The sequence below is a fragment of the Phalacrocorax carbo genome, chromosome 1 (genome assembly GCF_963921805.1).
Source record: "Phalacrocorax carbo chromosome 1, bPhaCar2.1, whole genome shotgun sequence".
Lineage (NCBI taxonomy): Eukaryota > Metazoa > Chordata > Aves > Suliformes > Phalacrocoracidae > Phalacrocorax > Phalacrocorax carbo.
In genome coordinates this window covers 57802011-57906264 of record NC_087513.1, presented here as the reverse complement: position 1 = coordinate 57906264, position 104254 = coordinate 57802011, and the positions used below count along the sequence as shown (strand labels likewise).

Sequence of the window (104254 nt, the reverse complement as noted above, 5' to 3'; positions counted from 1 at the left end):
TTTTTCCCTTTGCTTATTTGGATTTTCTTATTTTCACTGCTGCCCAGGGACTCCAGCTTGTAATTTCACCTCCTTTTTCCTGAGATTGCTATGTTGAATAAAACACTGACTCCCCCCTCTGCTCTTCAGTGTTTTGAAATACCGAATTGGGCCATTGAGGAGAAAAGATATTGGCCAGGACTGCTGTCTCTGATACTGAAACAGAGCTGGCAGTAATATTTACAGGCTACTTTGAAAGCTCCAGGGATGGATTGTGGCCAAAAATTATGATATCCACCCCCTCTTTTTTTTAATGATGTCTTCCTATGACTCAGTCTGGTCCATAAGTCAAAATGAGATTTTTTTTTTAACCATCCTCCCTTTAAGCAACGAGAACAAGAGCCTAAGAACAGAACGCCGTAGCATCACGGACAGGATGGGTTACGTCACGAGTAATGCAACTCGGGGTGTCCTTGGTCGCTTAAAAAAGCAGAACAAAAGGCACATGTCCTCTTTCTGGAGAAATGAGTTTTGGTGGATCTAAACTGGCAATTGCCTAAGTTTTCTAAACTTAGTTTTATCTGTAAGCAAAGCAAGAAACATGCGGGAAGCAGAGACACTGTGACCTCAGGGGCTCATGACTTCCTGGGCTCAGCAAGGAGCTGCCGTGCCCTTTCTTATCCACCATTGCATGAAGGCAGAGTCCTGAATAAAGGGGACGGTGTAGTGGGAACTGTGACAGCTGTTTCAAAGTGGGACTGTGGTGTACCAACGCAGCCTGCCCACACACTCTTACCTCTGCCTCCAGCTACACACTCTGCAGCAACAAACAGCCATTCAAATGGTTGATAAACGAGCAGTTCAGCCAGAGACCACTTAATTTGCTCCCTGCCTTCTTTGTCTGACAGTGGCAGGGAAAAATGCATGTTTGGAAATAGGCAGTGTCGTGTGTAGCATTAGCAGGCCAGAGTTATACTGACTGCTACAGAAAAAAAAAACAACCAAACAAAACAAAACAAAAAAACACGAAAAAACCAAAACAGGAGAACTGGGGAGAAGGCTGAGAGCTGGGGAGAAAAAGGATGGGGTGGGGGCGGGGGAGAGCCAGGCAAGGAAAAGCGAGAGAAATGAGACAGTATTGTATCCAAGACTAGATACTATGATGATGGGGACATTAAGAATATGATGGATAGGCAGGAAAGGAAGGCAAACAGACAGAGGCAGGCACAGAGAGAGAGACAGAGACGAAGGAGGGAGGGAGAAGGAAGAGAGAGAGACAGAATTAATTTAGGAGGAATATACTGAAAACATAATCTTCTCAATGGAAAAAAAAGAGAGAGAGAATTAAACAAACAGCGACAGGAAACTGGGAAAGAATAACTTTTTTTTTATGAGCTTGTTAACATTTGTGAAGTTAAGTAACCCTAAATTTATGCCATTAATTTGCATGTATTATGGTTTTTTCTCCACTGCCAGTTTATAGTCTCTGTGAAACCTTTAAAAAGTGGGTTTTTTTCCTCCTTTTCCCTTCGCTTGTGTTAATTAAGGCTTGTGATATATGTATATTTTTACACTGCGGCTGTGCTCTAGCATTTAATCATCAAATGGCCCTTTTTGCCTTTTCTTTGGGCCACTCCTGCCTCCTCTTCTCCTCTCCACAGAAGCATGAGGAAGCCTTTAGGTCCACCCATCCACACTGATCTGTAAGCATGCCTAGAGCCAGGCTGGGCTCCTACATGCATAGAAAGAGCTGCTGTAGAAAATGCAAGTCCAGTTTCTTCCCTCCATCCAGATGACTGCCCCACACCCATTCCAGGGACAGCAGTCCCTCCTCTCCTCCCAAGGAGTCTTCTTTCTGGGCAGACAGATCTCTCTCCTAAGCACATCACCGACTTTGGAAGTGCCCAAGGCCAGCACGAAGCATAGCTGGTGGAGCCCTTTTGGCAACTGTCCCAGTGAGCATATTTCTGAGCTCAGCTGGACAGAAGCCTTGGTCCTAAATGTGCTTTGATTGCTTTCCTCCCCTCTAAAGGCTCTGATTCTCCCAGCTGTAAGCAGAGTTTGCTGAAGCAAGAAGCAGGTTGCTAAGCCTTGTTTGGATGCTGTTTGGTCTCTAGCGGAACGGACGGGACTCGTCTTGTTAAACGACAGCTGAGCTGAGGCAACCAACACTGAACATTGATTCATACCTAAACACCTACCATGGGAGACATAGCAATTTGAGCAGGGAATAAGGGTGATTGCTGGTCACAGCAAAGATGGTGTTCCCTCATCCCCCTATGGAGGAAGCTTGTGATCTCCTTGGGGCTCTGACAGACATATGACAGGTCTCTGGAGGGTCTCTGATGAACTGGAGTTGGGAAAGAGAGGTAGGGGAGACAGACCAGGCTTTCCGCACTGTCACTATTATTTTGCCATATGGGGGTGTTAGGCACCAGAGAGGATATTCTGATTTACTCCCTGGCTTACTGTTGCTGTGGCAACGGGAGAAATACGGGCCAAACCAGGCTGCATCTGCAATGTGGTGGTAATAGGGAGTTTGGGTTCCCGTGTGTGTGTTTGTTTGTTTGTTTGTTCAGCTGTTTGCAGGAGCCATGTAATAAAAAAGCACTGTCGTGATGAAAAGGGAATGGGGCCTGAATTATGGTACCCAGAATGGGTACCCAGAAAAATATGCCCTCCTCTCATGCAAAGGCGAAACAGTCATGCGTGCAGTCATATTCGTAGCACACAGCCTGAAGAACACCAGCATGTACATGTGTCCTCTCTTCCTGCTACACATACACCTCTGAAACTGGGGGTCCCCTAGCTACTCTCCCACTGTCCCAAGAAGCCAGACTTCTTGGTTCATAGGTACACAGCCCCTGTGCAACAGACACTTTCTAGCAGGGCTCTGAAGCGCAACTAAGAGCCTGGGACCCACCAGCTTGTGTCAGCAAGAGAATCTCCTCTGCCATCAGGTCCCCACATCCCAGTTAGCCATGATGCTAATGGGTCACAAACCCCTCATTGGCTGCTGAGCAAATACTCCTCCCTGCAAATACTCCTTCAGCACATGATAGTGACTAGTTCTTCACCCCCAAGGTGATCAACAAAACAAACTTAACTCTGTCTCAACAGTCATATCCCCACTTGGGAGACAGGGCCTCTATTCCCAACTTCAGAGTAAGCCCTCAGGTCAGGTAGATTGACCTGTTGCAGATGCCAACCTTCAACTGTGACACCACCATCTTATAAGTCTGTCAGCACAATTCCCACCCCAGAAAGCAAGGTGTAGAGCAGAGTTAAGTACAGCCTCTTTTCTTCCTCTCCTCCAGCCTGCTGGGACCTAAGTATTCTCGACCTAAAATGTGGCCTTTGGAGAAAGGCTCAATGCCCAATGCATCCAAAGTGCTGGCCCCAGAAATCTCTTTTGGGTCAAGTGGAAGGAAGGAGATGTTTTTTCAGCTGCCCCTCACAGCTTCAGAGCTGCTCCCTAGAGAGCTGGAAACACTGAATAGCCTTATAGCAAGACAAAGTTGCTATTCCATCACATCGTGATCTGTTCTTCCTTATCCTACAGCCCATAATAGCCTGAGGCTAGTAGGGTGCAGGGGAGAAATGGCCTGATGTCAAGGCAGGAACAGGGTTTGCCTGCCAAAGCATAGAGACCTTGGTGTTCCTGGAAATCAGACTCCGAATCAGCTTTGGGAGTCCTGCGTTGCAACTTTTGCAATGGAGGTGCAATGTCCATGGCAGAGATAGACTGAATTTCCTCAGTCTGGCAGGGCAAGGCCGTGTGAGGTGGGACACCTCTATGGGGACAGTGCACATGGGGACTGAGACACTGCCAAGACAAGGGATGGCACTGAAAGGGTGGTGATGCAGGTAACCTGTTAGCTGCTGCTAGTAGTGACTTGAAAGGACATGGCAGTAAAAAAACGGGGGGAAATGAAAAGGTTAAGGTTGAGCTGGGAAAGGTGAGGTGATGGAGATGAGACACTCTGCAGGCATGAAAAGCTTCTCCAGAACATTGCACAGGGAGGAGAAGTCCAGCTCAATCGCAATGAGGACAAGACATCCACAGAGCATGTGTGGTGTCTGCATGTGTGTTGCAGGATTGCTGTAAGTTTGCAGAATGCCTGCCCACCCAGGGCCCTGTGCAGGCAGGAGAGGTGAGATGGGGTACAGATTCCCCCCCTTTGACTCCTGGCTGCCTTTTCTCCCATCATTCCTGAGACTCCATCTGGCTACACTATTTTTACACACATACACAAAAAAAGAAGAGAAAATAAACACTTAATTTCTAACCTAATCAGCCCTTCTCTCACTAATTAGCACCCTCTGAGCACATCCACAGGCTGTGAGAGGTACTCTGGGGCTGATAATGACCCCCAACCTGCACTTGCATATGCTGAAGGGTCAGCAGAGCCAAGAGCAAGCCGGGGGAGGCAGGGAGCAGTCACCTTTGCAGTTTGTTTTTTTTTCCCTCAAATCTGAGATGCTGGAAGGGGGATGTCTCTTTTTTGGCAGGATCCCTTGTGTGTATGTGTTTTTCAGTGAGAGAGGAGAGAGAGTGTGTGTGTGCACGCATGTGTGCCGAGGAGGGGGGGAGCTGGAGAGGTTTGGAGGGAGGGGACTGGAACAAAATTCTGGCACCGTGCCCAAACCTGAAACACATGCCAATTTGTGCCTCTTGCTGGTGGTAATGAAGGGCTCCGTTCAGGACACACGGGACACTAATTAAGGGGCTTCAAAGGCGGCTTTCTGCAGAGTGTTCTCTAAAGGGGGGCTGAGGGGAGGAAGGAGCACAAGAGGGGGGTGTTCTCCACTCAATGGAAGACTTCTGGCTCCTAGTACTGCTGGGGAAGGCACTTTTTCTTTCTCCCTGTCTCCCATAGCAACTCCTACCCATGAGAGCTAAGAAGATGCAAGCATCTGGCAGCTCTGGGCAAGCCCTCAACAGCTAGCAGGCAAGGCAGGCTCTGGTACCAAGTGTGTGCTGCCGTGGGGAGGGGAAAGCTCCCAGTGGAAGTGGAGGAACATCATGCTGAAAAGAAGCAAAGGTGGGCATAGGGCATGGCAGAAAGAGAGGAAAGAAGAGAAGGAGCTGTAAGGAAAGAGGCAGGGACTCAGTGTGATAGGTTTGCAAAGGTAGCACCTATGGAGACAGGAGTTGCCCTTAGTCTCCAGGGATCTGCATTGAATAAAGTTCTGTATCACCACGGATCAAAACTCCACAGCTGATTCCTGTCAACTACCTCCTGTGGGGTTATTTCTCATGAAAGACTGGATGGTGCAAACTTTGTGAATAGGACGATGAGCAGGGCAGAGAATGTGCCTCCAAAGTGTCAGTCTGGGCACAAGGCTCTAGGCTTAGCTGGGCACCAAAGGCCAACAAGCACTGCATGGGCACCCAAAGAGTTCTAGCCCACTTCCAGGAGTCCCACAGACCATGGTCGTACAGCTTCTAAGCATTGCAGAGTCACTCATAGCTGTAGCATTCCTGTGTCAGAGGGAGGGAGCCAAGCCACAGAATGGATGATGTGACTCAGCTCTGGCCACCAAAGAGGGTCTTAGCTCAGCTCTCCTGCTTCCTACCTGGCACCTTAACTACACACCTGCCCATCCTCCCTCCATGGGAGTAAGCATGAAACAGCAGCTCTGGTGGAAAACAGGCCTATGCTAAGATTGAGTAAACGGGGACAGAGTGTGGGAGGAAAGAGGAGAATAAATTGGCAGAGAGAGCAACAGAGCGTTAGTGAGAGACAGGAAGAAAGGATGAGTGAGAAGGATGGTGAGGAAGAGAAAAGAGAGAATAGAAGGTTATCTATGGATTATATTCATTGGGCCATGCATCAAACACAAAGAGAAAGTGAGGGAAAGAAAAGAGAGGTGATAGGAGTACATGAGAGAGAGAAGTGAGAAGAGACTCACAAAGAGCAACAGAAGCAGACAGCTTGGGAGAGAAGTGCTTCACTGATCCTGCAAGACAACATGCTCCCTGCCATCACCCACCATGCCACAAGCTGCCAGAGTGCTCTATAGCTCCCCTTAGCTTCAGAGGGAGCTGCCTTCTCTATGCCAGGCTGTCTCAGCACCATGCATGGGTCACCTGGACACAGCTGTTTGTGAGTCGGGACCAGTCCTGCCACAGTGAGCTGTGGGTACATAATATTTAACCAATGTGAAGCAAAAGGCTAGCTGAACTCACCTTTCAGCAGTCCTCTAATGTTCAGATCTGTAGTTTTTCTCACCTTTGTGCCCTCTCCTGTTCACTACCCTCCTATGCCCCAACCCACACTTAACCACTTATTCCAGATGACCTGTTCTATGTCTTCCATGTTCAGTGTCACCCAGCCAAAAGCACGGCCACCCATGGCCCAGAGAAATACAGAAGGGCTGTGACTACTGCTGGAGAAAAATAGGGAGGAGGCTCACCCTGGGAGAAGCACCTGGGGTGAGACTGGCTGAGGTGTGACTCAGGCCAGTGACTGCCCAGTGCAAGGCAATACTTAATATCAGCTCTTGGGAAAAAGACTTCACATGCATATCCAGCAATTCTTTGCCTACTTTCTTACTACTGCCTAACCATGAATTTCACTGCCCAGCCCAAATGGTTTCAGAGAACAGGTGGTTGGGTCAAAAGGGTCTGGATGCAGAAACACGTCATGCTGGAATCAGCCCCAGAGCAGGTCTTGCAGCTGCCTGGGCTGAGGAACATCCTGGGATCTGCTAGAATCTGCAGAGAAAAGAGATCAGCCTCAAGGAGGAGTAGACACAGTCTCACATATAATTGCAAGACACAGCCTTGGAAGTGCTTAGCTCCATCACCGACTCCTGTCTCATGCAAGTGTAACAACCACAGCACAGTCCAGACAAGTCCAGGGCACTTGTGTGTCCTGCCTCTTTCCATCCCATGGACCACCAAACACTTCCCATTGGATGCTAACAGTTGACGAACCTTTACTAAGAAAGCCACAAAAGGTCTAAATTGAATGGGAGAACAGAGCTGATCTCCAACCTCTTGTGACCATGGCGGAAATAGCAGCCAGGATTTTCAGGTTCACAGAAAGATACCAGGCTTAGTTTCCATGGAGAGAGGAAACACGGACACTCTCCAGTCTCCCCTTTCTTCTCCCAGTTCTTCCTTCTCCACCCCCATCTTTCTGCCCTGTGTAATCCAAATTGGACGCCATGCTGAGGGTAGATAAACAGGCAACTAGTGAATCACTCTTATTAAGTTTGAACTGATTATTAAAAAAAAAAAAAAAAGAAAGAGAGGGAGAGAAAATCAAAGCTGGGATTACAGGCTTAGCAAGCATGAGTGCATATTCAGCCTACACTGTTCTCTTTGTGACTCTGTCACACTGGTAGACTGCTAAGAGAGTTATACCATTACTAACATGACAGCATTGTCCTACCCAGCCTGGATTAGAAATCCCAGTGGCTGTGTGGAGGAGAAAAGTCCCTTGGCAGTGGCAGGCATTTGGCCTCATGATGCCTTCCATTCACAGCATGCTGGCCAGGCAGAGAGAAGTATTCAATTATCAGACAGACTCTGCCTTTTCTTAGGCCAGCTTTCTCTTATTGTCTGACTGCTTTCTCCCTGGCCAGTGATGCTTGGGAAGTCTTTCAGGCAAGAAAAACTCAAGATGGTCCAGGCAATTCCTGAATCAGGCAGACTTCTCACAGCTGACCCCCTCCTCCTCTTCACGAAAACAGTCTTCTCTGAGTATGGATAGGCTGCTCGTTCCGCAGGCAGTATCTCCTTCACAAACTCTGGACCTCCAACAGCTGCCTGGAGAACTGGATCTCCCTGTTCCCTGCTGGGCTGGGAGCATCAGCCACTTTTGATTCCTTAGTACTTCTCTGGCCTAAATCATCCTACAGTCACAGAGCTGAGACTGATTGTTCTCATTACTTTCACTTCTTAAGAAGGACTCCACCAGTTTTTAAACACATTGAAGATGTGTCTGTTGCCCTAATGCAATTCTCAAACATCTCCTTTGTTTCAAGTAACCTCCCTATAAATACCACTCAAGACATCATGGCAATCAGATCATCAGCCACACTCATCCACTGTTCATACTCTTCATGATGTCCTTGGGGACCATGATCTCGCACTGGGATAGTGCTGTTATGGTATGTCTGTGAGCTGGCACAGACTGACAAAAAAAGGTAATAAATGCATCACCCCAGGCAGGATGCAGCATGAAGAAGGGTCATTGAGTAGCATGCCCTGGCAGCAGCCAGCATCTCTGCTGATGCAGCCACCAAGGATTTGGGAGACCAGCTTTGGTACCACTGAGGGAAAACAAAATGGATGTTGTGTGAATTGGCCCTGGATCTCCAGAAAGGGAAAGAGGAGTTGGACTTGGAGTGATGTCATGGTTTAACCCCAATCAGCAACAAAGCACCACACAGCTGCTTACTCACACACCCCCTGGTGGGATGGGGGAGAGAATTGGAAGGACAAAAGTAAGAAAACTCATGGGCTGACATAAGAACAGTTTAATGATTGATATAAAATAATAGTAATAATAGTAGTAGTAATAATAATAATAATATAATAATGATGATGATGATGTAATGAAAAGGAAAACAACAAAAAGAGAAAAACAAAACCCAGGAAAAATAAGTGATGTAGCTGCTCACCACACACTGACTGATGCCCAGCCAGTCCCTGAACAGCGATTGCTGCACCCTGGCCAACTCCCCCCAGTTTATAAACTGAGCATGACATCATATGATATGGAATATCCCTTTGGCCAGTTTGGGTCAGCTGTCCTGGCTGTGCCCCCTCCCAACTTCTTGTGCATCTCCCTGCTGGCAGAGCATGGGAAGCTGAAAAGTCCTTCACTTAGTATAAGCACCGCTTAGCAACAACTAAAACATCGGTGTGTTATCACATCATTCTCCTGATAAAACCAAAACACAGTGCTCTACCAGCTACTAGGAGGAAAATTAACTCTATCACAGCCAAAATCAGGACAAGTGAGAAATGCAGTGAGCTGAGAGGAGAATTGGGTATGCAGTGCCTGGAGGGTGAGGGTCAGGACCAAGAGCAGCAGAAGGAGCTGCCCAGGACAGCTGCTCACCCAAATGACCTCCAGTCTGCATCCTTCAGATCTTGCCTTAGCTCCAGCTCTGTGGCTGGTGCTTGTGGCATCATCTCCCCATATCCCTGTTCAGCAGCCAGTAAAGCCACTAGTGGGGCAGGCTCTGTACCACTGCAGGAACTGGGGCAAGGACTGTTCCTCATTCATGGTACCCCAGTACTACTTCATCTGTCCCAACCCAAAAAGACAAGGGAATAAACACATTTTTTCTTTCCAGAGCTGCCCCCAGGGCTAGGCTACACTATTTTATGGCCCAGTTCTTAGTCTATTTGCATTTTGTATTTTTACTTCAACCACTGTTTGTTTCCAGGCATTTGGGATGTCTAAAATGATTTTCAAAGCACTGTTTATTTTAATCCCTCTAATTTATTAATACATCGGTCGGCCTCGAAGTGCTCGGGAAAGAAGAGTAAGGAAATTGTAACCAGTGCTTTGAATAAAGCATCAAACTGTCATATGATCACATCAAAGCAACAGCAAGCAGCTCATTTTGTTGGCTACATCATGATACAGCCTCATGGGTTCTCCAACTTGGTGTCAGGTTTCCTTGTCATACATGTCACCCTGCAACACTACCAGGCTCACCAACTCCAAGGATGAAGTAAAAAATAGCAATGCCCAGAGGCAGCTCCCCATGAAGAGTCTGCCCCTTCTCACCCTCCTGCATGTTGTGAAAATGTAACATGCTGCCATGGTGCAGATAATATAAACTATGCTGACATCCACATGGATTTGCAGGCAGTGTTGTAATCTTCCAATAAATCAAAGGTGCATTTGGCCTCCACCCTCCACTATACTCTCTTCAGCCCAGTGCTCCATGGTGAGGACAGTTTCGTGCACAGGGCAGTCCCTGAAAAAACAGTGAGCATAAACACTGCTAATAATGCAAATAAGAGGGCTTTGAATCTCTTCTAGTCAGTCCCAACAGGAAAACGTCAGATTTCCTCAGCACCAGAAAGCAACTGACAGGTCCTGAAAATCCTAGGGGCTGCCCTCAGATAACTTTACCCATCTCCAGGAAAGTGGTGAGTGTGCCCCACCATGCGTTTATGAGCCTGTCCTCATTTAAGTCAAGGCTTGAAGACCACAGACTTTTGCACCCAACAACTTCATAGCATCCTTACAGCTGCAAAGCCCATGTGCTTTCACTGGTCCCACTGAGCTGACGAACCCCTTTCTCCCATCTCCTGCCTGCTAAGAAAGCTCACAGCAGCACAAGTTGCCTTACCCATTGCTACTGCTACAGCTCTGATAGCTGCCCTGTCAGCAGTGAATGTTAGCCATGGAAGAGCACTTGCCAGGGACACACAACTTGCAGAAAGCAGAAGCCTCTCTGTTCTGTAGTGGCAGGGCTTCCTGCAAGTGTACATCTTGTGCTAAAGGGCTGAGGTGATTCCACAAACAGCTCTGTGAAAGCAGCCTGAAGTTGCTGCTGGTTGTCATGATGATTTAGTTGTGCTAGATGCCCTCCAGAAGCACAGTTCTGCCTGGGAATAGACAATGACTACTGTTTACAGGGGGTGAACACATCCTGCCTGAATGAGGTTATTACAACAGCCAGCATGGCTGTCTGGCAAGGTGGGAGCACCTGCACCAATGTTCTCTTTGCGCTGGTGGATAAACTGACAGAAACAGAGGTGCCTCAAGAAAGACAATGGTGGGATAGAAACTCCTTCTCCCAGGATGCAGGAAGGACACAAATGTTTTTGCAGTGCCAGCTACAAAGCCATTTCCAGAGTGGCTCCCTTTGCTGAGATACACAGGTTATGTCAGCGTTGATGCAACCTACACAGAAGCATGCCCCAAGCTCGCTGTCCACCCATCCAAAGGCAGGTGCCCGCATGGCCAGCAGCTCAGATGCAATACATTTGCAGGACAAGTATATCCTCATCAGTGCCAGGTCAGACACCTTCCTGGGATAAGCAGTCACAGCAATATATTTACTCCCTTCCCCACCACAAATTAGGCCTGAACCTTCAGGGGTAGGTCTAGTTCCTGCCCAGACATCACTGCTGATGGCTCACCACACATTGCCACATGCCGGATCACGATATTAATATTTTCTCTTCCAAATCTTGTGGTTTACTTTAAAAAGCCCCTCTTCTATCCTAGCTGCATCTCCATGCTGATGAATGGGAGCCCAGGGACAAGGGCTGTCTGCCACAATGCCCGCTCGCTCCCTGCCGCTTTGCAGGATGCCAGCCTGCCAGCAAAGCATCCCCCCTTCACGCCTTTCCTCCCTGACTCCCCACACTCCCACCATCTCCTGCCAGCACAATAGGGCCCCCCTGGGGAGGCATTGAGACTGCTCACACTCCTTCCTCTCTCCCATCTCCTCCTCCTCCTGTGTGGATCCCTGATGGCATCTACCAGCTCGCTGGGAGGGACATTAAAGCCACCGTGCCTGCCCTGCTCCTGGTACTAAATACCAGTTACCTTGTTTTGAGGGCACTCCAGCAGCCTTCCCCCCAGCCCAGCCCCTCAGAGTCAACAGGAAAAAAAGGGATGGCTTGAATCCCAGCTCTCTGCTGTATGTTGTGGACAGGTTATCTTCACCTTACAAAGCAAGGATAACTCTTGGTGTGCTGAGAGAGGTGGTGCTTGTGAGCACTTAGGCGATAAAGTCAGGTTATTACCTCCCTAACCCTGGTCAGTCACCTTGCTCTCCCTCCTGCCCATCTCTGCTGGAGCCAGGACCTCCCTGCTTTAGCAAAGCCTGATCTTCCAGCCAGCTCTCCTAGGCTGAAGAGGAGATAAAGATCTTTGAAGCAGGATTTGAATTGAGTCCTCAGCTTGATGATGTCCCACTTAAGAAGAAAGCCAGGGTGAATTAACCCTGATCTCTGCTCTCAGCAAGATGCACCAACAAGTGATGAGGACTTTGGAGAGAAATAACAAGAGGGACAGCAGACAAATCGGCTCTTAGAGCCTTCCTGAGAGGAGAATAACCAGCTCATGTACTTAAGGCCAAATCCCTTCTCACTCTCCCTGTAGGTTTCTTGGTGTCTTTTCTTCTATTACGTCTGTGATTCCTCAGCAAAGAGCACAGCCTCAGCAACCCTGCCCCAGCAGGGAAGTCCAAGGACAAACACTCCAGGATCATGCCTTTCTTATCTAAGAGCACAGGCAAGGGCCATCTAGTTCCAGGGTGCTTCCTCCAGCAGTGAAAAACACTGAGGCCTTGGGAAAAGGAGCAGAACCTCGCCAACATACGGTGATGCCTCCCCAGGTTGCTCTCCCAGACAACGTGAAGCTGGAGGATTTTGTGAGTTGGATGAAATTTACTTGAATTTACTACACTTCACAAAATTCTTCAATAAGGATCTTGTCTAGAATTCCTTTTAAATGCACTTTGTAGTTACACTTCATAGCTACATGCCAGGAGTGTTTCTGGTGGGAAGAAAAGGGTCAGTAAAAGGCCCAGCCCTGAAGGAAGAGACTTTTGCAGTCCATCCAGTGCAGTGTGTCTCTCTGTAGGCAGGGAGGAACGCAAGTCTTCCTCCTCCATGCTCCTTGGTAGGAGTGAACAGTAATGAACACGCTGAGAAAGGCCAGTAGCACTTGAGTGAGGCATATGGGTCTTTGTGTAAGAGCATGCCAGCCAAAACGGAGAGACCATTACTGCATTCGCTCATGTTCGATGTCCATAAAACTGTCTAGGGCAAACCTCCCATTGTGAATGTTTGCATGTGACATGACTCGCAGTGGGCCCTGGGACATGTCCCCAGCCTGTGAGCATGCAAGGCAACACCACAGGGTGTGCGTGTGCCTGCTGCCTGGCTGTCAGGGCATCTTCCCACTGGGGAACTTTCCATCTGAACTAGCTGACAGCTGCTCTCCTGAGTTTCCTGGACACCAATAACGTTTTCCCTTTTCTAATCTCCCTGATGTAAATCCATTCACAACGAGTGCCTAGAGACTTTTAATTCCATCGGCATTAAACTCACTAAAACCTCTATTACCAAAAGCTTTTAGGATTTTCCCCAGAATCTACAAGTCTGGTTCATAACATGACAGAACTCCACCTCTCTAGGGTGTCTGAGAAATTAATTTGTGCTTTCTAAATGCCAGGATTGCTGACCAGACATTTGAAGTATCCCCCTTCCTGTCAGTAAGCTCCAGTTGCTGATACGATGCAGCCGTTCCCAGGTGCCGAGCTGTCTTCTGAAACATTCATAACAGTGTGAGAAGAGCCCCACCTGTAAGAGGCAAAAAGCAGATCATCTGCCACAGCAGAGCAGTACCAGAGGTTCACAGATGCTGTATGAAGAGTGGAAATGGTCTATTGCAGTGGTCCCTTGCTGCACTCATAGAGCAAAGGGTTAGCAAATGCATCACGACACCAATGTCCCCCAGAATCATAACAAGTGAAAAGGTAGTGTAGTCTCATCTCAGTGCTGCACACAACCAGCTACTGTGAAAGCACAAGGATAATCCAGGGACACCTCAGTAGAGAAGGTGGCTGGAAGCCGAGACAAGTTGAAGGTGGTGGTGGTGGAGGGGGGAAGACAGCTGTGAGTCAGTGAGCGACGTTTCTAAATGCTATAACACTCCAGAGATGGTGCATTTATCCTTTGGCCCTGGAGGTTCATTGGTTGCATTAATAGAGCAGGGAGATGTAATCATCTTCCAATCCCAGAGGTCTTTTTAGGTACTATAATAGAGTAGTGGTGATCAAGCCGTCTCCAAAGCCTTAGGGTTGCTGGCACGCAGCATGGGTGACGTCAGCGTCTCCCAGCCCCCACGGTCCCCAGCTCCTGGATTCCAGGAGAGGTGCTGGAGATGTTGCTTCCACCCCAGAGGTTCGCAGGGGCTGTGATGATGTCAGCTTTGAGACACTGCCAAAGTTCCCTCTGGCCATACAGGAGCTTTTAACGCCATGGAAAGGTGTGATATTGACCCCAGGTCTGCTGGTGCTGGGACGTGAGCCTGGCTGCTCCCACTCTATCCATATCAGCTGCAGTGGGTGTAGCTCTGAGCTACCCACCAAAACAAATCACAGCTCTAAGAATACAAGAGGGCTCAGAGATCCAGCAAAGAGCAGCATGTGGAGATGATCCTCAGTGTTTGTTTTCCTGGCTTAAAAACATTTCCCTGCGCAAGAAGTCACTCCACTCGCACCTCGTGGGCTGCCCAGGAAGGAGACATACTTATGAGGAGTCTGAGATTTGTGTGCTACACACAAATAGCTAGAAATGAAACTCTGTGAACAGGCTCGGTTAGCCAAGCTGTTAATGACTTCAGCACCCTTTATCATGTATTCAGTAAAAAAAACCAAGAACTGGGACTGTGCTCCTGGGTAAGGAACGCTGTAGGACAGGGCGGAGGTGTTTATAGATTCAGCTCCTTAACACTGAAGAGAAGAGGAAATAATCACATAAGGTTTCAGTGTTTCTATAGGCTCAAGGATTTCTCTTCTCCCTTCACCCCCAACAGATTTTTAATTCTGGGCTCCAGGTTGGCCTGGCAAATGGAAAGGCTGCAATACCCTGTTATCCTGGCACTGATTCCTGCATCCATAGCTCAGGCGGGAGGTGGAAGCATGGGCAGTCTCCCAGGGACATCTGGGAACTTCCCAGGTTAAGTTTCTGATCTCAGGAAATTTCAAGAGTTTACGTGGTTTTGCATTTTTTGTATATGTGTGTGTGTTGTTTGGTTTTCACTGGAGCTGAGTTCAAACTCAGAAGCTGAAAACCCTGCTTCTTACTATTGACTTCAACATGATTATGCCAGTTGATGTTAGGAGAGAATCTGACCCCATTCTTCTCTGAGCTTGAGGGTGCTCCTGAACACATGTGATGCTCAGAGGAGCTGGGACATAAACAGAATTTCACTGCTCATGTCCCAGCAGGTGTTATTAAAGTAAGGTCCACACTGAGAAATAACCATTCCAGATCAGAGAGATGTCCACACTGGCTCTCATGAAAGACATCACCAGATCTTTTTGGGGGGTAAAGGTGGAACAACCTCAGAGCGGACAAATGAGGGACAATATGCTCCTATCTTCATTTTCTTATTGGTTGCTATGAGTTGCAGGTTAATACAGGCTCTGGAGACTGAACCTGAAGGTTCATGCTCCAAAGTTGGGGTTGTCCTTGGTTAAAGCTCATTTGTATATTCTTGCTCTCCACAAAAATACACAAGCCTGCTGTGAACCCTTTTAAATTCCTGGCCCTGACAAAATCTCATGACCTGGAGCTCCACTGTCCAACCTTGTAAATCTGAATCCCATGCATTTTAACATCACTGTGCATTCCCTCATTCCTGTGTGATGAGGAAAGGAAGGACAGATGTACTCAAAAGTCTCATAATTTCATTTCCTTCCAACATCCACTCCCAGTCCACTGTCTGACACCGGCAACCCCTGCCTCCTCCATCCCTTCACTTGAGGGTGTTCAAAGGCTTTCTGTCTCACCTCAGAACCCCTTCAGTTCTCCAGCATCCCTTCAGAAACAGGCTGAACCCAGTTCAGCGTGCAATTCCAAATGAGGTGGCACCGCAGGTGTACTGAGAGCCTTGTAGCTCTTCCAGTGTACTCTCTACCCACTGCCTCCACAGCCAAACAGCTACTTTGCCTGCTCAAGGGCAGCACAACATGAGGTAGAGTTCTGCAAAGAGCCCCCTTACATCTGCCCACACTTTCATTTGGCTGATACCCTTCATTCAGGACCTTTGGGGGTATCTAGAGGGTTGTGAACCTGCCCTGCAACGCATATTACTTTGAACATATCAACACTGAGTTTTGTACACCAGAGTGCAGTGCATTCATTTAACTCAGCTCTATTTTCCCAGCATTTCTCACAGCCCTTGCCGGCCACAGCTAACTTAATAACTTTGTCTCATCTGCAAATTTTCATATGGCATATCTCTCCTCCCACCTTTCCAAGTCATTAAACAATACAGTAAATCACATGGGATTTAGAAGAGAACCTGGAGGCCACATTAACCTTTTGCCATGGTGAAACTTGACTGTTTAATCCCCTCATTCTTTCAGTCTCCTACTCAGTTTTTGATCTATGTCAATATTTTGTCTCTCACTGACTGCTTAGCTTCTTTAGTAGGTCTTGTGCAGGATCTTTCAAAAGCCTTTTGGAAGTCGAAATACATTATATCAGTTGGTTCTCCTTTATCCACTGCTTTACTGACACATTCAAAGAATTGTAGGAGATTAGCAAGATGCAGTTTTCCTCTGCCAAACCCGTGCTGGTTAGGCCCTATCAGACCACAATCTTCCAGATGTCTTCAAGCACTGCTTTTTAGTTATCATTCCCACCAGTTTACCAGATAGAGATGCAAAGCTTACTGATCTTTAATTCCCTGGATCACCACTGGAGCCTTTTTTTAAATATAGGTACAACATTTGGTGTTCTCCAATTCCCCGAATCAGTAGCTTTTGTCACAAGAGATTGCATATTTTTGTTAGCAGCTCAGTCACTTAAGCTCCTTCCAAACTCTCGGATTTAACCATCTGGACTTGATAACTTATTGTTCAGGAAAGGGGGGGAGGTTTTGTGGGTTTTTTAAGTGGGTTTTGGGGGGTTTTTATGATTGGCTTTGTCCTAGCACCCATTATTCTATTAGCATGGTTCCCTCAGTTCCTCATCTAAGCAGATATGGGAAAAGAATCCCACAAACACTGTTGGAAGGGATAGCTGATATAAGAGAAATCATAAGAGAATTCAGCTCCCCAGCAACATCCTAAAAATGGAGTTACTGAGTCACTTTAAACACAGGAGGTGACTGGAATTGATCAGTGCAAGTTTTCTTGGATAACTTCCATCCTGTTCTGATGGACCAGGCTAGTTTTGCTCATTTGTTTGGGTCTCTTGCTGAATAGTGATTTCCATCTTGACCCCAAAAGATACAGGGCAGGAACGGAGCTAGCTTGATTATATACAGCCTAAGGTGCAATAAAAAGAAAGTGACCTCAGTGCTGGGGGATGCATGAACCTGGGAGGAGATGAAACCCAGCAAGGATGAAAAGAAGTAAATCAGAAGGTGAGCAGAACAATGCTGAGCTGTTAGCTCCATTGATTGCCTTTCAGCTGAATCAGTCCCAAGACATGAAACGCAATGGGAAATGCTGGGGAACTCAAACAAGTAGCCCCATTATATGAGCGTTTCTCTCTTTGTGCCAGGCTGGTTCTCGATAGCTCTCACCATGCAGGCTGGCTTTAAAAGGCATGGGAGTTCAGATCAGGGCACGGCCCGATGGCCCTGATATGCGGCTGACTTCAAGCCCCATGACCCATTGGTCCTACAACATGGGGACAGGCAGGAAGCTCAAGATGGGCAAGAAGCACCCACAGCTTTCTGTCACACGTACACCACATTGAACACATGACTGGCTGTGGGTACATGTTCACCTGCAAGCCTGTCTGCAGGCCAACAAGGGCATTCCAGCTTCTGGAAACTGCCACGCTCCCATCAAAAATGATACTCAGAACATCTGAATGAAATCTACCTACCCTATGACAGACCTACCTTACCTGGTGGATACATACTCAAGTATATTTTGTAAAAGAGGAACAGAAACTTCCATAAATCCCTTTTATCTAATTGCTGCTATTCAGTTCTTACAGGACATGTTGATAGGGCAATTGTAGAGAAAATTCTGCCTCATGTAGCATGTTGAATTCATTCCTGGAAGATGTTGCCTTATGTGAGGTAAAGTGGCCACAAGTATTTCTGGTGAGCAGTCTAGAGGCAACTCTGTGGCTCTCTCTAAGACTTCACCAACATCCCTCCAGTACAGAGCAAGGCAACACCCAGCAGCGCTAGGCAGCACACTCGCCTCCACTGACTCCACAGGGCCAGGACCAGGAGGACAGAGGACATGGGGAAGGGTTTCTCGGCCATGCCTTCTCCTCCATATCTGGAGCAGAGGAACATGCACAGGAGAAGATAGCTCAGAGCAGGAAAGGTAATCTCAGGGTGGTTATTCCCTGGGCTGAAGAGGTAGATGGGAGATGAGCAGTCCCCTGTGCAGAGCTGGTCCTCCTGCCAAAGCTTTTCAGACCACTTCCATGACCAGTACTAACATGGTCAGGTCAAACTCTAGCCTGTATTATCTATATAAGAGACTTGCACACCACATTGTCACCACAGAGACATGCTGCTTTCTTCCTGCCTCACTCTCCACCCATCTCTTCCGCTTCTTCTGCCCTTTTTCTCTCAGGTCTTCCCTCCTTCTTAGTGTCTCCATCCCCTCCATACCCCTGTATGCCTCACAATTCCCTTTCCCTCTGCAACGCCTCCCAGTCTCCACCTCTGAGAAACAAGGCACGGCTCACACCTAACAAAGCATAGCAGGGATGAGACAGGGCAGAAGCTCAGGGGAGGAAGAGGTCTTCTTCATCCCCCAAGTTAGCCCAACACGACTCCCCAGCTTGTGACCTGGCCCCACACACCAGGCACAACCCTGCTGCAGGTGCCGGCTTGGGCTGGGCTGAAGCAGCATGGACACCCGCACACGCAGGACCACACACAGGCCAAGCTGGGCAGGGAGGCAGCATGAATCCCATCCAGCTACTCTTCTAGAAAGGCTTTTACTCCTCTCCCTCTCCTCATGCACATGGGTCACACATGTGTGTGCATCTCGGGGCTGTCTGGCCACTCAGCAGCCTCTGTGCAGAGGGTGCAGGGGGGAGGTGAAGTGACAGGGACCAGGGATGGCTGGCTGCCAGTCATGGCCTGTACCAGGGTCCCCTTTGCTCCCCTGATACACACAGAGACACGCGGCGTGGCTGCTTGGGGAGGCCCAGCCAAGAAGCCTGCCCTCTGCCGCTGAATCCCCACTCTGTTTCCCAAGTGACAAGCCACAAACTCCCTTTCTCTCCCCAAACAAACAGAGGCTTGAGTGAATCACTGCCTCAGCCCTGGCACACAGCACCCCAGTCATTATGGATTCTCCTCCAGCATCCAGCCCCCTGCGAAGGTCAGCACGCAGCCATGCAAGCACGGAGTCCGCAGGCTGCACCTCCCTTTCCCCACAGCATCCCTCCGCACAGCTGAAACACTGTGCAAATGGTAATCATGTCTTCACATCCCCCTTCCCCATCCTTCTTCTCTTCCCCAGTGTTTGTGGCTACAGCCTGCTCCACACAAAGGTAGGGGAAACTGAGGCACAGCATGGTGACCAGTGAGAGACCTCACTGGGACTGGGATTCAGGAGACCTTAGCAATAAGGTTTTGTAGGCATTGTCATCCCTTGGCTTCACCCCCCTAAAAGCTCATCTTGCTGGGCTTTAAAGTAAATCTGGCTTCAGACTGCAAAACCTGCTCAGCAAATGCTCCTTTTTGTCACCAGAGACTTGCGTATGCCCACACACAAGCAAGAGGGGAACCACCCCTCACCACCTTCCTGCCCTTTTCACTCCCTTAACACCACTAGCACCTGAGTTACACAGCTGGAAAAAGTCCCTGCACTCGTACTCTGTCCCAAATGAGCACCTGTCTCCAATGGGGCTGTCTTGACTCCTGCCCACAGTACAACCCCATTTTCTGCCAACATGATCCTGTGAGGAATGATAACACCTCTCCCAGGCCCCGTGCACTGGCCACGGGGCTGTGGGGTCGTCAGTGCTGGAATGCAACATCCTCCTGCTGAGACAACGCTTCCCTCCCTTTCCTCTTCGGTGCAATGCTTGCCCTCCTCCCAGCTGATGTCCTCCTCTTGTCCCTGCACACATGCTCTCCAGGGCAGCAACAGCATGCAAGACACTGCTCAAAAGCCCCTGGGGAGAGCCAGGCAGAGATGTGTCCTCCAGCCAGAGTAAGTACTTGTCTCTCTAGTACCTTCTTGGACCTGGGATGGTACTAGGAGAGATGGAGCTACAGAGAGCTGGGTTTCTGCCTCACCATGCATCACTTCTCAAGGCACAGGCTGTTGTAACTCCTGAAAGGGGAGGGCAACTGCCTGGTGTGGGACATGGCTTGCTCCCTGCTAAGACTGTAATTCAACCCTCTTTCAAACCGTCTTGCCCGACAGGAGGGACTGAACCAAGCTGGCTGCGACGTGCAATTGCATCTGTCAAATTAGCCAGAGCACACACAATCCGGAGTGCATGCCAGATGTGGAAGGACAAACAACACTCGAGCCAGCATCAAGCTAGAGTGGTGCAGACAGATAATACTCAACACAACATAAACCTTGCCAGTACAGAGTTAAGCCAACATTGTTTTCTAAACAAATCTGAAGCAGCAGAGTGAGTTCATACTGGATCAGCATTTCCTACCATGTAGCCACAGCAGTTTGACCCAGTACCAAGCTCCCTAGAGCTGGATTTATTGTCTTGTCCACCCTGAGCCAGTGCCAAAGCCATGTCCTGAGAGGGCTGAGGAATTTAACCAGTGCCAAATGGCTTCAGAGGCTCCATCCGGGAGGAGCTTGCTTTCTGCAAACTCCCCAATAATGAAACTGAGCACGACTGCATGGTCACGCTCCCTGCTGAGCCCTGGCCAAGAGGAAGAGTGACACATCAGCAACGCTACAGTCACTCTGTCACCCGCAACACGCACACGCGCGCACACTGAAGGGTGTGAGCCACAGGGGAAAAGACCACTTCACAGTATTGTCAGCTGGCAGCAGCATCCAGAAGTGATCCCACCAGGGAACATCAGCCCTTCCCAAGGCTCCCCAAAGATGCTCCTACCCAGCACGGTGTGTGCTGAGGGATGGGAAGTACTGGAGATGGAGTGAGGAAGGGGTGCTGCTGAAAGAGGGAAAAACAGAGTTCAGGAGTACCCCAAAAGATGAATAAAAACAGCTGGCACTACCAGGCAGAAGTTGAAGGCAGCAGTTTGGGTGGATGGGGAAGTGTTGGGGCAGCTGGAGAGCAGTACACCGGGACCGCTGATGGCAGGGTCCCGCGGTGGCAGCAGGGAGATGCACTGGAAGATGTGCCCTTCTTGCTGGCATCAACAGGTGGAACCTGGGCAGGAGGGGAGGAGCCCATCACCTTCTTCAGAGGACACCACACCAGCACCACTGCCAGGGCTGCGCTGCAGCATGGGCCCTGCCAGCCCCTTCTCCTCAGAGAAACATGGCAGCCCCAAAATCTGACTCAAAAACCACAGCATCTGCCAGAGTCTGTGTAGAGTCTGAAACCACAGCCTGGCAGGTGCAAACCCCCAAACCTCCCCTCCAAAATCCACTCCACTGAGGATGCCCTCTGCCTGCTGCCTCGCCAGCAGCTCATTGCTTTAGGGTCTTACTCTGGGGAAAGGCACATCCAGGCACATCTGTGCTCCTTGAGGGCTGCCAGCGTGGCTGGACTTGCCCAGGCAATGGGAGAAACAGCTGCTCCCTGCTCCCCTCCCACCCCTGCACCGCAGCAGCTCCAGCAGCACAGAGACATGGCATGGGAATAGTGTGGCTGATCTTCCTGCCTTCCCTGCAGAGGAGCTGGAGGAAGGGGCACGGAGGGCAGCCCCAGGCAGCGGGTGGCCTTTTCTGGTCCTCCCAAGAGCTTTGCGCCCCAAAATGGGTCAGGCTCAGCACAGGGCCCCTTCACTGCCTGTGCAGGGCACACGGCGTTCCCAGCTTATGAAACACACTGTCTCTGGCAGGAAAACATCCCTTCCTGCCGGGCAGGAGCACCAGGGGACAGCAGATAAGCAGTGACAAAGAGCATGCCTATCACCCCAAAAGCAGTGCCAGGCTGGGCTGGGTATTCAGAGGAAGTACCTGGCTAGGAAATGGAGGCCAGCACCCTCCATGGGGAATAAATATCCATGAGATGAGGAGGGAGGGGGAACCCCCCCTGTATGCCCCACTCCTGGTGGCATGATGCCCACTCCTGCTCTGCTGCAAGCTGCATCCCCGAGGGGACCCAGGCCAGGGCCGCAGAGCCCAGCCGTGCTGCTGGCCAAACCAGCCTGCTCCTTCGCTGCAGCAGCGTCAGCCCAGCTGCCCCTTCTCCCAAGAAACAGGGGAGAGGGAGGAAAACGCTGTAGGGAGAAGAGCGGACAGGTGTGTGCGAAGGGAGGGATGGGAAAGGAGGGGAATGCACTTGGGACTGCGTGCAGGGGGCCTGCAGCGCTTCCCCCGCTGCTCTGCAAACAACCCCTCCCTGCACATACATGCAGAGCCGCAAGGAAAGGGGGTCGGAGGGGAGGGAACAGCTCTCTATTACAGGGGGTGGTGGGGACTGAAGAAAGCTTAGATTTTGTTCACAGCGTATCAGAAACCCCAGCCTTTCCCCTCCCTCACACCTCTGGGGAACAAGCAATGAGAGGGAGGGAGGGATGGAGAAAGGCACACAGACATAGGTGCCAAGGTTGGCTTACCTTGCGGTGCCTGTGGTGGGGGTGCCCGGGTGTGCAGGAGGTAAATCCAGGGCTCTGCTCTCCTCGGCGAGTGCTGGGAAAGGCCTCTCTTCAGTCACATCAAGGAGTGGCCTGTGAGTAGGTGCTCCAGCTCACCGCTCGATCGAAGCTGCCATGGATTCATTGCGAACCACTTCGCCTTCTGTGAGGAGAGGAGGAAAGGGGAGGGAAAAAAAAAAAAGGAAAAAAAACCACCAGCTTAAGACTTGGAGGGTAGATTCACTTCTTTCTTAGGTTTCCAATGGCAACTGAATATACCACAGATGAAGATCCAGGGTGTGTGTGTGTGTGAACGTGTGTGTGTGTGTGGGGGAGGGACGGAGAGATGCACAGCTGCTGAGTCCACAGGCAGTGTGGGGTGTGAGCTAGTCAGGGCGTATCGGTGATTATGGGAACAGACAACTGGACACAGGCAGCAGAGCAGACAGACAGACAGATGGAAAGAGATTTAAAGAATGGAAAGAGGATGGCCTGTATCCTAAGAGCTTAGCTGTCCCACTGCACACAAAAAGGAGACAGCACCTGGCCCAGTGCAGGGCAAGGTGCTGCTGGAGCCACACTGGGAGAAGGAGAGGAGTGCCTACACACACAGCTGCACACATGCAGACACGCCAACCTCCCAGCCCTGCTCACATCACCCAGGCACTCCCGCCCTGCAAGCACACTCTTCACACTCAGACTGCTACACACACGCTGTACACACACGCAGAGACACACAGACACTCACCAGCCTTTTCATACCCCCATGCACCACCTTGCATGCATCCCCTAACAATTTGGAGTCACTCTAAAGGGTGAGGTGCTTCTCTTCTTCACATACATCTTGCACTTACAAGGTTGCACAGCTGTATTAACATGCATACGTGATATTTCAGACAACAATCACACAACCACATCACCCCCACCCAGCCTGTTCTACCACGTATGAGTACACAGCAAAAACATTTACATACAGCACAGCAAATACTGACCACCACTCAAATGCATGCTGAATATCTGAAGATATCTACCACACACAAGCTCCTGAACATTTATGCGTAACTGTCACTGCACAATTGCACATCATTTAATAAGCCCACCTCCATATCAAACACCAGAAAAAGTGCCATGTACATGCATACACACACATACATCTATATCAGTGCAAACAGCACACCAGCATCCCACAACTCACACATCTGTAAGAAAACAAAAGCACATAAAATATCCTCACGCACTTAGGAACATAAGTCAAGCAAGCACCACTGGCTGCATATCACACACAAATATACTATGCTTACAAATTGCCTGCAGCATACAAACTGATCGCATCAGATACTGTTACCTACCTAACTCAGCCCACACAGTGGAATACCATCTTTCTGGATCCTAAACGCTAGCCCCAGCATCATCAAACACCAGCCATATTCTGTCACATGGAAAACACAAATACTCATCAACATCCAACACAAGCAGACAAACCACAAACTACACACGAAAGACAGGCAGCCAGCATCACTCACCCCAAAAAGATTACATTCTTGAAAGTTATGAAGCTGGCACTCACTTCGGAGACAGCTGTATTATTCTGCGCACCTGCACGGATGCACGTGCACACACACACATACCACTGCCACACCAACTCTGCTTAAACTGCCTCCGCCTCTGACATCTTCCCTTTTTTTGCACTTTCTCTAGTTCTGCCCATTCTACCATCTCCCTGCAAAGCCCATGTATCTCTCTGCTGACACATGTTGCAGCTCCCAGGGCAAAATCTCCAGAGCTGAAAGCCTGTAAAAGCATCCACACTCATCCCTTCACCTTTCCTCCTTTATTCTGGTGTTAGATGTGCATAATTTGCATGCAAAGAAGAGTGCAAGGTCCCACCAGCCGCAAGTGCTCTGAAATTGGCCGATAGTGGCATCAGGGGAACGTGACTGCAAAACCTAAGCATGGTGAAGAAGTACGTAAACCCTTACGGGAAGCAGAGATTTGGCCAAGAAGGTGCCAGCTTCCCCCAGGCCCCAGGAGAGACAAGGAGATGAAAGAGGTGGGTAAGAAGGGGTGAGGGAAGGAGAGGAGGTTGGCCCGGCACGAGGGATGGTGCAGCGAGTGCTCTGCTAGACTTGTTTAACAAGGTCGGTAGTGTCACAGCGTGATCCTGAGAGTGGATGGCAGGGAGCGATCAGGGTTCAGCATCAGGGCAAGCGCATATACCTGTGCACCCCCGGGAAACGGGAGAGGTACAGGAAAGCGCAGCAGGGAAAAGCAGATGGGAGCAGATGCAACTGCAGACATGTGATGCAGGGGTCTGTGGCTGTATTGGGATCACTGGAGCAGTGGGAACTGGCACAGGTACAAAATGAAGAAGAGCCCATATGCACAAAGGGGCTGGCATAAGGATGGCTTGGGCACAGGCAATGCAGGGGTTGCAGTCAGGTCTAGCCCCAGCCAGACTCACGGACCTTCCCAGCCCTTCTCTTGACAACTCCTGAGCAAGCGGATAATCCCTGGCTCCTAGAGAAGTTGGGAAGAAAGGAAGGAGTCCCACAAGCTCTTGTCCTGTGCTGTTGGATGGGCATGGGGTCCGGGCAGATACAGACACACCTCAGTGTAAGTCAGTGAAGCATACATTGCAGTAGCCTCTTCCAGGAACTCGCTGCCCTGCCACACACCATGTGCCCCAGCACCCTGCTTCCACAGCTCTTCACCAAAAACACCTAGACCCCCTTCCCAGCACACACAGGTACACCTTCCCCACCATTACTCAGGCATGCAAACTCTCTGCTCCCCAAAGCCACCTACTGCACACCTTCCCCCAGAGCGCTCCCACCTTCCCACAGCCACACCACACACACGTTCGCATGGCAGCGCGACAAGAGCCGGAAGAAACACGTGGAGAAGGCACCACCACCACCACTACAACCCCTCCAAACCATCCCCTCTTCCCCTCTACCACCACCACTCACTTTTCAGAAGTGCTTTGAAGAGGAATTTTCTCTCTCTCAGCTGAACTTGGCCCGTGCACTCAGGCAATTTCAGCTTGCTAGGAGTGTCTGTTCCTCAGCACTATGCTCAATTATACCTGCATGCCTCTTCCCACAAACATCCATTGTGCATTACAGGAGATGAATAATGCAGGCTGAAAGGGGACAAGCAAGAGAGCCTTTTGGGCCTCAGCGAGGCACGTGTACAGAGCAGAGTGGAGATGGAATTGCCTCATTTGGTCAAAGCTAACAGATGCTGCTGAACCCAGAAAAGTCACCATGGCCTGAAGTGCTACTTGGGTTAAAGTACGGTCATGAGGGCAATTTAAAGAGGCTTTTGGACTCAGGATTTCTAATAGGTGCTGAGAAGTAACACAGAGGTGTCATGTGGGTAGATAAGGAGGATCTTCATCTCCCAGACACTTCGCACTGAGCTAAGCAACTGAAGAGAGCCACTAGTGGAAAAGAGAACCATCATGCTAAACTGACCTCCAAACCATCTGCTCCTCTGCTTCAGGGGCATGAAAGACGCACCATGACTGGCTATACAATGGACAACGGAGAGTGAAAGCAAGGCAAACAGGAGCCAAGGGGGATGCATCTGTGTGTTTGCACATGTATGTCTGTGTGGTGTTCATCTTGTTCATTTCAAAGGGATGTGTTTGGTGTTTGGCCTCACCTTCACATGCCTGTTTTGTGTTGACAAGCAAAGAGACCTGGAAGACACAAAAACACGTGTGTCTGTCAGTGTCGCCATGAGTGAGTCCATCTGCGTGGGATGATGCTGAAAGAGGGCAACGTGGACAATATGCTGTCATGTGCATACATGGTGTGCAGGATTCTGTGGCCTCTGGTGAGCATCTGTGCGTTGGTGTTGTGCATGTGCCTGCCGTGGGCAGTGGACTCCAGGTATCGATGTATCAAATGTGTATTTGTACGTGTGGGCATCCAAGTGCTTTGCTATGGGTGAACAGTGTGTATGCATGCAAATCTGTTCTTTGCTGAAAACATCAGTACATTTGTGAGGTGTCATAGGGAGAGATGTGTCCTCTGTGGGTTGTCTTGTGTGTGTGTGTGTGGCAGTATTTATGCCTCTGTGTGACACCAGTGTGTTACTGCGCACCTGCAGAGTGAGCATCCTTGTGAAAGCAATGCTATGAGTACAGCACAAAACTATGGTAAGTGTGCACATGCTGCATGCACCCCTGGGTGCGTACAAGTTTGCAGGGATAGAACCCCTCTCTGGGTGGAAAAGTCCATCTGGCTCCTGCTCTGCCTCTCCTCTTGGTCTCTGCTTTGCTTTCTTGCATTTCCTCAGTTCCCCTCGCTCACTGGCAGCAGCATACTCTGCCCTGGGAGCCAACTCCCACACACCAACACACAGCAAGGGAACTCCTTTCATTGCAGTTCCCTGGTATCTCCCTGTACCAAGAGCCATAAAGTGAAGAAAAACCTCGCTGGGCAACATGAGCTGGACCTATTCCTTTTCCATGTCCTTGTCACCCATTTCCAACCCTCAGGAACTGCATCACAAACCCACAAACATTCACCCAAACACACAAACTTCTACCTCCAAACCCCAAGCACCAGACTTGCGACTCACATCCAAACCATGGGCCTCCTAAAGCTGACACAGGTCAGGTAAAGCAGCTCAAGGTAACAGAGTTAGGGGACAGGGTCCCTATGGCCGGGAATATAGAGAGGGTCCTGCAGCTACAGTGATACCTGTTTGACTTTCAATTCCCCAGAATCACCCACAGCTGGTTTTGGTGTAAGAAACCTTTTGCACAAATTGCAGTCAGCACAGCTCAAACTCATGCCTCTGGAGCCAAAGCAACATGTGTTAGCCATTCTGTCATTGCTCCCACTTCAGAAGGCTAAACCTTCAGCCAGATCCCACGTGTACTGAGTAACCTCCAGGCTAGGATCCAAAACATGGAACCTGCCCACTTGGAGCACCTCCCTGGGGCAGTGGGACTTGAGCAAGAAGAAAACCCCAAAGGCATTCCTTTATTCCTTTAACCAATTCTGCAGATCACTACCTTCTTCCCAAAAATCCTATCCTAAGCTCTACATGTTTGTTCTGGGGCTGATCTAAATTACTCAACTCCCCAGACTGAAATGCAGACAACTGGCCTCCATTTCAGGCTTTGCTTTTGCCCTATAATCCAGTCTGCACCTATTACCTCTTGAGAACAAAACTAGCACACAGGAGCCAGATGTGAAAATGTTCACACCATCCTGGAAGGCTTCATGGACCCCCAGCAAGACCCAGTTTCATCCAGGCCCAGGATCTCACAATTTTGCCTTGAAAATGAAGCCTTACACTTAAGCTTCATCACTTTTGCCTTGACTGCAGTCTTGGATCTGTGATATCCCCAAACATCACCCAACCCTATACACTGAAAACCTAGCCTCTAAGCTCAATTTTGTCCCCTTTAATTTGTCCCCAGGTTTCTTCTGAACACAGACCCAACCTTTCACCTTGTTGCTCAACAGCAAGACATCGTACTCTTTACACATAAGGATGCTTAGTGCCAGATCCCTTGCCTGAGGTTTTCCCCCCGCCATGCAACAAGACAGGCTGGGAAAGCCCCGCTTTCTGATCTGCCGGGTAGTGGCAGCCACGACCCATGGTGCAGGTTCCCGGGAACTGAGCCAAGATCTTCCCAGGATTTTTTTCCCCAGAGAGGAGCCCTGCTTACAGCTAACATAGTTTGGGTGACCTTTTCACTGCTGGCAATCATGACCGGGAAAAATAGCGCTTTGTGTTAATAATTAAACACCCACTAGAAAAAGCACTGGGCCAGCCTCAGCACCTATTTGGGGCTCCCTCTGCAGCACCACCACCATCACTATTCCACTGGACCCAACTCCTCCCTCACCTCAGGGTCCCTCTGCCCAGCCCTGCACCCTCCTCTCCTTTCCTCAGCTTCACAAGCAGCTCCTGCCAATGCCTTTCCCATGTCCTGCCTGTCCTCGCCAGCTTTTCTGGCTCCGCTGGGCATGTGGAGAGCGAGCCCCTGATTACCATTCAAGCTGGATTCTCATTAGGCAGAAATGCCCCTCCAGGAGATCCATTAACAGTCCATAAGGTTAACTTAATCCAGCCAGTCTTGTGTGGTCTCTGCCCAAATTCCCTATTACATTAACAATCTTGAGCCTTAATTAGCATGTGAGGCAGAGGTGGCATTATTAATGGAGATAATACGGAGCATTAAGAATAAACAGGCCGGGCTGTCTCTCCCCCACCATGCATGCAAATCCTCTTCTGTGTGGAAATGGTGTGAACTTCCCCCATGGGCAGCACATGCTGAGGGTCTGGGGTGCCCCAGATGGAAAACAAGCCCTGGGACATGCAGCCAGGATGCTACAGGAGGAGAGTAGGGAGGTAAGGGGATCTCAGAGAGACCCTTTTATCTGTTCAGGAGAAGAAGGGCTGCTAATGAGAGGGCAACAGTGTGGCTAGTCCTGTGAGAGAAATCCCAGCACCGGGGACAAGCAGCCATGTCCCTGGCTAATCCAGCTGTCCCATCCTTCTGGGAGGCTTGGGAAAGCAAGGCCAAGGTCATGTGATTCTCCATTCTGTTGAATTCTTGATTCATGCTGCCATATGTGTGCACATAGGATAACAAGATAGGTGTATGCCCTTGAACACAATGTGCAAGGAGGGCTGTTGCCTGATGGGGAACAGGCTGCAGTAGCTGGTTGCAGCCAGGGATGATGCTCCTCATGAGCCTCCTTTCTGACCACAAAGGCCCAGTATACTGAGAACACAGTACAGGACAGAGGGGGTTCAGGTGAAGGAGGGAAACAGTCACCAGTGAGATCAGAGAACAAATGGACTGGGGCTCCTGCTCAGTGCAGATTCACTGTGTGGAGGGGAAGGGACGGGCCCCTCGTGGGACAGGCTGGTGGCTGGGTGCACAGGTGGCTGGTCAAATCAGCTTGGCCATCACAAGCAAGTGGGCAGCCTGGTGCAGACTCTCTCCCACCCCAGGCAAGGCCAACCGCTCCCAGGGGAGGAGACGCCCCGGGTGAGAAGAGTGGAGAACCAGCGCTGCCAGCAGCAGCGAGGTGCTGGGGGAGCAAGGGCCACAAACTGGTCGGGGCTGCACAGTGTGCCAGCCAAGCTGCGTGAGGAGAGCTCACGTATGGGCTGCTGCCCTTCTGCCATCCCACAAGCCTGAAGCTTTCTTCTAAAACATGCACTTGCAAAAGCATAAGACAAAACAGGGGAGGAGGGAAACAGAAGCAGCCAAGCCAAGGAATCAGAGTCTAATGACAGCGCCTCTGGACTGCTAATTCACACCTCCAGCAGCACCCAGCAGGCTGGGGAGGGAGTGGGAAGCTTGCCACAGGGGACCTATGACCACAGGGAATGGCATCCTGGCTTGTTCCTGAGATGTCACTGACGTTATTCCAGCTGTACATGGTTCTGTTGTGATCAGCGTGTCCCTCTAGGCTTTGCAGAGGCTTGAGCTGGGGTCAATGATCCCTGAAGCACAGGGATATCCCCTGTGTCTTGGCCCTAAAGCACCCGGCCGGTGCTAAATAGCCTTGCTTAGCAAAGAGTGCTGCTGCAGGCTGAGACTGCTCTATCCCAAGGCTGCAGCAGGACTGTTCTCAGCATCAACTCAGCTGCCTTGATGTGCCCAGAGGCGCAGTAGCCAGCAGGCAGTGATGGAGGCCCTGATCAGAGCCCAGCTCTCCCACTTTCCAGCACAGCAAGCTCCCACTCCCCCAGGCCCACCAGCCAGCCCCTGCCAAATCCATTTGTCCAATCTTGTGCTTTCTACTAATCCTGTTGAGCCATCCTTTAAGTTGCTCTGAGGCAGACATAGAAAATACAACCGATGCCTTAAGAAGCTTCCCCTGACCTTGCTCAATTCAAGATAAAGGGCTTTGATTTAAAAAATTACAGTGGGGGTCTGTCACTGATCCATCTCATGGATTAAAGGAAAACAAACAGAGACACAGGATGCAGCCGGTGTTGGGTGAGTGGACAGGGAAGGGAAGAAAGGTTACAATCAGCATGGGGGACGAGACAAAAGAAAGGAAAGGACACAAAGTGAGAGGGAAGGTAGAAAAAAATACCTTCTCCCTTACCATCTCCACACTTGACTACTGGCAGAAAAGCTTTATACACACATGGCATGATACAACATGTCCCACCACCTTCCTTGGTCTGTAAGGAAAAGTGAGGCAGCTGCGCTCCCCCATGGTGTGACCAGGCTGGGAACAGGCTGCTGGGACTGGAGCTCCTTGCATCATGAGAGGCACCCACTGGGGAGCAGAGACTGAAATCTCGGGGCATAAATGGCTGCTGCAGAGGTCTTGCCACCACTGTCTCTCCTTCTGATGCTGCTCAGGCCTTTCTGCTTTCACCCCTTGCCCTTCCTTCACACCAAACCTCTCTTCTCATCTCCTCCTCTTGCTGACAGTACTGTTCCTCACTCTCCCTGCTGTCTGTCCTGGCCCAGGTCATATCTGACAACATCTAAGCAGACTTTCCACCCCTCACCTCAGTGCCCTACAGCCCTTAATTCAAAGGTTACTCAGAACAGTTTTCCTCTGTAGGAAATGACATAAGGGCTACTGAGGGCACATTCTTCTTTCCCTGTACCCTCCAATACCACAAGGTTGTTGCATCACACCAGGGCCTTTTTTCTTCCTGGCATGAGCCTGTTTCCTCCTTCTGAACCTATTCTGTTTGAAGACCACTCACAAGGTGGATGATGTTTCATTTTCATTCACCTCTTCTCCATCACCTGGCTGAGGTTCTCAGCTGGACAGGAAATAAGAGATGATCTTAATTTCAGCATGGATTTTGTTGATAAATCTCTCAATCTGCTGTAGAAGAGCCTAGTCCTGACGTGGGAGCTGACTCTTGGGTATCTCCTTCAAGTGGGTCAAGATGTCCCTGTGCTGTGCTTAGGTCTGAGAGCCTCCTCATAGGCAGTCCATGTCCTCTCACCTTCTCCTCCCACTCTCTTCCACTGCCCATCACACCAGCAGAATATCCAAGCCATATTTGCCCAAGACACTCATGTCTGCAGACTGTTCCACCTTCAGTCTGCTTATCTGAACATCCTTCAGTCAGAGGATCTTCAGTCAGAGGATCAGGACAATCAGATCTCCGTCACCTCTGGCCTTTCAATTCCCTTACTCATTCTGTATTGACCAGTCCCAATTCCTGCCTGTGCTGACAGCCACCACCCATGCTCAGAGAAGCTATCCGCACATCCTGAGGTTCACTTCAAATTTCCCCTTCCTATTTTTCAAGCCTCCTAGGATCCTGCCCAGTCCTTATCCTGATGGCCAAAGGCACCCTCAACTGCTTTCAGAGGTTTTGCCCACCTTCTTCACCTCCTCCTACACCATGGCACTGCAGCTAACACAAAAGCCTTCACCTGTGTGGGACCTGGCAGAGCTTATCTCTCCAATGTCACTTCCCACCTAGCAATACCCCATGTCCTTCTGTCACTACAAAGCTGCACTGCTGTAGCCAAGAAAGAGGCAGTTGATAGATGCAGAAAGATGAAAGGTGAAGGGCTACCGGAAAAGAGACAATAGAGACCATAAAATAAGACAGGTCTATAAAACCACAGATGACACAGAAAAAGTAGAGGGGACAGATGTTAACTGTCTCTTCCCACCCAAGAATCAAAGGTCAGGAAATTAAATCAAAAAGTAACAGGTTCAAGACAAACGACCGGAGGTCTTGCATTGCGCACTGCCTGTTTAGGCTGCAGAACTTCTTATGAGATTTTGTGGATGCTAAAACTTCACCTGGCTTCAAAAACTGGCTGAACAAATTCAGGGAGGAAACAAATCCATAGAGACATATGAAGTGTACAACAGATCTAGCACAAGGTCCCTCAGCCACACATCACTGAAGGCTAAAAGACTGTTCAGAGGAAGTGCTTCTACACAGTTATCCCATCTTTATGCTCTTCCCTCTTTCAGTTGTAGATACTGGCCTGGAAGGATCTCAGACCTGGCTCAGTAGGGTCCTTCTTATATTCCTATGGCTTTTCATAGCCAGGCTGACCCAGAAGCCACAGGCAAATAGTATCTATGAGTAGCAATATAATTTTGGTGCATTAGATCCAGTAAGGGAGACGAATAGACAAGAGAGCAAACAACAGAGCCCATTCCAAGGCTTTTTTTTTTTAATTCTGCCCTAAAGCTGGAAGGAGGTCTGAGGTCATTTAAACCAGTCATCCCAGTACAGATTCTTGCTGGGAATAACATCTGTGTTTGAGTGCTAGCCCCCTCGATGCCTTGCTCCAGACTTTATAAGACCAAATCCCCTTTCCCTGTTGATAAACACAGAGCCCTTTCAACAGACCATCTGTAACAGGGCCAACCCCCTTGAATTCCCTTCCATTTCCCTGACCTGTCTATCACACTATTCATGGCAGCCTCTCCACACTAATCCTTTTATTATGATCTGACTCAATTTTCCTGGCCTGTGACTGCAATGGGGAAAAAAAGGAGGGGTGTTAATCCTTCTGACCTTGTTGTCCCAATTCTGGACCATCTGTGACTAGGAATTCAGAGAGGGGAAGTCTGATCCTCCTAACGCCACTGTCCCCATGCCAAGCCATCTTTGCCTGGAAAGAGGGACCTGCTTGCTTTGGTAGGTCCAGCCTGTAGCCTCCTAGAAAGTTGTAGTGGCAAAGCCCCTTTTCACCTACAGGCATTTTGTACAGGATTGCTTCCTAGACTACCTCTCCATCCAGAGGGGATGGACAGATGGAGGGAATAATATCCTCCACCTCTATCAGATGCCGTTTACTCATTCCTCCTGTACCACGTCTCTGCTCCCCCAGCAACAGTGTCTGCAGGTCCTCCCCAGCTGTAAGACAGGGGATCAATAAATGGTGAAAGACAATCAAACATCTCTCAAAATTTTCCTGGCAATGATGTATATGAAGAAGAGGCCTTGCAGATCACTCCACCTCCACCACTGGCCAAGTCTAGCTTGTTTCCTCCATCACTTTTCACCACTGTGTTTCCTTGCTGCAAGTAGTTACATCTCCATAAACTTGCCAGACTATTTTACAGTCGGTCTGAGCACTCACACCAGGAAGCTTGCATGTATCCTCAGAGCTAGCCAAATATTCTCCTCTTTGCTCAGTCTCATCCCATACCTCTGACTTTGCCTATCTTTTGCCACATTAAATAATCTTTTCCTTTCCTTGGTGCTTACAGTCCTCAAATACTTGTAAACTGCTATCGTATCATCATTTAGCCAAGCTCTACATATTTAGTTCTTTTAATCTCTCCTCATAAATAAGTCCCTCCAGCCCTTTCATCATTTTTGTTGCTCTTCTCTGAATTCGCTTCAATTTATCACCCTCCTTCAGCTAGCATAGCACCCAGGTTTGAATGCCAGGTTTTACAGACTGGTCTCACTAACGCCTTGGAAATAACATGAATTGGGCCTCCCTTGTGCTTCAAGGCTTGATGTTTCTGTACTTGAGCACACAGATATCAGGAGACCTAACGCACTTCATACATGTGGCACCAGGTAATACAACTCAAGACTATCTCTTAAAGCACAGAATCTCTTTCCAGGGAGAGGAAGCAGATTCATGAGAGGTGGGGTGAAGAAGATACACGGACAGGTAGGATAGATGTTCTACCTCTGAACAAGGAACACACCTCGAGAAGAGACCTCAAGTCCAAGTGATGTAAAAGGTGCATATACATACACATACACATGCGTTCACTCCACAAAAAAAAAACCACATACAATTTACCTGCATCACACACAGGCACATACACAAATGCACACAGTAACACATCTCATGGATAATATATGTGAAGCTGAGGAGAGAATGACATACATCTGCCCAAAGATTTTGTGCACACACAGATGTAACCTGTGCATACAAGAAGATAGGACAGACAAAACCTAGCAGAAAATAGTTCTCCCCCTGTTCACAAACATATATGTTCTCATGCATAAACCAATGTTCCCAGAGGAAGGATAGCTCATGGAGCCCTCATAGTAACCTAAAAATACACAGGCAGCTCTGATCCATCTGGTCTACAGCATAAGCCATGGAACGAATGAATACAAACATATGACACCTTGTCTCAAGGCAACTGATAGCCTGTGCACCGTCCTGAGACACAGTCTGCACATCTATAGCACCTTCCATGGGGGTTAGCTTATTACCCAAGCCATTCAGAAATGAGGTGAGTGCTGAGGGGTATAGAGAGGAAGGAAGGGACTTCCCCACAGGCCAGTTGTGGCAGAGCTAGGGATCCCTCCTGCTACTTTGTGACCCGCTCCCCAAGTCATATTACTGATGATCCTTCCTCACAGCAGTATTTGCTCCATCTCTCTGCTATCGGACTAACTGACACCTATAGGAGTCAAAAGCACCCACAGTTTCTTAGAAACTATCCTTCCTCTACAGCTTACCAATACCAGATGGATGTTAACCTTGTGTGTGGGTGTCTCTGTGTAGGGAAGAGGAACTTGGGTTCTTGGCCCCCAGACACATCTTCTCACCACTGTGAAATTCATGTTGCACCATCAGCTCCCCAGAGCATCACCTGGAACAAAATTCTACGCTAAGGGGCTGAAAAGCTGAAGATGCACTTCCCGGGGTGACTGGAGAAGGGAAAGAACAGCCCCAGCACATCACTTGGGTCAGCACAGGAGGATGGATGCACCTCACCTTCAACAGCAGGACGGATTGTCCTATGGGATTTTGATCCCATGCCTATCTCCATGGTATCTGGTGCCATGCCATGCAGCACCATGTAGCCACTGTGTCTACCCAAACCAGGGGTAGACTCCCTGCAAGAGGCAACATCTAGGGATCAAACCTTTCAAGTCAATCATCCCAACCTGGCTCCTAACAGTTTGCTTTCCACCCCTTATAATGCTGTGGAAAGAGTGACAACTGCCCCTCCCTCCTTCTGTACTTCAGCTGGTCAGCTGGAACTGGGTTTCCTCTTGGCTTATAAGTGTTGAACAAATGAGGTCATTTCTCCTCAGTGACAGGAAATTATTTGGTCAGTCCTGTCTGTGAGGAAAGCAGTTCATCTCAGGCAATGGGTAGGTACCCCTGAGCTCCCAGGAGACCCAAAGAATGGCTATAATCTCTTAAAGAGGAGGTCAGGGAATGGCAAAGCGAGCCACAAAATTAACACAGGAAAGCCAGAACACAAATGCAGCTCTGCTAAAGTGAAGCTATAACTGCTGCCAGACCATCTCGCCACTGAAGCAAACACAACAGCAGTCCCACAGTCATTGTCACCTCCAAAGTGCCAAGCTTGACTCATCTGGGGCTTTAAATACAGCCTTCATCAGGTACACAGCTGCAGGAAACCCATCCTGACCCAGCAGAGAGAAAGGGCTGGAGGTGGGTCACAGCCCTTTGGTCTGCTCCCTGTGCTTTGCACTCTCCCCTTCCACCCCAAAAAGAGGACTTGCCCCACAGTGTGGGAGGTGGCTCCCATGTGATCAGCCTGCCTTCCTTCAGCGTCTCACCTCCACATCCTCCTTCATCCCTCTTCCCACACAGAAAAGTATTGGGTGACACCGAGCCCTGCCCCTGCAGAACCCCAAAGAGATCTCAAGCACCCGCTGTAACTCAGCATGGGGACCAGCCTGGACAATCCCCACCAGCAGAATGCACAGTGCTATTGGGGAAGCTCCAGCTTTTCCCATACCTGCCAGCAACCTGGGATCCTTTACTGTCCAGGACAGCTCTGCTCCTTCATGGAGGAGAAAAGCAAAAGCTCCTCTGTTCCTAGAAAAAGGGATCTTTTCCTGGAGCACATTTGCTCTGCACCTAAGCTGCTCCTGTCCTACCCTGGTGCCCAGGTGTGGGTGAGGGCTGCAAGTGTGTTTCGGGGACATCACATCCCTTTCCCAGAGCAGGGTGCCACTCAAAGACTCACGAGAGTGTGAGGACGGAGGTGTTCCCTGTATGTCCTCTGCCCTCCCTCACACTAAAGAAAGAAACAACTTAGCCCAGGCCCACACTTACAGGGGATCAAGGCAAAAAAACACAATATTTGGGATGAGGGAGACAGCAGCTGGGTCTCTCTCTCACAGCAAATGTGCTGATATTTTCTGACACAGCTGCTGACAGCACTGGGAGTTTTCAACAGGCCCTGATGTGACCACTAGCTTTTTTCCCAGGTGAGCAGTGCTCTCCACTCTTCAACAGGGTCAGAAGAGGCAGCTGCACTCTGCCTGGAGCTGCATCTGGCTTCTGACATGAACCAGGTAGGAACAAACATCACGGACATCATGACAGCTATGCTTTCCTCCCTCCTGCCTTCCCCCTCTGCCTGTGATTTTTACCTTTCCAATTTTAACCGCAAGCTGGCCGCCAGCAAAAACTACACCTCCATATGCCCCCCTTTCCCAAACGCCCTCTCTACCCTCCAAGCGGCTGCTGTTCCACAGCTTAGCTTTGCACTGGCGCAGCACATCAGACAGCATATTCCCAAATACCCACTTTGCCTGGAGCTGGGTGAAGAGAGGGAAAGGCCACGCATCCACAGTTCTTCCCCTGGTGTCGTAGTTTTTGACGGGTAAGAGCAATGAAGGCAGCTTGCTTCATACCGACAAATCTGCATGCTTGTAGGTTGGATGCCCTGAAAGCCAACCGCCTCCCAAAGGAAAATAATGGGGTGAGGATGTTGGCAGGTGGGGAGGGGGCTAGGGGTGGGGGGAAGGTTTCTAGGCTGGGGGAATCAGTGGGATTAAAGTGGCTGTTCCTCACCCCCGGTGCTGCATCGGCACCCCTCCACTCCTTGCAGCTTCCTCACCGCTGCACATAGGGGGGAGGCAAGAGGGGGGCTGTATTTAAATATATTAATAATGCATGCTCCATGTAAATGAAGCTTCCTTTGAATATTACATTAGTGATGCTGTCAGGCTGCGTTTCTCGGGACACAGGAGTGATGGTGTGTGTGGGGACTGGGAAGGGCGGGATGCAGGTCGCCAGAAATGCCTCATACCCCAGCACAGCCTCCTTTCTCCCCCTCCACCCTAGCTCCCCCACATCACACACACTCCTGCTCCCTCCCACCTTCCGCTGCATGACAAATTCCTTGGCTCGCAGCATGCAATGCAGCCAGGCTCCCCAGCACCCTAGGCCCCCTCCAGGGACAGGGACACACACTCCCTCCCCAGTCCCTACATAATGTTTACCCCCCACCCCAATCTCAGCAATCCTCTTCCTGCTCCATAGCTTGATTTACAGCTCCCTACCTCCAGGGTGGGGAGAAGGGTTGTGCTCTCCAGCCCTTAGGCGAAAAGGAGGGGGAGCAGCTCCTAAGTCTGGCCTGCACATGTGCACCCACTTTGTGTGCACACACCAGCCCCCAGCAGCAGACGCTTGTGTGAGCCCAGAGTGGGTGCCAGTGGACCGCGGGCTGTGCACGGCTGCAAGATGCACGCGCCTGCAGCGCACGAGCAATGCTCTCCTCCCCATCACCAACACCTCCTTCCCTGGGTGCTTGCAAGGATGTTTGCAAGTATATTGTTTGTGCACAGCCACCCCCACCTCTGCACACATACACACATGCAATACACATATGTGTGCTTGCATACATGCATGTAGAGGTAGGGGGGAGCCACACCAGCACACATGCGAGAGGGCATTACGCACAGCAGCTCCCAAATATGCTGCCTGCGGCAGCATTAACAGATTTATGCTGCCTTTCACCAGCCAGATCCAAGCTCTGGAATGGGAACAGCAGCAGCTGTGCACTCCTGCCTGTCCTGGGATGAGAATAGGATGCGTCTGTTCATCTCTCTCCCCCACCCACATGCCTCCTCCTTCCCCCTCCTCTTGCTCCCATTCATTCATTCAGCTTCTCCTCCCCCCATCCCATGCCCCAAAGCAGGAGGATCCTTATGCATAAAAATGTGGGCATGCTTTCTCTGGTGGAATAAATGGTCACACAGACACCCTACAAGCAATGCATATATACGTATGTATGCATTTGAGTAGCTGTCCTGGGCCCCTACATAAATATCCAGCTCCCACCACCAGCACACGCACACTCACACACCCGACAGACACCACGCAATGACTTTTCTGCAGCCAGTCAGTCTCCCAGCAGAGCAGTGTAAAAGCAAAGCAGAGATGTACTCACTCCCCTGCATTCAAACCAGGCAAATGTTCACACACCACACACACAGAGAGACACACAGAGATAGACAGAGAGAGAGGGAGAGGGACACACACATCACATTACTGTCTGCAAGGGCTCCCAGAGAAAGTTTGCAAAGAGGCAGGGAACAGGGGGCTGTGGGATGAGGCTGTCCCCTTCTCCCTCCTATAACTGCAGGCAATATACATATATGTCTTTGTGTCTATACCTGTATATGTACATGCAAGTATGTGTGGAGATATATACATATACCTATAGCTATACCTATACGTATGTATGTATACACACACAAAGAAACACACATATATATACACATATACATGTATCCCCTCCTCTTGCAAGGTTTGAATAGAAGCAGACCAGTCAAACCTAGCTGTGTGCAGCAAGCCTTGGACCTATTCAGCATCCCGATCCTAAGCGAGAGCGCACACACACACACACACACACACTCTGAAAGGGAGACCTGCCTCCAAGCTTCTCTCACTCCCATCCCTCCATATGGGCATTATCCGCGCCCCCCCCCACCCCCCCCAGCCCCGGCCACTTCCCCATCTCCCTTGCACTCACCCCTTGCCTTCATCCTCAGATCAGTGACATCCACCCCCCAGGGAGCGCATCCACGGGCTGGAGGAGAAAGGCAATCCATCCATCCTTCCCTTGTCCCCCCCTTCAGTCCTCCCCCTCCAATTTCAGCCGCTTCTCCGAGAGGCGACACGGACAACAACAGGGAGCTGAGGACACGCGAGGCAGCTGCCCAAGGGCTGCACACAAAAACGTGTCACACACACACGCGCACACACACATACCTGCTTCTGGAGGGGCGATTGCTCCCAGCTTCCATATGGGGCATGACAGAGACGAACTGGAGGCACAAAAGACCCCTGTCTTCAAGCAACTTGCAGCCCTGTGGATGTGTGTGGGGGGGGAGTATCCCCCACCTTGTGTCACCCCCTGGAGCTGTGCTGTCCCCTGCCCCACGGCTGTCTCATTCCCGGCTGCACCTAGGCAGCACTCCCAGCCACGCACGCACGCGAGCACGACAGGCGGGGACGGAGCAGCAGTCCAGGGAGGGCACACACAGCCGGAGGATTTGCTGCCTTCGCCGCATCCGCATCACTGGGGGAAGAAGGCAGAAAGGGCTGTATTGGCATTTAAAACGCAAGTGATTAATTCGCCACAGGCTCGGCTGATAGGACTCTGGGACCAGAGCCGGCACTGCTTCTCCCAGCTGGGAAGGATGTGACAGGCGAAGGTCCCTCTCTCATGGAGCCAGCTCCGAGCTCTCCTTGCCTGCACAGCCACCGCTCCGGTGCAGGCAGAAAGGGGTGGGCCTCCACCGGAGACATGAGCACGCATGCAACAGCTGCTGGGGAGCTGCACACCTCCGAATACACACATGCACACGAGCAACAGCTGCTGGGGAACTACACACGCACACACACCAAAATTTCCTTACAGCAGCTGCTGAAGAGCTACACGCAACATGCAACAGCTTCCCAGGAACACACACAAGCACCAGCTGCTGGGGAATTCACACACACACAAGCACAGAGACTACAGCTCCTCAGAAGCAAGTCTCCCACATGAAAATACAACAGCTTCTAGGAACGACACAGGTACAAGCAACAGCTCCTGAGGAGCTACATACACGCATGTACTCATGCAACAGCTATACACCTACTGACACAGGTATGTGCAACCATCGTGGGAAACTACACTTCGATACATGCCCCTGCGGTACTTGCTAAGAAAATCGATATGTGAAAATGCAATAGGAGGTCAGGGAAATCTTTCATCCACACACAAACACATGCATGTGACTGCACTGGGGAGACTATTTCATACACCTCCTCAAGTCACTACAGATAGAAATGCAACAGCTCCTCAGGAATCACCCGTAACCACGTAACCTCACGTACATGCAACAGCTTACTGGAAGACCTTCCACCTCCCTATGTCAAACCCACACACGCCATCACTGATGGAGATCTTGCCTGCAGTCAGAAACAAACATCCATGTGCACCAGGTGCTGGGGAGCCAGCCACAGCACAGCCCCCAAATACTGCACACAGGCAATAGCTGCTAGGAAATCACCTTACCAAACACAGGGTGACTCTTAAGAAATTACTCCCCAGCCCCTTTGCAGAAAGCGCAAACATACATGACAGCTAGGCATAAATAATCCCTGCACAGACACGCAAACACACAGACCACAACTGAAGGGACAAGATGCATCCCTTGCACTCACCGCAGCTGTAGAGGGACTGCTTGTCTCACTCGGACACGCGCAGACATGCAACAGCTGCAAAGAAACTTAGGAACATAGGACATTGGATGGGAGCTGGCTTCCTGGGATGTGCAATCCAGTTTCCTGCTATTCCAGACAACCACATCATATAATCTTGCTCTGAAATGTCTCAAGGTCCATTCTAGCGCTGTGAGACTATTTGCTCCCTGCTCAGAGGCTGTTCTGGCCCCTGGCTGCTCTGATGTTAGAAACCTGCCCCAACACCTACATTTACTCATGACCAGTTCACACCCACATATTGTTCTGCCAGTTGACTGTGTCCTTCACACGAGCACGCATAGAGGTTGCAACAACAAATGGAAATGCTCCGAAGCCTCCACTTGCAGCTGAACAGACACCATCTGCACCCCGCCTCAAACAAATATATACACACGCAACAGCTGGGTAAAAACATTTCCCTCAGCATAAATATCAATATGCTTGCAACAGCTTCTAGGAAAATAGACACCTCACCCCGCCACCCGCAGCACTCACATGCACATGGGTACAGACGTACGAATGCATGCAAATGCCGATGGGAAACTAATGACTTGCTTCATGCATTCCAAGAACTGTAGAGAAATTACTCTGCCACACACTCCCCACTGCAAGCAGCACTACTATTAAATGTGTTATATTGTGATCTCCAGTTGCATCTAAATAATCTCACCTGTGGCCCAGATAGTTATCCTGCTAGCTATTGTATGAGTATAGAACAATGCAGTTACCCCATCTATCTCACACCAGCAGATCTATAGGAGGGTGGTGAGCTCCTTTGACCCCACCTTGCACATTTTTATCTCTGTTGGGAGAGAAATAACCTCATGCAAATCCAAACCCAGCAAGTACGGGACTGCCCCTAGCCTTCTCACATGCATACAACCACCTCAGGGACAGGACACCAAACCCACAAACACTACATGGAGGGGCAAACGATCAGTAGCCCTATAGGAATGAGTTGCTTCCCTCAAAACACAGGCAACAAGTGCAAAGGACCCACCTACAAAACTAGCCCCAGGCATTACACGCACCACCTAGATGGCATGAAGAAACAAGTTGGTCCATCAGGTACAAACGCACAAGATCATCAGCCCTGTTGAAAATTACAGATAGGAAGCTTGTTGTATCCTCTTTTACTCCAAACCTGCAAGCCCAAGTGTGTGGGGAAAAAAACCCCACACACTCTTGACACTTTCAGAGAGACAAGAAGTGAGCAGCTCTGAGGACACTTCTGGATGTTCCCTGGACCATCTGTAGATGTCTGTTCCCAGTGGAATAAATGCCAAATCTACCCACTCCACCTGGGATGAGAGGAGAAAGAAGCTTGTCTTGGCAACTGCAGACTCTAGTTTCCTTGCCTTTATCACTTGGGGGGGGGTTATGACCGTAGGGTTTTTGCTCCAAGCTCTTTTGGAGCTAAAAGCTAAAGGAACAGAGATTTGCTTCCATCTTTCTCTACCTCCTCCAAGAACAGACTCTATCTAATCTTGGAGGGTGATGAAGCAGGAGAAAAAGTTTCCAACTCCAAATTAATGCAGGATTTGCTCCTGCTTGAATTTCTCCAGGATCATCTTGCAGTCTGTTCAGGATGAAACTCCCAGAGGCTCTTCTGCTGGTACAGATCTGTTCTGGACTCAGAAGTGCTGCGGCAGGATCCTTGTGCTGCCAGGGCCCGTCAGGGTCAAATGGTATTTGCTCGTACTCCCACTGACCCAGAAACAATAGTTAAATCCAGCAGAGCAGAACTGCCCCAAGAGACAAGCAGAAGTGAGCACCACATCCCCAGTGGTGTGGGACAGCTGGGTCCTCAATCTGATTCAAAGCCAGGCCCCCGATATTTATTCATCCCATTGCAGATGATCACTCAGAGTATACAGAAGCTCACCCCCATGTTTATTTTGCAGAGGTTCTGACCTTGTCAAAAGCCCCGGAAAAGGCTCTGTTGTCAGTTGCTTCCCAAGTGGAAAAAAAAACCTTCACCAAGAAAAAAACCTCCTAAGGATGTCACAGAAACTTTAAGTCAACTGTAGAGGTGCTTCATTCCCTACGTCCAGTGCTACAGAAGAAGAATCACCTTCTACTTCTTTTGTGCCAACGTCTGTGAGACCACCACCCTCCAGCCAGACCTGACCTTTCTGCCCCCTTAACAGGGATGGAAACAGCACCGACGACTGCCTTGGTTTACACCTTTCTGCTCAGCTGCTGCTCTATTTGGATGTAACATCCTCTAAGACTGGAGATGCTCTTAGGGGTCACCAAGGGAGTTTGCCTTATTAGAGCAATTCCCTGGTGTTATATGCCAAGGAGCTGGAATAAGTCCTGGAATAGCCCAGAATCTGGGAGTCACAAAGGTGATGATAAAACTCATTTTTAACCCTCTGTGCCCAGACTGGAGAATACTGGAGGTAATGTTTAACATGGACACGACCTCTAGGGAGTAAGGGCTGGGAGCACAGAGAGCTGTTCCCCATGTCTCCACCACCACCTGGTCCTTGTGCTGTTTGCCCGCATGAGGAGGGAAGAGTCAGGCAGAGAAGGCAGCCACCTAGTCTGCCTGCACTGCCTTCGGTGTGTGCTGCCAGGGAAGGGAGTCTCGCTGAGAGTGTTTCCAGCTCACAGAGCCGGCGGATCAGCCCTTCTCCCCCTGCCTCTTCTCCTGCCCATCTGCCCGTCTCCCCCAGGGGTACCACCAGGTCCCACAGCTAGGGAAAATGGGCCCAGGGAGGAGGCTGGGCTCTGCCCTCGCTGCAGTCAGAATCTCTCCACTGATCTATACTGCGGTGAGCAGTGACAGATTGATTTTACAGCTCTGCTTGGAGCCGGCCGCTGGCCCTGGGCTGTGGATGAATCAGCTTTCTCTGGGCCTTGGCTTTTATTTCATTATTTTCCTGCAACTTCCCTCACAGGCAGCAAGACGGAGAAAGACAAAGTTGGCAGATTTCCTTCCCTGTTCATGTGCTCCCAGCCTCCCAGCTTGGCTTTGGGACTCTGGGAGGAGGGAGGGAAGGGATTGTTTTGCAGGGACTGACAGCTGTCAGGAATAAAGACATGAGGCTCCTTCTACATGGATTGCTGCACATTGCAACGTCTGTGGGAAAAGGCAAGTACTGCGTAAGCACTACGTAGCATGAACAGTTCCTGCACTGTTATGCCGATGCCTCATTCTTTGCCAAATGGAGAGAGGCCCGTTTTTCATTACAAGGGGCAGCGTGTTTGGAAAGAACATCCCATGAGTACACTTGACATTAACCTGCTTACAGCCTCCGGGGTGGAAGTGCCTCCAGGTTCTCCCCTGATAGCTGTGGACCTAGAGGAGGGGGCAAGGACTCTTACTGCTGTCTCCATCAGGCTGAGAGGTCTCTGAGCATGCCACAGCTAGGAGGTTCTGCTGGGATAAAGTAGCACCTCCAGGCATGGAACTGACCTTCTTCCCTCTCCTGGCTGTGGATACTGTAGGCTTTGCCCAGGGGGACCCAGGCTGAGTCCTAACTCAGTTGTTATGCCACCAAGAAGAGCAACAGTAAACTCAACCAGGAAGGAGCAGTGAAATTAAAAGACAGAAAGGCATAAGGTTTTCCAGCGCTGGTCTGGAAATACAGTGGGACAGTTCAAACCTTCAAGGCCCCATCAGCAGAAGGCAATCTGGACAATTGGTGTCCCAAGGAAGAGCAGAGAACAGAGGGACCAACCCAAAGTGCAACAGACATGTTCATCTCCACACTCTCAACACCTTGGGAGTGAATAGGAGCAAATCTCTGCTCTATCAGACTTACTGCTGAAAAATCCCTTTGTCAGAGCTGAAGATCTGCTCAGGGGGTCCTTCACCTGTGCTGGAACATGCTGTGCAAGAGGAGGAATAGCCAAGGGGACCCACCTCCTGTTTGGTCTGCTCCAGCCTTCTTACCATGTGCTCACCTCCCAAGAGGGGCATCACATCACCATGGGTGGTACATTCATCACAATGGGTTCAGGATGCCTTGGAGCTTTTTCCTGCCTTGTCACAGAGCTCTCCAACAATATAGACTGCCTGGGGAAGGAGAATTCCTCAGAGAAGAAATGCTAGATTTATTGAAAATAGACAACTAGGACATTATGTCTGTGGCTCCCTGAGGCTCACACATATCCTTTCTCTCTCCACCTGCCCTTGAGCAAGGATCAGAGAATGGCCTTGAAGATGGCCAGAATGGCTCAAACCATCAGAAGGCAAGGGCTTTTTGAGCTGTAAAGATGAAGGGGTGGGAGGGGAAAAGGAGGGGAAGGGAAGGAAGATGGGAGAAGCAGGAGAGAGAGGTTTCCCAGAGGTCTGTCCCAACAAGAGGGAGGGAGGCAGCAAAGTCCATCTCATCCACTTTGTGTATTCTTTTAATCTCTTGGTTTTTAATCTTTCACATCAGGAATGAGAGACATCATTAAAAGTAGAAGAAATCCCAGCTGGAAGGGAGGTGGGGATGGTGAAGGAGACAAAAAGGTTTCTTGTTTCTAGTCCCTCTCTCTCCCCCTCTTCCTTTTTCCTCTCTGCTTACAAGCAATAATACAGGCAGTGACCTGACAGACACAGACACACACTGGAAAAAGGCCTGTACCATGGCCTCTGTACCATGCAGGTCAAGCCCTCCCATGGTGACAGTCTATGGTGGCACAAAGGCACAAGCCTCAGTGCCCCAAGTCAGCTTGAAAAGCTCTTTCAGAGCCAGAGATGAATAGCAAACATTGCCAGCAAGGTTTCTTCTTGTTAGAGTCAGGATGGCCTGAAGAAGCCAGCCCACCCCTTACCAGGAGAGGAGAGACAAGTTTTTGGAGGGCAAGGGAGGACCTGGTGGCATCTGACTGCCTTGTTCCACAGCCTCAGGCTGGCGCTCTGTATCTCAGCTTCCCCCATCTGTCCAATCCTGTGGATAATAATCCTCACCTCGGAGGGTGATTGAGAGAGGTTAATGAATTAACATTCATAAAAGCTTTAGATAAAGGGCTAAGGATTATTACTGTTGTTATGCATGGAAACAGCTCCTAACGAGCATTTCCCACCTCCTCCCACCTTCGAGCCTGGGGGATCATCTGACACAGATCCTGCCGCACAGGAACTCCCCCAGAGATGGAATTACAGGGAGAGTAACAGAGAGTACTGGAGGTTGCCAGAGACTCTAATCAGGGGAAGACAAATTGGGGGCATTCCATCAACCAGCAACCCACACCGGGCTGTGGGGCCAAGAGCCTCTCCTCTCACTCTGTAACCAACAGCAACAGGTCCATCCCACTCCCATCAAAGTTCAGCAGAAAACAGGCCATTGATTTCTGACCATGGCAAGCCAGCCCATCCTCTTGCCCTTTCAAGGCTGTCAGCTGACCTGAGACAGTTGTGCAAGATACATTTGCTTTAAGGAAAGCTTAATCCCAAAAAGAAACTTCTGTGCTTCTGGCTTGGGGCAAAAGTCAGAAACAACCCAGACAGACACTCCCTTCACAGGCATAGGAAGAGGCTAGCTGGGATCAAATTTTGGTGTCTTAAGTCTTGTGCAAAAAGTTACCCAGGCTGGGGATGGGAATTAATTCAAAGTAGGAGTCTTAATATTACACATCTCTCCCTTATACACAAGCATAAACTCAAGAGAGAAAAGCCCTCCCTATCTCGCCTACTATAAATACACCAAACCACTTAAAATGGCTATGTTAAAAGAGGGCTGGTAATTTGATAGTGGTGTCCACTTAATTAGATTAGGCTCTTCTTGAACTCAAGGGCTGCAAGCAGCTGATCCTGCTTTCTTTTTCAGTATTATCCTATCAGCTTCCATGTTGACATGACCATTGAGCCTCTCTCCAAGCTTGGGCCTCAAGGGATGCTGACAGGGAAACCCCAGGGGACCAAAAGCTGTTGTCAGGCAGTGACCCAGCAGAGCATTTAAGTATGTGCCCCTAACCCTGCACTGAAGTGCCCACTTGATGGAGCAGAAGCAAAGTGTTCCCTCAGTCAGGAGGAAGCTTTGGGGCCTGCCCTACAACTGGGGTCCAGGGGATGCAGCTGGCATGAGCTTTCTGCTGAGACAACAGCTCTTATTCAGTGCTCAAGCAACGCTCTTCCTCGCTTCCCTTGCCATGTTCACACGCTTTTTGCTTTCACTTTCCAAAACCTGTTTATCTATGGCAAGAAAAAATGTGAACTAGAGTATAGCAATGAGTATGAAGCTCATGAACAGAGACAGACCGATTTTGGGGCAAGGTGGCTGGCTGAGGACCTTTACAGAACCACACATGAATGCACATTTCCATGACATGCCATACTAATGAAGAGGGAATGGATGGGTTAAGGGCAAATCACGGGGTCACTGATGACTGGAGATGAAATCATGGTCTTCACCCACTCTCAGGGCAGTTGGATCACCAACTCTGCCATAGACTACATCTGTGCCACACAGCGCAGGGCTCCAGATCTCAGAGCAGAGTAGCTGCACCCATACAGTGCCCTGCCTGGGCTGCTAAGCACTTCTGAAAATAAATAGTGCTGGGTACATCTTGGTGACAAAGTTTGTCAATCACATCTGGGGTAAAAATCAGCCTCTCTACACTGCAGCGTGTGGGAATTTGCACTTAAGCTAGGCAAATAGCAAACAGCACTTAGTCTCCACTGAAATGAGAGACCAGGGGACAGCACTGCCTTGGACAACTTCTCAGGAGACTACAGCAGATGTTAACAAACTATACACATAGCCAGAAGCTTTTTTAAAATATCTTGTTTTCCTGATTTCTTACCTGTGGGGAAATAAGTGACCTGTTTGTAGGTTACTGGCGCCAGCTGGCAGAGTCTTTATTGTGAACATCATTAGTAAGGGAGAAAGTCACCTGGAAGGGGGAGATATTGTTCTGGTCTTGGGCAGGGGACAGATTTGGTCAGCTCTTGAGGACCAAGAGCACTGCAAGTGCTGGTCTCCCTGAGGTCTGATCCAGTTCTCACCCAAATCTAGGCTAATTGTGGTATTGCTCTTCAACGGCTGGATTGGACCAACACTCTTCCTACTCAGGTCCTTCAATCTCTGTTCAGTGAACTTTATTCTGTGCCTAGCAAGGCTGTATTCTGCACAAGTTATCCCCTCAAAAACACCCCCAGATTTGGACAATTAAAACTGATGGACCTTTTGCTCTCCATCAACAATGGAGGATGTTGGCTTTAACACAGGCAATTTGCTATTCAATATGTTCTTAATTAATATTAAAATCTATGTCAGGTTGTTTTGTTGTGGTTTGTTTTTTTTTTTAATCCTCTATCTCTTTGTTATTTATTCGTTTCGATTTTTTATTTTACCTCGTTAATGTAGTGGTGATTTAGATGCAGTTTCCTTTCTCTGCTGCACTTAATGAGTCGTCAGCTTTATTCACTCTCACCCGCGTCCTCATGGGAGCATGCTTTGATTTTCTAGTGGGTGCATGAAAACACAGATTAAAGCAATTAGACAGAAATAATCTTAGGGAAAGGGGAGAGAGATCCAGAGCGCCTAATTATACCATTTTAATCAAGACACAATTATGCAGAGACTTTTATAGATTATAAATTAACCAAACTCCAAAGGCAGAAAAAATATCATTTTAAATATGGTTCATTACGCTTGTTGTTTCTGCCTTGTGATCTCTCCCAAACTGGACTTCAGGGTTCATTTAGAAAAAGTTCTGGATGGGGCTTTGCAGAAATGGAGGAGCAATAGACTGAGGAGACCCTGCTTGCTAGGACCAGGGTATGGAAATGGCCTCTGGGAGAAGGTAGGGAACCACAGCCACATTTCTCACTCACTGATCTCACCAGTCTTTTCCCAATGAACCAAGTAAGTGCACCTGCTGGCAGGCCAGGCTTGACTGAAGACCTCCAGCTGCCTGCATGGGTCAGGTAAGGAAAGACCCTCTTCAGAGGTCTGGGTTTTGTTTTGCCCTAACAGGCTATGCTGAGCTGCCAGTGAAGCACTGTGGGTACTGTAGTCTAAGAAGCAATTTCCCAAGCTACAAACATTCCAATTAGAAACACAGTGAGTGGGCAAACAAAACACATCAGGCTGGATGTGTTTTCTTCTGAACCCTGGAGGAACTTAAGCCAGCTGCTCCAGATTTATAGCTGCTCCAGATTTATTACAGCAAAACTGCAAGGTGCTCAAGCTCTCAGAGCACGTAGGAAGGTGCTCTGCTCCTGCTGTCTCTGCAGACGAGCCAGCAGACCCCCCGCCCTCCCCAAGAGCTCCAAGGAATCCCAGTTTCCCATGTAGCTGTCATACTACTTTATGATGGGGAAGTTGTCCAAAGCTCAGGCACAAACAGGCAGGCCAGTTCAGGCACCTCTGATTTTGTGGCTGCAGCCCAGCAATGTCTGTGAGGTATCGCGCTGCTCTTTTTTGCTGTGAGCGCAGCACTAGCGATCCCTCCTGCATTGGCATGCAGCACTCCTTGAGCTGTTCACAAAGACCTTCCAGGTATTAAGGAGATAGGAGAGGGCTCACCGCAGGAATCCTCAGCTTCCTGTGAGGCTTGCCAGCAAGGCTCCTGAAAGGTTTTGCTGCACTGTGGCCTGTACAAAACTCTTTTCCAGAACAGTCTGCTGCCAGGCACCTCTCACAAGGATGTCTCAACCCATCAGGGCTTCACCAGGCCCCTCTCCATTGCCATGGACACCCCATGCCATGAGCAGCATTGCTGACATGGCTTCTGTCCTCTCCGCTAAGGGCAATCCTCTCATCTGCCAAGGGACCAGCCTCGACCATCTTCCAACTTCAGGTCAGTCCTGATGACACTCATGCAGGCTGTCTGCAAGGTGGGGATGGCTGGTATATGCCCAGAGCTGGTCTATCCAAGTGCCAGGGACACCACGAGGATAGGCAGCTGGCAAAGGAGAGACAGTGTCAACATTAGGCACAAAGGACCGATGGGCATGCAGCTATTGAGCCTGAAGGTCAGCAGTCCATCCAAGGAGTGAAAGGCAGTGCCTTCCCTCAGTTGCCCTGTGCTGGAGCCACACTACACCCATCACTTCAGAGGGGAAAACAGGGGCTGTATGCACTTTATCCACCATCCATGCCTGAGCAGTGGGACTGCTGTGAGCTGATGGAGGCAGACATGGGTAGCAGGGAGATTCCTGAGACCCCTCTCCCTTGCAGCCTCCTCACCCATTTTCTCCAACCCATACCTGCAGTGAAGAAAGTAGGGCTGCAGGTTGCTGGCCTTGACCTCCATTGCCTCCTACACCCAGGGCAAAGCCGGGAAGGGCTGTAGGGCTTTGGGGATAGCCCCATTCCCCACTTGAGGGCTCGGTCCAGTAGGTGAGTGGTGGTATCGGAGTGCCCTCTGCTGGCCCCACTTCTGGACTATTTGGACTGTCCAAGCTTTGCACACCCCCAGTACCCATGCAAAGTTGGGTCTCAGCTTGACCCCACCAGGCTCTGACACCCCCATCGTGGTAGGCACCTCTCCAGCAGCAATACAAGCCAGCCCACAAGCAGCATGGGGTCCTGTCAGTGCTGGGTCTCAGCCCCAGAGGAGCCAGTGTGATGGGGAAGCTGGGACAGAAACAATTGTAAGTGAGCATTTAGCTCTGCATATGTGGGTGTGAGGTGCAGGCATCACTCTCACACTTACTGAGTGTTGCTGCGGAGATGTGGTAGGGACTCCCAGGGGCTTTTTGGATACATTCCCAATTCCGTGGGTGGAAAAGTCCATGCCCTGCTGCTTTGCTCCAAAAGGCAAGAAAATCAGAGGTCTGAATGGCACTTCAGGTGCCATTCATATGGCTGATCCTGTGATGGGAGAGGGTAGTCTAGGAATGAGTGGCACTTAGAGACATGGTTTAATGATGGTCTTGGCAGTGTTAGGTTAATGGTTGGACTCAATGACCTTAAAGATCCTTTCCAACATAAATGATTCTATGATTTCACATACCTGGAGCAAAACATCCTGGCTATTTACCTGCTCTGGGTGGCTGGGAGCCTCCACCACACTGGATGTGCATGCCTTCGTTCTTCATCCTGAATTTTCCTCCAGAGCTCCCTGTGTTTTGACTATCCCAATCTGCTATGGTGAAACCAGCAGGGAAGGCTGGGATCGTTCTGCCTGGACCCAGGACACCTGGGTTCAGACCTGCCAGTGGATTCCCAGGTTGTGCTAAGAAATCTCTCAAGACTGTGCACACAGAATGGGTATCTGAAGTCCCTGTGGATATCTGCACCAGCAGAAAACCTGACACACTGTCTCTGGGCTCCAGAACTACAGAGTTGACCTTCTATTGCTATCAGCAGAGCAGAGAAGGAGAGAGCAAGAGTGCAATCCAAGGAGTTCAGGTCCTCTTTGGAGCTGGTTACTTTGTGTTTTGGTATCTAAGTCATTCAGGCAGGGATAACACTGACCTGACCGACAAGATGTGATCTAATTAGCAGTGCTCTCTTCAGGCTCATTCCAAGTTCAAGTGCTGCAGAAATGCTGAATACCAGGTCTGGTTACTGTTTGGGGAAATTTTTAGTTGGAAAGAGGTAATGGGAACTGGATTATCCAAGGAGATGTCTTGGGTTTGAGACTGGGGTGCTGATTTGAGATATTTGGGGACCTATGACAGAGATATGCAGTGAGGTGCTGGTCATGCCCGTAGCAGGGGGGCTGAAGGAGCAGAAGGGAGTCCCACATGAGTCCTGGAGGAGAGTCCCTGAGGACAAACTTCCTCCCACATGTCAGCGGTAGGCCACTGAGCCCTGCGAGCACTTCCATCAGGAACTCCCTTTTGTAAATATTACAAAACAGTAACAACAACAACTACAAAAAACATATGCAGGGGAAGGAGTTTGTTTTTAAAGGAGCAAGCAAAGGTGTCCTGCAGCCTCAGCAAGTGGAACTGTGCTGTGTACTGCACTAGAAGAAGACATTGAAATTGCTTAGACATGCAGTCCATCTTCAACATGGGACTAACACATAGTGTAGTCACCCTCACTGGGATTGTTTGTGGTCTTGAAATGCCATGCATGACAGCTCTCTGCCAGGGAGGAAGCTATGAGTGGATATCATTCTTCCCTGTCCTTGCTTAGAGCAGTGTAAAAAGAAAACTGATAGCATCCAAGATGGAGCAAAAACATTACTTTCCCTCAGCTTTTCATTAAACACTGCTGAAACCACTGCCCTCTCTCCTGCTCTGACAGTCATCTAAATGTCGAGCCACAGACAATGCGGAGCCAACCTCTGCTCCTATTAACCCAAAGTGCTGGAAGAATCGCAGGCCAGAAAAAGTTTTTCTGGTAAAAATGTAAATGTCACTTTAGAGAGAACAACTCCAGCTTGACAGAAAATCCATTGCCTCTTCCAAACAGTTTTTGAGCTCTTCTGGATGCCACACAGTGACTTGCTGAGCAAGCAAGGTGGAACACAACCGCTGTTTTTCCAGACCCATCTACTCAATCCTCAACTGCTGCAGTCCATTTACCTGTGGATGGGCCTGTCACTGCCACAAGGGTTCCCATTTTAAAAGGTACCAAAAAAAAAAGTGAAAGGCAGCCAAGACTTCCTCCATTTCTCCTCACCACTCAAATCTAGACGCCTAAGGTGTTGGCATGGATCCCATTCTCCATGGTCCCCTGGCTAAATCCCAACCAAAGTGGCATCAGGCTGGGACTTCCCTGGGCTCCTGTAAATGGCAATGATTTTTCTGCAACTGAAATTGAAATCTCATTATCCCAAACTGAATCACTTCCAAGTAGCACCATATCCCTCAGCCTGTTTTCTTGTCCACTAGGTACTAGCTCCTACCAAATAACTCAATGAGCATTACTGGTGTCCCACAGCAGTGCTGGAAACATGCTTCAGGGACATCTCATGGTCTGCAAAGCTCCCAGGGGAAGCCAGGGATGATTCCTGTGCCACCCAGGCTGGACTCTGAGGAGAAGAGTGGAGAGGCAGAAATCCACACTGGATTCCTGGAATAAGCCCTGACTACAACTCTCTGCAAGGTTCTTCTTTTTCTCCAGGATGTATGGTCTTCTGCCCCATTCCTAGGCTGGTTGTTCTGTGTGGGCACAGACCATGAGGGAAACAAAGACCACAGTTCTTCTGAGACATGGGAAATGTTTTTTATCAGAGCCCTACCCAATCAACCCAGCCATTAGCCAGTGACTCCTCTCCCAGATTACCTGTAGTTTTAATTTCTTCTCTGTGATTGTTTTCTGCCTCCGTTACCCTGGAGGATCCTTCTCAGCTGGAAAGCAAGGGGCAGTGTGTGAAACAGCTAAGTCCCCCACAGCTCCATCAGCTGTAGCAGGGTGTCCCCTCCCCAAGAAAGCACCTACTAGGTATTTTTGCACCTGATGCAAACATGCAGAACTCTGGGGCAGAGAGGACTCTGTGATAAACTCACAGCACTGTGGAAATGACCACAGAGAAACAACCAGGATAGGGAGTGAAAAAAAGAGATACAGGAAGTAAAGCAGTAAAATACATACATTTGAGGGCAGCGGAGACGCAAAGAGTAATGTGGAGATGCAAAGCAGCAGAAACTGAGCAGGTGAAATTATATTCACAGAGAGGTGGCTATAGGGAAAGAAAAGGGGAGGGAGGCATATAGGGGGAAGGGCACAGATGCAAGGAAAGAGAACACAGGGCAGGGAAGAGAAGGGGGAAGTCGGACAGGGAGAAAGGGAGGGATCTGGAGGGATTGCCTGATGTCAAATCTGATAGAAAAGAGGATTTGTCTGCAAAAAATAACCCAGATCTAAGCCACAGCTTCAGAGCAGCTGCGTACAGAGCCACAGCACATTTGTTCTTAAGCAAGAGCAAAAAAGGGCTCGTTCAGGTTGCAATGCAAAGCAGGGCCGTGCCATACCAGGAGGCTGCCCGCCAGCCTGGACCAAGAAGAAAGGAAGGAAAGGGAAGGAAAGACACGGCAAGGCAGGGGAAGGCAAGACGAGGCAAGGGAGGGGAAGTCAAGGCAGGGTGGAGGGTAGCAAAGAAAGGCAGGGGAAGGCAAGGCACGGCAGGGGCGCGGCGGGTCCGTCCCTGTCCAGGGTGCTGACCAGATCCTGCCGCCTCCCAGCCCCACAGCCCCTCTCCACCCCCTGCCCCTTCCCGACAGGGCAGGGGCCGTTCCGGGACCTTCAACAGTTACAAAAGCAATGTGCTTCCTGGAGTGAGATGAGCAAGGGTAAAAAGAAACACACGGTCGACTAGATGTAAAAGATATTTTTCCCCTTCCTCTCCTGCCAATAATTTCAGCAGTGGGGCTGGACTCCCTAAGGGCTGGACTGGCTCACTGGTCGTGAAGGGTGTGCCCATGGCTGGGGAGCTGAAAGAACATGAGGCATCTCCAGAGCTGCATTTCTGGCCTCTCTGGACAGGCTATTGTAAGGATCGGCCATCCTTTTAGCCTCTCTGTGAGGAACAGTCCTCATTTCTCCTCAGGCTAGACTCCCAGTACTCGTAGCCTGTGGTGCCCTGGATGTCTCTAGGTGCTCACTGTCCCCATTGCTGCTGGATCCACACTGAAAGAGCAGAGACTGAGATGGGAGGATGGCCTCAGCTGTCCCACCTGCAACTGATCTGTTTACATTTTATGACCAGGAATGGGCAGTCACACAAGTGCTATGTGTGTTGGGCCACATTTGCCACCAGGGAGCTTTTGGTGAGGAAATTTCTCTCTGTGGCCTTTGGCTTACAAAAGGCTTAATCTGAAAAGTGGTCTTAAAACCATGATCCACCCATAGAGTGGACAGGTGGTCTGTCTCCACAGCAGCTCAAACCCCTACTGTGGACTGCCACATTATTTTGCAAGATGAAAGGGCTGAAAAGGAGCTGGCCTCCTCTGTCCTCAGCTCTAGTGTGTGTCTCTGCCTCTTTCCAAACACATCCTGGCCTCACCAGGCCATTTTTGTTCCAGAGAATTGCAGCTCATCTGCCCCACAGAGGAGAAAGCAGTGCCCAAAAGCCTGACAGAGTTGTTCCATGGGCTGCTACAAATCGGTATTAACATAGAGTTGCAGAACAAACTTGTCTTTCAAAGATCAACCTGGTACCAGTGCTTTGTTACCAGCAACCTATTTTTCCAATCTGATGCCAATAACCTGGATCAGAACAATGTGTTTGAAGAGTCAGTTGGAAAAGCATCTGACAGAAGGGGTGTAAAGTGGCTGTCCCTAGTGCAGGACTGGATAACCTCTCAATAGCTCAATTACACCACGTCCTTAACTTTCTGTGATTCTAATATGTGACCAACTCAGAGGTCAAACTCTCCAGTCACAGACCCTATGTTACCAGACTAGTAACAACACAAACATTTCTTTCCAACACTGAAATCTTGCTCACAGTTGACATGTTGCAGGAACCTATAGTGACTCCTGCCAGACCATATAACAGCAAGCATGACTTTCTCAAGGTCACCATGGAAGGCAAAATGCCCTTCAGGGATGCAGATGTGGGGCAGCAGCCAGGCTCCAATTCTCCTGCCAACAGAGGAAATCAGGGAGCCCTTAAACAACTAGGTCCACATTTCATGAGGATGTGCTGCCTGCCAGCACACCAGCCCCAAATTTAGGGATAACTGAAGCATGGAAAATGCATGAGGAAGAGTCAGAAGAGAACAGCACAGTCCCAGGGCAGCCAGGATGGACTTGTGGCATCTCCCCCAGTTCTGCTCTCCCTGGCTGTGCCATGCCCAGCAGTTGGTTGGCTGAGTAGCTGTCCCTCTCCTGTGGGCCAACACCACGTGTCTACGTTAGAACATTATTCTCCAGTTCTAGGAAATTGGATTAAGGGTCAGAGAATACCAACTGTTATTTACCTTTGATTAAAACCAGCCCTCCTCCCTCTCGGGCTGGAGAGGCCAATGTTGCTGTTATTTATTCTGCTGCCAAACCTGGAGTTCAAACCCTGCCCTGTGGCACTCAATAAAAGCCAATGCAGGATGGGGGGGGGGGGGGGGGGGGGGGGCGGGCACGGTACAGCAGGCAAGCAAGCAGGGCTGTGTGGGTGGAAGGGGAATGATTATCCAGGCCACTAAGTCCAGTTTGTTTCTTTTGCAGTCAGGCTCTGGCTCAGCAAGGACACGGGTGCTGGAAATGTCTGCCCCTGTGGCTCACAGCACTGACAGGGATCCAGCCAGGGTGTTCCCAAGCAAGCCCTGCTTGCCCCCATGCCTGTCTCCTGGCTTTCCTCTCATACCACATCCCCACTTTCACACAACTCCCCTTTTTTCTTTATCCCCTTCTCTCTCTCTTCTCTCAGACTCCACCTTCACCCTCCTCTCCCCCCACAAGACCTCCCTGCCTCCCCTTTCTGCCTTTTCCTCTCTTCCTCTCCCCCTCCTTCCCACCCTCTCCCCCCACCTCTGTTTCTCACTCCCCTCATTCTCCTCATTCCCTCTCCCCCACCCTCCAAGCCGCTATTCCAGGACAACAGAGCAGATGGCAGGCTGTTTGTTTTATATGTCCCATTGTAAAATCAGCTCAGCTGTTGATTCTGTGACTTTTTCTAAAAACAGACACCATCCAACACTAGCTAAATGCTGGGGGAAAGGAAGGGGGGTGTGGAGGGGCCCTGGTCTCCCTGCCAGCTGCACTGAGACCTTATCTGTCTGTATCCTACACCATCCCTTTGGGAAACAGGCCTGTCCAAGACCCTGGAGAAGAGTGTTCTCCCCTGCACACTAGAAGAAACACCATCACAAGTGGAGAGAGTGTTGCCAGCTTCTGTAGTCAGCCTCACTCCAGCCAAAGCTGATGGTGGGGAAGGTGGGGCAGGGAGGAGGGGGCAAAATCTTTTCAGCACATCCATCCTGCTCATTGCCCCAGTCTGCTGCTTCTCTGAGTGTTTGTGAAACCCAAGTTACATGTGGTCTCCCCAGGCAGAAGACACACAGCACAGAGTAGAGGTTAATGCTCTTTCCAAGTCCCACATCTCCTCCTGTGCTACTGGAGTAGCACTGGATGAGTGAGAACCCACAGGCCAGTGTTCAGTGTGCAGGTAGGGGAAGACAGTCCGTGCCTTTTTCTTTCTAGCTTTCCCCTCATTTTGTTGAACCCCTAGGCCCCAAGGTACCAGTCCTCAAGCCAGGATTCAGTAGTTGCCAACAAAGCCATGAAGAGGATGTAGATTTTGTTCTGGTTCTTTCTCTTATCCGAACAACTTTCTTCCTCCCTCCCCTCTCCCTTCCCATATGCTTATATCAACCATCCTTCAGATCTGTTGCTTCATGGTATTTCTGGGTGAGAGGGATCTTTGCTCCTGAACAGTTCCCCTCACTGTCCCAAAGACCATCTCGTTCCCTCTCCTTAGATGTGGCAATACTGGCTATTGATCCTGTAAGCTCTCCTCCACTTCCCCACCCTGCTGTGCTTGTAAGTGCTTTGGAATAGGCACCATTCTTCTCTCTGTCCAGCACCAAGCACAAGCTGGCCTTGGCCCACAACCAGGGCTGCTGGATTCTCTGCCAGTGCAAACACTGGATATTTCATGGCATATCCTCCATCTGATATGCTGTGGCCAGAGGCACCAGCTGCAGACTTTCTCTGTGCCCCATTTCAAGGGGTAAGATGGGAAAAGCAGGGGTTCAGAATAGCAGCATCTCTCCCCATCCAATTGCCCTGTTTAGTTGGACTTTTTTCTTATGTTGCTAAAATCAACACTGTCTTCTTCTCAAGCAGTGGCAGAAGGGTCAGGGCCAGCAAATCCGTGTACAAAGCACTCAGTTTAATTTGTTCTCAAAGTTCACTATGAATCAAATGCATCTCCCAGCAAAACCAAGGGAGGCTTGATGGAGGCATAGTCAGATGTAACATCTGAAGAGGATCCTTAGCCTTGCAAAATCCTGGAAGGCAATTTAAACATGAGAGATAGGCAAGAAGCCCATTCTCAGGGTCTGTAATTAATCACATAAAGTTCAAACAGGGAGAGAGATGAGTTCCTAACTTTCTTGGAGTCTAAGCTGGATCAAACAGGGAGCGACAAAAATCTCAGTCTGTCAAGGAACAGCCTCAAAGAGGCAATGCCAGCTGAGCAACAACAGCTTAGCCCTACACTCCTTTAACCTCCCAGGTAATTGGGCAGAAAGTCTAGAGGAAAAAATCCTGCATCTGCTGGTGAAAACAGATGCAGTTATTTGTACATTTGTGAAGCTGGTCATCTTCCTGGTGGTAATGCATCCTCTTCAGTGTAGCCATAAGCCCAGCAGTATTTGGGACAGAATAAAGTCCCAGTTAGGATGAGATCCTATCCTTGGTACCAGCTGCTAGCAGGTGCCTTGAGGAAGAACATAAGGATGGTCCATGCTACTCTTTGCTATGAAGTTACCAAATGGAGGAGTCAGTCATCCCCCTTCACCTTTGCATACACCCCAGAAGTGTGCTCAGGTGTGTACAGCCCTGGTAGCCAGTGGTGCAAAAGGGCAAGCCAGCCATCTTGTAGGGATTTTTAAGGATTTAAGACAAAAGAAATTAAATAAATTAATGAGAAGAGATGCTGATCCCACCCCTGGCCTGTCTGAAGAGCCTGCATTGTAAGCAAGGGCAGAGGAAGCCTTGAAATTAAGAGGCCAAATCTGCTGTGAGGAATTCAGTATAACTGCCAGATGAAAACAGATCAACTTCTCTGGAGTGTTATTAAAAAAAAAAAAAGAGGAGGTTTGGGACCAACAAACCTAATCTCACCTCTTCTAAGGTGGAACTTTGTTCGGTGGAGAACTCTGACTCTCAGGCTGGCATCCTCTCTGGCACTAGCGGGCTACAGTTGTCCTGATCACAAAAACATCCAGAGCTGGGGGTGCAAGCAACACCCCATTTCCCACTATTGCTGGGCAGCTCCCAAACAGCACTTTCAATGCACAGCTTAAATTCCCCACCTCTCCTCCAAGGCTCCTCTTGGTGGTTTATTTCCTTCCATTCTCCTTTCTTCTTGTTCCTGTTTCTCACCTTTTGGCTTCTGTTTAATAAACTGCTCATCTTTTAAAGGCTCATCTTTAGCAAGAGGCCTGGGGAGAGAGCTGAAGGCTGTGATCTGAGTATGAGCTGGGTAAATCCCACAGTGGCTTAGAAATCTGGGTTTTTTCAGCAGCAGAGTTGTTAAGAGGAGTTGGCACCAGGGACAGAAGCATTGTCTAGTGTTGCTATTCTTCTCCCTCCGCTTCAAGCCTTTAGCAACAACTGCAGTTTCCCACCTATTTTAACTAACTTCTCTTTTCCCCCTAAAGAAAGGATAGTCATTAGCATTTTTTGCACTGTCAAATAGGGGTTTCCTCATAAAAATTCTTCACAGCTAAGGGGAAAGTGAAGAAAGGATATTGTTAACATGAAAGCCTCACTTAATACTTTACATTTCAAATACTGTAACTGCTTTTTTCCCCTCCTCCTTTTTCTGAATCTTCAGTATACTGCTTAAACATCATTATTAGTGTTGGTTGCTATGGTGTTGGGCAGGCGGAGGTCTCTGTACTTGAAACCTTGAACTACACTTAATGTTGTACAACAGCAGGGTCATGCCAACACCTTTGACTTTGACCCCATTTTTCCCAGTAAAATAAAAAGACCATGTCTCCATCCCTTTTTGTTCTTGGGATATTTTTTTTCTCCGCAATGAGAAAAAGGAGTGTGAGAGAGAAAAGGAGAGAGAGCGATATAAAAAAAGAAAAAGAGAAAGAAAAGAAATTTTAATAGACCCAGTGGAACCTTTCCAAAACTTTAACAGTTACACAGGAAAATCATGAAGGAGAATAAAAAAAGGCAGACCCCTGAAAAGTTTCACGTGAGATTGTTTCTCATTTTCCCAAGCAGCTAAACATTTTAATAAACTAGGAAAATGAGACTGTAAAACCACAACCTCTGACAGCAAGCCTCAGGGGCAGGAATCGTTCCTGAAACTAATTTTAACTCAGATTTAACGTTGATCAGATTTCATGTGGTGAATGTCCCCTTAAGCTGTCTCTCTGTTCTTAGAGAAAACCTGGTTTCTTTTGTCGACTCCGAGAAGCTATTTTCTTTCCAGCGCATCGTCGTCACAGGCATAACAGGACTTTTCTGTCATTCATTTCTCTACAACCCAAGAGATGCCCTGCCCCAGACATCATCTCATCTGTTCTCGGTTTCCTTATGACACATTACATTTTCCACAGAAGTGGCACTTAACTGCTCCAGCAACGAAGCCCAGTCTTAAACCGGTCCCCATGCAGCCACTCCAGGACTCAATCCATTTAACATCTGATCTTCAGCCATGCAAAAGGCACCAGGCCAGTTCAGACCAGCTGAGGCCAGGATCCAAAGCAGGCTTCCAGTTTCTGTGCCTTGCTTTTCCCCAAGGAAAGGAGTCCACTCTACCAGTTTCATCTCCTTCTCCAGGCACATGAATCGCATTTTGCTTTGACTGTCACCAGGACATCTACAGATAGGTCTGTCTTTTTAACTCAAAGACACAATTAACAACAACAGCTGGGAGTTTGAATGGGGGGAAAAAAAAAGATATCCAGGTAGTGTAGATTTCTCTTGAAGACTCTTACTTCTCACTGAAGTATTTTTCATTTTCTGGTTAAATTCAAACCAAATAATTTGCCCTGTGGGGCAGGACTTCTTTATGCTGCATCTGCCTTCCAATAGTTGGGTGTCTCTGTTTTGAACTGCATGGTTCCTAGGTTCTGATAGCTGTGAGAGCCAAGTGCTTTGCACAACTCAAGGAATGGTCATTGGCATTAGCTAGCCCCTGTCCCTGCTCAGGACGAATTTCCAGCACAAAGGCACGTTGTGCAAGAGAAGAAAGCAGGGCTCCCTGCTGCTTCACAAGCTGGTTAAACACCGGTAACAATGACCAGATTGGAAAACAGCTCTACAGGCTCCTGATTTATGCTTCTCCAGAAACTGAAGTGCTCATTCATTTCTAGATTCCCCTTTGCAGAGGTGCAATGTCTTTCTGACACCTTTCCTTCAAACCTCATGTGTGCTGTGTAGATGCTGGTGCTTGGGGGTCAGGAGGGAGGAGGTGACGGGGTGGTCAGTTTTCAAAACAGCAGAGGCACAGTGATAGTTGCCCTTGGCTCTTCCAGCCCACCAGCAGCAGGCTTAGTCACATCAGCAACATCAAAGCTAAGCAGCTCTTTGGAGAAAGGGCATTTGTCCTTTCATCTGGAGATTACAGGAATATTTCACAGATCCCAGCAGTGTGTTTTGGAAGGCTCTTTAAAGAGAAATACCTGTTTGTGGCACCACCTGCCATTGAGAACAGCCCCTTTGCCTTCCAGCTTTCCCTACAGTGCTCTCCCTCAGCCATTTAACCATGTGTACAAGGACAAAATGGTGCCAAGGTTCATTCCCCAGCAAGCAGAGTTGCCCAGCTTTCATACCAAGCTCTGTACTGAGAAAATGACTCTCCACAAATGTGCCAGAAAGCTCGTAACCTATTTGGGCCTGCTCCTTTCCCCTGTTGCGCTCAGCAGGGACAGCAGGAAGGCAGAAAGCTGCTCTTAGCATCTGGAGGAAAAAAACCACAGGGATAAAGAGCCCTTTGCCTTGCTGTTTCCATTCCTTCATGACTTAATTTTTTTGGTCGGGGCATTGAGAAGATTATAAAGCTGTAACCTCTAATCCGCTCCTGAGCACTCCTTCTCCATCTCTTCCTTTCTCCTCTCTTTCATCCAGTCTTAATCCTTTATGTCTCCTCTCTCACAGGTAGGAGTTGGAGTCTAATCTTAGATGACAGGTTGGTAATTAGAGCAAGAGATTATCCTGACCCCATATCAAGAAGGTAAAAAGAGGAATAATGCAGGGCCATACAAGATCAAGCCTTCAATGTTCAGTGCAGGAACCATCTTCATCTCAGACTGTCTCCTCCTGGCTCCCCCACGCCACACCCTCTTCTTTGTCCCAGCAGACAGGGGGATTCCTGATTCTTTGTACTTCCTGCCCATCTATTCTCTGCCAGGCAAGGACTACGCTTTTCCAGCATTCATTCACCACAGAAATGATCATATTTTTCCATTTCTATAGACCTTGACTAAGCAGAAACTCAGCCAAGGGGCTGTAGCTGGGAAGAGTGGGTGGTGGGGAAAGCACAGGCAGATACAGAGGAAAAGGGCCTGCTCAGACATGCTGGAGCCACGTCATGCTATCAGCCATCCTCAGCTGGGAACTGATTACCCATACCCAAGGCCTTTCTAGTCCGGCAAGATGAATCCAAGCAAGGAGCTGCAGCAGGTCCCCATCTCTACCCAGATGCCCAGCAGTCACCACCCAGTCCTTGATCTGCTCAGGAAGGCATACTGATCCCATCCCTTGCATGTATCCCAGCACAGATGGGAAGGCCGTCCATGTGTCCAGCCCATGTTATCCATCTTTGGCACAGATCATCTCTTGTCCTGTGTCACCAGTGTTCAGCAAGGACCAAAAAAGCCATCACACAGCCCCAGGACCACCATAGAAAAGGGAAAGTTGGAACCACCAAGCTTCTTCAGTGTCCCACTTCCTACATGCACAAGGTAAATGGATGTCACCAGGACCCACTTTAGCTGAGGCTGAGGCATCACCAGCCAACAGCCTGCAAGCACCAGGAGGTGTCGGGGTAGAGATGGCAGTGGAGTGATCGAAACCTGCTGGGGAGAGAGCAAAGCAAGGTCAGGAGACAGTTTTTACACCAACGCATAGCTGGAGAATGGAAGAACTCTCCCTCATGTCCCATCCCACATCAGGCACCCACCCTGCGCTACAGAGCTCCAGGAGTGGTTGTTCACCTCAAGACATCTTTTTTCAGAAAAAGTAAGCAGCCAAGCCTCACTCCGACACCTGAATCCATCTCTGCCTATGTAGACCAAACCCGTGTCTCACCCTGAGCACAGGCAGGGAGATGAGCACTGCACCAACCGCTACATGGTTCTGTTGAAGCTCTTTTCATTGCCTAGCTGCTTCCCACCCCTGCTATCTCCAGCCAGGAGCTTCCTACTCATGGTCTGCAAATAACAACTTTAGGTTTGTTCGCTCAAAGTGGAGAAGGTAAATCAAAGAACACAAGTTTGCAGTCAGCCTGAAGTGAACTGTTTTCTTTTCTCCCTTCGGTTTTCTCAGCAAAACAAAAAATGAAAAAGCAAGCAGAATTTCCTTTCCTAAGTTTAAAAGGATATTTCTGTTCCTGTCCCAGAGGTAAAAGGTTAGCTGGTTCAGTCTCAAAATGTGAAATAAATGGCAATACTTCTGGCTCCAAATAAAATGCTTCAATACTCCTCTTCTTCTCACTCATCCAAAAAGGTCTGCAAAGTTTGTAAGCGTTCACAAGCAACTTAATGCTGGTGTGCTCCTCACTCAATAAGCCATGTATCTGCAAGGTTTCTGTCCCATACTCTAGAGCTCTTGCACCGCATTTGGCTGCCTCCCCCTCCCAGCCTATTATCTGAGGTCTCACACCACAGCAATACTCAGAGTGCTCACACCCCATACCTTGAGGGATCCTCTTGGGGTGAGAAGGGGCCACTGAGTTCAATAACGTTGAGCTTGTCCTCAAAGACACCATAGCTGAGGGTGACCTGCAAAGAGGTGTGGTGAGAAAGGAGCAGGGAGGGTGAGGTGAGTTCAGGAGCAAAGAACTTGCTTTGGGTGACAGAAGCTGCCATTCTGGTTTCTTTGTTGGCTTGGCCTCTGCCTTCCACCTCTCCTCTCTTCCTTCCCATGGTGGTCCACCGTGCTAGTCCTTTGCTTCTCCAAGCCCCTACGCCCCTTGTTATCTCCCCATGCAAAATGGACATGGTGCTATGTCAAAGACCCTTCCCAAATCCGTCATCACTTCTGCTTGTCCTTGTGTCCTGTTCCCTCAAGGGTGCCCTCAATCCTCACATCGCCCTACACACACGCTCCCCACCACAGACCCCAGGGACACTGTGACTGTCAGCCATTCTGCCAGCAAAATCTGCTCCTTATTTCAAAGAAACATTTGTCAGGAAAGCCACCCCAAAAGAGCAGATGATTGATTCAACCCACATCAGCACCACCAACGGGACAATGTGCCTGTCAGCTCACCTCCCCAACTCTCCTTCCTCACACACCTCTCTCTTGCTCTATTTCACCTTCTCACCTGCTGCGTGAGCCGAGAGGAGGGGATAAGCTGGAGGTTCTCCAGGTGGGAGTGGAAGAGTGCATTGGGCAGCAGCTGCCCACCAACTTTGCACTCAATGATGTAACCCACGGTGCAGTCGTCCGGCAGGCGGATGAGCTCTGAAGTGCTCAGGAAGTTCCTGCCACTGGAAGAGAGTAAGGTTTTATGGGTTAGGACAAGGGTAGGAGGGGATATAAGCATCCACTTGGGTGGGAGATAAATGAAGGACTTAACTGAAAAACAGGGTAAATCTTGGAACTAAGCAAGAAATCCCTGAGTTCCACCTGCAAAGATTCAGGCATGTGTTTGCTCTTTGACCACTCCCAGCCATGCTGTCCCACCAATTGTCCAATGCTATCCCTGACACGTATTCAGCTCCTCAGTGAGCTGATGCAGAGAGCTGCCAGACTTTGCCAAGTCACTTTTCCACCGGTTAGGTGAGCTGCACTGAGGGGTCAGACAAGTCAGCACAAGAGAAACCGTGGGACCACGTGGCCAGACCAGCAGGAAGAAGTAACAGGGCTGTCTCTTGCAGCTCGAATAAGCCATCCATGGCTCCACTGTAATGTAAGACCACATGCTTGGCCATCCTTTGACAACAGGCGAAACACAATTTTGAGGCTCCTGTAACTGGAAGTAGCCACACAGCATGAAGCACCGTCTACTATAACACCCCTCAGCTAGTTCAAATGTGTTTTAAGCATTTTAACAAAGTAGTGACAGACTTTATGCCAGTTTAGATGTTATCTATCCACTCCACTTTCATTTTACCCTAGATCACATACCATCCTCCTGTCTGGGTCTGCTCTAAAGAACATACCATGGTCTTCAGCTAAACCAGCCAGTGTGGATCAGATCTGTCTTTCTGGGTGTGTGTAATCTGGTTAAGGCTGGCACAGCCATTGCCTATTGGTGTATGTACATATAGCCTGTGATAGAACCTAGGACATCATCATCTTGTAGGCTGGGCTAACACAAGACCCTGGGGCCTGCCTCCGTTCTCCATGCGCCAAGCTCGAGGAAATGAAGGTGGCCACTGTAAGAAGCTGAAGAGGGTTTGCTGAAGAAGTTGAAGAGGGGGAATGGGAAATTAGCTCAGGAGGGAGGTACAGGAGGTTGGAAAGAGGCAGGTTAAGAGGAGAGGAGATAGACAGACAGGGAAAGTACTTAGGAAAAGAGTCAGAGGAAGATGAAAGGGATGGGAAGGAGTGTGGGGCAATAACCAAGAGCTGAAAGGAGTTGAGGAGGGGGAGTATATCATCCTGTGATTATGTTTGCTGCTGTGCCTGCTCTTGCCTCTTTTTAATCAGGTGGCAGACCCACCCACTGCACCCTTCCTCCAGTCCCACGTGCTTGCAGATGTGGAGCACATGGTACTCTGCACCCTTACAAACATCCTTGCAACCACCATGTATGCATATCTAAATCTGATACTGCCAGGAATTAATGTGTGTCCATGGTCCTTATCCCCAAAGGCTCTGATACCCACCACCTGCAAAGCTTACCTGGCCCAAGGCACCATCTTGCTTGCCAGCTTGCGGCTGATGCAGAACCCAGCTCCTCCTGTGGCAAACCAGAAGCGCACAGATTTCTGGAGAGAAACAGCAGAGAAAATCAACGGCAGAGGATCAGACAACACCACACCTCCTGAGATGGGAATGCTGGAAACCCAGCTTTGATGCCAGAATAAACACAGCCCTATTGTGACCCCAGACCCCTAACTGCTGCCCAGAAGAAGGACTTGTCAGCAATACAGCATGGATTTTGACCTCATATTTGGAGCCACCGAGCTCCTACTGGCAGCAATAGGTGGGATGCCCAAGGCAGGCTTATCCTGCACAGCAGCAACATGGGACCATCCCTAGGTAGATCGGATTGAGTTAATACCTACAACCATGTTCAGACAAGACCAGCAAGTTTTCAGCTGTTGCCTGTTGCTCTTTGGACCTGTCTCTCCTTGGGGTACATCTACGGCCCACAAGGCAGAGCACTAAAACCAACCCATTGGCCCCACCACCACCACCACGGGCTGTACCGTCTCATTGTTTGGCAGCTTTTCGGAGGCCCAGATGGGTCTGTTCAGGCTGGGTTTCCCCAGGTAAACGTCCCACGTCGCAGAGTAGGAGGACAAGACCTTCAGGAGGGCCTGAGGGTTCAGGTAGTTGTCATCATCTAAATGGCAAAACCAGCTGGGTGGACGGGAATGAAGACACAAAAGGTTTGCGGTAAGGAGGGTGCCTCCTGTTCTCAGGGGTCCCCCCATGGCAGCCCTGCCTCACCTCTGGCTGCTGGCCAGGAAGGCGTCAAACTCAGCAGCCATTTTGCAGGAGAGGGCTGGGTGGCTGTGCTCGGCAGAGCAGTTGGTGAAGACTGCGTGGTCACCTGCCGAGAGAGAGAAGGCTGTGGCTTGGACAGCCCATGCTGACGTGGGCTCTACCCTTCCCCCTACCAGGAGATGAAACCTGGAGAAAGCCAAGCTTCTTGGCCAAGACTAGGACACCTGCCAACTGCATTGTCACCCTGCCCACTGCCAGCCAGTATGAGAGAGCTGAAGGGCTCTCTTTTGGGCTGCTTCCACCCATGGATGCTTTGAGGCACGCAACACCCTGCCTCCAGTCAGCCGCATGCCCTGGGGTAAGCCAACCAAAACAAATCATTGCCTGGGGGCTTTGTGCGTGCTAGACCCCATCCCAAGTCTGTGACAGTTCAAAGGCTGAAGGCAGGGAGGGGAAGGTGGTGTTAGAGGACAGGTTGTTACCCATTCTCCTTTTCAGGGCATCATCTTCTTCATCAGTGAAGACATAGGTCTGGGGAAACAAGGAAAGGAGGTTACTCTCAGGGCTGGAGCTGGTGCTGCTCCTAGCCACCCACCCCTTCTTCCCTGCAGCCCGACTCGCTCACTGAGGTCACCCCGCTCCATCCCCTGCTGCTGTGCCCCCCTTACAGGTGCCTGATGAGCAGAGGGACGGCCATGCTACCCCTTCCCACATGGCACCATCAACAGCGCTTGTGTGGCTTTGTTCACCCTGCCCTGCCGCCTTAGGAACAGCAAGAAGGGGACCCATGATATTGAGTGAGGGGGTGAGGGAGCCCTGGCTTAGGTGTCAGTTGTAGAAAAAAGAAAGCACCATGGTTGAATGATGCTCGGGTTAAAAGGAGAACATCTGTTTTTGTGTTAAGTGTGCACAGCCCCCTGCCGCTTCCCGCCTCCTCCTTCTCTTCCTCCACCCCCATGCCTCTATAATCCCCCTCCCTGCCATTATATGGCACATCTCCCCCTCTTCAGGGCCAGGCAGGGATCAGGACTGGTGGAGAAAAGCTTTCCTCAGGCAGAAAATGAGCTTTCATTAAATCAAAAAGGAGTTGCGGGCCATAAACAGTCTCTCCACCAGCTGCCCACAGGCTGGTTAAATGCAGCACCTGGGCAGGGACAAAGGGGACAAGGCAGGCAGACAACAGCTCCAGGAGCCAACACTGCTCCCAAAGGCTCTGTCGAGGACACTTCTTCCCACACCCACTCAGCATTTGGGACATATGCCCCCACCAGGAGGACGTGGCAAGAAAAATATTCTGCACACAAAAGGAAAGCAATGAAGGACCCTCAAAGACCACCTGGCTTGACCAGAGACAGCAAGATGGTTTCATGATCTCAAACGTACGTGCTACAGTGACTTGGCAAATTACCCTCCAACAGCTGAGCTGCAGCAATGGGTCATGCAGACATTCCTACCCCACCCCACTGGTAAAGTCTCTTAGCTAAAACCACTTTCAAGGTGATCACGGGACAAGAAGCAATTAGCTAAGTCTCAGGTAAAGGAGTCGCTCTGGGTCAGGGGACCGTGTCACGACCTTCAGGCAAGGCAGAGATTGTCAGTGGCACAGGATTTCCCTTGCTAGCACGTCAAAGCCAGAAATTTCCACTATGAAAAATGTTTCATCTAAGAAAAGAGTTCTGAAACCATTGAAACTTCCTGATATTTTCAAAAAAAACAGAAACATTGTTGCTGGAAATTACTTACAGATATAAAATCAGCTAATAAAAATTGTATCGCATTGACTTAAAATAGGAATCTGTAACTTTTTCCAGATTTTCTACTTGTGAAAATATTCCAGGGTCCCCACCTCCCTCTGGATGCAAGGTGGGAAATGCTTTTTTGCTGACATCTGACATGTTTCTGTGGGAACCTGGGGATGAAGGAGCATTGTCACCACAGAGAACACCAGACTCTCCAAAAGAACTGGAAAAGGGGGCTATGAGTGGGGGGGCTAGTCAAATCTCATTTCTCTGGCTCTCTCAGACTCTGATCTCCATGGTACACCTGGCTGCAGTACTCCAGAGATGCCGGTGTGTATGTCCTGGCTGTCCTGAAGGAGATCACAACAGCACAGGCAGCTGCCTGCATCCTCATCTCTCCATCCCTCATGCTTCTGAGAGCAGGAAATCTGGAATGGTAGCTGCTGCCTGAATCCAAGCGACTGCTGTCGTGAGTCCCTCAGCAAAGCTGCACATGTTGGCTGGGATGGGAGAGAGGGAGGAGGGTCCCAGCTAAAAAACTGTCCGGAGAGCATTTGGCTCAGCTGCACAGGTCTTTCTCAAGAACACAGCAGCTGCTGTTGTCCATACTAATGGAACCTGGCAGAGATTCAGAAGGTCCCTCTGGCCACACCAAACCTACTCTCCCCATTGAGGATGTGCAAGCAGAGGAACACCCAGTGTCACTTGTGTCCCTGCAGGCAAATGGGGTGGACAGAAGCAGCCTCCCCACTATATCCACCCTCCTGTTCTCCACCATACCATCTATGGTGCCATGCAGGATCTCCTGTCGTGGTGCTTCAGCACTCGTGGGCTGCCCACTCCAGCAGGCAGCCTGTGGGCTTGTGGAGCAGCCATTCAGCCACAGCTTCCCACTCGCCTCCTGCACCATTTCGCCCCTGGCATGGTTCCTCCCACCACGGCTGGGGGGAAATCACAGAGCCTGGCTCCCATCCACACTGACAGCAGCCTGGGTTGGCTATCACCGCTGCCGCAGGGCAGCCAATTGGGGATTGAGGAGGGATGCGGCGCAGAAGGCATCCCTCCCTTCTAGAGTGGAAAAGATGGCTGAATAGGAAAGGATGTCTGCTGGACAGCAGTGCCACTTGATATCCCATGCAATTGATAAACACTAGACTTTAAGGCCTCCTCACGGCAAATTGGGAAAGTAGCCTAGCAAGGCAAAACTAGGAAAAAGGAATACAGATGTGCTACGACCGCATTCATACCCCAGATTCCCAGGGTATCCCTCCTCCAAGAAGAAACAGCCTCCAAACTTGGTTATGGGTTACTGGTGTGGCTGGGCAGGAAGCTGTTCCCCTGCCTGGAGAAGAGATTCAAAATCTATGGTGCATTCACAACACTGAAAAATGTGAAAGCCAGTTCAGGATGGGTCATTTAAAGTTTTCATGTCAATCAGTTGGATGTCTGGGTTTCTGACAGGAGAGGAGATGCTAGAATTAGTTTATGTTACCAAACAAAATTTCAGACGAGAAACCTAGAGTTATCTCCATAAAACCTACTTGGACCAAGAATGTAAGCCTCTCTAAAATGCTGACCAGCCTAAACAGTCATCAGAACCAACACTTCTGTTTAGATTAAGCCTTTGCTGAGGAAAAGGCCTTTTGCTGAAATGACTTCCACATCAAGCTCCAGTGGAAAGTTTGTCATGGATCAGTTCTCAAGAGGCAGAGCATGGTCCAACTTCCAGTGAAGAACACCCACCCCACACTTCCCCTTCCACATCTCCCACCAGCTGCGCATTTTTTCTTCTGTTTAAACAGTGCAGTTTCAGTGAAAATGTTTCTCTCTCTTATTGTCTATCCCAACAGAGTCCAACATAGAGGACTTTTAATTTGGCTCCTGTACAGTCTGTCCTAGCCATAAAAACCACAGCTGTTCCTGCCTTCTGTTACAGTCACCTAAGCCTGACCTGTGAGATCTGGGTTGCTTCCTCCGGGAGGACACCATGCAGGTGATCGGCTCTGAAACCAGGCCTGGCACCAGCAGCACAGCCAGCTGCTAAAATTTCCCTGCTGGCCACCTGCAGAGAAGGACCCACTGAATCGGTCTCCAGTCATGAGTAAAGCAGCGGAGGCAACAAGATGGTGGGTCAACCCTAGAGGGAGGTAGTCTCTGCACATCAGGGCTTCCGAGACCTGGATCTCTCCAAGACTGGATCTTAAAGCCTTTCCATAAAGACTCAATAAAAGGAGGTCTGGTGCCCTATCCCTGGCCCCACAGCAATTAAACGTCCTTTGCAAATTGCAAACTCTCTTTTTTTTGCTAAGCGAGGTTTCTATATTGTCAGTTTTTCAAAACTAACCCTTTCCCCTACCTCCAAAAACTCCTCCAGCAGTAGTATATTTTTTAAAAAAAAAGGCTTCTGACTTTCATGTACTTCTCTTTACCTCCCTCCCCGCCCCCGCACCCCTGCCCTCAAGGCCATTTAGTAAAAAAAGCAGAAGAAAAACATGGAAAATTGAGGTGGGGGAGGAAAACACTGAGCTTGCAACAAAAATTTATAACAATGAAAAAACTCTGTTTAAAAATTACTGACACTCCTGCCCTACCCTTCCTTCCTATTCTCCTGCTCAATCTGTGAAGCTTTCCTAGAGGCTGGCAGCAGCATGGAAAATTCAACATCTCTTCCCAGGACTGGACATCATTTGGCTGCCAGAGAGGGTCAGATGAACCTGGGGAGCTGGTATCTAATTGCTGTCATCGGCAGAATGGCCAGGCACTTATTTCTCAAACACACAAGGAGGAAAAGGTGAGCTGCTCCTTAAAAACCCACTCCAAAAGCCCCAGTCATAATATCTTAACACCAGTACAACCACGCGGTTGGGTTTGGTTTTTCCAAAGAGCTGCTGGGCTGAGGTTGAGCAGAGAGAAGTGCATCTGGAGGAGGAAGCAGGGCATCTCAGATGCTGAGAGGGGCATACAGGCAGGAGAGGAAGCATGCTCAAAATAGGACACGGCTTCCTGTGACAACCGCAGCAGACCAGACAGTTGCAGCACCATGAAGTGGAAAACCACCCTTACCCAGAAAACCCTGCATTGCTTCAAGTGCTCTCATACCCAATACCTCCGCCCCCGTCCCCCTCCCTCACTGAAGCCTGAATGTGTCTTCTAGGCACCCATCACATATGGGCAGAGGCAAAAAAATCCCTTTGGGGGCAGCTACTGGATTTCTTCTTTCTTGAGGAGCAGCTCTGCGAGGGAGGGAGAGAAGTACCCAGGCTCTCGGGAGTACTTCTGCCCACGAGTAAGCCATGTGCACAGCACCACCAACGTGGTGCCCCACATCAGTTCCTCTAACAGGAAGGAAACTCTCCAAACTGCTTTAGCAGAGGTGAAAACATCAGACCCCCAGTTAAAACAAATACTAAAAAAGTCAAATACAGACCCACATCACTTCAAGGTCATGCACATGAGGGGATCTCCCCAAGAAAGAAAGGCATGGATTGTCCTGATGTGCTGGGGCTTGAAGAGAGCTGCAGACACCCCTCTTGCACCCACGTCCTGCAGCCTTGCTCCCCTGCCTGCTGCAGGACACTGTCCCAGGGCAAAGGGTGCCAGGCACAATGTGGGCATCCTGACGGAGGTCCAGGGGGAGCCACTCAGCTCAAAACCTAGCAAACTCATGGCACTAGGAGGCAGAAAACCACCGTTTCATAAAGACCCAGGACAGCCTGCACTCAGTCTGGTGTGGTCCAGGCAGTCTGTGGCCCCTGGTGTTACTGGATAAAAAAGGCAAATTAAACTAAACCCCCTCCATCTCAAGTTGAAAGAGTCAGGCTTAGATTAAGGATAGGTGATGCCTGCTAAGAGCACTTGTCCTCCCAGCCCTCATGAGAAGGGGCCATACAAGCTCTTCATCTTCTCTGCCAGCCTTTCCCATGAACCAGCTACAGGTGAAACATTTTGCTGGGTAGCATCCCTCTTTCAACATGAACAGAGCAAGAATGAGGGAAAATGAGGCAAAGTACTGGGTGGCACTGCAATGCCCAGCCTCCTCTTCCTTTGGCTTTTAGGCCCCCCAACCAACACCCCCCTCTGTAGCCCAAATCCACACACTCACCTGCTCTCTTGCTCGGGATATCCACGTGTCCAGGAGCAGCTCCATCCTACTCTGGTGAAATCTCTTGGTTGTCTTCACAGCTATGAAAATGTCCCCAAGGGTCAGGCTTCCCTCAGTCCTGTATCCCTCCGGAGGATGGACTTGCAGGTCCTTCTGCCCCTTGCCACCACCTCCCATGACATCTTCTGGGCTCACTTTCCTCCATTGCTCTGGCTTCTCCAGCATCCCCTCCCTGAGCCCTGGGTACTGAGCTGTTTCCTGAGCCCCACGGTGCCGCATGGAAAGCAGAGCCACGCTGACAAGGAAGACTGCGGCTCCAGAGAGGCCACGGACAAGCCGACAGCCCATGGCTCCCAAATCGTTCCCACTGCAGCCAGTATCCTATCAAACAAGGATAACTTCTGCCCGTACCTTCCACGTGAAGCTGTCCACTCTTCTCAAAGCATCCAAAGGGGCAGAAGATCAAGGGCAAGATCTGAATAGGAATTGGCCAAGGAATAGGGCTGATGAAGACCAGAAAGCCAAAGAGACAGCAGCCCCAGAGGATACTGGTGAAGTGGGGGGAATTTTCACAGACTAAGAGGGCTTGACGACACAGCAAGGCAGGGACACGTGATAGGAAAGTACTCCGAGGCGACTGGCAGGTGGCTGGCACAGCCTGCCAGGCGGAAAGCAAGCATCCCTACTCTCAGTGGAGAGGCAGAGGGTCCCAGGCTGGGGGTTGCAGGGGCGGCAAAGTTGATCAGAGCCATCGGTGGGGAGTCTGGACCAAAAGCATCAGTTCCTCAGAAGACACCAGCCCGCACATCCAAGCCAGGGGTTGTGGGGTGAAGGCAAGCGGCTGGCGCAGGGCTGCAGGGAAGCAGCCGGGTGCCATGAATGCAGCGGGGCTGCCTCTCCACCTGCTCCCTCCGAGCAGTTCCCTCTTGCTCCCTGCGAGCCCCGGTCCCGGCCCCGGTCCCGCCTCCGGGCACGGGGCGGGGCGCCAGCCCCGGGGGAGGAAGAGGATGGAGTGTAGAGGATGGAGAAGGGGGAGCCCAGGGTCTGACGGTGGGTTTGCCTAACCAGGACATGGGCAGGCTGGGACACCTCCGAGGTGACAAGCAGCTGATCTGGGAGGACAAACCTGTTGCTTGACTGTTTTTCCCGCTCCTCTGTGACAGTCCGGCCCGACCTCTGCAGCCCTGCTCAGCCCTGCACTCTTGTGGGAAGAGGGGAAGGTAGCACAGATGTGAAGGGCTCCGGTGAAGTTAAGGCGTGGGGTCCTATATTGTCCTTGGGAAGAATGGTATTTCCCCAGAAATTCCCCCAGCCCGAATTTTCCTGTGGGCACTGCTCTGAATTGCTACCCCTGCCTTTTAACCCCACCCTGCTTCCCCAAAGCAGGGCGGTACATCCCCTGCTGCCCTCCCATATGCTCCAGTCTCCCATCTCCCCAAACCATGACCCTCTCATTCTTGAAGGTCCCTTTCGCTCCACCTCCAGCCACCATCCCTCCCCCTGCCCCATCTCACACCCCCAGCAGGGATGCCCAAGGACAGTCTGCTGCCAGGTGGCTGCAGAAGTAGTGACACTCACAGGAACAGGTATACCCACACCAGACAGTGCAAGGGAGGGCCTGCCCATTCTCTTTCGATGTCCCTGGCTCAGCATCACCATTGGGTTTATATCCTACCCAGGTCCTTGCCTCCTGTAGAAAGGCTGAGCTCAGCCACTTGTTCCTTGTGGCTCTTGTGCAAGATGACGCTTCCTTTTCCCCACCCACAGGCAAGGAAGAGGGCTGTTCTCTCCCTCTGTGGAGAAACCCAGAGTCCCAAGAGTATAGCAGCAAACTGGGCACCTCCAGCTCCTTCCCCATCACCACCTCCCACCGTTGGGCATTGCTGTACATCTACCCTGTGCCACCTTCACCCCAGCCCTCCAGCTCCCAACAAGGCCAATGAGGCCAGGAGGGCAACCTGGGTCCATGACACAGAACATGTGAGGGTAACTGAGCAAGTCCTGCATGGAGAAGGCCTTCCCCAGGGAGGGGGATGTCAGAGACCCTGAGAGGCATGAGGGCCACCCCCGAGTGCAAAGATCACTGCAGACTGGACATGTTGGGCCCACCACCACAGATCGCTGCATACTGTTGCTAGTTCAGTCGGATACAGAGTGGATGACCATGAAGGTCCCCTTCACGCTACCTCTAGGCCACTTTACAGAGCAGCTGTGGGGTACAGAGAGGCAACCAGCCCAGGAGGGGGCTGATACCCACACCCACACCCCAGCTTCCCTGTGGCAGTGAGCATGGGGACAGCAGGATGGTAGTGCTCTACATAAGCTGCCAAAATCAGAGCACTTCCTCAGGGAGCTGCAAGCTGTGGACATCCAATCTCAGCATACCAAAAAAAAAAAGAAGTAATAAGATGGGGACACAGGGGAAATGGGAGGGGGGGCATGGCTTCATGTAGCAAAGGGTCGCCCCGTGCACATGTCAGATCATGAGACATTAAAAAAAAGGGGGTCAGGGCAGGGATCAGGGCCCCTCTGTTCCACGCTCCCACCATGTGTCCAGACGCAGACATTTTGCAGGCACACAGCGGAGATATCCCTACAGAGCTAAAACCTAGTACTCACACACACACTTTCACCCCAGCTGTGTCCCTGGCTACAACTTTTTTCTTTCGTGAGGAAGAAATCACTGAATCCACTTCTCCTCCTATGTACTTCTCCTTCTCTAAGACTTCTAGCCTTCCCTTGAAGCAAGAACATCTCCAGAGCATCTACCATATCCCTTTGGAGGGTCCCTGCAGGTTTTATTTTTAGATCCCTTTGAATAGCAATACTTTCTTACACTGATTTGGGGCAGGGGGCAGTCATTCACCTTCAGGCCTTGCATTACCGCAGAGCTGCAAAGCTGGTATGACTGATCCGCTGCCTCTGTGCTGAATACTAGGATTGCTCTCTTGGCTAGCCACTGCTCCTGAACTAGAAATTAACCTCTCTCAGTGCTTCAGCTACATGCCAGCAGCCCCAGGCAGCTCTAACGGCAGCTTCCATGGCTCCCAGGCATCCTGCAGCACCTCTTAGCCCTGGCCTAGGAGGTCATCTGGGAAGGAAAGGGGGACACAGGCAGAGGATCCTTAGTAATGTCCCCAAAAAACATATTATTCAAAGCTACCTTGTACAAAGCATGGTGCCAGGCAGCAGAACACGTACCCAACCAAGTACAAATCAGAACTTGCCCGATGCTAGAGGTGAGCACAGCCTGCTTCATACACTGTGAGACACCTTCTTCTGCTGGTGTGCCAAGGATGGGGAGGGGCATTCAGTGCCAAATCCTGCCCTAGAGTGGGCTGGCTGACCCATCCTTATGGGGGTGCATGGGACAGAGACCACCAGACTGCTGCAGCTCTGCCAGGGCAGGGGGGCATCACGGAAAGGGCGGGAAACTTCCCAGGGTGACACACGCCACTTTACCCATCCCCTCCCTGGAGGGAGAAATCTTGCTCTCGGTGACTCATTACAGGGGCTTGCACAAGGCTGTTACAGGCTGGTAATTGGTGCCCAGGGCTGCTAATTGCATTCTGCCTGTTACCTAACCCGTGACTCATTCCTCTGAGCAGGCAGCCACCCCTCCAGAGGTATAAAAAAGGTGGGCTGGGGCGTGCAGGGCAGTGGGGGGATCATTAATGTTTGCCTTGGAGCCCTCTGCCCGGCTTCTCACCCGTGTCCAGAACGAGTTGAAGCTGGATTTTGAAAGCCTCAGGGAAGACAAGATGGATGAAAAAAGGGGCATGGAAGAAGCCTGGGAACAGGAGAGGCAGTGCTGCCTGCTGCTGGGAGAGTTGAGTACTGCCAACCTGCCTCCCAGCAGCCTTCTTTTGCATCCCTTTCCCTCCTGAAGGCTCAGGCAGGTGCTGTGGACATTTGTTTATTTGCAGAGGGGGGCAGTGGTAGTAGGCACCAAGCTGGGAGCGCAGCCTGACTACCCAAAATGGGGGGGCTTGCTCTTAATCACCTTAAGTCTAGGCCATAAGGCTGGGGATGATTCCCAGTGCCAGCAGGGGCAGAAGGAGTTGTCAAGCCCTGAAACAGAGTGCCTCACATGGAATATTTTCCCTGGGTACTCAAGCGCTACTTTTTTCCCTACAAAGATGCAGCCTCTAATCTCCAAATCCATTCCAAGGTGGGTGGGAGTTTGCTTTGGGACTTGTCTTCTCATCAGCTCAACAAGAGTCCCACTTTCTTTACCTGCAGGGCAAGCATCCTCAAGGGGGCTGGCTGTGCTGGGATGCTTGTGCTGCATCCCCTAGAGTGGATGCCATTTGGGAGCCTTCATCTGGAGCCATGTGTTGCACCAGTTGCCCCATCCCAGGGCAGAGCTGCATTGCTCCAGGGCAGAGCTGAGACTTTGCTCTACATTCAGTGACTGCAGGTTAAAATCTTTCATTTTCTTTCCTCCCCTCCTCCCCGTTCACTCTCGTCCTCTTAAAAGACACAGGCAACTGGTTTAGAGCCTGAAATAACACCTCACAGGGGACCCATGAAGATCAGCAAGTTAATCTTTGCTCAGAGCTTTGAAAGTGTATGGCACTAGCAGTGTCCTAATCGCAGGGGCAAGCAGGACGCAGAGAGAACTTGACTCTCTGGGGCTGGTTGCTCATCTTCTCTCACTGACCCCAGGAGCAGTGGACTCAGCCCTCTGCCTGGCCTCATGCCCCACGGAGCCTCCCAGACCCACAGACTCCATTTCCCTCTTGCATGTCCCAGGAAAGACCATCTACCACCACCTCTCCATGGTGTGGGCATCCTGGCACTCCTTTCCCATTATCAGTGGGGCTGGTAATGGCAATTCGTTAGGAGTCAGGGGCATGCTGGGGTGGGGGACCACGGCTGCTGCTACCCAAACCCTCCATCTTCCCCCTGCCAGAGTTTGAACCTGCACTCAGCCCCATGTCAGGGTGAGAACAGCACCCATTGGAGGGGCAAGAGGATCTCCACTCTCCTGGCAGTATGGCCAGGCTCAGCCTTGCTGTTGTCCCCCCAGGAGGACAAGGTAGCTAGCTTGTCACCTCACAGTAAACAGGGCATGGAGGGATATGAAGCTTTAGGGACCTCAGCCAGATACATCAAGTGAGCTTTTCCCTGTCTTTTCCAGAGCAACCTGGCCAAAATCAGGTCTAGGGAGAGGCAAGGGACTGAAAAACAGGGGACGAGAAGAAATGTGAGAGAGCTAGGTCTGTGACACGCTCAAACTGTCCTCTTCCCACAACTCTTGCTGCCCTACAACAGCAAGAACAGTGCTCCTTCCTTCTCCCAGAGGGCTGGGCAGTTGTGCCTCAGCTAAAGAAGAAAAATACCCTGTTGTGCATCACCCAAACCTTCCCAGTAACACACGAGCCCATAGCCTGCCATCCATTCCCATTATGAATGCTATTTAATTCTCCTTTATATGTGGTTTGCCAATAAAAGGCTCCATTAATAATTTACAAGCAATAAAGAGTACAGCTCCTATAAAACAAGGGTTTGGTGCAAGCTTAGTGTCACTCCAGCTGTGGCGGGGTGTTGGCACACGAGCTGTGCTCCCTGCACTGTGGGGCCGGAGGTGAGGTAGACAGGGGAAGAGGGGACGCGGAGCACGTAGTGCCACAGGCCAGGAGAGATGGAGGTGATGGGAGAAGGGCTTCAAATGTGTGTGAGAGATGCTCCTACACAGCCTGATTCCACACAGTTCCCCTACGTTCCCCACCTGGCAATCCAACCACGTACCAGAGACAAGAGCATCACCTTGGGGTGATGGGGAACAGTTGACGAGGGTGGTTTCCACCATGACAATGGAAGATGTCTCTCCAATAAAACACAGAAAGGTCAGATGGGAGAGGGAGCACATTACTCCCCATCTCTCTGCGGCTTCAAGAGGACCAGAAAGACCGCCTCAGGGGGCCTTTGCTGTCAGCATCCCTTCAGGGAGGAAGGACATGCTACCTGGAGAAGCTTGGGGAGGCAGGGACCTCCAAGAATATCTCTTGGGGATGGTAACTGGCAGTGTCCACTCTGCTACCCCCAGCTCAGTCATCACCCTCCTCGATCCACAGCGGGCGGGTTTGCTCCTGGAAGATGCATCCCCGAACCACCTTGGGCAGCTCCTCAGCATGGCTCCAGGCATGGGGCTCCACACGGGCCCAGGAGCATGGCAGAGTATGGAGAGCCTGCTCCGCACCACGGCACACCTTCAGCACCTCCGAGTCCCGCTGGCCCGCCTTCCCCAGCAAGCTCCTGGGTAATCAGGGGATGAGCGTTACCCTTGGTGTAGAGAGACAGGGTGACAAAACCACCCAGGAACTCCCTCACATGTACACAAAGCCAATTTTCCTTCCCTTTTTTCCCTTATAGCAGCCAACCCCAACACACAAAGAGCAAGTGCTCTCACCCCAATCCTTGTCTCCCCCTCTGAAGAGACAAGTGCTTCTCCTCCTCCCATGATACCCTTCATCCATGCCACTCCATCTTTTCTTACCTGAGTCCTCTAACGTTCTTCTCAGTGACCTCGACATGGATAACGATGGGGTATATTTCACTTTTAATTAGATCCCTCACACTCCGAACTCCCAGCTCTAGCAGGCAGTGTTTATTCTGGAAGGGAAAATGAATAGATTTACTGATTTAAATGGAGAAAAAATAACCCCAGCCCCTGACAGTTACATTAAATCAAACCCTGTACTATGAAATATCATTGCTTTTCCAATAGTAATTCCATTAAATCTGGGATTTACGGACAGTGCCATGAGGGAAGGAGAGAATTAAAGAGCAGGGTCACACACTCCATCACCGCCAACCCAACCCAAGAGCCCACCAGGCCCCTCGCTCAGCCACAGCCCATTTTCACATCCCCTTTGTCATCACTGTTACCCACATCCTCACATTTCTCTGTCTGCCCTGAGCAGAGCTTTGGCAAAGATGAGGAATGTGAGAGCAGGGAGGTCACTTCTGCATATGACATTTCCCACCACCTCCCCCACAAAACCCCAGTTGCCATTTCTTTCACCTGAGCTCAACAGAGACTCAGGAAAAAGTCCCTATCTGCTGCTCCACAGCCCCACAGCACCTGGACCTATAACACCCTCCAAATTACATAGCCCCCAGGCAAGTAGCCCCTTCTCTATCACCACGCCACCATCCCTCTGCCCCCACTCAGCTGTCCCCTGCTCTCCTCCAATCTGAACAGGGTGCCTCATCCTGGCCCTCTCTCCTCACACCAAACAGCTCAGCACCTTCTCCATCGCCTCCCGTATCATGCGGATTCGCCCGCTCTCCCTCCGGTCCTGGGGGGCAGCTATAGACACAGGGTGCTCCTGTGTGTGGGTTGCGCTGGGTTCCTCTTCTACCAGCTTCTCTGTGAGCCAAGAGACAAGTAAAGGGAGACATCAGCCCTTCCTCCCTTTTGCATGCACTTTCTACCTCAGATCCCACATGTTTGCTGCCGCGCTGATGCTTATTGAGTTTACTGTTTATGGATTCTGAAGAGTGAGTCTAATTATACAACATCACACATTGGCATGGATCTCCTGCAGCTTTCTGCGTACAGAGGCAAGATATCATAGCTGAAGACACCTTGCAGGGCAAGGGCAGTACCTGTGTTGCAGTACCACAGCAGCCTAAGCCAGCTCACAGCCATTGTCCCCCCCCTTCCCCACAGCCACACCGTCCCACCCCCTCCGTAACAAGAGTATGGTAGAAAAGTAATTCTTTTGCCAGGCAGGTATTCAGCAGGGTTTGTGAGCTGCATGAGCTCGTAGATGGCTCCAGTGAGCAGCAGGGCTGGGGAGCAAGAAAAGTGTGCATCTCGGCATGAGAGAGTGGGAGGAAGATGGAGGGGGGCAGGTTGAACCTCCTCTTGCTGGTGGCAGCCTGAGCCACCTCCCCCTGCTCAGAGGTAAAAGGACAGCACCCAGCAGCCAAGCCAACACCAGGCAGCAAGGAGGTGATGCTGAGACAGATAACTGGGGGCAGAGCGGGCAGGACAGCGAGGTCCGGTGTGGTTGAAGCGATGACTACCAGGTGTCCCTCGTAACTCCCACCAGAAGACAAGACAATGCACACACAGAGACCTCACTTGAGAGCCACAGGCTTTAAAGTCCAGCGTGGCTGAAGCAGGCACTGGGATCTCCCTGCTGACTGTGCTGCCCTAGGCAGCTGCCCACACCACCACTAAAACACAAGCAGGGAACCTAACAAGGCTTTTAGGAGCTGCTCACCCCTAAGTCAGAAATAATGTATTTAGAAGAAGGTATGTTTGGAATTGGGTCCCGAGCATGTTCCAGCTCTCCCAGGCCCCACTCTGGCTGGGCCTCCTCTGCTACCTCTCCCTGGTTGCACAGGTACTTCCCAGGTAGAACTGGATCCCACAAAGCCATCTGTTTGCTTTGGGGGCAGCAGGCTCCTGGGGAAGCTGGGCTGGCTTTTGCTAACTTTGAACTGGCTGGGGAGTTCTCCAAGGGAAAATATAGCCAGCAAAGAAAACAGAAATGGTTCAGGGCTCCCTGATCACCTTCCTTCGTTCAGAAGAGGCAAAACTGACAGGGGAGAACAGAGGTTTTGCCCTCCGTGTAAAGTCCCCAGTCATAGTAATGGCTTCGAAGCATGTCCCTATGCAATGTGAGGAGGACCCTGCAGAGGGCTCAGTAGGACAGGATATATGGCCAAGTCACTCAGATAAGGAGCCCAGCAGCCAAAACTTGCAGAGCCATCCATCCTTTTTCAGCAAACCAGATATTTTTAACTACCTCCCCCCAAAAAAATATACCATCTGATTTTTCAGTCCTGCCGTTGCAAAGGGAGAACTCTAAACACAGGGAAAGGAGAGAAATGGAGGAAGGAGGAGGAAGGGGGAAAGAAGGAGTCGTCCTCTGTAAAAATTTCCTATGGGAAAAAAAACCTTTCCCCAGCAGCCTCTGAAGCGGTGTGTCAGCCTCACACTGCTGGCAGAAGGAAGGGGACAATAGCACTAAGGCTGGATCCTCTTGTTCCTGGGGAGAAAGAGCTGGTATGAAGTCAATCTGCAGATCCCACCTCAGCCAGGAGTTTAATTTCCGGGAATAGCCACGCAGAGCAGCAAGGCAATGCCATTGCCACCCACTCAAGGGGAGAGAATCCCCATGCCCCGGGAGACCAGGAGGGCTGGCTTCCCTGTGGGCCAAAGGGATAGGGCACAGTTAAAAATAGGAAGGAATGCCTTGCAGACACTCAGCCCAGAAAGGTGACCTGTCAACAGGTACTGCCTGGGAAGACTAAGAGACCCTCACACTTAGCTGCTGAAGAGGCACCTCGTGCTTTCCAAGAGTCCCATGAGACCACATCTCATTCTCCAAAACTAAGAGCACCTCTTTCCTGAATTGGGCTGACCAAGGCCTCCACAGAAGTGACTTCTTTGAGCAACATCTTAGCTTTGCACTGTATGGCTAAAGAAGTGACAGGAGGTAAAAGGGGAAAGCAGCCCTCAGAAGTAGGAGACTTGTGTACTCTACCTTACTCGGCCACAGGCTCCTAAAACAGCCCTGAACATGACAACCACTCATTGCTGCCTACCTGCTGGGCATACGTGGAAGTCCAGGCGAGAGGTGGGCAAGTCCAGCAGGTTCCTGATGAGCCGTGGTGCAATGCAGCTAGGTGACAGCACCACAGGACGGGGTGTCTTGACCACCACAGGGTGCACCAGGCTGTAAGGCTTCAGGTTCATGTCTGGGTCTGGAAGACAGGAATGAAGAGGAGAATGCCAAAGGTGGCAACACGGGAGACCAGCCTGTGACCAGCCCACAGACCATCCCATTCTTCCTGTACCATCCCCTGATCCTGACTCATGGAGGTAGCTACCAACCATCCTATGTCCCAGGAGAGATCCTACCCTGGTTACAACACTCACTCACAGGCAGATATACTGGCTGTAGCCCGTCTTGCCCATTTCTTGGGACTCACGTGAGTTACACACCAGTTTATTTTCCACAAAAAGTCAGATGACCCTGAGAACCACAGAAGAAATGGAAAGACCCAGGAAACCAGGGGAAAGGAGCAGAAGCTTTAAATGTGCACAGGTTTCCTAAAATCCTGTTAGCAGAGTTATAAGAGGGATCCTGGGCAGAGAGACTGAGGCATCCCAGATGCCAATGTCCCTTCAGTGCCTACAGGGGACAACTGGGTCTCCAAGGGTGATGGGGCAGGTGCAGGCATAACAGCTCACCTGAGCAGGGATCCAGCCACAGCTGCTGAGGGGGCTGTTCTGGGCTCCTCTGTCGTTTGGATTTCACCAGGCGCAGCTGGTCCAAGGCCCGTTTCTTTAGCTGAGGAGAAAGTGAGGGCAACAAGGTTGAGACATTAGACACACACAGAGCTGGCTGCAGAACACCCACTGGCAAAGCAGACGGAGTGCACATACAAAAATCACGGGACCGGGTCTGCCGTTCATCATGTTCAGTCTGGGAAGTGGGGAAGGGGTAGGAAAGCAGCCACAGAGCAGTAACACTGCCTGGGCTATAAGCCCCTGCTCTGCTTGCTAACCCAGATGCCGTCTCTATATGAGTAGGTTTACCAACAGAGTGGGGCAGATTGTGTGCCGAGGTGGTGAGGTGGCCATAGGTACACACGCACACAGCTCTCATTGCTGGCTTCTTTGGCTTACATTATTTTTGTGGCCCCTCTGCTGCCCAGGCATCTGGTCCTTCTCCTGGATCTTCAAAAGCTGGTGAGCCCTGAAAAGACAGAGAGATTGAACTCAAGCAACTCCAGAGCCCCCAGGGACCATAGCCTGCCACAAACCCCTTTGCCAAACCCCTCAGAGACCTGCTGAAGCATAGGCATATCAAAGCCTTCACTCAACCTCCCAGTTTCTCAAGGGCACCCAGGTGTTCTAGGGGATGCTCACCACAGATAGATGGGGCAGGTACCCCAGGTACCCCCTTGCCTTCCTCCTCACCCTGGTTACCTGCTGTAGTTGGGCACTGTCCCCTTGTCCAGGTCCTGCATGGTCAAGGGATCAACACGGGAGCAGTACCACTCCAGCCGCCCTTTGTGCATGGTGTCCGTGACATGGAGGATCTCCCGACACTTGACGCACAGGGCATAAGGATCTGACGGCTCCAGGAGGGACAGGTTGGTGCGTACGTAGAACGAGTCTCCAGAAAACTTCTTCCCTTCTTCCAGGGCCTCCCGCAGAGGCTGGTATCCTGGAGCAGAAGTTACAGGTCACAACAGGTGGGAACACAGGAGACAACTGTCACTGATAAGATGGCCAAGTCCCCAGCACAGCTGTGATGCTATGGATTGGGGTGGGGGGGTGCAGAGGAGGCAAACAGACAGAAGGTCTGTACCTCCATCCTGTAACTCAGAGGATGCACAAGTCACACCAGACAGAGAAAGCTACCGGAGCTATGGGAAACCCCTGTATCAGACATGGTGGCCTAGGACCAAACAGGAGAGGAGAGAGAATAACTGAGATTTACCTCCAGGGCTGGGTGGAGGGTCTGGAGAGGGAGGCAGAGAGCTCAGGCTCAAAGGAGACCCAGCTGCCAAGGCCTTACCTTTCAGGTCCAGCTGAAAGACAAGACTAGAAGGCTCATCCCAATGCAGCAGGCTCAGGTAGGCGACCTCCCGTGTGCAGTTCTCCAAGGAAAGCACCTCTTCCTTCAACGATGGCACCCTCAGCTAGCAAGGACCCGATGTTGTTAGACCTGAGGGCTGGAAGAGCAGGCTCCCCTCAAGCTCCCTCACCCACCACGGTTACACAGGAGATGTTACAGAGCAAGGCAGCCCAGGAAAGGCTCTACTTGATGACAAGGCATCCTCAGTCTGCCTCTGGTTCCCTCCTCTGCCTCTGAAATACCTGCTGCCAGCCACCACCCAGTCCAGATGCCAGGCTGCTGTGAAAGCAACCGTGTGCATGAACACATGTGGGAATGCAGGCAGCAAAGCTGGTTTATCTTCAGTTACATGGGGGATATTAATTCAAGTAGTGCAGCTGTATTTCAAGTGGTGTCACTCCTGCCAAAACAAATGCCCTCCTCCCTCCAAGAACTTTCTTCAGAGCAATTATTCTTTATAGTTCGGAGGGTTATGAAGGCCTGAGAAATCTTGCTCCAGAATTGATTGCCTTGAACAGGCATGTGTGGGATGCAGGATGCAAACTGGTCTGAAATACTACAGAGTGACATACAACTCCAGGGACATATAGCCATATTGCTGTCTTAATTTTGTGACTTCTTTTTGTTTCTTCCCTCCCACAGCTGAAGGAAGTGTTTCAGAATGTCTCAGCTTTTTTACAGGCACAGGTACACTCAAGTGCCATGGGACCTGGATGAGAGTTTGTGCTACGTAAAGGTCTAGGCAGGGAGCAGTCCTGGGAAACAAGAGAAATGGGGGTGGACTTCAAGCTGGGTAGAGGTCAGCTTGCACTGGGGATCACTCCATACTCCTTGCATCATCCCAGGTGCCTTGCAGCCCCAACAAAGCAAGACCATTCCCAGACTCACCTCAATGAGCCGACACCCTTCCCTGAGTCCTGTATCCTCGACCCGTGAACCTGGCTTGACCCACTGAACATAAATCCCCGTCCTGTTCCCTCCAAGGATGGAGATGTCTGCTCTGAGCCTCTTCTCCTGGGGTGAGGGGTTGCTGGGGTGACCCATGCTAGTGAGCTGTACCACCAGTGACCTGGCAAGGAGAAACACCAAGTCCAGCAACTGAAGTCTGCTACCTTTTCTAATAACCTGTCCCCCATGCCTTGTGTCCAGCTACAGAGTGTTTATTGTACTGGGTACTGCAGTACAGAGCTCGTGATTCACAGCCATCGCCAGGGCACACACACAGAGCTTAAAAATCCCCACAGCCCCTTTCCATCCCACCAGCCCCAACACCAAAGCCAAGCTGGGCTCCCATGGTCCTGTCCCTACCTAGACTGATGTGTGTCCAGCCCAGGGTATCATCCCCACCCCTGCCATAACAAATGGGACAGCACAGAAAATTGGAGCCCTGCTGGGAAGCAAGGACTATAAGATCCTCATTTCTCTCCTCTCCCACTAGGAAGAAAGAGACTGCAAGTGGGGAGGCAGAAAGGAAGGGTGTCCCAAGCGTGGTCCCCCAGCACCACAAAACATCCCCCCAAGCAGCCGGTTCAGAGTGTCTAGCTCAGAGAGCAGCAGTCACCTCCTGGTGACCTCCTTGCGGCTGGGAAGCGTGGACAAGCAGATCTCCGACTTCACCCTGGCGTAGGTGCTGCTGGAAGAAGAGGAGAAGGCCCCAAGCGAGGCACTAGCAAAACCACTGCCTAGGAAAGAGAGCAAGAGGGAGAGAGGGGGCACATCACCTCTCCGAGCACTGCAGGGAGCTCACATTCTCAGGGTGGCAAGGGTCTGTCACCCCCTCCTGGGCATTTTCTAGCATCTGACTGGGAAATTGAGGCTGCAGGGAGGCTTTGAACAGTCACCCTCCTGAAAAGGGTTTCCCATGTCTCCTGAGAACAAGCAAATCTTTGCTCCCTTCATCAAGTTGGATGATGGGCCAGGGCCACTTGGATGCGCCTGGAGATCAGCCACCAGCACCCACCACAGGACCTGCCAGCACCAGGATCTCCACTCCAAATTTACAGCCCATCACCCAGAACCAATTAACACCCCAGGGCAAATGAATTTCTCTCTTCTGTTACCTACTCCCTCAACTCCACATCAAGTTCTCCATCAACACAGCTCTCCACGAATTAAACAGAGCTGATGTGAATAGCTACCTGCTCTGCAGAGGAAAAGCCAGCTCTTCCAGCTGCTGTGCCTAGCATAGCAGTGGCAGGGGAGTGTGGGTCCATAGCACCCTCCTATGAGTGCAGGGCCCTCACAGTGAGCTGTGCAAACCAAAGGCATGAGGGAGGGTCAGGTGTTCGACCCCTCTCCCCACAGCTACCACTTCTTTTAGCTAAGCCCTTTGGGGAAAGCCCTCACCCTGGTACCTGTTGCATCTTCAATGCTGCTAAAGGAGCCACAGGACAAGCTACAAAGGAAACACAAAGGTGAGCTGTGAGGCAGCAGTTTTTCCAAAGCCTGTTTGCATCCCCTTCTCAACCCCATCCCCACAGCCTTCCCCCACTTCCCAGAAGCACCCTTCAGCAAGAATGCAGCTCCCAGCCAGATTTCCTACTCTCAGTCCCCACTCCAGGCTTTCCCCTCCCCTGCCAGCCTGCTCTCCCTGGCCCCCACAGCCCCCACAGAGGAGACACAGACTCAAGCATCCCCCAGCAATCACCTTTTGTATGGCATGCACCTATCTTCCCGCTGCCGCCGGAGGATGGAGCCGATGCAAGGGGGGAAAGGGAAAGTGGAAAGGCGGTTGATATCCTTCTCACTGTCAGGAGTCACCTCCTTGAGTAGAGTGAAAGAGAGATGCCTGCTAACACCCAGCACCACCTGTGCTTTGGGCTAGGTTGCAAACTACCTCCTAGGGTACCACATGCCTCTTCAGGGATCATCCACATCCCTCCAAACAACCAGGAGCACTTTATTTTCCCAAGGAGAGGGCACAGATGGAGACGCATGACACTGCATCCCCAACTTTTTGCAATGTACAATCTATGGGAGAGTAGCGGATGAAGGGAATATCCAACATTGTCTTATTTCACTTTTAGCCACTGCACACCTAGAGGTGTGAGTAACCTATGGGACTGCCCATTTTAGGGTGCTCTAGGATGAGGTTTAGGATTTAAGAACCTGACTCTCTTAAAAACAATACAATGCTGCTACAGGATTCAAAAGCACTAGGATTTCTCCCCCAGCATATGTAGATTAAACAGCTTTTTGGGGAGTATATGACACCCTAGAGAGTTTTGCTTCCCCCTCTCTCCCACCCAGCTGAGTGCTGCACAGTTTGGCACAGCATTGGCCGGTTTGTCAGGGACAGAGAGAACAAAGCCTTACACCTTATACACCCCGCCATGTCCAGTCTTCCACCAAGTCACATCCCCACAATGAACCTGCTCCAATGTCTCTGTGCCATTCTTGAGCAGCATGGGTCCTCACTGCCGTTAGGTGAGAGTCAGCCTCTCATGGTCAAGAACTCACCATGCTCTGACTGGACGAGTCCCCCAGGAATGGGATAGCAGGGATAGCAGAAACGCCCAGCGCATCCACAAGTCCAGTCGTAAAGCTGGAGGGGTTGTCTGTGAGGCTCCAGGTGCTGCTGAGGTTGGAGCAGAGGGAGTAGGAGGAGCTGCACATCTGGGAGGGAAGGGACCTGTCACCCTGTTGCATCCCCCAGAAATCAGTTATGACCCCTCAGCCTTCTCTTTTTCCCCTTCTTTCTAGCCTCCCTCACCTTGCCCAGGCTGCGGCTGCCTTGGCATCGCTGCAGCTGTGCCTCCAGTGTGCTGTTCAGCCCTTCTGCCTGGCTCAGCTTGCTTAGGAGCTCATCTCTCTCCTCCTCCAGGGCCCGCACACGTTTGCGGTACTGGTCCTTCTCAATCAAGCTCTGGGAGTATTGTAGTTGCACCCCATCACGGCTCTGGATTGCCTGCAAGGATCCAGGCTGAGAGTGAGAAAAGGCAGAGAACTGCACTACTAATCCCCACCTCCTGCCCTGGCACAGATAGAAAAGACCCAGTGGGGAAGGAGGGAGTATCCAGAGCAGAGACAAAAGCTCTGGTCCTGCTGGGAGGGGGAGAGCAATTTACCTGGTCCCGCTCTTTTTCAATCTCCTCCAGCTGCAGCAGCACTGTATTCATACGATGCTTGTAGAGATCACAGTCCTTCTGCAGCGTCCGGTATTTCAGCTGCAGATCTTCCACGTCCTGGAGGTACTGGCAACAGGAAGCAGCAAGCATTGGCCTTCCTGCAAGCAACTGCTGTGGCTTCCCAGCCCTCTCCCTCCCCTCTCTTACAGGCCCTGCTCAGTGTGCAGGGACAGGAGCAGTGATGGATGCTCTACCTTATCCCTCAGCTCTTCAGCCCACTGCAACTCATTCTGCAGGGAGTTGAGTTTCTGGCAGAGATCCTGACGGTCATCTTGGGCTTCCTTCCAGTCGTGCTCCAGGATATCCAGCAGGATCTGCTCAGAGCCTGGCACTGGGCCTTCACTGGGTGTCTAGGAGATGAGGGGTACCGTCACTGCACCACAAGCACCAAGGGAGCACCAGACCAGGGCAGTGACAGGCAGACTGGCATGACTGCCATCATCATTCCTGCATCAATCTGCTGTGTGCTCCAAGGCACAAAGTCACACTAGCAAGCACATCCAAGAGTCACAGAGCTGGGAAGAAGTACCCATCACTACCCAGACCCAGAAGCAATGGCAGCCACCACAGCAATATGCTCAGAGGAAGGGACAGTGATTTCCCCCATCTTTCCAGTGCCCATGTCACCAGCACTGGGGGTCCACCAGGACAGGAGGTGACTTGGAGCCTGTCCTGCCCCGTCAGGTACCTGCAACATGCCCTGCAGCTCCTGCAGTGATGCTGTGAGCCGCTGATTCTCAGCCCACAGCTCAGACACAGCATCAGGGTGGCCCCGCTCCTCTACCTCTCGCTGGGGTGGCACAGGTGCCTGTTTCCGCAGCAGGCTGCACTCCTCCTCTAGGCTGGTCACTTTGCATTTCAGCTGGTCCACCTGCAACTCAGGGAAGAAACATAGTCTGGCACACACAGTCCTGCACCTCTGTCTTAGCAGGAGAGTGAAGCAGAGAGGGCACTGAGCAGAAAAAGGGTCTGGAGGCAAAGAAAGCAAGGGCTGGACAGCCACGCAAAGCACTAACCTACCGTTGGGCCAAGGTTAGCACAGCTGCACACAAAAGCTTTTCCTTGCAGGGCAAAGGAGGAAGATACACTTGCATAAGCACATTAAGTCTCAAGTTCCTCTCTTGGTGCAATAACTTTCTTGCTACCTTGGGGCTTCCTTAGTGAAGCTGGCCTTGACCCTGGGTGGACCAGGGACCTCTGGTGCACTGCCAGAGCCAGCAGCTGTGAGTCTCTCAAAGGCTTCCCAGCTTCTAGAACAGCTGAGAAACAAATTTGCAGCAGAAAAATCCACTGAAGGCTGTCCAGTGCAGGGAGGTCACCTCTCGCCTGGGAAGTGTTTAAGGCTCAAGCTACTGGAGGCTGCAGGTCACCACAGATGCATCATCACACCCTGGCCTGCCCTCACACTCCTCCACCAATATGTCACTGGAGGCAGGGGAGGTCAGTTACTTTTAGGAGTAAGGGAGGTCCTCACAGACCTGTAAGGACTGATGAGGTTAATCAGAGAACCAGAGATTCACAGCCAGGTAAGGCTTTGAGAGCCAACAGGACAGAGGAAACCTATCAAAGCCACTGAACACTAAGCAGCACTGCCAAAATTCCCAAGGAGGGAGTCAGGAACCGGATTACTTCTGCAAATCTGCCCAAAAGACCTAGAATGACTTCTGAGGACTGGTCACTTCTGGACCCTGGAGCCAGAAGGAGAAGACAGCTGGGACCTGGTGGCCCACCCTGCTTCCAGGGGGATTTCTCCACCCCCACAGTCACTCACAAGCGATTCGCCTCCCTCCTCAGAGGAGGTCCAGGGGAGTTGGCACTGGTACGAATACTGGATAAAAGACGGGGAGGATCCTGGGGCTGGCAGAGCAGGATGAGGAATGAAAGGTAACCTCAGGGCTGCGTGAGAGGTCCAGGCCCAGACTGGTGGGGGGGAATACCAGGAGGCAGCAGAGCACTGACGAAACTAGTTTATTAATATCTTCAAGACAGGGCTGTCCTTGCCCAGGCAGGAAATGGGTGCGTGTTTGCTGGAGGTAAGAGCTTGGCAGCTGGAGTGCAGTATCACGAATTCCTTTGAGTATGCGGCATGAGTCTCCCAAACGTCATAAGAGAAACAAGGAGGCGGTGGGGAGTGTAGAGGGGGGGGATGGAGTCTGGGCCAAAATGCTCCTATGAACAGCAAGGCGGGCTGGGCAGATCCAGCCAGCATGCACACACCCAGTGCCCTATGTGAGGGTGGCTGCGCAGCCACCATCCTCACTAGAAAGAGGAAAATACAAGCCCTTTCCTGGGGAAGGAGTAAATACAAACACATAGCTTAACAGAATCAGCTGCCGGCTGTGTGCCTGTGCTGCCTGGACACAGCGCAAGTGCCCCTCAGCAGAGCAGGCAGCGCAGGGCAGTGAGCGTCTGCAGGAGCAGACAGGGCATCTCATGGTACCTACAGCCAGGCTAAGAGTGCCAAGAGATGCCAGGGAAGGCATCACCCTGGCAGCAACTCTGAGGAGCTGGTTCTGGATCCTCTAGGTGGTGTACCTCCAGCTCCAGCAGGAGCTGGTGATATATCTCCAGCTGCCCCAGGACATCAAGTCCTGGGCATGGCAAGTCTCCCATGCCGTGCCGATGATCTGGATGCTCTGCCCTGCTCAGGGCACACTCCCCATCAAAAGCAGGGGCACGAACCCTGACACACATCCCACCTGCCATCAGCTCCTTCACGCTCATGGGTCACCACGCACGGACACCCCCATGCATCCCTCTTAGCCGTCAGACCCCCACAGCCTCCCGCTGTCAACCCCCGTGCTCCCCGAGGCCGTACCACCAGCTGCAGGTCCCGGCTCCGCAGCACAGCCATGTTCTTCTCCTCACAGAGCTGTGCGTAGCGCATGGCCATCATGTAGTTCTCATCCTTCAGCCTCAGCAGCTCCATGCTGTTGGTGTCCCACTCCTCTCTCAGCCGCTGGCAACGCTCCTGCACCTTCAGGAGATCCTGCAGCTGCTGCTCTAGCCGGGCCTGCTCTTGCTCCAATGCCTGGTTTTTCACCTGGAGCTGGTGCTCCTTCAACAGATGCTCCTTCCGCTGAGCCCTCACCTTCTTCACCTCCATCATCAGGAACTGTGTTAGTCCCTCAGGGCCTTCCTCATCTGCAGGGAGACAAAGGAGAATCAGGTCCTGGCTGCTGAGACAGGGTAACCCCCAAAAAAGCAACCCAACACTTTGCTTTCCATCAAGAGGTGACAAGCTCTCCTGTGGGTTTGCAGCCTTTCTGGTCCCAGGCTTAGAGCACCATGGTCCATCACACACACACATACGGTCCCCTCCCTTCCAGATCCAGAGCACAGAGCTGTTGGGGTTCCTCGCACACAGGTAGCATGAACCAGAGCTTTATACATGAACAGATTTCTGGCCCTTCCCATGCAGACAGCAGCTGAAGGGGGAGATGGAGAACCTGCCCCTACCCAGGATCATAGAGCAGCGCTGGGCTGGCTGCTTCCCAGTTAGCCGGGTGTAGTGCTCTGGGTAGTAAAACTCTAAAGACTCCAGGAAGGCTTCATAGCCTCGCTTCCCACGGCGCCGGAGGATGTCTATCAGGTAACCTGGAAGAAGGGATAAAGAGCTAGGATGAATTCCCTGCAAACCAGAGAGAAAACAGCATAGACCATGCTTTTGTGTCATAGTTTTTTGAGCATTGTGATATGAAATAGCATCTCCACCAGTCCTCTCCATCCACAGGAACAGGAATGGCTGGAGGAGGGAACCGGCTGTGAGCCCTGCCCTCATCTGTGTGCACCCAGAGGGAGGCCCACAGAGGATGAGGGGGAGGTCCAGCTGCAGAGCAGCTCAGAGAACAATGAAGCCAGAGTAGCACTGCAGTGGGAGGGACCGGGAGGCCACAACACCACATGCTGGGTATCATCCACTCTGTGTCAAAACCAGGTCGTTCCCCACAAACCAGGCCCATCTAAGTGCAAGGTTGTGCTTTCTCCCACCTGTCTGGTTGCTTTTGCAAGGGAATCGGCATGAATTCAGCACCTCCTCCTCATCCTGCTCATCTATCACGCGGCACTGGCGCAGGTATGGGGTGAGCTTCGCAGGGTTCAGGGAGCGGGTCAGCTGGTGCCGTGCACCCTCAATCTTTTCCCAGATAGTGTCTTCTTCCTCCTCCTGCTCCGAGAGGCTGCAGGCTTGGAGAGAGGCATTCTCCAGGGCTGGGAAGATAAAAGGAAAGAGGGCTAAGGAATGGTAGAGGAGCACAGGGTAAATGGCATGAGTAGGCATGGGAGAACATGAGTTGAGATATGGTCCTGCAAATGATTTGATAGTCTTACAAATAGGACTTAAGATACATCAGAAGTCATTTTACATAAAAATTGGTCTAGGAAGATCTTGAGTGTCCACCCAGGGCCTTAGATATGCAGGAGGCAGAATGCAGTGGCGCATAAAGGAGTTAGGAGCATATACAGTAGGAAGACTAGGGAAGACGTTGTCTTCATGCCTGACACACTCTTAAATCCCCCTGACCATCACACATCTTCCCTTTTTCCCCATCCCTGAGAACAGGAAAGTCTCAGGACCAGGAGTTTTCACAGCCTGGGACATGCTCTCTCATTCTGGGGTTGGCAAGAAGGGTTTCCCTGGGGATGCATTTGCCCTGTGCATGTTCCAGGCATTGGTGACCAAACTGAAGTTCTCAAGGGCACCATCCCATGGAGCACCTTGGCCACAGGTACTGGAGCCAAAGGGGAATCGCAGAAGCGTTATCTTCCATGTATCTTCCACACATCTTTGTGGAGCCCTGGAAATACATAGCAACAAGGCAATCCCTCTGTCAACCAAATAAAGCAAGAGGGACCCCCTGAAGTCAACCGACTGAAAACCCTTAAAGCAGTGGTGAACCTGCTTCATTAAGTCCTACAAGCCATGATGGAGCAGGTATGTGCAAGGAACTCTCTTCCCAGCTGTGTGTCAACTCAATCAGCATTATCTATTTTCACTTGAGAAATAAAATCTGCTTCACAAACCAGCACAAATCCTTTCAGCTGTCAAGGCAAAGCACAGCAAAGATCTTCTGAGACCTAGGAGCCATCTCTCCTACCCAGCGTGCACCGCTACCTGCCGCTCTGGTGCTGGCATTAAGTCCAGCTTTCCTACCCCAGCCACACAAACATCCCCGGGGCAGTGTAGAGGTTCATGCTGCATGAAGGCAGAGGGAAAGAAATTCGCCACTCTTTTTTCTTTCTTTTGGGTTTTGTTTTTTTTTCCTTTCTTGTGGTGAGAATGATATCACGCAATTTCAGACAGCCAACTAGCACAGCAAGGAGGATAGCTGAGGGACCTGTGGAGAAGTTAATCCTCCAAGTAGAAATACGGGAGGCTCAGGGTCTGACAGATGAAGAATAACAGGAAAAGAGTATTGTTGAATCTACAAAAGATACTCAAGTGTCTGATTTCCAGCACCAAAGGGCTTAGGAGCCTAAATACCAATACAGATCTGGATTGTCCCACGTTGAATAAAAAACCCCCTGTGTTTCTTGCAGAAACTGATGTCTCTCATTTGGGACAGGCTTGCTTGCCGCAGGGATGCAAGTATGCAGAAGGAGGATGCAACAGCAGGTCACAGAAGTTGCAGAAGTTGTTTTGAGCTCTGCTCCTCGGCAGCAGATTTATGCCTTTAAATCAAAGTATTTCTCCAAGAAACCCAAGCCGGCTGTGCAAGCAGCGACCAGCTTCTTCACAGGCAGGCTCGGCAGAGAGAGGAAGAGGTCAAAGGGGTCTGGGGAGTCGGTACCCCTCCTGCCGCCCGGGGTACCCCTCCTCCCTCCTGCCGCGGCCCCTCCAGGCCGAGGGGGAGGCAGCGCTTCCCCTTTCGGCCAGCCCAAAGGCCCTCTTCAAGGAATGGCGAGCCCTGAGGAGGTGGCCGGGGAAGAGGAGGAGAAGAGGAGCAAACACCACGACCACCACCCCACCCTCAACACCACCACCCCAGCCCCAGAGCCCCTGCGGGATCCGCGCCCGCGGCCGCCCCGGAGCGATGCCGACGGGCGCGGCAGCAGCCTCCGTGGGAGAAGGGGCACAGCGGACCCCGAGGGTTCCGCAGGGCCCGGGGAGAAGCTCCCGTCCCCCGCTGCCGCCGAGGGATCGCCCCTTACCCGCCATCCCCGCCGTCGGGCGGGCTGCGCCCCGCTCCGCGCCGCCGCCGTCTCGCCACCCCGGCAGGTGTGTCTGAAACGTTCTCCCCACCCCGCTCCACCTTCCCTCCCTCCCTCCTCCAGCCGGCTGGGAGGGAACCGGCAACCCCCTGGGCAATGGAGAGCCCGGCCCTACCCGGCCCCGGGGGTCGCGGTGGCACTCACCGGCGGGGCGGGGGCGGCCCCTCTCACCCCCCTTCCCCGGCTCCTCCCGGTTCCTGGGACCCTCCGGCTGCTCCTCACCTGGGCGAGCCGGGGAAAGGTTTTTCTTTGCGTGTGTCCCGTCTTTCTCACCCCCCTCCCCAGCCCCGGGATGGAGCTGCTCTCCGGAAGGATGTGGTTCGCCAGCAGCTTCTCTTCCGAAACAAACCCGGCTTCGCCTCCCGACAGACCGGCGGGGGAAGGGGGTGGCCGACTTGGCCCCCCCAGCCGGGGCCCTGCCCGTCCCGGGGGGGGGTCTCTCCTGGCAGGGCGCAGCCTCCCCAGCTCTCTCTGCAGAGAAGAGGTGCATAAGAAGGAACTTTTTTGGTTCAGGGACTCCAAAAATTGTAGCCTGGCCACCCCAGGTATAGGGCTGGTTCTGGATGGACGAGGAGGGGTGTTCAAGCAAGGGGAGACAATGAAGGTGGCGGAAAGAAGCCCGATCCAGGCCAAGAAGTGGTCCCACAGGCCTAATTTTGGACCCCCAGTCCTCAGTAGTGTCTGTGGGTGGAGCTGGGTGTGGAGGCAGCCCTGGGGCAGTGTGACTGATCTGTACCCCAGGGCATGCAGGGGCTTGCACCAGCCAGCCTGACCAAGCACTGAGTCCCCCAGGCCAGGGGCAGATGCTGCAAAGCTTTCCTCCTCCCTCGATCCAAGTGGCCAAAGCAATCCCAGGAGTGGATCTGTGTGTCCACACAGCATCCCAAAGAGCCCACACAAAGAGCTTGCACAGGGTAATTTTCACTCTTGCCATGTACCTAATTGCCCAAATCTGTGTATACCACTGGGACTAGGAGGCATCTGGGAGAGATGGAATTGGACACCATGGTTTGGTCCAAACATTATTCCCCTTCCCCCTCCAAGGCTAAGGTCCTTTTCATTTTCTCATTTCATTCATTTCTCATTTCAACCTCATTTCATCATTCTCAACTGTGTCAAACCTCAGACCTCAATGGCCAGGATAGACAGCGTGGACTCTGTGCAAGAGATCTCCAATGCAATATCTAGCTCATAAGAAATGGGAGTTCAGCTGATTCCCCCCAGCCTCAGGGTCAGCCCACAGGGTAGCCCAGAGTAATGCTGTGCATCCCTCCAGGACTCTGGACACAACATAAAGGAGCCCTGCGATTGCTCCTGCCCTTGCTAATACATTCCCAAAAGGCAGATGCCCTCAGCATCCCATCACTGCAGTTTCTAGACCCCACCTCTGCATGGAAATCTTTCTCCCCTCCCTCAGATAAATGAAGAAACCAAAGTGGGGGGAGTATGAAACAATCCTGAGGTATGAACTAGGCCCCTGACCTAAAGGATTCCCACTGCACCCAAAATTAACATCATTTCTCCTCCAGGGCCAATGGCAGAGGCATCCCCTCTCATCCCGACAGGGCTTCTACACCAGCTTCAGCAAGGTGGTTTGAGGGGAGGGAGGCTTTAGCAAGACCCTTTCCCCGTGCTGCTATGTTCTTTTCAAGATCAAGCACAACCACCATGTGGGAATTGAGACTGTATGTGTGTGATACACAGAGCATCACACAGATACATAGCCTTTTTGTAGCAAGATGTACACAGGTATTGAGCAAACACCAGGCACACACATGCACAAAGGGCTTTCAGCAAACACCACCTCCTCTCACATAGCATCCGTCCCAACAGACACTGGTTGACACCCCAAGCGTATGAATTTGCTGCTGACTCACTCTCCCTGCGAGGGGTCCCAACTGCCACCTTCCCCTCCCTTGCAAGCCCAACACTGCACAGCTCCCTCCCATAGGGTACGTGCTGCCCCAGGACCACCAGCAGCAGGGCGCAGCTCCCAGTTCCAGCCCTTACGTCCAGCCAGAGGCATCCAGTTGAGTGATCAAAAGCAAGTATAAGCAAGGCTGCCTGCAGGGAAACCCTTCTGACTCAAGCCATGTCAATTTTTGCCTGCTGGTTAAACCCAGGTCTCTCTCTCTAGTGAAAAGATTTCCTGAGCAGGATATTATGTGGTGATAGAAGATAAGATCTTCACAGTCACGATAAAAGCCCCAAAACAAAGGTTGGTTTCTCTCATTCACCCAGAGAGAGATGAACTCAACCCTGGTGTCAAGGAAACCTCTCCCTCCATCCGCCCTGACCCCACAGGCAATGGCTGTGGTGCTTTGTGACTCAGAGTATGCAGACATCAGACAGAGCAGGTCCCACATCAAGTACCATCAGTCGCTGTCCTTCATGGAGGGTCTCTTCTGAGCTCAGCAGGTACCTCAGGAGCAAGCAGTCCACCCCTGAATGCTCTGGGCTGGGCAGATGATCCCAACAGACCAGACAGACAGCTCCTGAGAGGAAGGAGGTGGTCTGTCCCTGGTTTTTGGCCAGGGTATGGAGGCATAGAGATGAAGAGCTCACCTTCTGGAGGGAAGCCAGGGTCGTACAAGGCACCCCCAGTTCGTCTGACATGTGCGGTCCCACCGGACTGCACATGCTCACAGCCAGGTATTACATTTCCAAAATAGTTTTGCTGGTAGCAACTACTTTTGTGCTGGCACACTTGAGTTCACACTAGGAATGACACTGAGGTGTTTGGGTGGGTTTTTTGTGTTGGGTTGGTTTTTGGTTTTTTTTCCAAATCCTAACCAAAATAGTTGCACTGGTAAAACTTTCCAAGCCACACCGGCTCGCACAGGAAATCTATGACAGCCCAGCAAATGGTGAGCCACGTGTTGTTTCCACTGCCAGAGGAAGGGCTTAGCACACATGGCCCACAGAGTGTGACAGGCAGCTGCGTCTTCTGCAGGACCTTGCAGTGTGGGTCCAACCAGCGGTGCTAAAAGGTCGGTGGGATCCCTTGGAGGTGAGCAAGCCCATGCTGCGGGGGGAACAGCTGGGTATGCCACAGCACTGCATCATTTGCCCCCTCCTAAAAAACAGCTTTAGGAAGGTCTGAAGCAGGAAAGGAATTCATTAAATTCCCAATCGTGTGGCTAAAACGTTGTCAGTATAAAGCTCAGCTGAGGTTACAGATGGTGAGCTTAGATGCTTTGTAAAGTCCTGCTCTGCATTTGGGAAGCGTGGTATCTTTACAAACCTGTCCTGAAACCTCCTGCCCATACAGTGTCTGTAATTTGAGCTGGTCAGAACATCTTCAGTAATATAACTCTTGCCTGGTCCTTTTTTTTCCAAGCAAACTATGCTATTCTTCTCACGGCCCCGTGATTTGCAAAGACCTACAGCTTCCAATGAAGTTTTAGGGGGAGCTTTGCTAAGGTCCAGGGTGGTGTCCCTAGTCAGGTCAAGGCAGACTTTGAAATAACCCCCCTAATAAAAACTTCCACCCTGCAATAGCTGTCCCAACATGATTTTGTGTTGTGAAAAACTCTCCACAGTTTTTGTTCCTGTGTGGAACAAAAACAAATGCTGAAAATGCAAAAGAGGTTGTGAAACAGAGTTATCGACTCCAGCCTGATCTAATTGGCTTATATGCTGGTTTGTACCAGATTAGTTAACACACACAGAAAAAAAAAAAAAAAACTTTTATTTTCCTAATGACACTCATTGAACGCAGTGTTTATATTAACAACCTTTGCAAGGACTTTGACTACTTGCTCATCTCTCCGACACTCTTCATAGCGGATGTAGGACTGCCCCGGCATGCTGACAGTGGTTTGTTCCCTTCTCAGTGGTGGTGACAACTGCAGAAGGGGAGGAGGAACGAAGCCTCCCCCCAAAAAAAGGGGTGAGTAGCCTTTATGGCAGGAAGGAAATGCATGTATCTGTTCATGGAGATAGCAAAACAAGTGAATATTTCCTCCAGCATTCCTCCACATCACGCACACACCCATTGCCTGGAGCTACAGGAGGCAAAAGTGTGTGGGAGTCTTGTTAGGGTATTGGCAACACATCTCAGTCCTCCTTAGGGCACCAAGGTATGCAGGGTGGCAAGGAAGACCAGAATTAGAGCAGGCTGATGGGATTCGAGTCACTGGGATGGGCTTTCTTGCTCCAAAGCTGCCCCTGGCAAAGGGGCTCCACCTCAACAGGGCTGAGCCTGGAAATCTCACACTTGGCTGCCACCTCAGCCTTGCTCGCAGTTGCCTTATTCTTAAAGCATTATCCTTGTGGGATATCCTTTTTTTTTTTTTTTCCCTCTCCCTCCAGAAAATGCACCAGCAGAGACTTTGTCTCACTGCTCATTTTTAATCCAATTTGGTTGGCTCCTTCTGCATCAGACTTTGCAAGGGGAACATTAAAGTCGGCCCTGCGCTGCACACACTGACCTTACAGAGGTTACAGTGAATTCAGGGGAGCAGTATCTGTTCTTCCCAGGTATGACCCACTCTGTCTAGAAACTGGGAGTGAATTCAGTTCTCCAACAAAGGATCCACCTTTTTTTACTGTTGTGCGTGCAAACAGAACTTGACTCTAAGGGAGGAGAACCACATGGATGGAAGATAAACACAAAGAAGGGGGCAGATCACACCTGCTCTGGGCAGAGAAGAAATGACTGTCCAAGAGGCAAGTCGATGGGAGAGGGATCCCAGAGAAGGGACAAACCCAACTCCATTTTCATTGCAGCAGGCTACAGCTCACCAAACCCACCCACTTTTCCTTAGTGCTTTCCTTGCACGCCGAGGCTGCAGCCACCAGAGGTCAATGTGACCGCGTCAACCTCAGCCAGCTGTTGGGTGCTGCAGAAAGCCCGGAGTTTCAACTGGGACAACAAAACAGAAATATAAAGTAGATAGTTTTTTCCACCTTTCAGGACATAACTTTGGGGTAGATTTGCGGGCAAACCAATATTCAAAGCATTAATCACCATGTGACCTCAGCACTATCCTGGAAAAAAAGGGCTTGAGAATGACAATTTCCCCAATTAGCAGCCTATAAACACTCCTAATTGAGACCCTGTAACTTGCCTATTGTCCTACAGGACCCCACAAGTGCTCCAGTCACTCCAGGCAAATCTCATACTGATGGTTTCAGTGTCACTCAGGTGTTTTCATCAGTCCCAGGCCTGCCCTGTTAGCAGCAGGTGGGAATGGGCTATCTGTCTTCTCCTGAGTTCCACTTCTGCTCCCCAGGGTGTAAGGTCTGTCACAGTGAATGAGGTCTGCCACAGATCCAGGCTGGCTGAATAAAACAAGTATCTGACCCGCAGCCAGAGGAAGGCAAATGGGTTAAATGAGCAGGGTCATCAGTCCAGGTTAGAAATCAAACAGGGAAGGTGGCACTATGCCCAGCAGAAATCAATATGTCTAGCTAGTTCTGTAGCATGCAGCCATTCCTCTGCACTCCCACGCATACCAGTTACCTTCTCCTCTCCATCCCACCTATGTCTTCCCCTAGACCTCCTCAAACAGTCACAGAGGGGCCATTTCCATCCCAGCCTCGCAGCCCTTTTATTATCTATGTGGACACCCACCTAGTCAGAGCAAACAAGACACTCCTATTCCCACTCCAGCAGAGCTCCAGCCTCATCCCTTGTGGGGTATCAGGTTTCCCTGGATGAGAGATGTCTTCTTCTCCAAGAATACTCCACTGGACTACAAGATCATCAGTGGTCCTCTGCCCAAAGCTAGCCAGCTGCCCAGACCAAGCATGTTTCCACCATCTCATATGAGCTCTAGCTTAGGATGGGAGCAAAGACAGACAGAAGGAAAACCCTGTCTTGTGTTTGCAGGGCAGCTGAAGCTGAAGACACCAAGACAGTGAGAATCACCAGCACCAGCTCAGATGCCATCTTATAGTCGAGCAAACTGACTGTGAGCAGTTTGAATTCAGAAGACTAAATTGCCACCAAAAGATTAGCTACTTAGCTGGAAGCTCTGCTCTGCCCACTTCAGAAATGCCCTGGTTCCTCATGCAGCTTTGACAGGAGGGAAAAAAGGACCTTAGATGGAAAACACGACTTCCATCTTCCCTTTCTCCTCCCCGAGATGATCAAAGTCCCATATGGCTCCTCTCCTGAGCTGGTACGCAAGCATTGCCCAGGATCTCTGGCAGCCAGAGTCCCTAAGAGTCACTGTCAGGCTGAGACCAACCAGATGATAATGGAGTAGGAGCAGGAGGGGGTGATACCATCTCATAACACCCATGACACTGAACATGTGCTGTATCAGGGAAAGGGACAGGGTTCATGTGTTGGGGAAGGAAGGTGCTGCCCACCAGCAAATTTGCTTCATAAAGCAACAGACAACATAAATTAAGTCCCAAAAAACCCTCTTCTGCTGCAATAGTTGGGGCTTTGAGGGCATTGGCTGGTGATGTGCATGGGAAGGCACATTGGTGTTTCAGCTTGCAACCCATCAAAGCTCCAGCAGCAACTGTTAGAGGGCAGATCCTGGTTCACCTGTGCACCTGGTCTTCCAGTCCATGGTGTGGGCAACACCACAAACCCCAGTCTGGTGGTTTTCTAGCCCCAGGAATACATGACTGTCCTAGGGAGGGCAATGCAGCTGCAAGAGAGGGAGGAATGCTGAGACTTTGCTCGGGTTTCAGGAGGCCAGGACTAGGCCAGGACCTTTTCCTCATGGCTGGAGAGCAAACCTGTCCGGGACACAGACAGGCAGGAGAGCTGAGTTCATGGTAACAGGGGCAAAGTCTTTCTGGAGAGGGCAATGAACAGCCGAGCGTCACCAGCACTTGTAACGCTGCTCCAGAGCCATAGGGTGGCACCACCCCACCATCCAACCCCTTGGTGAGGTGGTGGCTGGGCAAGTGCCAGGGCAAAGCCCAAAAGCTTTGGGTCAGTGTGGCCTTCTGCTGGAGCCCTTGCGAAGGAAAGGATGTGGGGAGCCAAGGGCTGTGCCTCTCACCACCATGCAGAACTGCTCTTTGCTCCTGACTGCTGAGGCCTTTCCCAAGCCTTTCCACTCTGAAGATGCTGGACCCACACCAACACACACCTACTCGCCTCCATCTCTGCCCTGATCTACACCAGGCCCAGCTACTCTCATCCCACAGCTGATCAGAGATTGCTGCTGCACTGAGCCAGGCCCAAGCTTACTGTAGGGCAGCAAAGGCACCGTTAACTCCCCTCTGCTCCCGTTAACAGTGCCTAATGGGGTGTGCTCCAGGGTGTCTGTCAGAGGTGGGTCTGCACAGAGCACCCCTCAACCCATGTTCAGCATGGGCTAAGGGCTACAAACCAAAGCTAAGACCCGACAAGCTTGGTACAGATGTGAACTCAGCCAGAGCAGTTAGATGCCAGAGGTGAAGGTGACAGCACATCTTGGACCTCATTTCCTTCTCCACATACCACCATGGCCACACCAGATGCCCTGCAGGATGTGACCCTAGATAATGCAGGAGGTCTTGCAGCCTTTCTGCCTGTTGCACAGGCTCTGTGCTGGAGCAGTTGTGGCTGAGCATGGTGTGATTTGTAATCTTCCCCTAAGCACTCTTACATGCCTGGCATTCCCAGAGCTCCCTGTTCCTGTGTCCCAAAGCCAATATATCTAGCTACCCCCTCAGCTTGACCCCAGTGGCCCTTTCCCTTTCAGACCATCCACAGAGACCAGCATCAGCCAAAGCCAGAGACAACCATGGAAGGAATCAAAGCCTGGGTGCGGCAGGAGCCGTGCCTTACTTCCCAGGAAACCAACCTCAGCCTCCCCGCTAGACCAGACATTTGCAAGGCCCGGGAATGTAACCCCAGCCCCACTGGGAGCTGGATGCCCATTTCCCCTGGGAAGGAGTCGCGCCCTGCCCTAGGGATGCATTCCCCAGGCTGAGCCGCAGACAGACGTTAGCTGGAGCCCGCCCAAGAGCAACGAGCTTTCCAAGTCCTTTCCCTTTCTTGGGGGTCTGATAGTCACATAAACAGGAAAAGCCTGGCCCTCTCCCCCCCCCTCCACAGCTCTGCCTCCGTCCCCTCCTCTCTGGCACACACCAGCATGATACAAGCCCCAACGTTGGGCTGCTTGGCCCCCTTGGGAGGAGCTGCCGGCTGGCCCCTGACCTCCAGGCTCCGCATTTCCTGTGGCAGCCAAGGAGGGAGACGAGGCCCCTTCTTCCAGACGCTGGGGCTGGGCGTAAAGGGGCCTCTGTGGGCCAGCCCCGGGGGGAGGAAAGGTCGTGGTGGTCTTTTGCCAGCAACCCAAGGTCTGAGGAGGCAAAGATGCCAGCTGCCCCGGGAGAGGTGGGAGCATTGCTGGGACAGGGAGCCTCTGGCCGAAATGACAGGGCGAGTGCTGGTCTCCCGTGCCAGCCCTGCAGCCAGCTCTCTAAACCCTTCTTTATCTCCCGGTGCTTATTTTTAAAAGCTTTGTGGCCTTCCCTCCTAAAACCAAAGGCAGCCACACCAGGTCAGGGCAGCTGCCGAGGAGGGACCAGAGCGGGTGCCTGCAGAAGGGTGCAGCTCCTCCTCCAGCTCACACAGTCGCCCATGCAGAGCTCAACGCTGTTAACCCTCGGCAAGCTAAGACCAGCTGCAGGAATAGGTGCCTGTCCTAAGATGAAAAAGCTGGGATTACAGTCTAGGAGGTTGTTACCCCTTTGCCCCGGGCCCTCTAGGGAGGACTAAGCTAAAACTGGCATCCTCTGCCCTTCTACATGTCTCCCATGGGTCATCATGGGGAGCAGGACTGACATCTCCAGAGAGGAACGGGGATAAGAACCAAGCCTTGCTGACAGCATTCGGCTTGAGACGCAGACGTCCATCCCCAGGGTCCCAGCCCATGCTTGGTCTCTGTGCCAGCTCTGTCTTGTAAAAGCCCAGGATGCTGGCCAGATGTGATGCCCGCTCTTCACAGCCTGGCAGGAGGTGCCGGATGCCAGGGAAGAGAGGGGATCAGGGATAGCATCCTGGATGGAAACCTCTGGCATGCCTCTGTGCTGATCTCCACTCTGCCCTGGAATGCGCCCGCCAGCAGCATGTGGGAAAGTGGAGTCAGCAGAGACCTTGGATGTGTCAGCTCCCCAGCTGAGTAAACAAGAGGAGCCCTGGCAGGCGTTCAGCCCCAAGCATCCGAGACCTTGAAAAAAGGGGGCTTGAGACAGGGAGGTTCTTCTATCCCCTCCTTGCTCAATTCATGCAAAATATCTTCTAACCTCTTCCCTACCTCAGGTGCTAACACCACCTCCTCTCACCCCTACTACGTCTGGAGAAGTATGGGGAGAGACTCTCCCTGAGGCATTTCCAGCACCTGGTTGTCAGATCTAACATCCCAAGATTAAACGGCCCCTGGGAGAAAGAGTACCACGAGAAGAAAAGGGGGGTCTGAAGAAGAAAGAGTTGGGATAAAAGCGTTTATCACCCCCTGCCATGCCTGCCCATCCATGCCCCTTTGCTGCCTCTCAGATAGCAGGTTGCACAGAGCATGGAGAGAGCTTCCACCAGCAGTACGGGCACTGCCTCAGCAAGCATGGTGAAATCCAGGACAGAAAGGCACGCAGCAGCTCCCAAATAAATACCTCCCTGGTCCCACCTGGGGACACTCCCACCAGGGGATGCCAGCTCCAGCCACCCTTCCTGCAGGTTTCACAGGCTCAAGGAGAGGGTGCAAAACAACAGGTTTCCCCAGTGCCGGCTGGAGACATGCTCTTCAGGTTGCCAGTGTTGTCCCCCTCATCTCCTCCACAAAGTGCACCCATGCAAGATGCCCCCTCATCCCCTCTCTGCCCAGGCACGGGAGCCTGATTTGGGGTCTGGGGAAGAGAGATGGGCTGGGGAAGGTCCCCCTGCATCCCACCTGTGGACCCCATCGTCTCCTGGGGGGCGAGCTCCTGCAGTGGTGGCGCTGGGAGTCTGTGCCTGCCTTCTGGCCACCGTCCCGCATCCCCTATCGCTCCTCAGCAGGCCCGGACTCCCAGAGAATGAGCCATTGTTTCCTGGCCCCTCGGCCTCTTCCTGTCCCTGTAGGGCTTCGAGACAAACAAAAGCAGAGCCAGACGCCGTGGGGAGGAGGTTGGGCCTGCTCCCCTCCTCCAGATCCCGCAGCAACCCCACAGGCAGGCAGACAGACAGACGGATGCCCGCCTTGGGGGAATGGGCAGGGACACCCCTATTTTTAGCTGCCTCTGCATCCCCACCCCCTTCCTTCCGTGGGCCAAAAATATGCGAGCTGGATGGACAGGCAAAATCATTAAGATAAAAGAGTTGTCCAGGCCTTGTGTCCCACCACTCCCCTGGCTTTCATCTCTTCCCTTTGACCAGGAC

The 104254-nt window shown here is 51.0% G+C and overlaps 2 protein-coding genes and 1 long non-coding RNA gene across 8 annotated transcripts; all 3 read right to left on the bottom strand.

Moving 5' to 3' along the window:
• Positions 1–20863: 20863 nt before the first annotated feature.
• LOC135313938 (uncharacterized) lies at positions 20864–39976 on the bottom strand. Its single transcript, XR_010373439.1, has 3 exons — positions 39346–39976; positions 22371–22551; positions 20864–21013 (listed from the first exon to the last, which is right to left on the bottom strand). It is a non-coding gene; the product is annotated as an uncharacterized LOC135313938 (long non-coding RNA).
• Positions 39977–59438: 19462 nt separating this feature from the next.
• Positions 59439–72928, bottom strand: MFNG (MFNG O-fucosylpeptide 3-beta-N-acetylglucosaminyltransferase). 2 transcript variants are annotated; one of them, XM_064455028.1, is made up of 8 exons: positions 71988–72928; positions 66629–66677; positions 66150–66252; positions 65906–66059; positions 65376–65461; positions 63850–64015; positions 63219–63304; positions 59439–62380 (listed from the first exon to the last, which is right to left on the bottom strand). In XM_064455028.1, the coding sequence occupies exons 1-8, from the start codon at positions 72333–72335 to the stop codon at positions 62311–62313; spliced, it is 1062 nt and encodes a 353-aa protein (XP_064311098.1). In that variant the 5' UTR covers positions 72336–72928; the 3' UTR covers positions 59439–62310. The 2 variants fall into 2 exon arrangements, with proteins under 2 accessions (XP_064311098.1, XP_009510099.2); XM_009511804.2 differs by having other exon boundaries at positions 59439–62377; positions 71988–72925.
• A 4481-nt stretch (positions 72929–77409) lies between these two features.
• On the bottom strand, positions 77410–94534 carry CARD10 (caspase recruitment domain family member 10). Of its 5 annotated transcripts, none has more exons than XM_064455020.1 (21): positions 94084–94534; positions 91720–91938; positions 91189–91326; positions 90548–90873; positions 88418–88600; positions 87924–88079; positions 87670–87795; positions 87315–87509; positions 87062–87217; positions 86250–86365; positions 85957–85997; positions 85164–85284; positions 84491–84671; positions 83543–83666; positions 82948–83188; positions 82645–82714; positions 82207–82306; positions 81558–81716; positions 79244–79365; positions 78490–78605; positions 77410–78248 (listed from the first exon to the last, which is right to left on the bottom strand). In XM_064455020.1, the coding sequence occupies exons 1-21, from the start codon at positions 94427–94429 to the stop codon at positions 78041–78043; spliced, it is 3444 nt and encodes a 1147-aa protein (XP_064311090.1). In that variant the 5' UTR covers positions 94430–94534; the 3' UTR covers positions 77410–78040. The 5 variants fall into 5 exon arrangements, with proteins under 5 accessions (XP_064311090.1, XP_064311061.1, XP_064311052.1 ...); XM_064454991.1 differs by having other exon boundaries at positions 88514–88600; positions 94084–94450; XM_064454982.1 differs by having other exon boundaries at positions 77411–78248; positions 94162–94450.
• Between the last annotated feature and the right edge of the window lie 9720 nt (positions 94535–104254).

Excerpts from the sequence above, each read along its gene's own strand:
- MFNG (XM_064455028.1), bottom strand. The coding sequence starts at position 72,335 with ATGGGCTGTCGGCTTGTCCGTGGCCTCTCTGGAGCCGCAGTCTTCCTT. Across the intron at positions 64,016-65,375 it reads AAGATGGTGCCTTGGGCCAG|TGGCAGGAACTTCCTGAGCA; the intron begins GTAAGCTTTGCA and ends ACTCTCTTCCAG. Across the intron at positions 63,305-63,849 it reads CCTCTCGGCTCACGCAGCAG|GTCACCCTCAGCTATGGTGT; the intron begins GTGAGAAGGTGA and ends ACCTCTTTGCAG.
- CARD10 (XM_064455020.1), bottom strand. The coding sequence starts at position 94,429 with ATGCACCTCTTCTCTGCAGAGAGAGCTGGGGAGGCTGCGCCCTGCCAG. Across the intron at positions 87,510-87,669 it reads TTGAAAAAGAGCGGGACCAG|GCAATCCAGAGCCGTGATGG; the intron begins GTAAATTGCTCT and ends GGATCCTTGCAG. Across the intron at positions 87,218-87,314 it reads GCAGCCGCAGCCTGGGCAAG|ATGTGCAGCTCCTCCTACTC; the intron begins GTGAGGGAGGCT and ends CTTCCCTCCCAG.